General features: G+C 42.3%; 2 protein-coding genes and 2 long non-coding RNA genes across 5 annotated transcripts; 1 reads left to right on the plus strand and 3 right to left on the minus strand.

Annotated features, from left to right (window-relative positions):
* Positions 1-45,372: 45,372 nt before the first annotated feature.
* MIPEP (mitochondrial intermediate peptidase) lies at positions 45,373-96,394 on the minus strand. 2 transcript variants are annotated; one of them, XM_082220278.1, is made up of 19 exons: positions 96,071-96,394; positions 93,873-94,046; positions 93,152-93,240; positions 91,804-91,890; positions 90,486-90,549; positions 89,968-90,150; positions 88,414-88,570; positions 87,199-87,247; positions 86,617-86,677; positions 84,387-84,439; positions 78,834-78,987; positions 77,219-77,296; positions 76,507-76,711; positions 73,975-74,084; positions 65,807-65,881; positions 61,186-61,305; positions 52,322-52,443; positions 49,931-50,004; positions 45,373-45,597 (listed from the first exon to the last, which is right to left on the minus strand). In XM_082220278.1, exons 1-19 carry the CDS (start codon positions 96,251-96,253, stop codon positions 45,500-45,502), a joined length of 2,136 nt encoding a protein of 711 aa, XP_082076404.1. In that variant the 5' UTR covers positions 96,254-96,394; the 3' UTR covers positions 45,373-45,499. The 2 variants fall into 2 exon arrangements, with proteins under 2 accessions (XP_082076404.1, XP_082076405.1); XM_082220279.1 differs by lacking the exon at positions 96,071-96,394 and adding an exon at positions 95,855-96,022.
* Positions 69,661-73,964, minus strand: LOC309531068. Its single transcript, XR_014219049.1, has 2 exons — positions 73,791-73,964; positions 69,661-73,546 (listed from the first exon to the last, which is right to left on the minus strand). It is a non-coding gene; the product is annotated as an uncharacterized lncRNA (long non-coding RNA).
* Positions 96,395-96,468: 74 nt separating the features above from the next.
* On the plus strand, positions 96,469-104,419 carry LOC309531052. The gene is made up of 4 exons (XR_014219031.1): positions 96,469-96,570; positions 101,351-101,448; positions 103,038-103,121; positions 104,391-104,419. It is a non-coding gene; the product is annotated as an uncharacterized lncRNA (long non-coding RNA).
* On the minus strand, positions 97,678-101,356 carry LOC309531016 (uncharacterized protein). The gene is made up of 3 exons (XM_082220334.1): positions 100,513-101,356; positions 99,663-99,725; positions 97,678-99,107 (listed from the first exon to the last, which is right to left on the minus strand). The coding sequence occupies exons 1-3, from the start codon at positions 100,676-100,678 to the stop codon at positions 98,314-98,316; spliced, it is 1,023 nt and encodes a 340-aa protein (XP_082076460.1). The 5' UTR covers positions 100,679-101,356; the 3' UTR covers positions 97,678-98,313.
* Positions 104,420-109,215: the final 4,796 nt, after the last annotated feature.

The following is a 109,215-nucleotide window of genomic DNA, read 5'->3' on the forward strand; positions in this document are numbered from 1 at the left end:
GCAGCCCCATCTATAGAATGAAAAGGGCTGCAGGTGGATTTGCCAGCAGTCCTGCTGTGATTCACATCAGCAGTAAATGATGGGATTAGAGGAAATGTTCCATAATAGTGTACTGACAGGGAGAGCTGATTGAGGGCATACTAAGGATCAGGGTAAGTGACATCATTTCTGCAGCAGGAGTAATGTTAAGATTTCCCTGTAATTTGGTTTTGATAACACAAGGTGGGCGGGTTGATGGGAAGGGAAGTTACTCTAACAAAAGGGAATGTGCACTGCTGGGCCCAGTTCAAGGTGCTTGTTTTAGGGCCCTGAATGACTCAGGTCACAACTATCTGAAAAAACTACCTCTCCTCAGGCCTTTTCAGCTCTTGGTGGTTCCACTGCCCTCAGAAGCTGGGTAGTCGTCCTGGGAGAGGGCATTCTCTGTGGCAGCCCCTAAGTTGTAGCACTCACTTCACACAGGCAACTTCAATATACAGTTCTGGGCAAATGTTGAAGACGCTCCTCTTTAGCCTGGCCTTTCGCACCTGAGATGTATATTTACAAGCCCCACTCTATTTTTCTAGTTGTGGGTTTTTTAATTGTAATTTTAAAAATTGTAATTTGATTTTTTAAAAAACAAACTAAGTTTAAAAATTGTTTTAAAAACCAGTTGAGTGACTTCAAGGGCACAATCCCAGAAGAATAGCATGTTGGATGAGTTGGGCCCTTGGCTTGATCCAGCAGGGTTGATCTTAGAAACATGGAATTGTAGAGTTGGAAGGGACCATGAGGGTCATCTCGTCCAACCCCCTGCCATTCAGGGATTCTCTTTGCCCAATGTGGGGCTCGAACCCACAACCCTGAGATTAAGAGTCTCATGCTCTACTGACTGAGCTATCCTGCTTCATCGTCTTATGCTGCACCACAAAGTGCAGACTTCCATGAGTATGTGAAACTGAGGGCGGTGGGGTTTGACTGTGCAGAATGCAATTACTTGACTTAATGACAAGTTCAGAAACATTTTTTACCCTTCTCAATATTGTGCTATTGCCTTTTTAAAAGCATCAGCCCCTCCTTTCCTGATTGCAGCTGAGCAACAGTTAAACAGAGTCACATTTAAAACTGAGCAGCCTTCTCGCCTGGCGAATGTGTGAACAGAATGTGAAGGCTCTGAGACAAATTCTCTCTCATTTCAAGAACACTTCATTACAATCATACCAAATTCAAAGGGATGAGAACAGAGATAGCGTTCAATTTGACTGAGCTGATTAGTGTCAAGGCATCCCCCCAAAAAGTTCAAAGGCATCATTTGTCCAGGGCCTGCGATAAAACTTTGAAGGGAGGTTTTGAAAAGCCAAAGAAAGAATCCTCTCAGCTTCCATCCGGCAGATAAAAAGGGGATTACAGGCCCTTGCTGTCCTTTGAACCTTAAAAAGTCCTGCTGGCAAACAGAATAAGACAGGGTTCAGAATAATCTCCTGCTAAAAGCTGTTGCTTCACTGACTTCATTTCACTTCTTCAAAATTTATCTACTCATTTGCAGTTTTTCAAAAGGGCTTCACAACCAAAAGTTACCAAAGCTGTGCACGAAAAAATAAAGACAAAATACGAAAAGTTTGCAAACTCAGTAAACGAAAAGCAACGAAACCTTTTAGCGAATGGTGCTCCATAGAAGGACTAGGTCCCGCTTCCAGGAAAGTCTTCTTGCGAATCTCATAACAGCCCTGATCCCAAAGTATCTGAATGCAGCAGATGCAATGCTTTAAGAGACCTGTGCATGGGCTGGTGTGGATGGGCAAATGATGTGGCGACAAGTAGTAGGAGAATACACATTTCCACCTGCATCTACAGATCAGCATAAAGAATAAGAATTTATATCTTTGTTCTCCCCCCTCCCCCCCAAAAATACTAAGCAGCTGTCCACAAATGCAGCCCACCCATGCCCACATACCAAGACCTTTTCCTGATGATCAAGTTAACAGTGAAAACACCTAGACATCTGGTTGGTCATTGTGAGAACAGGAGGCTGACCTTTAATCTGATTCAGCAGGACTGATCCAACCAGCCTAAAACAGGCATTGCAGCTTTAGAAACACCAGTATATAGAAAGCTGCCTGATATTGAGTCAGACCGTTGGTTCATTTAGCTGAATACTGTCTACACTGACTGGCAGCAGCTCTCCAGGATTTCAGGCAGGAGCCTCTCACAGAGATGCCAGGGACTGAAGCTTCTGCATGAAAAACCAAGCCTCTACCACTGAGCTATGACTCTTCCCTGTAACTAAAGCTTGAGGGCGTTGCTCATCCATTTCCCCTCTGGGAGTGCTGGGCAAACCATGCCTGTCCTCGTAGGCCTTCCAGGTCTACCTGCCTGGAGTAACTTACATCCTTTCCCCCACATTGCAAAACAGATAAAGGAAGACTAAAATGCTCATATTTTCTCACTGGGAAAGTCCAGAAGCCAGCAAATTGATGAGAAAGTAGAGCAATGTTAGACTTCTCTCCATTCCAAATAAGTCAGAAAAGAAGAAATCCATCAACAACAATAAATCTGTCTGCCAGATGATGTTTCCAAAGTATGTTGAACAAAGCTTGTTCTATTTATAGGCAATTGTCTTCATTAACCACCCTGTGTCTTCTCCACCCCTTTTCTTATTGTCAGCCATGCCGTCACTGCCTAGCGCGTTCCCTTACAGTAGGTGCCGGTTCAAAAAGAAACATTGGATGAACAGGTCAATCAGTACCCAAATTACACGCAGTGTTGTTGCTTTTTTCCTCACAAGCTATGAGTTACAACATGTTACCTTTCCCTTCTGCAAAGACATAAGCGCACAGCGCAGATTACTCAGCTTCAGAAAAATTATATATAATTGTCCCCTGAGGCCTGGAAATCCTGAAAGATGCTGAAGCACACAAGGTGTTTCTCTTTGCAGAAACACCCAGTTTAATTTCTCCCTGGAAATAACAGCTTTGATATACTTTTGTGCATCGTGTACCTGTGATCCTGGAAACTGACTCCAGGCTCCTACTGTAGTGACTGAAACATACTACCACCCAAGGACTGTTGTTATTAGGCAGCCTCTGTAAATGCTGTATACAGTAATACTGTACGTGAAATCTAAAAGAAATAGCTAAAACCAAAAGTTACTGCTTTTAGCTAAGCCAAGGAAGCCAATTAGGATTCATGCATTTGCACCTTGCCAGCACTGTCATTCATACACACACACAGAAGTAAGTTTACTTCCAAGTAACCAGATACAGGATTACTCCCAAGTACCAGAGTATATGACCGCAGCTGTAATTAGGATGCAATTCTGTACTGACAAGTCTCAACTGATTTTGTGGGACTTACTTCTGAGTAACCTATGTAGGATTGCACTCGTGAAAGGGTTGCCAACAATGGTCCTATGGACCCAAAGAATTAATCAGGGAAATAAAAAACAATGGCCCTACGGACCTAAAAAATTAATCAGGAAAATGGCTGTTAAAGTGATACAAATGTGCTTTAAATGTGTAGTGGGGGACGTGACATTTGACAGTATTAGAGTGCAATTCTCATCTATATATTTGTGTCATGGATAAAGAATGACTCATGGATGAGTTTCTCCCCCCCCCTTGCTGAACCACCACTTGGTACATTCCACCTCAGTTCCAGGTGGAACTGATCAACAGCTTCCACAGAGACCTGGGCTGGTGTTACAGGCAAAGGAGGGGCCAAAGTGCTGTTGCACAAACCTCTTGGGTGCATATAATGCCTGAATAAAGACTGGGGCTGTCTCAAGGCAGTTTGCTGCCTGAGGTGAAGGACAAGATGGCAGCCACCACTGTTCCACATACAGAAGCCGTTTGGAACAGCAGTAAAACCTACTTCAGTACTGGCAATGTGCTCCATTGTGCCTGAGGGCAACAGGCCACATACAGCTCTGTCCTTCAACAGATGAATATGAGTCAGGGGGCTCAGGACATGCAGTTTCCTCTGCCCACCCCCCTTACCTCACACTGTCTAATAGTAGGGCTGGTCCTGATAAAGAAGGAGCGTAGAGGATTTTGAGGCAACTGGGGGAAGGTTGGAGAAAAGAAGTCTCAGCTGCCTGCTGCCAAGGTAAATAATACATCTTAAGTATATCATACAGATGTGATTCGATGTTTCGTTCTGTTGGTTCAGTTTACTGCTTTTGTGGCCTGCCTTCTAGAATACTGTAGAATGTTCTGGAGTAATATTTTTTTTTTCTTAACCAGGGGAGAGACAGAGAAGCACCACTGTTTAACAAAACAAAACAAAAAAGATAAACCTCCAGTGTGTTGAAAAATAGTTCTTGAAAATGTTGACTTGAGGATGGTGGACTTTCCCTTGATTGAAAACCAAAAACTTACTATTGCCCCTGGGGAACAGCACTGCTCAAAACATGTCAAGCAGAAATGAGGTTGTTCTAAACCTACATATACTGCAGCCTTCCCTTTACCAGCATTTCCCTAAATTGTGGGTGCAGGTGGGGAGTGGAGAGGAGAGGAGAGGAGAGAGAGAGAGAGAGAGAGAGAGAGAGAGAGAGAGAGAGAGAGAAATCTGTGGGGCTGGTGGGGCTCTGTCGTTCTTCTCCACACAGTTACAATAAGGTAGGGAAACATCTGAAATAGGGTACATTTCCATCTGTGAACTGGACTCTGATAGCCATGTGTTCAGCATCCTTTCTGGGAGACATCTGCTTCTAACTAGCAACTGCTGGGAACTGCTGGTGAATATAACTGGCTTGCCCTTATTGTGAACTTCTCTTGGGCTCTGCATTGGCTACTAGCAGCAGATTACTGAGGTAGCAGACTGACTCCATGGCTTTCATCTTTTTCTAGCTCTAGAGAACCTTTTACTACCATGACTTTGGTACCAAGAAACCCCGTGGAAATCTGCTGAGGAAACTTTGAATATTGCAAAGAGCTCTGAGACAGGATGGAAAGGAGGTAGGGTGAGATCTAGTGGTAGATTCTGGGCAATCAGCAAGGGTTTCTGATTCATGATTGTGTGAGGAAAAAACAGCAACAACAAAAGAAACGATAGTAAGGCTCCCATCTAATCCTAAACTAGATTGTTAAAACGAAGAAATGAGAAGCTGTGAAGTCAGTTCTGATTAGGGGTGGGTGAATTTGGATTTCTCTCATTTTGCCATCTTATGTTTAGTTTTCCACATTTCCACATCACTTTGCAATATTTTTTTAAAATTCCACATGAAAATCCATTAGCATCTTAATGCTAATATTACCAAACTATATGCAAATATTATTTTCCCTAATATAATGCATTTTTGCATGTTCTCTGTGATTTTTTAATGCATACTTTACCCCGGTGTACACACTTTTCCTACACGCTGCTTGGCTGGGGAACTGCATTGCAAAATTTAAAGAAGCACAAATTTTGAAAGATGGCTGTGTTCATGTGTTGCTTTTGGAACGTGCAGATTTGCTAGCTTCAACTTTAAATGTCAACTAAATTGAATTTCTCCTTTAGCCCTAGTTCTGGTATTGAATACAAAAAGGCACCCTTTTTGTTAATTCCGTATTGCATGTCCTCCTCTTTCTGTATTTTGCACCTTACTCTGGCTGGAAGATTTTGGGGGTCAAGTAAAAAGACAAGATAGGGGTGCTGCAAGCTTGACATCTGCCCACTCCTGTCCTTGGATTTTTGCTGTCACCTTAACATGAACAAAGGAATTTCAGAAATAGACTGGAAAGAGAAGCTGCTGAATTGCAACTCATTACCAAACTTAAAACCATGGAGAGACCTGGTTTGAACAAAAACATTGGATTCTTATGCCATTATACATGACTAAGCCATTTCTCACCTTTTCACCCCTTGCCTTTTCCTGTAAGACCTATTACAGTCATTAAGAGTCGTCAACAGGCTCATCTCAGCTATCTGCCTATCTCCCATTCCCACCACCCTTCTGAGTAATACCCCTCCCCACCTTCTCACTATATAGAAGGATCTGGCAACTTCTGTTTCAGTGTATCTGAAGAAGTGTGCTTGCACACGAAAGCTCATACCAAGAACTAACTTAGTTGGTCTTTAAGGTGCTACTGGAAGGAATTTTTTTATATGAACTGAGTGTGTCCTTAGAAGGCACCCAGCCTTGTGCATTTCAGAGGGAGTTTGTTGTCGCTGGGCAAGCTGCCTTTCAGTAAAGCCGTTCTACCATTACTGATCTTTCCACTGATGAAGGAACCTGGAACACAGTGTGAAAACCAGTACAGTATTCTAATAAACACCTTCTCTGTGTTACCTGTTGGGGCAAGCCACAATACAGATTATCCTATCGTTTTCTGTAAAGTTGCTGCACATTTTCTGCTCAGCTTGGTGTGCCAAGAATGCTACAGGCCAACCTGGGCAGGTTTTTAAGAGACCTCTTGCTGCTTATTGCCACAGCTGGTTGCATTAAGCCAGTGTGGTGTAATGGTTAGAGTGTTGGACTAGGACATGGGAAACCAGGGTTTGAATCCCCACTCAGCCATGAATTTCATTGGGTGACCTTGGGCCAGTCACCATCCTTTAGCCTAACCTAACCTCACAGGGTTGTTACGAGGATTAAATGGGGAGGGGAGGGAACCATGTCCACCACCTTGAGCTCCTTGGAAGAAAAAGGTGGTATATAAATGCAATAAATAATAAATAAATAAAACTTTTAATATTGGTGGTAGTGAAGGTATCATGGCTAATGGAATTGAGGCCAATGCTGGCTCTCCAAACCCTTCTGTCTTGCCCTAGGGCAGTGTTTCTCAACCTGTGGGTTGGACTACAACTCCCAACATTCCTAGCCAGCATGACCAGTGGTCAGGGATGATGGGAGTTGTAGTCCAACAACATCTGGGGACCCACAGGTTGAGAACCGCTGCCCTAGGGGCTTTTGCCACACCACACTCCCACCTTGCAAGCTCCCTAGCTGTTTTCCCCTCACTGTAATGTGTCACCGAACTTCTTGCTTCCCTGGGCGGAGAATGCAAGTCCCCACGCTCCCCTCCGTTGCTAGTAAGCAAAAACCACAAATGTAGGAGCTGCTGCCAATCAGTTTGAGCAATATTGAGGGAGCATTCTCCGACTGAGAATTAATACCCTTCAACATTTCTCTGATGAAAATAGGGACAGTCTAAGGAAAAGCGGGACATTACGGGATCAAACCAGAAACCAGGATGGCTTCTGTAAATCCAAGATTGTCCCTGGAAAATAGGGTCTGATGCCACTTCCTGTCTGTTCCTGTGCCAGTTACAGAATGTTTATTCATGCTATTAAAATAGATTCCGTTTTGATCGTATGTCCCTTTTGGATGGTGAATATTAGAAATGGAGAGAGCAGGGCTCGGAGTCTCCTTCTAGCTTTCATTATGCCTTTCATAACACTTCAGTCAAACTGTGTTGCTCTCTGTTGTTGATTTAACCTTTGTTGGCGCTAAGAGCTTTAATTGGCTGCTCATTTGGCCCTTTTCTTAGAAGCTAATGCACCATTACTGGCGTAGGAAGAGGGGCTCTTTGCCAGGCTAAACAGTTGGGAGTTTTCAAAGTGACAAAGCATATTACCAATAGTTTGTGCTTTCCACACAAAGGGCCCCTTCATAGGTTATTCCCAGGGCCCAGAAGCAGCAAAAGACCTGGATGTCTCAGCAGCATGTTCACCTTGTCCTCCTGGTTGACACATCACTGATGTGGTCCAAAGGAAAGCAGAGCAATACGTTTGGCACCAGCTTGGCTGAAGAAGTCGCCAGAAGTTGTATAAGGCACCATCCAACCATCTTAGGGACTCCACTCTGGATTTGTGTAGGGTTTATTCCTTAGCCTTTTCTTCTCCCAAAGATATCCCACAAGGCAGCAGAGGTTAGGGTCAGAGTTTTCCTTGTCCTGGATGGGCTACCTTCCCAGGTTGAAGAGCCCCATCTGCCTCTGACTTCCCTCTACAACATGTGCAGAAGCCACCTTCTTGACCGTTGGACCCACTAGCGGTCTCATCCACTCAACCCGCTAGAGCCTGTCTTTGCATATAGGAGAAGTCCCTAACTCACTAATGGCTTGAGACCCATCAGCTCCCCTCGCCTGGTTCAGCCAGCCAGTCAAAGCCGTTTCCCAGAATGTGGTCGAAGTCACATGCTAACAGCTTCTAGGAGCCACCGGTGAGAGCTCAGTGCAGGGTGGTGGCCAATGGTGGGAAAACTACCCTAGAAGGAGCATGACGTCCCCTACCAGAGGCACTACCCCTCCCCTATTATACACCCCAATTATGTGAGTGGATTTCATAGGAGCCACCTCCTAGGGGCCAAGGCCCCATAGATTATTTGAGGGGGCTGGAAGTCCCCAAAGTTCATGGGCATTGCCACTCAAATAGCGTCCGTGAGTGATCGCATCTTGTGATCCATTATGCAGGGAAGGGCTTACCTGCCACCCCCCAATATTTTATTCAAGTTGGCACCCTTGGGGGATGTTAAATAATTCTCCCTTGCCCCCAAAAGGCAAATGAAGAATGTAAAGCCTTTGCAAAGTGTCATGACTCCTGCCTCTTTGCAAAAGTTTAACATACTTAGGGCCATTTACTCACCAAGAAACTTGCCTGGCTCCTTCAGCCGCTCAGCGATTGGGGTGGCAGGCCACAGTATTATTCTGCTCTGCAAGAGTTGCATATGTTCCACATGCCTCTGGAGCCCAACATCTCCCCATAGGAGAGATATATTGCCCTTTGCACGTTTAAGTATCCGTTTTTCACTCTTCGTTGCACTATCTATAGGGCGAACTCATAATAAAGTGAGGAGGGAGTGAAGTGATGGATGATCCGCCACTCTAAATCCCTGCTGGCTTGTTTCCCGGGAGCAGATCTTTGCATTCTGAAATCCGCTCCTGTTGAAACCAATGGGCACAAATTAGCTATGTAAGCTCCAGCCTTAATATAGTTGATGGGCTTCTTGTGTGAATGAAAGAAGCTTTGGCTCCAGCAGATGCATGACCATCCGGCAACCTGCGCTAGAACGCCTTGTTTTGGGACTTACTGCTTGTGGAAATATCGCAAGGGGCAGGTTTGCCCCTGCCAAGCTCTCTGCAGGCATACAGAGACCCTCTGCAATGAGTGCACACAGATACAGTGGTACCTCGGGTTACAGACGCTGCAGGTTACAGACACTTCAGGTTACAGACTCCGCTAACCCAGAAATAGTACCTCAGGTTAAGAACTTTACTTCAGGATGAGAACAGAAATTGTGCGGCGGCAGTGGCAGGAGGCCCCATTAGCTAAAGTGGTGCTTCAGGTTAAGAACAGTTTCAGGTTAAGAACAGACCTCCGGAACGAATTAAGTTCTTAACCCGAGGTACCACTGTACATATTTATGGAAGCACAAATACAGAAGTTGCCCATGGTGCCAAATTTGGGGCAGCAGCATTTTCCTGCCTCGCTACTTACTCGCTGCCCTTCTCCCAGACTAGATATATGCACAGGAAGGCATATGTTGTTGTGCTGCTGCAGCCACCATTGCCATTGAATAGGAGCAATTTATCTCCAAGGTTGAAGCATAAAATTACCCAACATGCAGTAACACACATTGCATGTTGATTGACTTTGTGCCCAGCCACCCCTGCGCAAGGGATGCCGATCACTCATATTCCAGAAGGCCAGCGACTGCACTGCACACCTTCCCACCAAAATTAATGGCGAAGGAGCAAGTGGCATAGATCACTTGCTTGCTCACTCCTGTTCAAGAGCATTGAGAGTGGAAGGACAGGTGCTAGTGGTGGCTTTTGCGCAGTAATGCCTTCTCTTTCTTCCCTTGCCGGAGTGATAAACACTTCAGGGTTCAGGCAAAGAGGTAGGAGAAGATCTCCTCTCCGCCCCTCCAGGACAGCTTGCTGAAGAGTAGGAAGAATCCCTTTACTTGTGTAGTCTTTGAGATCAAAATGTGGCATAACACTATTATAAAACCTTTATGGGAAGGTCATTCCCCCCCCCTCAAGGCCCCCAGAATGCCCAACTTTGCTCCCACCCTTTTAAGTGAGTAATTCCACAATTGGAAGTGCGTCATGCCACACTTAAGAACTGCAGCTAACTCCAAAGGAAGTTGGGTTTTTTCTTGGATTAGCTGCAGGTGTAACCTGTTATCCTTGTTTCACCAGCCTTTAGCCATCAATCAGCAGGTGAGAGAGAGGCAGCCTTCATTGAAAAGGACTCATTTAAAACTGAAAATATAAACAGAGAGTGTCAGCTACTGCTTTGGTGTCTTCTTTTTTTTAAAAAAAAATAACTTTAAAAGGGTAGGATTGCTTTTAGTATGTTTATGTTTTGTTGTGCTTTTACTCTCTTTTGTATTTGCGTTATATCTCCCCCCCCCATAAATTACCTAAAGACTTTTCTCTGTATCGTGATGAACAAACAACAATAACAACAATACATTGTAATTATTAATATGACCACTAATGGAAATAAAATAATAATATTCTTAATAATCTATATGGGTATACATTGCGAGAAGGGAGGTTACAGGGAACCAGACAGAGGGCCTTCTCGGTAGTGGCACCCGCCCTGTGGAACGCCCTCCCATCAGATGTCAAGGAAATAAGCAGCTGTCTTATTTTTAAGGCAGCCCTGTTTAGGGAAGTTTTAAATATTTAATGCTGTATTGTTTTTAACACTCAATTGGGAGCTGCCAAGAGTGGCTGGGGAAACTCAGCCAGATGGGTGATGTATAAATATTATTATTATTATTATTATTATTATTATTATTATTATTATTATTTATTTCATTCATTCATTCATTCATTCTTGCTTACCTCCAGAAGGTTGTCCTTGTTTGCCTGAACCTCTCACATACCCCACATTTTAATAGCTCTGTCGTACATTCCAAACATATTAGGTGAACATTTGCTCCTTTTAAAGATGTAACATCAGAATATAAATGTCATAAATTGAAGGATATGAGGGAGACATCTAAAAGACATCTGCAAGCCTTCACAATCTCTCTTCCTATCTTCTTCTGCCCTTAACACGCTTATTTGAATACAATTTTTCAAACTTTTCCTCTGAAATGCTGCATAATATCAACAGAATCTTAGCCGTATCTCTCCGATATATCTTGAGATGTTTTTGATTCACAAGTAGAGAAACCCCTCTGCAAGTACTGCTGAGCTGCCTGACAGATTTAATTAATTTACTGACAAGGGCAAAGACAATCATTGTGTGTTGAGCAACTTCATGAAAGCTGGATTATGTGACGTCTGCTCTCGGGTGGGTTATATGGATGCCTTTTGCATGGGGGCAAGTCAAGCAGGAGACCTTTGGCCCTGGAATCCCTCTTGGGGGGAATTCCTGGGGTTCTTCTGATAGCTGGAGAGGGGACAAGTAGTGACCTGAGCTCTTGCCTGAGGCCATCGCTTTGAAGAGACTGAACGTTTCACCCCTGTGGGAATCCAAAGGGAACTGGCCTCCGTCGGAGGGTCTCAAGAGGGTAGCAGATCACTAGCACTGGAAGAATTGACTAACCAAGATGACAGTGGCCACAAGAGGGTTTCCCCTTTCCCCTCCAGGATACGGATGTGAGGGCTTTCTATTAACTTTACATCTTTCATACACACACACAGAGAGAGAGAGAGAGAGAGAGAGAGAGAGAGAGAGAGTTATACAGTGGTACCTTGGTTCCTGGAGGGCTTAGTTTATGAACAAATCGGCTCCGAAACGCCACAAACCTGGAAGTAAGTGTTCCGGTATGCGAACGTTTTTTGGAAGCTGAACGCCCGTTTCGGCTGTCGGCATTCTTTCCGGAGCCAACCGGAAGCCGTGCCTTGGTTTTCGAACGTTTTGGAAGTCAAACAAACTTCCAGAATGGATTGAGTTCGAGAACCAAGGAACCAGTGTATAGTTATATAGTTATAGATTTAGGGTAAACCCTAGAAATTAATAAATTCTAGGATTGTGATTATTAGGGGTGGGAAGGGAGAGATATAAGCGGAAGAAGAATTCCTGGCTAAACTGGCCAAGCTGGGGCCATTGAGAGGCCATTGTGGGTTGTTGCCAATGCAAGAAAACTCCCCACACCTGCTCTGAGGTGTGTACAGAGACGGGGTTTGAAAGGTTTGAGAGGTGATGGGCTGTGCCTTTGAGGGAACAGAAAAAGGGTTTCCTGGTAGGAAGAAACAGGAAGAAGGGGTGGGATCCATCTTGGGGAAGGCTGGCAACAGGCAGCTTACCCTGCTACCTCTGGGAATGACTATGCCTTAAGTTCTAGACTCCCTCCATGCAGACTGAAGGTGAAACAGGTGAATAAACTGTATTTCTTAAAGCATGACAGTCTCCGCCATGTCTTCTGTTCTCCAAAGTGACACAGACCCCATGTGTGTGTGCCTGGGACCCCATGGGTTCTTGCCACCCACCGCTCGGTGCAGAGAGGAGCAGGCTTTCGTAACAATATTGTGCAAGAAGGAGCTAGTAATATGCTCTGTGAGGTTCATCCACCAAAACAAAACTTCCCTATCCAAGGTTGCCTTCAAATATGCCGCCGGTTGAAAATTAAGATAGGAATCTGAGCTGAAGGGGGTGTTGCTATGCTCGTTGTGAGCTGCTGTTGCAAACAGCCGGTGTTAATGATGCAATTGAGAGTCCTGTACTGTCTCCACTTAATTTCCTTCTGACCTTTCTGCCCTTTCAGACTCCACACACACCAACACTTAAACTGCTTTACACTTTCTTACTCTTTAAGGTGCCACAAGATAACCTTGCTTCTTCAGGGAAAAAAAACCACATTTAGGAGTTCATAAGAACATTGACATCAACATAGAAAAGGTCACCTGTACAGCCAGTGTTATTTTTCTAGAAAAAGGGGAGCTGGAACTCACTATGGAAGGCCTCCCTTGTTCTCTTAGAATGGCATTGGCGCCCACCTGAGAGGTGCCAGAACTGAGTTTTCTGGCTGGGGGAAGAAAAGCTCTGTGTGCAGCGTTACTTGTCTAGCATATAAAGCACTTAGGTAGAAGTGGGGAGCAATGTGCCACAAATGGTGAGCAGGGACACCGACACAAAGCAGGTTAACTTCCCCAGTCTCTGCTTTCAACAGAAACAGACACACTTTGTTCCCCAATCTCTGTATTTAAGGCACAGGATGTGATGGGAGTTGCAGTCCACCAAAGTAAAAAGTGGAAGGATCTTCTCTTCACATTAAGAAAACGCCTTTTCAAACGGCTACTTTACATACAGACATTATTTATTCCCCAAGCTCTGTATTGTTTGTGAAGAGTTTATGGAAATTGTAACTCTTGTGAAGTATAAACCACACGGAATTCTTTGAGGGAAAGCATGTTTTATATATATATATATATATATATATATATATATATATATATATATATATATATATTTGCTTTCGTAGATTTTCACGGGTACAGGAATGCAGGTTTTGGTGTCTTCGGGTGTCTTCCCGTGTAAGAGTCGGGGTGTCTGTGCGACGTTTCGACGAGGTCTCACTCGTCATCTTCAGGCTGGTGCTTTCGGCTTCTTGTTACTGGAACAGAGCAGAGTCTGGTGTTTGAGTTTCTATAAATACTGTTGAGGGGTGTGGTGTATAGCCTCCAACGTTCTGGGCAGAGAGGAAGTTCCTAGATTAGTGTGCCTTTTCTTCTTTTGTTCCTTAATTACTTGAGGGATATCTTGAGTGATTTCATGAGTGATATTCTGAATACCACTGGGTGGGTCATTAAGTGTAGATTAGTTGCTAAAGCTTTTGTGTCTTGACCTCTTGAGCTTGTGAAGAGTTTTTCTGAGAAGATGGCTGTGCTGCATTTAGTTGTGCTCTGGCTTGGCTTCGTGTATAGGGGCGAGCTGTGGTTTTGTGCCTTGTGCCAGCCAGATCTGTGTAGGGATTGCAGGGGGGTGCAGCATCCGGAGGTGCCACTATAGTTTGGCTACTGGATGGAGTCTGTAATATGTCTGTGGAGAGGGTCTGGGTTTGGGTCTGGTGTGGTTGATTGGTGACGGCGTTCTGTGTGCCTCTGGTTCTGGTGTCGGTTTTTGTGGGGAGGGCTAATTTCCAGATGTCTGGCAGGCGGGACGTGTCGTCACGCTTGTTCATGTTGTGAGGGTGTTTCTCTATCTCGATGGCTTCCATATATATATTCATATATATATATATATATATATATATATATATATATATATATATATATGCTTTTGTAGATTTTCACGGGTACAGGAATGCAGGTTTTGGTGTCTTCGGGTGTCTTCCCGTGTAAGAGTTGGGGTGTCTGGGCGACGTTTCGACGAGGTCTCACTCGTCATCTTCAGGCTGGTGCTTTCGGCTTCTTGTTACTGGAACAGAGCAGGGTCTTAGTGTTTGAGTTCCTATAAATACTGTTGAGGGGGTGTGGTGTATAGCCTCCAACGTTCTGGGCAGAGAGGAAGTTCCTAGATTAGTGTGCCTTTTCTTCTTTTGTTCCTTAATTACTTGAGGGATATCTTGAGTGATTTCATGAGTGATATTCTGAATACCACTTAGGTGGGTCATTAAGTGTGGATTAGTTGCTAAAGCTTTCGTGTCTTGACCTCTTGAGCTTGTGAAGAGTTTTTCGAAGATGGCTGTGCTGCATTTAGTTGTGCTCTGGCTTGGCTTCGTGTATAGGGGCGAGCTGTGGTTTTGTGCCCTGTGCCAGCCAGATCTGTGTAGGGATTGCAGGGGGGTGCAGCATCCGGAGGTGCCACTATAGTTTGGCTACTGGATGGAGTTTGTAATTTATCTGTGGAGAGGGTCTGGGTTTGGGTCTGGTGTGGTTGATTGGTGACGGCGTTCTGTGTGCCTCTGGTTCTGGTGTCGGTTTTTGTGGGGAGGGCTAATTTCCAGATGTCTGGCAGGCGGGACGTGTCGTCACGCTTGTTCATGTTGTGAGGGTGTTTCTCTATCTCGATGGCTTCCATGATTATTCTCTTGTGGTGATGTTCCATGTTAAAGAGCAATTTGGAATCTGCAAAATTAATTTCGTGTCCTGTTTCTTTCATGTGTTGGAAAAGAGAGGAAGTTTTTTCTTCTTTTTTGACGGCATTCTTGTGTTCTGCGATACGTGCATTTATTCGTCTGTTTGTTTGTCCAATGTACGTGGCTGGGCAGACTTTGCAGGGTATTTCATAGACCCCTTGGTTTTCCAACTGGATTTTGTCTTTGGGGTTTCTGAGGATATTGGCTATTTTTTGGTTGGTGCAGAAGGCTGTTTTGATATTGTGTTTATGGAGGATTTTGCTAATTTTATCTGTAGTGCCCTTGATATAAGGAAGGAGGGCCATGCCATTGTTTTCTTCTGTGTCTTGGTTTTTGGGGGTGTTTCTTTTTGGATTAGCTTGGTAACCCTGTTTTGCTGGTATCCATTGGCGATTAACACATTAGAGAGATTTTGTAACTCAGTTGTCAAGTGGTCTTTGTCAGCCAGGCGTTTGGTTCTGGAGATGAGAGTCTTGGCTACGGAGTTTATTTGTGCAGGGTGGTGGTGTGATTGTGCATGTAAGTAGCGGTTGGTGTGTGTTTTTTTCCGGTAGATAGTGTGTCCTAGGGAGCCATCAGGTTTTTTGTAGATTAGGACGTCAAGGAAGGGGAGTTGGTTGTTGTCTTCTATTTCCATAGTGAATTGTATTTTGGGGTGTAGGCTGTTGAGATGTGTGAGGAAGCTATCTAGTTTTTCTTTCCCGTGTGGCCAAATTACAAAGGTGTCGTCAACATATCTGAGCCAAAGTTTGGGTTTGTGTTCTGACTTATCTAAAGCATTGGTTTCAAAGTGTTCCATGTACAAATTTGCGATGACCGGTGAGAGGGGTGATCCCATAGGTGCTCCTTCTATCTGTTTGTATCTTTGTCCATTATGGATGAAGTATGTGTTGGTTAGGCAGTGGTTGGTCAGGTCCAGGATGTATTCGGGGGGATTGTATTTGTTTTGAATGGCTGTCAGGGCTTCATTAATGGGCACTTGAGTGAAGAGAGATACAACATCGAAGCTTACAAGTAGGTCATCGGGATGTAGGTTTTGCTTCTTTATTGTTTCTATGAACTGGAAGGAGTTAGTAACGTGTGAAGCGATGGATTCTGCATAGGGCTGAAGTTGCTTAGCGAGAAATTTAGCGAGATTTTGTAGAGGTGAGCCTATGGAGCTGACTATTGGTCTGAGTGGTGTTCCTTCTTTGTGTATCTTGGGGAGACCGTAGAGTTTGGGGCATCTGGATGATTTTTCTCTGGGGATGATTCTTAGCTGGATTTCTTCACTGATAGGAGAGGCTTTTATTTTGGATTTGGTGGTTTTTTCCAGATAGGTGGTGGGATCTGTTTTTATAGGTTGGTAGGTAGGGTCTTGGAGTAGATTTGATAGTTTTGCTTGGTAGTCCGATGTGTTCATCACAACAGTGGCATTGCCTTTGTCTGCTGGGAGAATGATTATGTTGTTGTCTTTCCTCAGGTTGGTGAGTGCTTTCTGTTCTTCTTTGTGTAAATTGCTTCTGGGTGGTTTGCTGGAGCAGAGGATGTTGGTGACTTCAAGTCTGATTTTATTGGCTTCATCTGGGTCGATTTTGGTTAGGCTAGCTTTGACTCCGCATATGATGTTTTCCGTGGGGATGCGTCTCGGGGCGACTGCAAAGTTGAAACCTTTGGAGAGTACTTTGGTTTCAGTTGGGGTGAGGATCCTGTCTGATATGTTATGTACTGTTTGTTTCATGGGTTGTTGTGGAGGGTGGCTGGGCTTCTGGCGTTTCTCTAGTTTGTAGAGTTTGTTGGTGTGTCTGTCTGTCTTATGTGAGGTCTCAGTTTCAGCTCTCCAGACGGCTAGTTGTTTGCATTTGTCCCAGAGTGCAGGGTGGATTTTGTTACAGAGTTTGAGGTGAAGAGTGAGCAGATCTTTGTTGGTTTGGTTTAGTAGGTATCTTTTCTTATGTATTTCGTTTCTGATTAGGGATAGTTCAGTTCGTTTCAGGATCCTTTCGGTAGCTGGGGTTTTAGAGTGGAATTTAAGTTGGAAGCATGTGGGAGTTAAGTTGTTGTCTCGGCAGTTGCGTAGGAACAGGAGATCACATAAGATGGTGGCTCTTCGGATTTCTAGTTTCTCGTAGGTTCTTGTCAGCTGGAAGGTTTCCTCCCCGTAGAGGTGAGATATTTGCTTTTGTAGATTTTCACGGGTACAGGAATGCAGGTTTTGGTGTCTTCGGGTGTCTTCCCGTGTAAGAGTTGGGGTGTCTGGGCGACGTTTCGACGAGGTCTCACTCGTCATCTTCAGGCTGGTGCTTTCGGCTTCTTGTTACTGGAACAGAGCAGGGTCTTAGTGTTTGAGTTCCTATAAATACTGTTGAGGGGGTGTGGTGTATAGCCTCCAACGTTCTGGGCAGAGAGGAAGTTCCTAGATTAGTGTGCCTTTTCTTCTTTTGTTCCTTAATTACTTAAATACAATTCACTATGGAAATAGAAGACAACAACCAACTCCCCTTCCTTGACGTCCTAATCTACAAAAAACCTGATGGCTCCCTAGGACACACTATCTACCGGAAAAAAACACACACCAACCGCTACTTACATGCACAATCACACCACCACCCTGCACAAATAAACTCCGTAGCCAAGACTCTCATCTCCAGAACCAAACGCCTGGCTGACAAAGACCACTTGACAACTGAGTTACAAAATCTCTCTAATGTGTTAATCGCCAATGGATACCAGCAAAACAGGGTTACCAAGCTAATCCAAAAAGAAACACCCCCAAAAACCAAGACACAGAAGAAAACAATGGCATGGCCCTCCTTCCTTATATCAAGGGCACTACAGATAAAATTAGCAAAATCCTCCATAAACACAATATCAAAACAGCCTTCTGCACCAACCAAAAAATAGCCAATATCCTCAGAAACCCCAAAGACAAAATCCAGTTGGAAAACCAAGGGGTCTATGAAATACCCTGCAAAGTCTGCCCAGCCACGTACATTGGACAAACAAACAGACGAATAAATGCACGTATCGCAGAACACAAGAATGCCGTCAAAAAAGAAGAAAAAACTTCCTCTCTTTTCCAACACATGAAAGAAACAGGACACGAAATTAATTTTGCAGATTCCAAATTGCTCTTTAACATGGAACATCACCACAAGAGAATAATCATGGAAGCCATCGAGATAGAGAAACACCCTCACAACATGAACAAGCGTGACGACACGTCCCGCCTGCCAGACATCTGGAAATTAGCCCTCCCCACAAAAACCGACACCAGAACCAGAGGCACACAGAACGCCGTCACCAATCAACCACACCAGACCCAAACCCAGACCCTCTCCACAGATAAATTACAAACTCCATCCAGTAGCCAAACTATAGTGGCACCTCCGGATGCTGCACCCCCCTGCAATCCCTACACAGATCTGGCTGGCACAGGGCACAAAACCACAGCTCGCCCCTATACACGAAGCCAAGCCAGAGCACAACTAAATGCAGCACAGCCATCTTCGAAAAACTCTTCACAAGCTCAAGAGGTCAAGACACGAAAGCTTTAGCAACTAATCCACACTTAATGACCCACCTAAGTGGTATTCAGAATATCACTCATGAAATCACTCAAGATATCCCTCAAGTAATTAAGGAACAAAAGAAGAAAAGGCACACTAATCTAGGAACTTCCTCTCTGCCCAGAACGTTGGAGGCTATACACCACACCCCCTCAACAGTATTTATAGGAACTCAAACACTAAGACCCTGCTCTGTTCCAGTAACAAGAAGCCGAAAGCACCAGCCTGAAGATGACGAGTGAGACCTCGTCGAAACGTCGCCCAGACACCCCAACTCTTACACGGGAAGACACCCGAAGACACCAAAACCTGCATTCCTGTACCCGTGAAAATCTACAAAAGCAAATATCTCACCTCTACGGGGAGGAAACCTTCCAGCTGACAAGAACCTACGAGAAACTAGAAATCCGAAGAGCCACCATCTTATGTGATCTCCTGTTCCTACGCAACTGCCGAGACAACAACTTAACTCCCACATGCTTCCAACTTAAATTCCACTCTAAAACCCCAGCTACCGAAAGGATCCTGAAACGAACTGAACTATCCCTAATCAGAAACGAAATACATAAGAAAAGATACCTACTAAACCAAACCAACAAAGATCTGCTCACTCTTCACCTCAAACTCTGTAACAAAATCCACCCTGCACTCTGGGACAAATGCAAACAACTAGCCGTCTGGAGAGCTGAAACTGAGACCTCACATAAGACAGACAGACACACCAACAAACTCTACAAACTAGAGAAACGCCAGAAGCCCAGCCACCCTCCACAACAACCCATGAAACAAACAGTACATAACATATCAGACAGGATCCTCACCCCAACTGAAACCAAAGTACTCTCCAAAGGTTTCAACTTTGCAGTCGCCCCGAGACGCATCCCCACGGAAAACATCATATGCGGAGTCGAAGCTAGCCTAACCAAAATCGACCCAGATGAAGCCAATAAAATCAGACTTGAAGTCACCAACATCCTCTGCTCCAGCAAACCACCCAGAAGCAATTTACACAAAGAAGAACAGAAAGCACTCACCAACCTGAGGAAAGACAACAACATAATCATTCTCCCAGCAGACAAAGGCAATGCCACTGTTGTGATGAACACATCGGACTACCAAGCAAAACTATCAAATCTACTCCAAGACCCTACCTACCAACCTATAAAAACAGATCCCACCACCTATCTGGAAAAAACCACCAAATCCAAAATAAAAGCCTCTCCTATCAGTGAAGAAATCCAGCTAAGAATCATCCCCAGAGAAAAATCATCCAGATGCCCCAAACTCTACGGTCTCCCCAAGATACACAAAGAAGGAACACCACTCAGACCAATAGTCAGCTCCATAGGCTCACCTCTACAAAATCTCGCTAAATTTCTCGCTAAGCAACTTCAGCCCTATGCAGAATCCATCGCTTCACACGTTACTAACTCCTTCCAGTTCATAGAAACAATAAAGAAGCAAAACCTACATCCCGATGACCTACTTGTAAGCTTCGATGTTGTATCTCTCTTCACTCAAGTGCCCATTAATGAAGCCCTGACAGCCATTCAAAACAAATACAATCCCCCCGAATACATCCTGGACCTGACCAACCACTGCCTAACCAACACGTACTTCATCCATAATGGACAAAGATACAAACAGATAGAAGGAGCACCTATGGGATCACCCCTCTCACCGGTCATCGCAAATTTGTACATGGAACACTTTGAAACCAATGCTTTAGATAAGTCAGAACACAAACCCAAACTTTGGCTCAGATATGTTGACGACACCTTTGTAATTTGGCCACACGGGAAAGAAAAACTAGATAGCTTCCTCACACATCTCAACAGCCTACACCCCAAAATACAATTCACTATGGAAATAGAAGACAACAACCAACTCCCCTTCCTTGACGTCCTAATCTACAAAAAACCTGATGGCTCCCTAGGACACACTATCTACCGGAAAAAAACACACACCAACCGCTACTTACATGCACAATCACACCACCACCCTGCACAAATAAACTCCGTAGCCAAGACTCTCATCTCCAGAACCAAACGCCTGGCTGACAAAGACCACTTGACAACTGAGTTACAAAATCTCTCTAATGTGTTAATCGCCAATGGATACCAGCAAAACAGGGTTACCAAGCTAATCCAAAAAGAAACACCCCCCAAAAACCAAGACACAGAAGAAAACAATGGCATGGCCCTCCTTCCTTATATCAAGGGCACTACAGATAAAATTAGCAAAATCCTCCATAAACACAATATCAAAACAGCCTTCTGCACCAACCAAAAAATAGCCAATATCCTCAGAAACCCCAAAGACAAAATCCAGTTGGAAAACCAAGGGGTCTATGAAATACCCTGCAAAGTCTGCCCAGCCACGTACATTGGACAAACAAACAGACGAATAAATGCACGTATCGCAGAACACAAGAATGCCGTCAAAAAAGAAGAAAAAACTTCCTCTCTTTTCCAACACATGAAAGAAACAGGACACGAAATTAATTTTGCAGATTCCAAATTGCTCTTTAACATGGAACATCACCACAAGAGAATAATCATGGAAGCCATCGAGATAGAGAAACACCCTCACAACATGAACAAGCGTGACGACACGTCCCGCCTGCCAGACATCTGGAAATTAGCCCTCCCCACAAAAACCGACACCAGAACCAGAGGCACACAGAACGCCGTCACCAATCAACCACACCAGACCCAAACCCAGACCCTCTCCACAGATAAATTACAAACTCCATCCAGTAGCCAAACTATAGTGGCACCTCCGGATGCTGCACCCCCCTGCAATCCCTACACAGATCTGGCTGGCACAGGGCACAAAACCACAGCTCGCCCCTATACACGAAGCCAAGCCAGAGCACAACTAAATGCAGCACAGCCATCTTCGAAAAACTCTTCACAAGCTCAAGAGGTCAAGACACGAAAGCTTTAGCAACTAATCCACACTTAATGACCCACCTAAGTGGTATTCAGAATATCACTCATGAAATCACTCAAGATATCCCTCAAGTAATTAAGGAACAAAAGAAGAAAAGGCACACTAATCTAGGAACTTCCTCTCTGCCCAGAACGTTGGAGGCTATACACCACACCCCCTCAACAGTATTTATAGGAACTCAAACACTAAGACCCTGCTCTGTTCCAGTAACAAGAAGCCGAAAGCACCAGCCTGAAGATGACGAGTGAGACCTCGTCGAAACGTCGCCCAGACACCCCAACTCTTACACGGGAAGACACCCGAAGACACCAAAACCTGCATATATATATATATATATATATATATATATATATATATATATATGAATGAATAGTCGTTACACAGGCTAAAATGTCTTATTTCCAGCTTTTGGAGTGGTTCCATCAAACAGTAGACCACTGCCGTTCATGCATAGAATGAGTCACAGCATAAGACAACCTATAAAACATTTAACACCGGTTCAAGAGGATGGAAGGGCGTGCCTGCAAGCCACACCTGTGTATTATTTACCCAGACTTGTGTGGATTCCTCCCCCGCCCTGGTTTCACTTACAATTCAAAAGTATCCAGCCGGCAGGAAGGCTAAAGACATGGAGAGAACAAGCATATCCAAGGCTGGCTTTGAACTTAGCAGCCCCTCTCCCTGTTCCCGCCCCCCTCCGGCACTATCAATAAGCAGCAGACATGTGCAGTTAAAAGAAGAAAGGTATAATTACCAGTCCCTCTCCCTATAATCTGTCTCTCTCAAGGTGCAATTGGTTTATACCTTGGTATGTAAATTACTAGTTAAAGACGTTTAAACTGGTCACATCAAAGATCTTGCCTAAAAAGAACATCAAAAGAGACTCTTTCAAAATTAGTACTAGAATGAGATGTTCCCTTTTAAAAGAAAAAAAAGAGGAAGGACTTGATCCCATGAGCTGCTTCCTGCTCGGGCAAGTAAAAATGCAGGGTAGAATAAGCCTCCACAACGTGTGGGTCTCTGGACGTTGAACAGAGCCCACTAGCCACAAAATGTACTAGCTTGCCAAGGGGCTGATAAATGTCATATGTTTTCTGCCTTGCATGGGAGGGTGAAATAATAGTGTTACAAGTGTTGGGTGCCATCTGCACTCTCGGCCAGGTGATTCCAGGGGGTTCCAGGCACTTACCCAGGTTCTGTGTTCCTTTGGAGAATTGAGACACGGCGGAGACTGTCATAGTTTTAAGAAATGCAGCAGTATCTCGGATTAAGTACTTAATTCGTTCCGGAGGTCCGTACTTAACCTGAAACTGTTCTTAACCTGAAGCACCACTTTAGCTAATGGGGCCTCCTGCTGCTGCCACACCGCCGGAGCAAGATTTCTGTTCACACCCTGAAGCAAAGTTATTAACCTGAAGCACTATTTCTGGGTTAGCAGAGTCTGTAACCTGAAGCATATGTAACCTGAGGTACCACTGTATGGTTTATTCGCCTGTTTGAACCTTCAGTCTGTGTGGAGGGAGTCCAGATCTTATAGCATGGTCATTCTGAGAGGGACTAGACATGGAGTTGATGGCATATTTAGCCAGCCAACCCAAGTCAGATCACAGCCTTTTTTCTTCTCTTCTTCTTCTTCTTCCCAGCACACCTTGCTCTAAAGACTCTATTTTCCTGTCATTGCGAACTCATACCCCATCACCATGGCAACCTCTGTTTGCCCAGGCCCTCAGATGAGCCATCAACACCTTTTGTCATGTTAATGCCTCTATCCCAGGTGAGGCCCTGGCTTGGAAAGGAAGGTTAGCCTGTGCTTTTCCACTGGCCTGCAGTCTTCCCTTCAGTACTCCAAAATCATTTATCATTTATTCGTTCCTGTTGTTGTTTTTGTTGTTTACTCATAAGTCACAAGCCACAATACATTTGCTGGACTGCAATGGTCTCATTGGGTCATAAATTGGCATGGGGCTTGGTTGAAGAAGAGGAGTTTGGATTTGATATCCTGCCTTTAACTCCCTTTAAGGAGTCTCAAAGTGGCTAACATTCTCCTTTCCCTTCCTCCCCCACAACAAACACTCTGTGAGGTGAGTGAGGCTGAGAGACTTCAGAGAAGTGTGACTGGCCCAAGGTCACCCAGCAGCTGCATGTGGAGGAGCGGAGACGCGAACCCGGTTCCCCAGATTAGGAGTCTACCGCTCTTAGCCACTACACCACACTGGCTCTCACTGGTTGAAGGCTCTTGTGTGGATATACAAAGCCCTGAACAACTTGTGTCCAGGATACCTTACGGACTGCCTGGGGTCTTATATCCCAGATTGATCCACAAGTGCTGCTGGTTGTCCTCCATATTGCAAAGGCCCAATCAGCCTTAACTAGAAGCTGGGCATTTAGTGCCACCATCTCAATGCTGTTGAACACTCTTCTAGCCAATAATCATCCTCCCTTTTGACTTTCAGACATCTCATGGAGATTTTTTTATGCCTACATGCAACTGTTTAAAACCTTTTGATCTACTGGTAATTTTAATTATTACTTTGTTCTGATGTTAATGGCTGTTTCTGAATGGCACACAACTTGTTGGACACCACCCTGGTATAGTAGCTGCTTTGTGCAGCCAGACACCCCATTCGGGTGGATCTCCTCCTCCTCACCCAGGTGAATGGAGAAGTTGTTGCTAGGATCAGTCCTGGGCACATGTTGGAATTCCTGCATTCAAATAGCTTGATTTATAAGTTTTGGGAAGTGATCTTTTACACTGGGATTTTTGTTGGCATCCGTCTGCCTCGGGAGACAATGGAGGAGTGCACCTTTGGGGTGAAATCAAACTGTTGGAAGATTATGATGCCTGCTGTGGCTGTAGAGACCAATAGGGGAGAGACATGTTTTGCTGCAGCCGAGGCAGATGAAGGCGTCTGGTGGTGCTGCTGCAGATGCACCAGGGCGTTTCTTCTCTCTGTGCTCCTCCCAGCGGTCATTCCTCCTCTGGTGTGGATGTACAACTGGACTTGTCTATCTCCAGGCACTGCAGTCGTCTACAAGGGATTCCCACATGGCAGGGTTGATGTTGCTAGCCTTCATGTCATGTTTGCAGACATCTTTATAACGCAGAGCTGGTCTGTCTGGTGCCTCAAGCCAACTCTCTGTAGAGCATGTCCTTGGGGACCCTGCCATCTTCCATTCTGTGGAAACAGAAGTGGGCTTGGGAGAGCAAATCTTTGTTTGAGACTCTGTTCTGCTGTGTCTGCCAAATCTTCCTGACACAGTGCATGTGGAAGGCATTGAGGCGTCGCTTTTGACGGTTGTAAGTTGCTCATGTCTCACTTCCATAAAGCATTGTGCTCAACCCATAACCTTGGTAGACCTTCTTTCCTGGTATTGGACATTAGCATCTCCTCCTCCTCCTCCTCTTCTTCTTCTTCTTCTTCTTCTTCTTCTTCTTCACAACGCCATTATAGCTACTGTATGTCAGTTCAAGTACAGTGGTACCTCGGGTTAAGAACTTAATTCATTCTGGAGGTCCGTTCTTAACCTGAAACTGTTCGTAACCTGAAGCACCACTTTAGCTAATGGGGCGTCCTGCTGCCACTGCACAATTTCTGTTCTCACCCTGAAGCAAAGTTCTTAACTCGAGGTACTATTTCTGGGTTAGCGGAGTCTGTAACCTGAAGCTTCTGTAACTCCAGTACCACTGTATCTTGCTGCACCATCTCATTTCTTTTTCTTTTTTTATATAATTTTTATTAGATTTTCTTTTTTACAATTTAGAATATTCATTTATACAACCTTAAAATATTCTTCTCTTTCCATGGTTCATTTTACATAGCATAAATCCCTGCATACATTTTATATAAACTAAACCATTCAGTATTCCATTATTACTTCCATCAAAACTTATTTATACTGCTGAATTTATCTTAATGCTGCCAATGTTTTTAAGTGTACACAATTTCCCCCCATATATTCAGTAAACATTTTCCAATTTCTTTAAATGAATATTCTTCTTGTTCTTTTATTCTATGCATTATTTCTACAAGCTGCACATATTTCATCAGTTTAAGTTGCCATTCTTCTTTGGTCGGGATCACGCTCATTTTCCATTTTTTGAAACAAACATGGGCCGCCATAGTGGCATACATAAATAACCTTTTTTTGACACCTGGGAATTTTCATCTGAATTATCCTCAGCAAAAAGGACTCTGGTTTTTTGTGGTTTTTTTTTGGAAAGGTGCTTTTAAACTTTTCCCCCAGTTTGTTTTAAATTATTTCCCAATACTCTTTTACCCTTTTACAGGTCAACCACATTTCTCATAACATTCAGAACTGGTGCCTGGTTTTGCTTGCATTCCTCTTCCCTCCTCTTCCCTTTTCCCTTTTGTGTCAGGTCTTTTAAAAAAAACATTGTAAGCCTGAGGGCCGGGACTCTTATTATCTTCATCAATTCATAAGTCATGGTTGAGAGCTTTTCTTTCTGAAGAGTGTGGTAAAAATGCTCTGAATGAATGAATGTGTTACAAGGTTAGCATTCCAGTGAATTGTGTTCTCTGCTTTGATTATAATTACGTCTGCCAGCTTTAACTGGTTTATTAAGTGGTTTGAATTAAGTAGTTGAATCAACTAATTTATCAGTCCCGATTTTAATTGGTTCAGCTGTGAATTAAGGACACAACCTTAATTTCCTAAGCCATTTTTTGATGTTGTTTTTTGGTCCGTTATTGAAGTTGGGCATGAAAAATAAAATCTTTAAGTGAATTTTCCTTCTAACAATGAATGGTATCATTTGATTGCTGTTGAATTATAAATGCTTTTGACACTTCATTCAGGATCTCAAATATTATGCCTATTTGGGTATAATACAGTTTGATTTAAATTTAACCCATTAATGAAATAATCCATCATCTGAAAGGTAGGCAATTGATCAACTAAAATATTCTAGCTGAGTGACAGCTCCAGTTACACTTAATTGATTTTTTAAAAAATTAAGGCACAACCCTTCAATTTAATTCAAGGAAACATAGTGTAATGCCCAGTTCCCTCCAGCTAGTTTGTAACAAAAACATTTTTTTTCTGTTTTAAACAGTTTTATTTTTATTATTATTCTGAGATTCAGGGTTTCCTGGCTTAGATCTAGGGAGTGGTTCATTTCTTTCATTGTCAGGTGCACTCCTGAGTAGGTATTAATCAGGGCAGGGAATAAAAAGCCTGTCTATAGGCAGGAATATATTTGTGTACTAATAATAGTTCTGGCATTACTTGACAAAAACCAGGGAGAGGAGAGGGATGGAAATCCAAGGGGAGCACAACTTCTCTGGCCCTCTATGCTTTAGATTCCCCCATTGCATATACATATTGTTACTTTTTCTGTTTTTGGCACTGAAGCTAGACTTCCTTCTCCACTAAATAATAAATAGGGGCTTTCTCCTTTCTAGTTGACAGTGGGTGAGAGTAGAAGGTAGATCTGGATCTACTGGTAATAGATCTCTAGGCGATTTTCAGGAAATCAGCAAATATTTCTGATTCTATCTTAGCAACACCCAAATTACTCCCTCCCTTTTTAATTATACTGCTGAAAGTGTGGCGGTCACCAAAAGTTAACTCAGTTCAGTCTTGGTACTCAGCATGAATTCTTGGGCTTGGGGTTCCTCAATTCTAATTTTGTCTTTTGCACCAAGCACTGTTCTAGTTAAATCAAAGAAACCGCAAGGGAAATTGCAGAAGCCTCAAGTCTTACCACCCCTAATCTAAGCTATCTTGGTCCTATTCAGGTGTTCAGTTCCTGTTGTGGGTGCCATATTTAGTCGTTGGAGAAATCCGACGAAAAAGGAGACAGGAACAGGAACTGTTGGTGTTCACTTATTTGTCCCATTTCCAGAATGGAAATCAATTCAGCAAAATCGGTTGAGCTGTGATTCCTGCATTGCAGTAGGCTGGACTAGATGACCTTTGAGGTTCCTTCCAGCTCTGTGATTCAATGAATACAATTGGTATTTGCAGTGATGGTTGTTTTCCATCTGCAATTGATGTGCAATTGATTATTTCCTCCTCTTTGTAGTGTGTTTCATTTGCATTGAAATGAATGCTACGATGAAACAACGTAACAATAACACAATTAAAGATGTAGAATTCTGCCATAACAGATGAATAATGTTGTTTCTGTTGGAAGCTGAATTGCAGTGGAACAGAAACAGTGCTGCATGTGGTGAACATTGGTCAGAATAGAAATCAGTGCCCTAAGGCTAAGATAGCTCAGTCAGTAAAGCATAAGACACTTAGAGAGCCAGTGTGGTGTAATGGTTAAGAGCGGTAGACTCATAATCTGGGGAACCGGGTTCGCGTCTCCACTCCTCCACATGCAGCTGCTGGGTGACCTTGGACTAGTCACACTTCTCTGAAGTCTCTCAGCCCCACTCACCTCACAGAGTGTTTGTTGTGGGGGAGGAAGGGAAAGGAGAATGTTAGCTGCTTTGAGACTCCTTCGGGTAGTGATAAAGCGGGATATCAAGTCCACACTCTTCTTCTTCTTAATCTCAGCATTGTTGGTTGGAGCCCCATGTTGGGCAAAGGATTGCTGCATTGCAGGGCTTTGGACTAGATCAGGCACAGGCAAACTCGGCCCTCCAGATGTTTTGGGACTACAACTCCCATCATCCCTAGCTAACAGGGCCAGTGGTAGGGATGATGGGAGTTGTAGTCCCAAAACATCTGGAGGTACGAGTTTGCCGATGCCTGGATTAGATGACCCTCATGGTCCCTTCCAGCTCAACAATTCTATGATTCTTGTATCCTTAGTGACAGATGTGCAAAGAAGCTAGTGAGAATAGTTGAGCTATAGCCCATGAAAATAACAAAAGCATTGGTTTAGCCTCTTGGCCATCTGCATGGTGCCCCTTTGAAGGGATGAGAGCTTTCTCTGCAGGGATGGGGACCCTAACTGAGCGAGGCAGACACATGCACCCTTCAAACTGCTGCTGCACAGGCACCAGGTGTTATGCATGACATTTTCATCTGCACGTCCTTCAGTGTGGTTTCCCTTGGAAAGTCTCACTCAAAAAAACAACAGGCCTCCTCATGCTTCTTTCACTTCCAGCCTGCAAAGAGAATTTGAGGAGGAAACAGCTGGGGCTTCCTTGTTCACGCAGCATGTTTCCCCCCTGAGGATGGGTGGGGAGGGCCTTCCCCTGTATCTGCATTGAGTAAATTAAAATCCGTCTTGATTTTAATTTCTGGGAGGGTGGTGGAGACTTGGGAGGGAATGGGAGCTTTTCCAGCCGTGATGCCTTTCGAAAAGGATTAGGCCTTGAGCAAGCCCAGGGCTTTTTTCTGCACGGTGCGTTCCATCGTTCAAACATCCCAGGGCATGCATACGACCCAGCCAGTCCCTGCCCCACAAGAAAAGGCTCCTTCATAATTTCCTTTATGCTGGGGGGGGGGAGGAACTTGAGGAATCAGAGATGGGGCTTTGATGAGTGGAGCCATTCCCAACACTCCCCCCACTCCTCCTGACTCTGCTTGCTCACCCTTAACCCATGTCAGGTGCCCGGCTGTAAAAGGAGCCAGGTCTGGTTCTCTTTTACAGCTGCGTTTGAGGAAGGAATCTCAGCACCCAGTGCTTTTCTCCTCTATGCATGCCAACGTTGCACACTTACCAAAACAAAAGAGGAGCCGCTCCGCTGCCCATTTTTGCTTTTGATCATTCCAGTATCACAGCCTTAGCACCACCACCCTGTCCATTCTTTGCACTAAAGCAAAGTAAAAATACCCGAGCTGCAGGATTCCCAATTCTGTGGTCTGTATATTATAAGCAAATTGGCATGATTTCTCTTTACTTTGCACTAACTGAGTCTGCAGTTCAAAACTGTTTTTAAATTAAATAAAAAAAACAAAACATTTTTTTTTAAAAAAACCACCAATAAATAATAATACAAGATTTTACTTTGCTGGAACATCAACTTCGTATTGTCAGCTCTAATTGGTAGTGGCTTTCCAAGGTCTTTTGCACTCCTTGCTACATGACACTTTGAATAGGAGATGCTGGGGATTCAGCCTTCAGCCTTCTGCATGCCAGGCACATGTCCTAATTCTTCTATCACCCGTATAGTGTGAAATGGCACACTTAGTGTCCATGCACATGCATTTATACCTATTTGTATTAGAGACAGGATTAGGGTTGCCAGGTCAGGAGCATCCCTGACCCTGAGATTTGAAGCCCCAAACCTTAGACCAGGCATAGGCAAACTCGGCCCTCCAGATGTTTTGGAACTACAACTCCCATCATCCCTAGCTAACAGGACCAGTGGTCAGGGATGATGGGAGTTGTAGTGTCAAAACATCTGGAGGGCAGAGTTTGCCTATGCCTGCCTTAGACCTAGTGGAGGCCCCATGTGATGTCACAGGAAGGTGACTGAAAGCAAGGCACTATTATCAGTACTGTCAGGTGCATGACATGTCTACCTTGGGACCAAGTTGAAAGGGAAGTATCTAATTTTGCAGATCAAGCCACGACTTGAGTTCAAACCATGTCAATGAGGGAGAGTCTTCCTTGTTCCCACAGCTTGAATTACTTCTGCAAAATTAGAGGGTGATCCCAATGCATCCATTTCCATTTGTCCCCAACATTTACTGCTAGGAAGAGTCCCATGGATGCAGGAGACAAAAGTGCTTTGCTTAAGGATTGTCCACATTTGAGCATTATTTAACTGCTAATCCACCCCCTGCCCCCCCCCCCCAATTCAGATTAGGAAGTAGCAGTCCACACCTGCAGGTTTTTGAATTTGTAAATGAGGAGCAACTCCGATCCTTCCTGTTCATACCAGTAGGCTTTCTCTTTTGTGTTTGTTGCTGCCTTCTAATCTGATTGTTCTACTATATCTGTTAAATAACAACAAGAAGAAGAGTTTGGATTTGATATCCCGCCTTTCACTCCCCTTCAGGAGTCTCAAAGCGGCTAACATTCTCCTTTCCCTTCCTCCCCCACAACAAACACTCTGTGAGGTGAGTGGGGCTGAGAGACTTCACAGAAGTGTGACTGGCCCAAGGTCACCCAGCAGCTGCATGTGGAGGAGCGGAGACACGAACCCGGTTTCCCAGATTACGTGACTACTGCTCTTAACCACTACACCACTACACCACACAATAGGCATGAGGGCAGGTAGCTGTGAGCACATAATAATTAATTAATTTAGATCCACCCCAAAACATGTGCAAAACCATTGCAAAGTTGCATGTGCAAATCTGTGGGCTCGAAAGGGGGGGGGGGCTCAGTTCAGGAGCAAACCAGAATTAGTTCACGATCACAGCCAGAAAGGAAAGCCTTGAGGAAGTAGTGGGCATAGAAAGGGGAGTGGCAGAAAGCGATGATGGATCCACTTACCCCAGAACTCCAAAACAGGGTAGCTCAGTCGGTAGAGCATGAGACTCTTAATCTCAGTGTTGTGGGTTCGAGCGCCACATTGGGCAAAAGATTCCTGCATTGCATGGGTTGGATTAGGATCCTAGTGGTCCCTGCCAACTCTACAATTCTGTGGTTCTAAATCACCTGTGACCCAAGTGGGACAGTTTGGAGCCCAATTTCTCCCATCTTATCTTATTATCCCCACTATCAGGAAAACCCAGGTTTTAAGAGAGGGCACTCAGATTGTGCTGTTTGGGGGTAATATCATGTGGACCACACAAAGTAAATGTGAATGCAAACAGCTGCAAATACACAGTAAACTCTGGGATGGACACTGGACAACTTTTCTGCTGGGGCAGCACCTGTACTGCAGCTATTTCTTTAAACTGGAAATTCAGATTTACATGTTCTGGTGGTGGTAGCCAGCACACAAGCTGTGTGAGAGAAGGATGATTTCAAAATTATAGCTGCAGAACAGGACGTCTGTGGATGATGGAGGCGTTAAACATAACAGACTTTTACTGTAGCCAGTAAAAGTCTAGTATTTCTTTAACTAGCACTCCCGTTGCCCTTAAGCATGCAAAAATATATACAGGTGCTTGCTTGATTTATATCCTTTCCAACAGGCTATTCGCAAAGCACATAAAGCTGAGCAGCTGTTTAAATCTTTGCAGGATCTTTGCCATTGTTCCCTTTAGCTTTGCAGCTGTATCAACTGATGGCAACAGAAGGGATTTTTAAATATGTTAAAAAATGACCCCACTGAGAAAAAGCTTTACCAGTTGGAGGGCTTCAAAGCACTTCTAGAACGTAAAGAACAGCAACAGCTTTGAAAAGCTGCATGAATCATAATATTCCTCCACAATGTTATTACACACATATAATTTACTTTATTGCAGAAGAGCTTTGAATCCCCTTTCTCAGTAGCTGTTCCCAACGAGAGTCCAGCTAATGAAATCATGGTGCCAAGCAGGAAAACTTTTTTTGTACATACATAAAGCATATATCCATAAAGAAATGCAGTGAACTTGGCAGCACCAAGAAACTTTCCAATCCCTGAACCGTTTTGCCAGCAAGAGAAGCAGGTAGCAGGTAGGGTGAGCAGAAACTCTCTTGGTCTCCCTTTTGTGACTTTTTCGGGACCTCAAAATCACTACTCAACAACCGAGAGATAAATAGCAACTTCTGAACATCAAAAATGCTGTTAGTAGGGGCAGAGGAGGAATCTGTTTTCAATGTATTTATACATGGAATTGGGCGATTCTGACCAGTCCAGCTAATAATATGCAAACAATACATATATGTATCAGGGAGTTATCACGACAGATAGGAGGACTTTTTCATGCAGCACATAGTTAAACAATGGCACTTGTCCCCCAAGGAGGCAGTGAGGGCCACCATCTTGGATGGCTTTAAAAGAGCATTAGACAGATTCAAGAAGGAGAAGGTCATTGATGACCACTAGTCATGATGGCTACGCTCTGCCACTGTAAGTTGGAAGTAGCAATGTTTCTGAAAGCCTCTGCTCCTCCCAGAGGGGAGGAGTTGTGATCGGGAGCCGTTTCCGCGTTTTGCAGGGGGCGTTCCGGCCCTTGCTTGCCGTCACTGCTGCCACCAACCAATCGAAGGGAGGCTCGTGGCGGGGTTTAGGCGCTCAAATACAGCTGCGGCAGCTCTTTGCTAGAAGCCACAGGAGTGTTTTGTGTTCAAATCTTGCTTGCAGGTTTCCCATAGGCCTCTGGTTGGCCACCATGAGAACAAGATGCCAGACTTGATGGGTCTGTTGTGATTGCAGATTCCTTTGCACAACGGAATGATGAACAGTACGTGCCACATGCTTAAAGTTGCTTTATTTTCAGTTCATTGTTGAGAAATTACAAACATGCATCTTGCCTCTGCGGGAGCAGAGAAGCAAAACCGTCCTTCTCCTCGGAATAACGAACACCGAGAGAACAGTGAAAAAACAGGAAACCAGTGTAACGTCACATCCAGCTTCCCATTCCCGTGGGAAAACCCAACAGTGCTCTGACTGTGGAATGTAAACATTGTCTTGTGACAAGCACTTCTGCTGCACAGTGAAGAGAGCAGAAACCAACATCCTCCCCCTTTCCGTGAACATCACTGGGCAGCGTGTTCGTACAATATCAGTACAAACCCAACTTCTGTACATAGGTACAGTGTTGATCCCTTGACACAATCTTGGACAATACATCAGCAGGAATTTCATTACCTGGCATATAGGACACCGTTACGAGTCCCTTCTGAATATGTTCCCTAGCATGTTGCAACTTCAATTGCAAGTGCTTCGTGCTTTGCTTACAACCTTCCGAATTCAGCAAAGCCAAACATGCTTTATTGTCCTGGTAAACCTGGATTGGACATTTGACAGGAATTTTCATGTCTTTGCACAATTGTAACAACCATTCACAATCCTTAAGTGAATAAGACAGTGCATTCAGTTCAGCTTCACAAGTACTTAAGCTAATTGTTGTTTGCTTCTTGCATGACCAATCAAATAGACCCTGATTGTACATGTAGCAAACTCCAGATGTACTTTTCCTGTCTGTTGTGTCACTTCCAAAACTTGCATCTGCAAAAATCTCAAGACCACCAGACTTCTGATTGTTAAATCTCAGTCTGTAATGCATAGTGCCTTTCAAATAGCGTGCTATGCGTTTCAGAGCTTTCCAATCCTTAACAGTAGGATTGTTGACTTGTCTGCTTAGCAAATTACAGCTAACAGCAATATCAGGTCTTGAACATCTGGCAATGAAGTTTAGCTTGCCTAGCACACTCCTGTACAGTGTAGTGTCAGAAAATGCTTCTTCAGTGTCTTCTACCTGATAACCGGTTGTCATCGGTGTGTCTACAGGGTTAGCATCCATCAGGTTTAGTTTGCTTAACACATCAGCAATTTTCCGTGACTGGTGTACTAGAATGTTACCACTTTGATCTTTCTCTATTTCCAGAGATAGGTAGTTGTTTACCTCACCAAGATCTTTCATGTCAAAGTGCTCTTTCAGTTGAGCTAGGGCATTATTGTACATTGTGACATCTTTCCAAAAGAATAAAATATCATCAACATAAAACAAACAATACAGTTTCTTTTGCCCCTCCTCTTTGACAAACACACATGGATCAGCTTTCCCTTGCTGAAAACCTAGAGAAAACAATGCTTCAGTGAGTTTTGTGTGCCAACACCGTGCACTTTGTTTGAGACCATAAAGGGACTTCTTTAGAGCACAAACAAATCCTTGTTTTACCTGTACGCCATCAGGTGGAAGCATATAAAGTGATTCACCTAGAGATCCGTACAAAAATGCTGTATTTACATCGTGGTGACTAATGTGTAGATTCTCCTCTGCAGCTAGCTTGAGCATAAGCCTAATGCTCTCATATCTCACCGTGGGTGAGTAGGTCTCGTGATAGTCTTCACCTGGTACCTGTGCAAAACCTCTGGCTACCAATCTGGCTTTGTGTCTGACTATCTTGCCATTTTGATCAGTCTTCGCTTTGAAGACCCATTTGCTTCCAAGCAGTTTCATTCCTGGAACTACTGGAACTAGCTCCCAAGTTTTGTTCCTTTCTAAGGAATCAAGCTCAGCCTTCATAGCGTTTAACCATGGCTCAGCTTCCTTAGAATCCAAATCCTGGATTTCTTGGAAACTTGAAGGTTCAAATACCTTCTTGGAGCTTTTAACAGCTGCTACTGCTGTCTTAGCAAATTCATCAGCAAATCTCTTTGGAGGTCTGCCTTTTGTGGCTCTTTGTGACCTGCGAATCAGCCTTTGGTCTTCAACACTCTCCTCTTCCTTCTTAGGAGAAAAGTGACCTATTGTGAACAATGGTTCTTCCAATTCCTGATCAGAGCTTTCAGAGGGTCGCATAGAGGCTTTCGCACTCTTGAAATCCTCTGAATCACCCGATTCAGTTTCAGACTCAGAATCAGAACCTTCATCAGTGGATGTGGGTTGTTGTTGCTTATCCTCAGTCTCATCACTGTCATCAGGATAACATTGGAAAATTCCCACGTTCTCCCCCCACTTGGCATTGTACTCAACACTTCTTGTGAGCTTAATTGTCTTAGAGTCAGTCATCATTATTCTGTAAGAACCTTTCTGATAACCTAGAAAGATACCATGCAATCCACGTTTGCCTAACTTGGAGCTTTGTGGTGAATGAATCCACATATCAGAACCAAAAATTTTCATGTGTTTGATGTATGGTTTCTTGCCAAACATCTTCTCATAGGGGGTACAACCAATCGCTGAAGATAACCTGCGATTGTAACTGTAAATAAAACACGAGAGAGCTTCAGCCCAATAACTCCCTTGAAGCAATGTTTGATTTGCCCTTTCGCAAAGTCCATTCTGCCATGGCGAGCGAGGACTGGACAAATCGTGTTGAATTCCTTTCTCAGTCAGAAAGGCTTCAAACTGCTGAGAAGTGAATTCTCCCCCGCGATCTGTGAAAAGAATTTTTATCTTCTTACCATGCACATTTTCCAACCAAGCACAGAATTCCTTGAACCTTGGAAAAGCCTCTGATTTCTGCTTGAGATTGTACACATAAATATACCTGGAAAATGCATCAATGAGAACCATGAAGAACCTATTTGCACCCAAAGAGGGCGATAGTGGACCAACTAAATCAGCATGAACAATCTGGTATGGTTCTGTAGCTTGCCTACTAGACACCTTACCTTTCGCAGCCATTTTCACCTTGTTTGCTGCGCATGCCTTGCACTTCATGTGGTACCTGCAGGGTTTAATAGTCATACCTTCAACCAAGGTAGGCATTTTAGATACTGCCTCAAAATGCAAATGACCAAATTTCCTGTGAAAATCATGAATACATCCTGCATGCAAACATTTGTTAGAACCTGCTATGCAACAAGTCTCATTCTGCACAACATCATCATAATACAAAACAAACAAACGATCAACACATTCAGCATGCAATACATAATCGTCTTTCTTTGTGATGGTGCATTTCTTGTTCTTGAAGGAAACGTCAATGTTCCGTTCATTCAGCTGCATCACGCTGAGAAGATTGTGTGTGGCATCTGGAACATACAGTACATCATGTATCTCTAAGTCCAAACTGTGAAGAACAACAGTTCCGTAGCCTTGACTGGGGATCGTGTGGTCATCCGCCTGGTGAATCGCACCTTCCTGCGGTGTAAAAGACACGAACAGTCTCTTGTCGTTGCACATGTGGTGGGTAGCTGCTGAATCAACAACGAAGAAAGATCTAGACGTCTTCTGGACCTTTGCAACCTTTGGAGTGAAACGTGAGACCATTGCCTTGTGCTGCGTTGTCCTGGACACCGGACCTTTGCCTTTGCTTTGGCCTTTTCCATGCGATGAACTTCCGCTGCGCTGCTCTGTCTTGGCCTTGGGATATCTGCATTCCCTCTTCATATGGCCTAGACGTCCACACGAGTAGCATTTCACTGCCTTCAAAGCTTTGGCGCCCTCTGGTGGTTCCACTGCACTCTGGGATGACGTCTGTGAAGACTCCCCCTTACCCATGCAGCTAGCACCCCGGCGATCTGCTTCATTCTGGATCACGGCAGTAACATAGGCTACTGTGAGCTGAGCAGTTGGTTGAACAGCAATCTGAGTGGCAACGGACTCCCAACTTGGACCCAAAGAATGTAGTATCATGAAGGAATACACAGCCTCTGGAAAGTTGAGTCCTCTCTGTTGCAGCTCATGTCTCAGATTCTGCATCTCCATCAGATGTTTACGCACATCTCCACCTTCAGCAAGAGCCATACCATGCAGCTTGGCATAGTAGTACATTGAGGAACCTGCTTCTGTCCTCAAGTGCGCTTCTCTTAATGAGTTCCAAATTTCTCTGGCTGTGGTCTTTCCACGCAACAGACAGAGCTCCTCTGGGGATACTATCAACGTAAGTGTTCCCCTTGCTTTGGAATCCTTAGCAGTCCATTCAGCTGTAATTGGAGCTGGGGGGTTGTCTGTAATAACATTAAACAGACCTTCTTTCCGCAGAATTGCCTCTGCATAAAGTACCCACTCCGTGTAATTTTTCTTATTGAGCTCAGGAATCCCAAAAGCATCAACCAGCTTTGCATCAGCCATCATTGCTGCTTTAATTGAGCTGCGTCACAGTTGCAGCTTCCAAAAGCACTTGTAAAAGTACTTTCGCTTTCCCCAGCCATTGCCTGAATCGCGGCAAAACGGCTTTAAAAGTTCAAAGTCCAGCCATAAAACCATAAATTAGAAACTGGCAGGCTGCCAGGCTGCTCCGGGCAGCATGAGCACATACCTTCATCAATCAAACTCGACGCGCAGAGCAGATAACGCGATCCGTTTCTCTGTACCTCTGCCGGCATTCCTCAGTTTGATTTACGTCTTTCTGGGCCCATAACCAAAATGTTGTGATTGCAGATTCCTTTGCACAACGGAATGATGAACAGTACGTGCCACATGCTTAAAGTTGCTTTATTTTCAGTTCATTGTTGAGAAATTACAAACATGCATCTTGCCTCTGCGGGAGCAGAGAAGCAAAACCGTCCTTCTCCTCGGAATAACGAACACCGAGAGAACAGTGAAAAAACAGGAAACCAGTGTAACGTCACATCCAGCTTCCCATTCCCGTGGGAAAACCCAACAGTGCTCTGACTGTGGAATGTAAACATTGTCTTGTGACAAGCACTTCTGCTGCACAGTGAAGAGAGCAGAAACCAACAGGGTCATGGGCCTGATCCAGCGGGCTCTTAAGTTCTTACATTTTTATGCCCTGAGTGGTACTATATATTTTCAGCAAATTCTTTAAAGTAGTAAAAACATACATATTTGAATACAGCTAGATGCATTGTTATATCTGTTTATGTGTTGGCTGCTTGAGAAAACTTTATAGTGTCAATGCATATAAATATGATATTTTTATTATGATTTTATTAGTTAACTTTGTATACCGCCCTTCACCTGAAGGTCCCAGGGCAGTTTGCAACAGAAAAATACAAAATCAGATTACAAAATATATAATAAAAAGCAAAAGCAAACAGATACCCCGCACTCCCACAAACACATTTTAAGAGCCCTAGAATGTTAATCAGCCTAATGCCTGTTAGAAGAAAAAAGTTTTCACCAGGCGCCTAAAGACATGTAATGAAGGTGCCAGGTGAGCGTCCTTGGGGAGAGCAACCCACGAAAGGGGAGCCACCGCAGAAAAGGCATTGAGAAGTATTCCTATCTTTAGCAGAACTGGTCAAACAAACAAACACCTCATTGAGCTCAAGGAAGAGAAAGGGATTGGGGGGGTGTGAAACTATGTGGATAAGCTTTCATGTGGGTTTTCAGAAAATTCCATCCCTACCTGCATTTGAGAAGCTGGTAACCATAGTAGCTAACGAGCTCATTGGCTTTTTTTGATGCTGCGGTTGAAGCCCAAGGTGCAAAATCCCATTTCCCCAATGTGCTGTACGGGAGATGATTTCTGGTGGGTGGGCTGCAAGCCTTATTATTCAGATATTTGTTTTATATCATTATGGAAGGTTCAGCCTAATTTATACACAAGAGGTAGGACCCTCTAGCCTATGCCATTTAGGGCAGTCGCTCTACTCTCTTTGCCCAGTGCTTTTTCAAAGGCCATAATAAACCATAATGTAAACATCCACTCTGCAATAAACACCTTTTACCACTGCCTAGTATCAATTAATCTGCTATAACTTACTTTATTGAGGGTTTTAGTGTGGCATGAAAGTTGTTAGTTCACCTGTATTCCCCAGAGGCTCCAATTGAAAGTGTTGCAACAATTTTCCTTCTGGATCTGACACTTAGGCATGGTATATAGGCTGCTGCAAAAAGACATGTCCTTTCAAAGGACCTCGGAGACTTTTAAGAGCATGATCCAGCGGTTTCAAATGCAGAGATTTAAGAATTTGCTGGATGATTATCCCACTGAAATCACTGGGATGTAAAGCACACACACAGATCCAGCTGCTTACATGAAATTCCAAGGTGACACTTACTGGGCCACATCTGCTTAGTTTCAGCAGCATAACCTTCCTTCAGATCAATATATGGTCAGCAGCAACCCTAACCCCACTTATGTGAGAGTAAGACCCATTGAATTGAATGGAACTTAGAAGTAGACATAGTTAGAATTCATCCTTAACCATTTTTAGTCCGTTTCACCTGCTGTTTTATATGGTTGGGTTATTGAGAGTGCTGTTACTTCTTACTGCTGTATTTTAAGATTCCTGCTGTTGCTTTTATTGGTTGTGATATTGGTTTCACAATTTTAATAGATGACTTGCATGTTTTGATGTTGTGTTTCATTGTTTGACCTTTTTAATGAAAAACTGCATTGAAGAGCCCTTTGCACCAAATGATAATATTAAAAGTAAAGGACAGTTATATAAATGCCCTTCTGAGAACCCAACTGAGACAGTAAGACTATTGCCAAGAGTTGACTGGGCAAGCACAGACTGTGGGTCACAAGAGATTGCTCCCAGATCTGTAGGTGTGCTCACACTTTCACGGGGACACATGTTGTTGTTGTTGTTGTTGTTGTTTAGTCATTTAGTCATGTCCGACTCTTCGTGACCCCATGGACCAGAGCACGCCAGGCACTTCTGTCTTCCACTGCCTCCCGCAGTTTGGTCAGACTCATGTTTGTAGCTTCGAAGACACTATCCAACCATCTCGTCCTCTTTCGTCCCCTTCTCCTTGTGCCCTCCATCTTTCCCAACATCAGGGTCTTTTCCAGAGAGTCTTCTCTTCTCATGAGGTGGCCAAAGTATTGGAGCCTCAGCTTCACGATCTGTCCTTCCAGTGAGCACTCAGGGCTGATTTCCTTAAGAATGGATCGGTTTGTTCTTCTTGCAGTCCATGGGACTCTCAAGAGTCTCCTCCAGCACCATAATTCAAAAGCATCAATTCTTCAGCGATCAGCCTTCTTTATGGTCCAGCTCTCACTTCCATACATCACTACTGGGAAAACCATAGCTTTTACTATACAGACCTTTGTTGGCAAGGTGATGTCCGTACTTTTTAAGATGCTGTCTAGGTTTGTCATTGTTTTCCTCCCAAGAAGCAGGCGTCTCTTAATTTCGTGGCTGCTGTCACCAGCTGCAGTGATCATGGAGCCCAAGAAAGTAAAATCTCTCACTGCCTCCATTTCTTCTCCTTCTATTTGCAAGGAGGTGATGGGACCAGTGGCCATGATCTTCGGGGTTTTTTATGTTGAGCTTCAGACCATATTTTGCGCTCTCCTCTTTTACCCTCAATAAAAGGTTCTTTAATTCCTCCTCACTTTCTGCCATCAAGGTTGTGTCATCTGCATATCTGAGGTTGTTGATATTTCTTCCAGCAATCTTAATTCCAGCTAGGGATTCATTCAGCCCAGCCTTTCGCATGATGAATTCTGCATATAAGTTAAATAAGCAGGGAGACAATATACAGCCTTGCCGTACTCCTTTCCCAATTTGGAACCAATCAGTTGTTCCATACCCAGTTCTAACTGTAGCTTCTTGTCCCACATAGAGATTTCTCAGGAGACAGATGAGGTGATCAGGCACTCGCAATTTGGTCTCTGGTTCCTCTGCCTCTTCTAAATCCAGCTTGCACTTCTGGGAGTTCTCGGTCCACATACTGCTTGAGCCTGCCTTGTAGAATTTTAAGCATAACCTTGCTAGCGTGTGAAATGAGTGCAATTGTGCGGTAGTTGGAGCATTCTTTGGCACTGCCCTTCTTTGGGATTGGGATGTAGACTGATCTTCTCCAATCCTCTGGCCACTGCTGAGTTTTCCAAACTTGCTGGCATATTGAGTGTAGCACCTTAACAGCATCATCTTTTAAAATTTTAAATAGTTCAGCTGGAATACCATCACTTCCACTGGCCTTGTTATTTGCAGTGCTTTCTAAGGCCCATTTGACTTCACTCTCCAGGATGTCTGGCTCAAGGTCAGCAACCACACTACCTGGGGTATACGAGACATCCATTTCTTTCTGGTATAATTCCTCTGTGTATTCTTGCCACCTCTTCTTGATGTCTTCTGCTTCTGTTAGGTCCTTACCACTTTTGTCCTTTATTATGGTAATCTTTGAACGAAATGTTCCTTTCATATCTCCAATTTTCTTGAACAGATCTCTGGTTCTTCCCATTCTGTTGTTTTCCTCTATTTCTTTGCATTGCTCGTTTAAGAAGGCCTTCTTATCTCTCCTTGCTATTTTTTGGAAATCTGCATTCAGTTTCCTGTATCTTTCTCTATCTCCCTCGCATTTTGCTTGCCTTCTCTCCCCCGCTATTTGTAAGGCCTCATTGGACAGCCATTTTGCTTTCTTGCATTTCCTTTTCATTGGGATGGTTTTCGTTGCTGCCTCCTGTATAATTTTGCAAGCCTCCATCCATAGTTCTTCAGGCATTCTGTCCAGCAAATCTAAATCCTTAAACCTGTTCCTCACTTCCACTGTGTATTCATAAGGGATTTGATTTAGATTGTATCTTACTGGCCCAGTGGTTTTTCCTACTTTCTTCAGTTTAAGCTTGAATTTTGCTATAAGAAGCTGATGATCTGAGCCACAGTCAGCTCCAGGTCTTGTTTTTGCTGACTGTATTGAGCTTCTCCATCTTTGGCTGCAGAGAATATAATCAATCTGATTTTGATGCTGCCCATCTGGTGATGTCCACGTGTAGAGTCGTCTCTTGTGTTGTTGGAAAAGCGTATTTGTGATGACCAGCTTGTTCTCTTGACAGAACTCTATTAGCCTTTGCCCTGCTTCATTTTGCTCTCCAAGGCAAAACTTGCCAGTTGTTCCTTTTATCTCTTGGTTCCCTACTTTAGCATTCCAATCCCCTATAATGAGAAGAACATCCTTCTTTGGTGTCATTTCTATAAGGTGTTGTAAGTCTTCACAGAATTGGTCAATTTCAGTTTCTTCCACACCAGTAGTTGGTGCATAAACTTGGATTACTGTTATGTTAAAAGGTCTGCCTTGGATTCATATCGAGATCATTCGCTAAAAGGCTCATTTCTGAGAATTCTCAATATTACTCTTAGGACATTTACTGGAAATGATTGCATGCACACAGAAATGCATTGACCTTGATGACTCTGCTTAGTCTGGATGATTAAGGTCAATATTAGTGTGCTTGCTCCAGAGGACCAGAACAATGCTAGCACTGCAACTGTAAATTAATAGGTGTGAATAAATGTAAACTGGGAAAAGATGCAATCCCCCATCTTACAGCAGTGCTGACTAACACAATAAGAGCTTGCCTATCCACCACAATGATACTTGGATTGCTTAGAGCAAAGCTAAATCTCACACACCATTATGGGGCATGTGCAGAGTTTCAACTGAATGGAGCTACTCAGTAACATGGTCTGCTTACAATATTATGAAGACCTGGTTAGCATGTTGCAGGAGATTTTGCAGTCAAACCTAACAACCCATGTCTATGCTAGCTAGTCAATGTAGGTTTTAAGGACCACAGAGCTGTAAATTGCTGGAGAAGGCTCAGCTTGGTCATGACCCGTCAACCCCAGAGAGGGAGGACATAAAGTTTTAATTTTCCTGTTCTCTCCCTCTCTTTTCTTCTTGAAGCATGTAACTAACCAGAAATATTATGCTTGAGCTCTCATGCCCAGACTCCATGTTTAAAGATACTTTTTGTACTTAAGAAGTTTTTACTTGTGTTGTTTCTGTTGTAGCATTGAACGATGCTTCTGCTCTGGAGGGTAGGAATCAAACCAATGGCTTCAAGTTACAAGAAAGGCGATTCAGGAAGAACTTTCTGACAATAAGATCCTTGTGGTCCCTTCTAACTCTACAGTTCTAAAATTCTATGATGCATGAGTGAGACCTTTGATTACTGTAAGTAAAGCATTTAAACTTACTTAAGTTTGTAGTCTATTCACTGCAAGAGGGATAGAGATGTGGGGAGCACATTGTGAGCACTTAATACTGAGACACTTAAAAGGTCTAACAACCTAGATGTCCTGCACTTTGCAAATGCTGCATATTTTAGTGCTGGGAGTTCTTTTGACTAGAGAGTGAGTCAAACACCACTCTTTTTTAATTCAAGCAGCCAGCCATTTTTTCTTTTGTGGCTTCCCACACATGTGGGACCTCAGAATTAATTGGTATTCCCTAGTTATTTCCCAACATATGTAGTATGAAGACCGTGGCTTGTTGCAAATGGACAGCTTGCTTATGCAGGCTGCTAATTCACACACAACCCCTTCCTCCCTGGACTGCATGGGAGAAGAAACAACCTAGAGCTCTGGCATAGTTACATGCAAGCCATTGCTTGTTTCTCTCCAAACAAGCTGTGAGTGTCCGTTTGCACTAAGCCAATCATCTGATTTGTTTCCACCCTTGCAATTCATGGGGGCGGGGGCAGGAGCAAATGAACAGCGTCCGTCAGCACACTGCTCATTTGCAGTAAGCCTTTCATTGTTTTAGATCATGGCTTTTGTTGCATGTTAACCAAGCCAGTTTCAGTGATCTCTGTAAATCTGCACAGAATAAATGGCTAACGTAGTTATGACATCCGAACAGCTGGAAGCATTTTTAAAGCTAGCAAATGACGGAGAAATCTTTTCAGAATACCATTTCATTTTGAGTAAGACAACAAAACAATACATTAGCATGGGATTTGACCATGGTTGCTATTCAGTTTCAGTGCATGTATATTTCATAGATAAAAATAATTTGAACTGACAAATCTTTTGTAACATTTGAAAGATGACAGCATATGGTCCTGAAGCAACCTTGCTAAATTTAAGCAGGTTTCGGTCTGAGTTAATGCATGGGGAGAAGACCATCTGGGAACCTTCTGTATGCCAGCTTCAGCTCCATGGAAGAGAGGTGCATATAAACGTAGATTTTAAAAGAAACAACAATAATAATAAATAAGGAACACATATACACAAAGCACAACCAGCTGCAGAGCTAAACAGCAAACCAGTTGGATGGCACAAATGGTCTAATATTGAAGGCCTGTTGCCACATGGTCTACACCATCTTCCACCAACTGGAAAGGGACTAGCCTAACCTTCCATACATGAGGGTGTAGAGTTTGTACTTCAGACTATAGTAGGAAGTAAAACAGAGCCCCACCTCTACCAATTTTTTTTCTAACAGGTGCCATACATTCATGTGGAGGAACATCTCATAAATTGAAAAATATAGATGTAGAAATCTCAGTAAACTGATGCTACTTTTTTCTAAGCCTTGGCTTCTTTAATAAGCCATGACTTAACCACAAGTAGTCTCACATATGATCAAAGAAACCATGGTTTGCTTCTCCAAAGTTTGGTTTCTTTTCCAGCTGTACTTGCCTTTGTAGTTAAGAGAGCATCTGGGGTGAGGTGGTCAAGCAAACATGTGATGCCAAGGCAACTGAAACCACAAACTGTACGTCAGCAGCAAACCACAGCTTCGGGCTGTGATTTGTTGGAAGTAAACAAACCATAATCAAGCTACTTGTAAAGGTTCACACAAAACACTACACAATGGCTGGATCAATTGGCATTTAGAAAACCATGGTTTATTATGATGTGCAAACCAGGCCCTAGTATATGGGCTCTTTTAAAAACGGTTAGCCTCAATAAACTTTCCTTCTTCCAACAGAGAATTAAATAAAGTAACTTCTCCAAGAGCAAGGAAAAGCCCTGGGTTAATATTCCAGTAAGTGGGATAATTCCTTTTCTTTATCTTTATTGTAACAATTCTTTATTGGCATCTTAATCCAGAGCAATTAGTTTAGAGTGAATTTTACTGTTCAAAGAAATGTAATGCCTACTGGATGATGCAATCTGATGACTTTACCACACTCGTGTGGTTAGAGCCAAACAAAATGCAAAACATTAATGTGTCAAATTACATCTTAGTTACAGGAGTTAGTACTGGCACAATGGTCGAAGCACACTCCTTAAAGGTCTGATAAATATCTGACTTTCATATTAAAAACACAAAGCAAAGATGGTTTAAGGATAGCACTATAACAACTGAAAAGTGTATCCTAAATTATTGTGAATTTTCTTTAATTTATTATGCATTTTAAAATCCCAAGTTCTTTGGGAACAAAGACTGAGGTATCCTGAGTCTACTGTAGTTTTGCCTACTGGCTCCTGCTTCCAAGGTTTAAACAGCAGTTTGATACACAGACATCAGCAATAAATAATGCTTATCTTATGCTATGAAAACATTCACTTCCTGATTTTTGTCATATCAACCTCTCCTTAAAGGTCAGGCCATTTTTGTTCCTCTTTTCTTCTGACTGGCTGGCAATTCTTCACTTCCCATTTGCAAATGTTACTTGCTTTCTGTTAGTTTAAAAACATGGGTAAACAGACAAAAAAGGCTTTCAGTGTAATCACATAAGAGGTTTGTACCCTTCCCTACATAAGGCTGTCCCATGCTATTGGTAACCCTGGCCTATCATCTGTCACGTGTTCATATAAGAATACGTTTTCAAATAGGTTAACAGGAATGCAAAGCATACCTGTTTCAAAGCCTTGGCTATGATGATCTTTCCATAATGAAAAAACATCCTGCTCTTCAGGTAAACCATTTATTTTACCCAAGGATGCAGCAATGCAACCCACAAGAGTTCTGTGTACACTGTTGATGGCACACGCCTTTTTCAAAATTATTCACCGGAATGCTTAATTTTCTTCTCTTGCTATTCAGAATCCATGAAGAACGTTTCAAAATCCTGATCCAAGTCTGAAACAAGGGCATCCACAAAGTCTTCCACTGATGGGCGTTTCTGAAGCATACCTAAGGGGGAGAGTGGAAACACAGGTCAGGGGAAAAATGGATTTCACAAGCAAGGCAGCCCTGAAGTGGAAGGAAATTGTGACACGTCGAACCACTCCGATATAGCTGTCAAGAGCATCTGCCAAAAAACATGGAATCAGATTATATGGGAATTGATTTAGAAACACCACATGATCAATCAGCACTTCACCACTCCCCTAAGTATGAAAGGAACAATGTTTCTATTTGGAAATGTCTACTTATACATATCTGCTGGACATTTACTGGATATCTAAACAATACACATACATACAGTCATACCTCATGTTACATTTGCTTCATGTTACGTTTCTTCAGGTTGCATCCCACAGCGACCTGGAAGTACCGGAGTTACTTCTGGGTTTTGCCGCTCGTGCATGCGCAGTAGCACTAAATTGTGCTTCGTGCATGCGCACAAGTGCCAAATTGCGCTGTGCACCTGCGCAGATACGGCGCTTCAGGTACCACTGTATGTCAGAAAGCATAACCTATGTGTGTACTCTGTGGTTTTAAACAGCCATTGATGAATTTGTGTGTGTATGTTTTCTTTCCCATAGGGAAAAAATATACAATTGAATATATGCAGTTTAACATATGGATGTGTGTTTTTCATGTCATTTTAAGTGTCAAATTAGGAAATTTCCAGTATTGTTTTGCACTGGACAAAGAAAACACTCCGTGTAAACTTGGCTCTTCTTTTAGGTAAATCACTCTCAGAAGTGCCAATGTAAATATAACCTTGCAATACCCTTTTACTGTAGGAGTACCTAGTACAATTACTTTATACTCCTAACATGCCTCTGTCTATTTGGTTTCCATTGGAATAATAATAACAATACTTGCTGCATTTAGGAAAACTGAAATCTTTCACATGAGCCTTTTAATAAGTTTCTACAAGAGCCAACTGGTTTGATTTGGTATTTTTTGATGTACAGTTACAGTTCCCAAAAAAGAAACACCCAATCAGGGAAAGAAAGAGTCCAGATCTTGAGGCAATTTGAAGTGGTTACTATAAGAGTTCCTTGCTAGGATCTCAGCGCATCGTGATTTTAATTAAGCCTAAAATATGTACACTGCAAGTAAGAACAAGAATGCCCTTAAAGAAAGTTGATGAATAGTGCAGAAAAAGAAAAAGGAGAATTAAAATTTAGTCAGATCATATTTCATCATCAAAGGCAGTATAAGAAGAACCCTGAACATGGGCCATGCTTGCTACCTTGCCTTTTGGTAGAATAAAAAAAGTTAATACCTAGATGATTAAAAATATGGCATGCTTTAATACAGGCATTTAGTTATCTGAGGAAGAATATTAAGGGAGCCCGTATTTCTGAAACACAAATGAACTGCAATAAAAAAGCTGGGGAGGGGAATGGTCTCTTGAGATTTTTACAGAAGCCGGCTGCCTGCATCAGCTATATGGCAGTGATGACTCTTTGAACCCCCTTCAATTTTGGTAACACTTTTGCGGTCTGGACAATAAATTTCCATTTGACACTGATAAAACAGTTTTGTAAGGTGTCCAAATACTAGTTCTGCCCACAGCCATTCTCCCGCTTTCTCACAATAAGCCACTTCTCTCCTGCGCCTGAAACCACTACTCATCGCTCTTTGTTTCTCTCTAGAAGTAAAAATCGGTAACAGAGTTTACAAGCACAGCCAAAATGAGGACGTCTTGAGCCCTGTAGTGGGACGAATGAGAGGGAAGTTGTTGTTGTTGTTTTTTTAAAAAAAAAAATTAAATTTAAAAATTATACTAAGTTCCAGGTTAAACAGCTAATTGCAAGTATATACTGTACCATGTCATATTATTCATATCAGTGATAAATTTATCAACATAATCATTTTACAATCCTATAACTGAACTGAATTAGTCTCTTGTCAGATATACTTAAATCAAACATTTTCTCCATCTTATCTTAATTGCAGCCTCCAGTTATTGAACTGCTGATAGCATAACATAGTTTTAACAACAGTTCCTTCGGGGAATTACAGGCAATCCTCATTTTGCACAGGGGTTATGTTCTGGACCGTCACTTCTGTGGAGCACTTAAGGCTGCACCACTTGCCCCTTTTCATGGTGTCTTCTCTCCAGTGTGGTGTAGTGGTTAAGAGTGGTAGTCACGTAATCTGGGAAACCGGGTTCGCGTCTCCGCTCCTCCACCTGCAGCTGCTGGGTGACCTTGGGCCAGTCACACTTCTGTGAAGTCTCTCAGCCCCACTCACCTCACAGAGTGTTTGTTGTGGGGGAGGAAGGGAAAGGAGAATGTTAGCCGCTTTGAGACTCCTGAAGGGGAGTGAAAGGCGGGATATCAAATCCAAACTCTTCTTCTTCTTCTTCTTATGACATTTGGGGGCAACCTCTGGGTTTGGCACTGTGTACATGTGCGCAATCAAGTGTCATTCAGATATGCCTAAACCAGGAGTTTTCTGTACAGTTACCGTATTTTTCGCACCAAAGGACGCACCGGACAATAGGACGCACTTTGTTTTAGAGGGGGGAGAACAAGAAAAAAAATTCTCCCCCTCTCTGCCCAGCGCCCCTTCAGTGAAGCGGCAGGAGGCGCTGCACAGAGAAGGGGAGAACTTTCCCCCTCATTTTCCCGCTCTAAAACAAGGTGCCGTTCAGGCGGCTACCTTGGAAGCCTGGAGAGCGAGAGGGGTCGGTGTGCACTGACCCCTCTCACTCTCCAGGCTTTAGGTTTCTTTCGACCTGCTCTTTGGGGCTGGCGGGGGGAAGCCCACCACCAGCCCCAAAGAGCAGGTCAGGGAGCAGCGGAAAGGTGCAGCGGAGAGGCTCCTGCCATAGCCGCGCGTCACCTCTCCAGCCGGGAGAGGGTTGCGGGGCTATGGCTTCTTTAGCCCCACACGTGCTCTCCTGGCTGGGGAGGTGACGCGCGGCTATAGAGGTTCCTGCCATAGCCGCGCGTCACCTCTCCAGCCGGGAGAGGGTCGCGGGACTATGGCGTCTTCGCTCCATAGGACGCACACACATTTCCCCTTCATTTTTGAAGGGGAAAAAGTGCGTCCTATAGAGCGAAAAATACGGTAGCTAATATTTTTCACATTTATTTAAGGGCTTGTATATACAGTTGTACCTTGGTTGTCAAACTTCCTGCAGCCAATCAGAAGCTGCGATTTGGTTTTCAACATTTTGGAAGTCGAACAGACTTCCGGAACGGATTCCAATCAATTTCCAAGGTATGACTGTATTGCTAGTTCTAGTAATGTATCAAAACCAAAACCCTGTTTCTTCTATCTCAATCCCAGTTAAGCTTCTGGCTAGCTATAGCTGTTTTCTGCACTAAGAGGTCTATTTCCTACCACCCTTTCCAAAACATGAAATGGCCCAAGGCAAACACTTCCATTGTCTCAACAGAGAAACACTGAGAGCAATGAACAGCCTGCACTATAGTCATATTTACGAAACACTCTCTTCAGTCTTACAAACTTAGGCTAATGTTACAAATTCATGATTTACCAGACACATAAAAAAATCCACACCCTCCAAGCCAACATTCCCACTGTTTGAAAACACAAGGATCAAATGACTACAGCAACGACAATAGTTCCTTAGGGACTATAATGTATGTGATATATACAGAATACATAGCTCTTGAGATCTAACAAAGGCAGCTGCTGTTTTTAAACCTGTGAATTTATTTTAGGCATAGGTCTGACTGTAATTTTGACTCAGTCCCTCCCAAGCCTGGGGCAACTATGGAAGTTGCCTCTTTTGAAGTACTGCACCTTCCATATTACAGTACATGGGTTAACCACACCTTTCCTAGCCTTCAAACACCAGCAATTGGTATACTGTAAAAACCATGGCAAAATGTTACTGTCCTGTTCCTTTCATTGCTTCACAATGATTTTGGTTCTGTTAGCTTGTTTCGTTAAGTTGGTGTTATAGCAACTCACAGCTAAGGCTGCAATTACCCATTACACCTGCAAATAATATATCACATTGAAGTGACTATTCACTTAACATCTAACATGACGTTACTCAAAATTGTATTAATTAGCTTTATCAAAATATCGAGGGCCAGTTAGGGGCCAGCCCCCATATTCAGCTTCCTCTAAAAGCAGATAGCTCCATTCATTCCTCAGCAAAGAAGAGTTTTAAGAACTGGATGGCTGTATCGTGTGTGCCCTTTAGCAAATGCTATCTAAAAGAGCAGTGAAAAGGGAACAGTGGTAAAGAAGTTTACTTTGCAGGGTTTTGTTTGTTTTTTTGTTTTTTAAGTACAAGCAGTAGTCTTTGTCTAAATAAGTGTACTGGGGGGGGGGACCAGTCTGTGACAATATTTTATATTACCTTGAACCATGAGCATGGGTTCTTTTCCTCCACCATGTGCTAGCATTTCTCTACGGTAACGTTCACCCATTGCCCTGAAGGAAAAGATGGTATTGTTATTACAGCCACCTGCAATCACAACCAGCTCAGATTCCTGTCACACCTGTCTCCGGATTCCTTGCAGATAAAGATCTAATGAAGCCTGTCGCTTCAAACTCACATGTCCATTTCAGAAACGCACACTATAAATAAAGTTACACTGGAGCAAGCTAAGCTTGAAAGACTGGAGCTGTAACCAAAGCAATGTATATATCTATAAATCTATATCTCATATCATTTTGTTGGTGTTGCCACTCGCAACACATACACCAAACAGTAAACTTTCATTGTTGAATTGGAAAAGTGTGACACGTCTGTGTTATCTTTGCTTTACAGAATTGTAAGAAATTCAGAGGCTGAAATTTCACGTTTCAGTACACAATCATATCATTCACACTAAAATAGGCAGCGGAGAAAGGACCTGGACAAGTTCCAACATTAATAGTCATGTGGTTTTAATTTTAAACACTGTGATGTTACTCACTGACAGGAAGTTCTTTAAATGACAGCAACTTATCCCCTAGAAAAATCCAGGTTGAGTTAATGGGATTAAGAAGGAATGGATGATTGGCATGTGCATCACCACATGGGAACTGCATTTCTGTAAGCAGATAGGCATCCAAGCAGGTGCAGGTTTCCATGCTATGTCAAGGGTAAAGGCAGAGAATCCCAGTCTGCCTCCAGAGCTTGGAAAACATGCTGCTCCTAGCAGGAAGAGAGGCCCCTCGAACATGCTCTTCAGACTTCCTCCAAGTTTCTCAACTCCCTACAGAATTCTCTACCTGCCTCAAACCATCATTGATTTGAGGCATTTCCCATCCATTTGGGGATGGTTCTTCAACAAGTGTGCACTGATGAGTTCTGATGTGGCAAGTTTAGCTGTGCAAAATATGTGTCTTTGTTAAATGAAGTGGAACAAGCCTGTTTCTTAGGAGTCCTAAAGTTCCACGGGTTAGAATGGCAATCTCCACATGGGACAAACTTCCTACAGTATTCACAACTGACTGTAATGGAGGCATGCAGCCTTTCAGTAGGTGCTGCTTTTGAGGCTGTAGTGCTGCAATGGCAGCCACCTATGAAAAGCACAGGCCTGAGAAGGAATGATGTATCATGTATGGTGGGGATGCAGGGAAATTAAAAAATTATGGAGTAGTATTCATGAAGAATTAAAAAAGATGTTTAAAACATCATTCGAGAAAAAGCCAGAAGCGTTCCAATGGACATCCCTAATGACAAGAAAAAAGTGTTTTTATGTGCTACAGCTGCCACCAGAATATTGATTGCTAAAAATTGGAAAGGGGGCATGGTCCCCTCAATAAGGGAGTGGCAAAACAAACTCTGTGAGTATACAGAATTGGCCAAAATGTCAGCAGCTATTAGATTTCAATCCAATCAGAAACTGAGGAAAGAATGGGAATGTGTAGAAGAATTTATGGCAAAAGATATTGATATGCACTGATGGAAGTTCGTAAAGTTAAGGTTAAAATATGGAAAGATGGTTATTGGGGAATATGTAAACAATATGTATAACACAATATAAAAGTAATGAAAAACAAAAGAAGCCAAGCTTGGGTGGAGGGAAGTCACAAGGATAGGAATAAGGAAAATATATAAATACAAACAGATACAGATAGGTAGTATAATGTGGAATGTCTTGTAAAGAATGATAAACTGTGTAAATGAATGAAACAATGTAAAAAAAAATGTTAAAAAAAAGAAAAGCACAGGAGGCCTGTTCAGAAAACAATCAATCAAGCGTATTGAAAATGGTTTTATTTCACAATGGCAACTACCCAACCTTCTAGCGGAAGGCAATCCGTAGCACTCTATTGTCATTAGCTGTTCTGAATCATGGACAATGGAGGGAGGTTTATTCTCTGGTGCTCCCCCATTCCATCATACTCCGCAAACGTCAGAACAAGAGGTACAAAAGGGTTCTGATGGGGAAGCAAACCTGGTGGCAGAGGTCTAAGCTGACATCTACCAAGAGTGCAAGTATGGTTCCCTGGTCATCCAGAAAATGCTCCTGCTCTGCTGTGCCCTGAATGTGTGCAGACACTGGCTGAGGTTCCAGCCTGCTTTTCCTGCAGTCCTTACCTACTCATAAACACAGACAGGAAGCTGGAGAACCCAATGCATTTGCAATTCTTTAAAACAAACCACTCCTCTCATCTCTCCACATCTGACTTCTACTGAGAATAAATTATCTTTGCTTTGCTGTGTTTTACCCCTGAATTTCAAAAAATGCTATCGTAAGTAAAAGAACCATGTTAAAGATGGAAACTGCACAGCAACACGCCTTTTTTTTTGTACCTGTCGAAGGGATCCTGTACGAAACATTGTTTCCAAACCATGGATGCGACAGCCCTGGACATGAGGTAGGAATAATACTTGGCCCCATAGCCCACAAGATGGTTGAATCTGAGTTGCCAAGCCTGTATGCGAGGGGAGGAAAAGAATAAACCCTGTCATTCTTCAGAAAGTTTGTTTTGAAACTAAAGCATCAGTTTAAAAAATGTTATATTACCCTTAAGTCTTTTTTTAAAAAACAAAATGGCAACATCTCAGCTTTTCTAATCTTAAGAAACTATTATAAACAGTGCAAAAGGTACCGAAGATCAATTGGCTTGAGAACTGCAGGTGCATTTCATTATATCCATCATTGTTTCTTTTGGGGGATTAAAGAAAAACCACAGTTTACATGTTATAAGTGTCACTATGTTTTAGTTTCCATCTAGGTACATATAAGGTTGCACCTGGAAAAGGTAAGCCTGCAACAGTCTGCCAAAAACAAAATCACAGCAGAGACATGTCCTCTTTTCCAGAACATCTTCCCACATGTCAAAATACAGGCTCAGAGGTAGGTGAGATGCACACACAACATGCCATTTTTCATTGCTTTGTTTGTATATTTAAAACAGATTACCATCATCTGTAATTCTGCTGCTATTTGTCCATAAACTGTCAGGGATTTATGATTCATGCTTTGATTTTTCCTCTAAGTACTGTTGTTAAATAGCACTGAGTGCTATGCTATTAAAATGAGTAATATCTCTCATGGATTGTGACTTCGCAGAGTCCAGCAAAAAGGTTCATTGGCTTGCCCAAGTTTCCACAGAATCCAAGTGGAAACAAGGAAACTGGCACCCCAAAAATTGCACACAGGCTCCGGAGCTCTTTGAATCACTTAATGAGGAACAGAGACTGGAGTCGATTTACAGAGATGACTGGTTAGAATTACTGTTGGCGTTTTCTTTTCATAAAAGCCAGAAAGGTAAGCCTGCAGCAGACCACCAGAAACAAAACAAAACAAAAACCAGATTGTCTCTCAAAGCATGTTGGGTATTGACAGAATTTTAAGGAGCCTGTTTTCAGCACATTTAGTAATGATTTATAATAAACCTTACTTGGCATTTATAAAGAACAAATTCATATATACATTTTAATGCACTTATTTGGTTTTATTTTAAATCCTGTTTGAAGCTAGCTGGGTTAGTATACTAGTCAATTCATTCAGAATTTATTTTTCTAAAACAGAATAGATATTTAATACATTATTCTTTAGGTAATGTGAAGCACAATCCTCTGTAGATTTAACTAGAAGCAAGTCTGATTCTATGCAGTGAAGCTTACTCCTAGGTAAGTATGCACAGGATTGTACATGCTAACAAGCTAGAACTCAAACAGTGTCTCTCAAATAATTAATGGGAAAATGCATCTCTTTTCTTCCTACCAAGCAAAATTCATGCTCTGCCACAAAGGGACTAGATTATTCCTATAATTGTTTGCAGGTTATATGCTACACTAGAAGAAAAACATGTAATGAAAATGGTCCTGTAGCTTTTAAATTAAGTTACCAAACTTCAAGCTGTACCCTAATTCCCTCTAAACTAGATCTGAAAAGGAGTTAACCTTCAAGTCCGATTATTCTACATACAGTGAAGAAGTATTTTGGCAACAACATTTGAACTTAACCCCCCCCCCCCAAAGAAACCACTCCCTTAGCTATAATCCACCACACAAAACACATTTAAAACATATTGGGAATATAGGCTGAATTAATAAAACATGTTGGTTTTTATTATAGTCTATTATAAGTCTTTCATCTGAGGATTTGAAGTTTCAGCTTGAAAGGTTTCAATGGAACCATTCTTTACATGCCCAGGATCTGCATTATTTCCAAAGTGTGAAAAAATATAGATGTTTTCCCTACTATTTCAGATTTCTCTCTCCCTCTCTGAGCCTCTAAAAGAGGATTTTTCTGATCTTCTGGGGCAGTGGTTTTCAGCTACCTACTTTGCAGGAACCCCTTTCAATACTGACTTGCCTATGAGGAGCCTCAGCATATCTACACTCAAACAAGCATTGCAGAAGATTCTTGGGGAGGTGTATGCATGCTCACAGTTAACAGAGGACATTGGTTGAGTCGTGCTATCACTCTGGATACACATTTTTTGAAGCTGGGCCCTTCTTATAAATTGACATTGATTTATGGGGAAACACTCTCCCATCCCTAATGTGGTGCTTCTCACTTAATGTGAGAGACTGTAGATTGTTATTAAAAGGCATTGAAAGGGAGTAGGAGTGCCACCTCCTTCTCTTCTGTGTTAGCCTCCTTTTTCTTGACTAACAATAGGACCACAGGTTTGCTGCTATATGCACTGACTGGAAAGAAAGGAACTGATCAGCTCCATACTCCAGTTGCGAAGAAGAAGAAGAAGAAGAAGAAGAAGAAGAAGAAGAAGGGAGTACCTTTCTATTGCATTCCATTAGCAGTGGATCACTTCTGAAGTCCTGGCATTTGTGACTTCATCCAACTGATTCCAGACAAACACATTCCCATGAGGGATCTTGATTGCAACCAAGCCCTCAGACTGATTTAAAGGGAAGAGCTTTTGGCTTGATCCTTTGATTAATGTGAGACAACACCTGCTTCACTAGTGTGAAATATGAATATGTTGCAAGCTGAATCAGTTTGGTGCACCGTCAAGAGCCAGAGTCTCCAGATGCACCAGTGATATCGCACAAAACTGTTGTATTGCATGAAACTAGGTGTAGACATGGAAATGGACAGGATGGGGATCTTGCATGTCACAACATCCTAAAGGCATTTTTTACCATCACAGAACTTTTTCATGCATGTACTTTTCTATTATAACCATTCATTTAGAGTATGGCAGATTAATGGGTTGTGCTGCAGGATTTACTTCCCTCACTACACAGCTGCAGGATATGATGCTAATGTCACCATGATTAGGCAGTCAAGAGCAAGCTGTTGAATCACATACTTGCTCCCACCTAGCTTAGCACTGAAAAGTCTATAGAGCTGAAGGAGGAAGTACGAAAGAGTGGTGTTCTTCCCATTTCATACTTTAACTCTCATTTCAATTGCGGCTTATAATCCATATTTCTGTCACTGCACAATATGATCTTTCCAACTATAAAAATAACCCTCATGTTTCAAATTCCATTTGGGAACTCACCCAGCCTGCAGCTACATGCACAAATAAGTAAAACCTACACCTTACTGAAGGTCATGTTTCTAATTTGCAAGCAAGTTGATGAAGTCTTCAACTACATCAACTGCTCCAGTTAAATATGTAATAAGTCTTGAAAAAGCTGCAGGAAAACATTCCAAGAGTTTATTAAATCGTGATGTGCTCTATAGCATAGCCCAGAGGTTGTGATAACATGCCATTTGCAGGTCATGTTCCTTCCTGTTTTTTTCATATAGTATAAGAGACAGAAATAAAGGTGCATGACTGAGCTACAAAAATTAATACTTAAAGATGCCTGCTTCCCATCAACATACCATCAATCCACCAATGATTATCTTGTCTGAACGTTTTCCAAAAACCCCATACATGATTTTTATTAGAAAGGATGAAAAGCTAACTGCTCTCTTGTGGCCAAGAGTCTTAAATAAAACACACATTTGTTATATTCTAAGACTATAAAACATAATTATAAGTGCATTAATACAATACCCTACATTCAATTTAGCACACAAAAAAGCTTTGAGGCAAACTGCAGCCATATGCTATCTAAAGGGGTCAGTTAAAACTTTAAAGCTGTAAGCAGTCTGAGTTAGTCAAATCTTGATGGAATTATGGAGCAAAATGTTGGAGATCACTACATCAAATTATGACCTAACATTTGCAAAAGCAGAGAGATTTTAAAGCTGAAGATAACATGGTAGAACTTAATACAGACCTACTTAGGGCTGTGCTGAAAGTACTAATTGCTTTGCATGAATCTTTTCAACTGTCAGAAAATGATGTTTGGTAATTTTCTGATTCCTTCAAGTGTATGCCTATTCAGGAAGCACTGCTCTCACTCAATTGGCTTGAGAATTTAGGGGAGGAGAGAGTTGCCTGCTGTGATTTTAGAACTCCAAAGCCAATTATTTAAAAATAAACTTTTCTTAGCCAAACATGTTTATGAAAGAGCTTGCTACCCTTCAAGTTATAGAGAATTAGTCTAGAATGAAAAAAAAAAAATCTGTTAATTTCAGGTGATCCAGAATGCTTTTATATGGAAGCAAATCTTTATTCACATCAGTAGAATGTTTATTAATATGGACGGAATGGGGTTTAACTATTTAATCTGGCAGGCAAATCAGAAGTAACAAGACTGTAAATCAGAAGCTATAATTTCTCCTAACATGACATTTCCCTATTGATCTTCATTCATAATGAAAACTTCGACAATATCCTTAAAGGGTGTCCTGGGTAATTAGAAAAGAGTACTATGCCACATAAAGTATGGTTTAAAGAGAAAGGCTTTGCAATCGGGTGTATAGCCTCCTTCAGGATAATTAATTGTATGTCAAAATGTTTTGATGCATGAAAATGTTTTGGGGCCAGTTTACTGTTTTCATTAAGGAACAGGTAACATGACAGCAAATGTAAGGACAAGCATACCAGAATGTGAAAGCAACATAATACTACCGTGAAGCTTGTAGAATACTGTGGGTGATATTCAATCAAGTTTTACTCAGAGTAGACCTTTTGAAGTTAATGGACATTAGCCACATTCATTAATTTCCATGGGTCTCTTCTGAATAAAACATAGTTCAATACCTCCCTGTGTTTTGCAATGCAGCGCCTGCAAAGGGATGGTCTGTTTCACTACGTCTTGGGCTGTAAAGAGAATTGCATTTCATTAAAGGTAACCTGGCCCTGAATGTGATGTACGGAAAAGGCATTCTAGCATAACAACTTGAGATGAATGCTTCAAACTCAATGAAATTCATGAATGCTATGCTTCAGAAAGCAGGAATGAACACGATGAATCAGACCAGAGATACATGCCTTAGGCAAGTGAACTAATAAGGCAAATGCTGTAAAAGCAAGTTAAGTTACAAGTAAATAAATGATAAAAGCCACGGTTGCTGGCAAGGACCGCTTTCCCAAGCCAAAAGATGGCAATCTGGTAGAAAGTGAAGCAAAACCTATCCACTGAGCTACCTACCCACCCAGAGTGAAAATGTCCTTGAGTCTCCTAGAATCCCACCCTGTACAACATTCCATTAGACTAGACAACAACAAAACTGCTTCCTGGTCTCTGATCGGGGGGGGGGGGGGAGAGACGACTTAAGGTTGCCTCTGATGCTATCACTCTCTTTGTGTGAATGTATGGGCAAACAGCATTATTAAGTTATTGCAACATTTTATAATCCCCTGTGGGTCATCTTGTTCTGTATGTTTATGAAGTGGTAAAGATTTTGTGATTAGGTTGCTCATTCTCCCTGAGAGTCTTTTTGGTAACTCAAAGAAGCTTACATGTTTAATGAAGTACCTTCTCTTAGCTATTTTATAACCCAAAGATGGCGATAAGTGCAGAATATCTTAAATATGGGAATTCTGCCTCTTCAGTAAATGCCCTGTTTTCTTGAAGGGAAAGCAATCGACTCACTGGGATTGTTTCTAGCCATGGTGGCCATATGGAACAAGAGTAAGGGAGGGCTGCTGCCTTCATGCCCTGGTTCACAAAAGCATGGGGTTGGCCATTGCAGGAGAGAGGATGCTAGACTAGACGGGCCTTTGTTCCAGCAAGACCCTCCTAACATTTTTATGTCCTCTTGGTCATAGACAGTGGATTTAAGCCTCCATTTAAGTCTTCTGGGAGAATGGGTCATCAGCAACCGCCTCAAATACATATGGCCCCAAGTATTATTTTCCATTTTCTGCTAACTTGCAAAATTGCCTTTTAACAGTGCAAACCTATGCATAGCCAGTGTAGAGTAACAGTTATAGAGTGCTGGACTATGACCTGGGGGGACTAGGGTTCAAATCCCCCCCTCAGCCATGAAGCTCATGGGGTGACCTTGGGCCAGTCACTGCTTCTCAGCCTAACCTACCCCACAGGATTGATGTGGGGATTAAATGGGGACGTGTGGACCAAGAATGCCACCTTGAACTCCTTAGAGAAAAGGTGAGATATAAATGCAATGAATAATTACATAAATGATTTAAGTCCAACTCTAATGTAACATATGTGAACTGTGCACACACAGGTAAGTGTGTACAGTTGCAGCTTAAAATAATACAGGAAGGGGGTATTCTAAAGTCAGGAATAGGAAAGTAAAAAACAAAACCCTGAGATTTTGAGTCAAATGAGAGTTTCAATTTATAACACTTCTGTGTTTTTATTACCAACTCATAAATAAACCCAGCAAGACAAGGGATATAAATATTTTTGTAGTAGTTTATATTGGAGAAGAGGAAAGGAATTTCACATTCAATTAACCACTTAGGTGTTTCTGGAAAGATACCATATGGTCCTTGAATTATTAATTATAGCTTATAATGGATTATTCTATGTCAGGGCTGAAAGAGCAGTGGCTCTTGGGAACTGGAGTCTTCCCAAGGCATATCACATGGCCATAGTGCCCAGGAAGAGTAGCACATTGAGACAATGCGAAGGGTCCTTCCTTCCTTCGCAAGCCCTTTTGCAGTTGCTGCGGCTACAAGTAAAGGACGGAGAGGAGAGGTCACTTTGGTAGCTAGCATGGAGAGACTAGGAACTCTTCTGTGACCCAGATATTGATCCAGATTAGCAACGGGTGTTGCAGAGAGTAGTTCAGGGATTCCTAAAAGTTAATGTCTCCTTTAAGGCACGCTTTTAAGTATCCTAGAAATTCATTTCCAAGCCAGGCTCTGGCAAAATCTAATCGCATCCCTGGTCCTATATATGCTCACTGCTACATGCGGGTCAATGAGGTCTGCAGGCTTCAGAAGAAAGCTCCCAAATTGTATAGAATGCATATGACTTGTGTCCAAACTCCCCATACATTATGGGGGAAGGCCATTCAGTCACACAGAAGGTAGGGGAGGGGGACCCCAATTTTTTCCACAGGCTGCAGACTTTGTGCCACACTACACAGGTTCCCAGGGAACTCCAGCCACCCTGAGCGACTCTTGAGGGTAGGAGGATGCAATCTGAAGGGGGAAGGCAGCAACCCCTCAATGTGTAAGCAAAATGCTACGTTATTACCAAAAGGTCAAGTAAAGGTAAAGGACCCCTGGGTGATTAAGTCCAGTCAAAGTCCAGTCACACTATGGGGTGTGGCACTCATCTCGCTTTTCAGGCCAAGGGAGCCGGCGTTTGTCCACAGCCAGCTTCAGGGTCATGTGGCCAGCATGACTAAACCACTTAGGAAGAACTTCCTGACAGTAAGAGCTGTTCGACAGTGGAATTTGCTGCCAAGGAGTGTGGTGGGGTCTCCTTTTTTGGAGGTCTTTAAGCAGAGGCTTGACAACCATATGTCAGGAGTGCTCTGATGGTGTTTCCTGCTTGGCAGGGGGTTGGACTCGATGGCCCTTGTGGTCTCTTCCAACTCTATGATTCTATGATTCTACTTCTGGCACAACCCTATTACTAAAAAAGCACTAATGCTACAGTCATAAAGGGCTGGATTTCATGAGGTCAGTTTTTCCTTAAAAGCTTCAAGTGGTTTACAATTTGACAACTTCCAAACATTCTGCTTCAAGAACTGTGAATAGCTGGGGAGAAATGTTTCCTGAAAACTGTTGGCCTCACTTCAAAGGAAGATCGTTGGCTTAAGCTCTACTAAATTAATAGCTCCAGTTAGTCACAACTAACTTGCCCCATTGATTTCAATGGGACCTAAGTGGGATTCAGTTTTCTTGTGATCATTATCTGTAGCTTTTCTGTTCAAATGAAGAAATGAAAGGGCTTCTCTTAAAAAAAAAAGCAATCCAAGATTCATGAGCTGGTTTTCAAAGTACTAACTTTGTTATGGTTTTGAAATGAATGCTGAGTTTATGAAACCACCTTTATAAAACAATAACCAGAGACTATTTACAGAAAAATCCACAAAGGGTTTGTTACACATTCATTTAATTTTCCTCTTCCTACACGCAGCCTCGTAAAACCTGGTTTTACAGTGTACTTTAAGATGACCCAGTTGAAAGTTAATCCAAGGGTATACAATTTGTATAAACAAATGGGTTTTCCACTTTGGCTGAAGCAGCAAGTTACAAGCATTCCAAAACTAAAGGATGTTTTCACAAGCGTCTCTAAAATCTGAATTTTTGAATTTTCTGGGTTTGCAAATTGAATGAAAGAGCCACACTGACCACAACATATATTTCACTTAAAAATGACCCACTTCTGCTTTCTGTACAACATTATAAAAATACTCAGAAGTTCAATGTATATTTAAACTGTTTGTAGCCTCACTTGTATAAAATGCACGCAGGCTAATGATTACATTATACCCTTTAGGAAATTGAAAAAGAAGTAAGAGCCAAACATTTTGAAGTAGTCTCAAGATTTTTTCTATGCTTTGCAGTAAGCCTAAACTATGCCTGGGGTCCGGACAGCTACTTTAGGTGCATCCAAGTCACTGGTCTTATTCAAGGATGTTTTTACTTGCCCCTCCTATTTTGAATGTTAGACTGCTTACCTCAAGCTATATTATTACTAGTAGCATTTATTTTACTTGTGAATTGCTTCCCATGAGTCAAAGCAATTTACAATATAATAACAGATATAAAACAGTTCCACAGATAAAAACTTTTTAAAATGATAACATAAAATCATTTGGGTGGTAGTCAACTAATTCTTACTCAGCAATTAATGAACATGACTAAGTCCATTAACCTTCGTTTTCTTTTAAAATATCAATCTGCATGAAATATGGTACTCACAGTATTAGGAACGTATGGCAATCCATAGAATTTCTCTTGAGTTTCCTTCAAAATCTCTGTGGTTGACTTCTCTAGAGGATGTTTCCCATGGTATATTTGGTCCAAGACAGCATAAAAGATCTAGATAGATAATATATATACTGAGCTATGGCTCACTCTTGCTATTCAGCATGTGGTTAACAAATTCAGACATGCAGCAGAATAAAAGAGATTAAAATACATGCATTCCCTTGCTTTTCTTCATGAGAGTAATATAGAATAACGTTCAGAATAATACTAATTTTATTATTATTTGTACCTTGCCCACCTGGCTGAGTTGCCCCAGCCATCTGGGCGGCTTCTAAATATATAGGTAAAAGGTAAAGGACCCCTTGGAGGGTTAAGTCCAGTCAAGGACGACTATGGGGTTGCGGTGCTCATCTCACTTTCAGGCCGAGGGAGCTGGCGTTTGTCCACAGACAGTTTTCCAGGTCATGTGACCAGCATGGCTAAACCGCTACTGGCGCACAGAGGACCGTGATAAGTGCCAGAGCCCACAGAAATGCCATTTACCTTCCTGCTGCAGCGGTACCTATGTATCTACTTGCACTGGCGTGCTTTTGAACTGCTAGGTTGGCAGGAGCTGGGACAGAGCAATGGGAGCTCACCCTGCTGCGGGGATTTGAACCAACAACCTTCCAATCAGCAAGCCCAAGAGGCTCAGTGGTTTAGACCACAGCGCCTCCCCCCCCCACAAAAATAAAAACATAATTCTGTTCACATGTTCAATACTGAGGAAGAGTTTTAGTTCAGTAAAAGAGCATATGGTTTTTATGGAGAAGACTCTAGCTACAGTCCCTGGCATCTCCGAAAGACCTCTGTCTGTAAACTTGGACAGCTACTGCCAATCAGCATAGATAATACTGAGCTAGATGGTGATCTGATTCTGCCCAATACACCTTCCTATGATGTTCCCATTCTCAAGTCTTGTGTATGCACAAAAATCCTGCTTTTTCAAAAGGAAGCCGCCATACATCCATAGGACTTCAGCCTGATCCTTAAAAGATACCATACTGTCGCATCAGGTAGGTATGCACGTGTCTTAGCGTCACTTGTATTACAAAAGCGTCCTCCACACAGCCCTCAGGATCTTTATTTCTGCACAGCTGTTATAAAAGGACACCTGAGCAAATCCAAGGCTTCCACTTCTTGCGTCAGTACTAATTTCTAGCTAAATACCTGGGGTTAATAGGAACAAGTCAGGGAGACAGGAAAGCAGAGGAGAAATCAAGCCCTATGTTGGATCCCCCAGCATATTTTTGCAGTGGTATTTGAACAGCAGCTAATATATTGAAGGCAGGCTGGGACATATGGCTGGTTTCTAGCCAAATTTTGATTGAGGCCATCATTGATGTACTATTTATAAAGAAACATTGCAGAAACGGGGGGGGGGGGTGTTACTCCATTTTTTGCTTTTGACATCTTAATAACTGGTCTTATCAATCAAAGCCTAGAGCAAAGTTACAAAGAATCAAATTATAATTAATTTGAGTCATGAATGGTTGCTGTACATTAAAAATATACTGTCTTTTTTTTTTTAACAGGGTTGCAGTCATTGTCCCCACTGCAGTCTTTGTGGGAGTGGCAAGATGTGGATTCCAAACCATGAGAAGAACATCTTCAAGAAAAACCAAACCCCAGTATTGTACCACATAAATTCCCATGGAAAACTATAGTGGTGGGGAGAATTCCTTTCCAGGTCCTTTTCAAACCAGTCTTAGAACATAAAGACAGGGTTCTGGTGTCCTCCCAGTACTGCCACAATCTCTCATCCCACAAAAGAGCTCGCACTAAAAATTTGGATGGAAAGTAACATTTTGTAAGAAAGTATATCTAAAATGAAATGAGAGGATTGATTCACCAGAGTTACCGACTTTTAGGTTTCATGTGCTTCTCTTTCCCAATTAAGGCAACATGGCTGAAAAATGCTTAACACTGATTGAATTGCACCAAGATATTTCTTGGCACAAAGAACCACCGATTTATCAGTCCTGTGCTCTGTGGAACTTGGCACAGAACATTATAACATGACCTTGCCACCCACTTATCTCTCATCTGGTGAGAGGCCTGTAAAAACTCAATTACTATGAAGCTCTACAACTTTTATAGATATGTCAGTACTTTTGCCTGGAGGCTCCCTTATTCTGCTTTTTGGTGGAGCAAAAATTAAATTACTTCAGATTGCAGGAGGGTTATTCTATTTTGGACCACCTCATCTGTTTGTTTGTTTTTTTAAAGATCCTTGCACCTAAAAATATAACCCATGAGGGAGAGCTGGACTGTGTGCAATGAGGGTTTAAATGCAACTACCCATGTGAAGCAGTACAGTTCAGAAAAGTCTCTTGGGATATGTGAAAGAAGAACAAAAAGCCTCTACCCTACACTTGGAATTCCAAATATTCCCAGTCAAACTGTGGGTTTGGAGAGAACTGAAGGGGAAAGAGCTAAGAATTTAAAGTTGTAATTATCTAAGCCTTGATATCCTGTAGAGGCTTGGAGGAGACAGACATTGAACCACAATTATGTTTCAGACTGTCCTTGCTCTTTGTGGGATGAGGTGGGTGACCTATGCATAACTCTTAGTCACCCTGCAATTTCCAAAGCAAGCTTGGTGTTGGAGAAATTGCTATGACTGCCAAGGGAGAGAAAAGTGACTGCTATTACAGCTCTTGATGTCATGACAGAAGGGCTCAGCATGTTCCAGGATGGTATATTTTTTAAGCGGCAAACTTGAGGAAAAGACAGGACGGTTTTCTCCATCATTGGGACCTCATGATTAACTCAGAGATCCCCCTACTGATCTCAGTTCAGATACTATACTGCAAGGGCTCAAGAAAAGCATTCTATGTACTCGCCCTCCACTTGTTTCATTCCTTCCTTCCTTCATTCATTCATTCATTCATATTCTTCAAGCACTCTATCTCATGTTAAGGGAAATAAATGAAAAGGGAGATACCAGGTGATTTTCTTACCCAATAAGTTACAAGTTCTAATTATTTCGTTCACTGATTAATCTCCCTAAAAAGAGCTCTTTTAATAATTTGAGAGCCATAAACAAACCAAATGCATTTTCATTAAAATAAACACAACTGAAAGCTTTATTCAGTATTTTCTTAGAGATGAACTTCCTTGGGGAAGATTTTTTATGATTAAGCCAATATGTTATGTGCGTAAATTACCTAAAATAGAATCAGTTCTCATTTAGAATGTTCAAATGCATCTCCTCTTTAGAATAAATTAGATTTGGGTTCATAAATAAATAAATAAATACATTTACATACTAGATTAGCTCTTGATTTCCCCCGAAATGCATTTATTTGTTATAGATTTGTTCTGGCTTATGCATTTATCAGAGTCTTTAGAAATAAGCATGTAAACATTTCTAACGGATTATGTTGCTTCTGTTAGAATGATTAGTTTTTGGAAAAGCACATGGCAACTTATGAACCATTCAAGTCCATTGCCAGAATGAAAACTTGGCTTGCATGCTCTTGTTCTGCATATTTATATTTTAGGCTGACAGTTTCCAGTGCCTTTTATTTAATGGATCCACACAAAAAAGCTGCAACACCATGCACGCTTAATTTGCAGATGTCCCACTGAAGTTAGAGGGACTTTTATTATAATATATATATATATAACAAAATTAACCAAGAAAAAAGAAGAAACAAAAAACAAAGTAAAACACAATTTGGCTTTGATAAGGTCCCACATTATTTGGCCTTATCCTCCAATCCAGAGGTCACAAGCAAGACATTTAGATTCAGGAACCCACTATAATCTATCATAAGGAAGCAGGAACAATCATTCTATCTGTGCACCAAATTTAGAGATCAAAGGCACATCATGGGGCTAGTGCAGATGTAATGCTGGCTCTTTGTTACCCATGACCAAGAAAAGTGGGAGGCAGCTATCATCCCATCTTCTCTTCATTCCTACTCTGCCTTAACTAGAGTTCAGATAAATATTGGCACTGACCTTCAACCAGTTCACACTAACCAAGTTTGCCCTTAAACTAGGATCTGAACCCCAGTTTAAACTGCAGTTTCAGATCCTGATTAAAAGGAAACCTAGTTCAGCACTAGCACTAGAGGCAAGTTAAGGCAGAGGGGAATTCACGCTAGTGTTTGGAAGATGTGCTTCTGAAGCTGGCTGTCTCTTTTTTAATTGAAGTCAAGAAGAAACCACAGTTAAAATTCACATCATTCCATAGAAGTAGGTTTTCACTGGCTGCTGCACAATGTAGAAATCTCTTTCCCTACAGAGTTCCCTGAACTTTTTCTAACAGCATTGCAGACTTTAAAAAGCTTAGATTGACTTTTGACTGTCAAGTTTTAGCTTTAAGAAAAGTTTATTTGGATATGTATTACTTTCAAACTGCAACTCATTCTACACTTAAGAGTCGGTGACATTAAAATCCCATAAAGTTTTAAAGTAATTCATTTTAAGTATTCAACAGTTGTACAAATGTGCCAAAGAATCTGCATCACTGAGTCATAACTTTAAAATGATGCTGTGCTAATCTTAAGATCTTTCACAACTTCATAGTAAGGTTAAAATCACATAGAACCAAACAACATACCTGAAGCTGCATGTCGGCGGCAGCACAAACTTTCTTAGATTCGCAGAGTCTTGACACCATATGTTTGGGCAATGGCTTGAAAAATAGTAATAAAAAAAAGATGGGGAGATGGAAATCTTTTAAACAATTTTTAAATAGACTCAATGAACAGACAAAGTAACAGTCACGTGCAAGTAAAATGTGTATTTAATTGTATGCTGGAAAAGAACATGGCTCGGGGCTCTCTGTTGCTTCTACCACCTATTTCGCATCTTGATTGTTTAATGAAAGGACACTTGGCTTGGCTTTCCTTGCTACCTTGTAGTCTGGAGAAGGTAAATGGTTGTGCAAGTAAAAACATAGCCAGGTGATTGCTTAGGACATGGAGAAGAAGTAGCAATAGTTGGATCAGCATGTCACAGAAAATATCTTCTTCCAGCGGAGGAGAAGAAAAGTTAAGGTTTTCCTCTTCTCACAGAAGAGAATAAAACCAGCAGAAAAAGCAGGTAAGAAGAAATGGAATCTCTGCTCCAGATTTTTGGGGTGGTGGTGGTGAAGAGGAGAAAGGAAAGGAAAGGAAAAATTCAAAGGGGAAACTTGAAATCAAAGGCAGATGGGGAAAAAGAGAGGATCCCTGTCTGCTTTGGGCAAAGGCAGACAGGGGCAGAACTGAAAGAGAAGCTACAGGAAATCGATCACATCACATGTTCCTTACTTGGGCAAACCATAAGACACAACCCATCATGTGGATGTATCGCATGCCAGCCAGAGAAACTCTAGCTCTCTTCTTGTTTCAAAGTCATACCACGTCAAGAGACACAGACAGGTAAACTATTCCAGGCAAACAAACACTCCGTTTTATGATAGGAGAAAGTATCTATTGTTAGCTATGAGGAGAAAGGTAAGAAGAAAGATGCTTCATTTGATATAGCTTCTCACATTAAAAAAATGGAGCGAGAATAAAATAAATTAGAAGTTTGAAGACAAAACTATATGCTACTAACAACACTGTATATCTTTTTGTCCAGTTTTCCCCTCTCCTCTATAATATAGCCTATCTCCTGGGATCATCCTGATATGTGTTTACCTGGCCCTAACAACATGAAGGAACAGATTAAGTTTTTCTACACAATATAGAGTGAAGTGCGAAGACTGAACACGGAATGCTTCTTACTAATTTATACTTGTGCCCTGAGTGTCAGTGTGACCAAAGCCTTCAAACTGTTAAAGAGCCTCTGTAGCTTCAAAAATGGAATACAGATGTCTGGCATTTACAAACAGCTCTTCAATCATGCCTGAAGCTTTACAGTTGAAGTGTTTAAGAATTGTTCTATCAAAGAATTGTTGTTATTACAAAATAGCAACATGGTCAGGTTCTGTACTAATTATGACATCTAGAAAAACTAGAACAAAAGCAGCTGCATCAAAGTTATTGAGAAGCAGTAAAAACATTATCAGCAAATTAGATGGAAGTGAAAATGGGCAAGAAATGCTCCTAAACTGAAATGCTTCCCATAGTAGTTAACCACACAAGATCTATAATTTTCCCATCCAGAAAATAGCAGTATAGTTTTGAAAACTTAAGAATATCCAGTGTGCAAAGCTGTAATTTAAATTGCACCATTTAAACAGCAGACAATTATTCCACACTGTAGTACAACTGCTATTCTGGGACCTAGCCCCCAGACATGGACCCCTTGATTAGAATGATTTCTAAACGAGAAAAAGGCAGATCTCTTTCCCCACTCCCTCCCACCCAAAAAAAACCCCTGTAAAGAATACAAACATAAACATATAACAGAGACGTAAATGTTAGACCACACACAGGCCTAATCAGCACCATTGCAGATAAAAGCAAGACAGGTGGACCCAAGGCTTTCCTCTTCTTAATAATGAAAGAAATGTTAAACTGAAAATATAACTTAACTCTCTGAAGCTGGTAATTGCTACTTTGCCAGTTAATCCTTTACTCCTCTGAGCTCCAAAGCTGTATCCCAGGTGGCATCTAATGCTTAAAGGTGGGGAGGGGGAAGATAAGAAGCTCAAGGAACACTGCATCAGCTCATCCTAGGATTCCCCCTAGACCCCATCTGCATAACACAAGATGAGCAAAAGCTGTGGATAAGTAGTTCTGCTTATTCTGGAAGGCAGGAAAATCTAATGTGATAGTGAGAGGGGAAAGCGATAGTCCAGAAAGCCCACCTTTAGGCTGAGTGAAGAAGCCACCTCTGGAGGCCTAAGCTGAGGGTGTGTGGGGACTGCTGCCATTGCCTGCCTCCCAGGCCATTTCTTCTACTTCCCTCTACTGGAGAAAAACTGTAGTTGGGATTCATCTAAGAAGCCCCATCAGCGGAAGTCCTGAGCAAGGACTTCCACTTGCACAACAAGGTTTTCCCCCTGTCCCCCTGAAATTGGCTCATATGGGGGGGGGGAGAACCCCAAGAACATGAGGGGAGACGAGGGCAGAGTGTTCCATCCGGCAAACGGAAATGCTTGCAGAGATTGAATGTTCCCAACGGTGCAATGCTGAATCCAACCCTTCATGTGCCACACTTTATAAGAAAAGCTTACAAAAGGAACCTTTTAATTAAATGAGTAAATCTGCTGGCCACTGCTGGAAACCAAGTGTTAGCTTGTTGGGTCTATAGTCTGACTCGGCAAGGCTCTTCTTATGTTCTAAACCAGGGATGATGAACCTGTGACCCCACCCAGATGTTAGTGGACTACAACTTGCATCAGTCCCAGGCATCATGGCTACTGGACAAGGATGCTGGGAGTTGTAATACAATGACCTCTATAAGGATACAGGTTCCCCATTCCTGAACAAAACTTCCTTCTTCCCAGTCATGACCCATCACGGTCACTAAACACCTGAGAAAGAGTCCCCATTTACACATTCAATATACTCATAGTTGTTGGGGTCTTTTGTTTTTTTAAAAAAGAAGTCTACGGTACAAAATATAAACATTTAAAAACTTGGCAGGAGGGAATGGTTTTATTTTATAGGGCTCTAATTTTTAACACAGTTACAGCCAAATTGGCTCTTTTAGTATAACTTTACTTTTTCTGCAGTTTTATACTTTGGCTGTTTCAAATCACATCAAACAGAAACTGAGCCTCAGAGCTGTCAAGTGGTATCCTGTTTTAAACAGAACAAAATAGCAGAACCCTGCTAATTGGTATTTTGGTAAACCACAATCCCACAAATCCTCGCTGAAATGGAAATCCAGGTTTGCAGTTCAGTGAAGCATAGAGCAGGAAGCCCTTTGTTGTCAGGGAATGAGAAACACTACTAACCATGCACCTCTCTGGGATAGTAGAGGGGTGAAAGCATCCCTCCTGGCACAGTTAAAGCACCACTGCAGGTAACAGAACAAGGCAGCACTACACATATTTCCCCTCTGCAGCAGGGGTGGGGAATCTCAGGCCCAGGCTCAAATGTGGCTCTCTAGGCTTCTTCATCCAGCCTTCAAGACTCTACCTGAGACATACCTCTTTCTTAGGCCTCAGCCCTCACTAGGCTTGCTCTACACCCTTGTAGACTGTTCCTGCCTGCCTGGAATGTGTCTTCAAACTTTTCCTTGCATGGATGGAGATGTGTGTGTGTGTGTGTGTGTGTGTGTGTGTGTGTGTGTGTGTGAACCTCTGCTTTTGGCATGACCATATACAAAGATTCAAATTCATCGCTGGCAAATTACAAATTAATATGTCCCTGGGGCCAGATAACTTTCACCTAACTGTCCTTAAATCACTGAAATGTGAACTTGCTGAACTTCTGTTTGTTTGTTTTTTACAAAATGCAACTTATTGAAATTAGCCATCTTGCCAAATGATTGGAGGGCAACCAATTGGACACTATGTGTGTTTTTTTTAAAAAAAGATAGTATCTGGAACCTATGGCCTGCTAGCCCAGAGGTAGTCAATGTGGTGCACTCCTGGTGTTGCTGAACTACAACTCCTATTATCCTTGACCACTGACCATGCTGGCTGAGGCCAATGGGAGCTGCAGTCCAGCAACATCTGGAGTGCACCACATGGGCTAGTCTAGGGTAGCCATTCTTCTGCCTCAGGTAAATGGATTGTTAAAGTTATCATTATTAAACCCTTGCTGAGAATTAATCCACATGGTTTCTGCAAAGGGTACTCCTGCCTCAGCAAGCTTTTATAATTTAAAAATGTCAACCTGTGACAACATATCACTATTTCTAACCGACAGCTCAGATGGCAAATGCCAAGATGACTGTAGCCAAAACAGGGCTACTGAAGAAGAAAGGGAGTTATCAGCATGCTCAGGGGAACCTTGAGATAAGCAGAAGTACAAAAGTTCTTTTTCAAAAAAACAAAAAACCTAAAGGCGCTATCTCTTCCCAAACATCCCAGTGGAGACTAACCTTGCTTTATAGCCACAGTCTCTTGAGAATTGGCTGGAAAATGAAAGGGGAGGGGAGGAATGGGAACAGCCAATGAAGAGGGGGACATGGGCATTGAAGTCATGGGACTTCAAAACACTGCCAGTCGCTGGGGGGGCAGGAGAAGGTTATTTGATAGAGACTGCAAAGAGTGCAGAGGGGATAAAGAGAAGAGAGGAAGATGAGTGGCTATTTCTATGTCTTTTCCTGAGACTCAGTTAGGAAGTGTGTGTGTGTGTGTGTGTGTGTGTGTGAGAGAGAGAGAGAGAGAGAGAGAGAGAGAGAAACAGAGCTGGATGGAGATGTGAGGTCATGATGATTTTTAGGTCATCAGCATCTAACATAATTAATCAGTCAATCTCTCTCTCTCTCTCTTACACACACACACACACACACACACACACACACACACACACACCTGTCTATCCACCCCATTCCCTCTTCATTTTCTCTTCCTTTCTCACAAAGAAAGTAACTGAGAAAACATATTTTAATGATATTTGTTGTTGTTGTTTAGTCGTGTCTGACTCTTCGTGACCCCATGGACCAGAGCATGCCAGGCACTCCTGTCTTCCACTGCCTCCTGTAGTTTGGTCAAACTCATGCTGTTAGCTTCGAGAACATTGTCCAACCATCTCATTCTCTGTCCTCCTCTTCTCCTTGTGCTCTTCATCTTTCCCAACATCAGGGTCTTTTCCAGGGAGTCCTCTCTTCTCATGAGGTGGCCAAAGTATTGGAGCCTCAGCTTCACGATCTGTCCTTCCAGTGAGCACTCAGGGCTGATTTCCTTAAGAATGGATCGGTTTGTTCTTCTTGCAGTCCATGGGACTCTCAAGAGTCTCCTCCAGCACCATAATTCAAAAGCATCAATTCTTCTGCGATCAGCCTTCTTTATGGTCCAGCTTTCACTTCCATACATCACTACTGGGAAAACCATGGCTTTAACTATACAGACCTTTGTTGGCAAGGTGATGTCTCTGCTTTTTAAGATGCTGTCTAGATTCCACTAAATCAGTGAATGTTCAAAAGGCACCAGACTTTTCTGGTTAAAACCTAGCCTCAGTTTTTTTGTTCTATAACAAAAAATGCTTGGTGAAAGCTCTTTGCTTACGTTTTACTAAAGCTGATATAATTGAGAGTGCCAAGTCAAAGCAACAGTTCTCTGAGAGAATCAAATATGGCGAGGAAAGTGACTAGAATCTGGTCCCCCTTCTAAGCACAGAAAAACAAGGTTCCTCCAGACAAAAAAGATCACAACCAGTTATTAACATAGCAAACAACAGGTCTGCTCTCAAACTCTGATTGCTCATATTTGTATTCAAAATTACAAGAAATAAAGCATTTGTTATCAAACCCTTTAAAACCAATCACCCTTTAAAAAAGAAAAATAGACAGCTGAGTCAAAAATAATTTTTAAGCTATTCAGAAAGGTGAAAGAAATGCACATTCAGAAACATGACAGCAAAACAGTCGTTTAGGCTCAAGTCCTAATCCCACATTACATTTTATCCTGTCTGCAAGGATGAATTAAAGCTGACTCAATTACTTCCTGGTACACAATGATTCTATGCCAAATGGCGTCCATCACAAAACAGGCCAGGAATATTTAAGGAATGGGGCACACAGTGCCTGGCTCCAAATTTGTGAGCTAAAAGGAGACAAGGTTTGTAAAGTATCTGGAAAATAGTAGTAGTATATTATACCCTTAAGGCTGCAATCTGAGGCACACTTACCAGAAAGTAAATCCCACTGGATTAGTGGGACTTACTTCCAAGAAAGCGTTCTTAGGATTGCATTGTAAGTATCTTTCTTAAATGTATTTCTCCCTTAAGCCCACATCATTCTATAAATCAGTTCCACAAGGCTAGACAACAGGGCTGACTAAAAAGAAACAAAAGCATCTTTTAAAAGTCAGTATTAAATGTTGAGGTGCCCGTGATATTTTCAACTCTGCAAAATAATATTAAACAAATAAATTCATTGAAATGCACTGGGAGCAACCATCCCAACTGCAACTTTCTATCACCAAGGAATTGCGTGTTACTGATTCTTCTAAGTGATGGCAGCTCCTTGTTAAACACTGACTATCCTGAATTCCCACTGCTGTTTGACAGATTTGTAAGCTCTTAGTTCTTTGAAGAATCGTGTTGCACACTTAGGACTTCAATACAATTTTATTGTTCTAGCCAAAGGCCATGACAAACCTGCAGCAACAGTACCAATAAAACAATATGGATCATACAGTCATAATATGAGCCAACATCCATGATGTAACAGAGGAGTTACCAGAGACAACAACAAACTCAAACCCAGCTTGATATCAAATTAAACCTCTGAATCACCACAACAATTTATAGCAATTTTATCTAACTCAGTCAGGGACTGGCTGGATGAAAAGATGTGGTGAGAGGCACCAGCTGGGGGACCCTCAAGAGAAACCCCAGAGGAGGAAGGCTCAGAACCAGGAGATTGGTGGTGGGATGCTGAGAAAAGGTCAGAGGGAGAAGATAGGGAGCAGGGGCTAGATGCTGAAGGGGCAACAGGGTTTAGTGAGCAGGAAGAGCCTGTGACAGGGAGCAGTTCAGACTCCGAGGCCAAAGCAGAGAAGGGGAGTCAACAGGCTGCTGAAGAATCAGAAAGTCTCCCTCTCCTGCCGCACCAGGCTCCCCTCCCTGCTGGTCTCCAAGAACATGCAGAATAATGAGGAGAGCAGAAGAGAGGCATGCAGGCGCAGTTTGAGACTGCTTGGGAAACATCTGAGAGAGGAGGAGTCTTAGAAAGTGTGGAAGACTAAGACTGCTCCATAGAGCAAGACCTACTAAGAAGTGTCACTGGGGTTGTATGCCATTTCCTTGAATAAAGAGTTAACTTCACTGACAATGGAGCCCTGCGTCTTTTGTGCTGACCTATGTCTGACTCCAGCCCTGACACTCCCTTTTCCTCAGCATCCCTTTCTGCACTGGGCCTCACAAAGGGGAGGGGAGGCAAAGCCGGGAATTAGCCCTTGGAAACAGCAGCCATAGTTGAAACATGTTCAGGCAGATTTCTGGAAACCTTTATAATCCTTCCAGGTCAGGGAGGCAATGGACCACTTGAGGAGGAAGAGGCACTGGAGTGGGCTTTCTCCAACCTGCCGCCCTCCAGATGTTCCAGGCCACAGCTCCCATTAGCCCTATCCAGTACCAATGGAAATTGCTGTTCAAAATGCCTGGAGGGCACCAGGTTGGGGAAGGCTGCCCAAAAGCCTGAGGACGCCCCACAGCACTTAGGACTTATTATTTCCAAAGGCTCAAAAATTAAGTTTTTAAAAAGGAAAAGGAAAATGGGGGTCTCAACCATTTTGTTTCTATCACTCAGTGGCGTAGCGTGGGTTGTCAGCACCCAGGGCAAGGCAAGTAATTTGCGCCCCCTAACCCGTGGATTTGCGCCCCCTAACCCGTGGATTTGCACCCCCTAACCCGTGGATTTGCGCCCCCTAACCCGTGGATTTGCGCCCCCTAACCCGTGGATTTGTGCCCCCTAACCCTAACCCCCAGATGTTGCGCCCGGTGCGGCCGGCCCCCCCTGCACCCCCCACGCTACGCCACTGCTATCACTCAAGTTACTTATGGGAAGATACAAAAAGGGGGGCATGAAGTATTAGTCTCATGACAAAATATTTCTCCACCTAGTTTCAAACATCTGAATCTATTCTGTTTCCCGCCCGCCCGCCCCAAAAAACCCCAACAACCCAAAACTCTTATGTTATTTAAAAATCAGCCTGGTTTTTAGTTATCCTACCTGACCCGTTTTATAGTGCCTTGCAAATTGGTTCACCACTCGATAATCATTTGCAAAATACTCCATCAAGATCGAGGGAACTTCAGCAAAGTCTGTAGAACATCTTGTCCCTATAGAAAAGAAGCAGAAGCATTAACATGCAGGTAGCCATAAAGTTTACATAAATTCTTCTGTCTTCCCCAAAGTTCCTCTTAGCTTTCCATCTGCACTTTTGATGAACTGTGGTAAATCATTCATTAAGTAAATATTTCATTTCTGTAATGTTATTGTACGTACTGGCAGAAAAGCTAAATTATAATCCTACATGTTTTACTGCAAATCACAAAGTAAATACAATATTTGAACAGCTGGGTGAGGCACCCTATAAAGCTATGGCTCACACCCTTTATAAACTTAAACCAGGCTACAGCCAATCTGGCCCCACTTTAAACACTAAATCCTTAATTGTCGTTACTTTATACCTAATTACAATAAAAATATCAAACTGTGCTTAAAAATTTAATCCCATTTACAAATATTATCATCCCATCTGTCTGATGAGCTAGCACAATTATTGTCCATATTTGCTTTCCTTTATTGTTCAAGGTATCAGTCACTGAAGAGCAGCTTTGGTGGTTACCTCAAGACACCTGATGGTGAAATAACAATTTACAATTAAAAAATTAAGTCCTCATATCTATTCTCTTCTCCCTTGTGATCAGTGGGCTTCAAGCTTTTATAGATTGTCACTTTCTGGAGCTACAAATATTTGTATATTACTATTCCTTGTATGGCAGGGGGTAGGGAACTGGATCCAGCTGGTTGATCCAGTCATGTAACGTAAGGTGACATCATATAACATAAGGTGATTCAAAACTCAAGCTGCAATGGAAAATTCAATCTGAGGATGAAAAGGACCTTCCTTTGAAGTTGCAGCATGTTCAGACCACAGCTGAAAGGAAGAACCTTTGCATCCTTGGCATGAATTCAAGCCGAGGTTCAAAAGAAGGTTTTTCCTGCAACTGGCGCCTACAAGAAAGGTGGGTGTGATTTGCCCAAAGCCACTTGGCAAGTACAGCCTCCAAAGCCTGGCAAGCCTAATTAGGCCTGCGGGCTGGAGGTTCCCCACCACTTTGTACGCAACCTGGACTTCTTTCCTCCAGTGTTACTAGATGGAGGATCTTGCATTTTTGCAGCGCTCAAACCACAACATGTTGCGATGAAGTTTTGTTCCCTTAGCCTTAGCTAGCAGATCCATTGTGGTCTGGGAGGCTGTGCGGAACATGAGTGTCATGAACATCTACTGAATAGTGCCAGGTTGGGGGGATGCAATGTACATTTCTCACTCCCAGCGCTTCTTCGTGAAGCTTGAAGTTAAGCTATGGATGGCTTTAAAAGATGACTGGACAAATTAATGGATGATAAGGCTTTTAGTGGCGACTAGCCATGATGGCTATGTTCTACTTCCACTGTCAGAGGTAGTAAGCCTCTGAATACCAGCTACTGGGAATCGCAGGTGGGCAGAGTTCTATTCTGCACTTATGCTGCTTGCAGGCTTCCGACAAACACCTGGCTGGCCACTGTGAGAACAGAATGCTGGACTAGATGGGCCATTGACAGGATCCAGCAGGCTCTTCTTATGTTCCCCCACCCCTTGCACTGGATGAGAACTAGTTTAACTACATTATTTAGAGGAGGATAGAAGGAAGAAGGGGAGTAACAGTGAAATTGAGGAATCACAAAGGGTCTGAAGGAAGGTTAAGCACAACAGAGTTGGGGGATGGAGCTTCTGCAACGTACCAAAATTCCTAGCTCACCACTTACTACTGATCTGAAAGATTTAAAGATCTATTAAATTAAATTCAGAACTATTTTAATGCTAGCAAAATCACCCTTGACATGGATGCAACTGGAATGGAGGCTAAATCTGCTCCCTGCCTCTGCTCACTACTCCACCTATCAAGAATTAAGTCTGTTCCTGCATAGTACCATCCTCGTTTCTGCTCCTTATTCACACAAAGTACAGTGGTGCCTCGCAAGACGAAAAGAATCCGTTCCGCGATTCTCTTCGTCTAGCGGTTTTTTCGTCTTGCGAAGCAAGCCCATTGACAGCCTAGTGGATTAGCGCTACAGCGGTCTAGCGGCTTTCCGTGATCAGCTGTTAAGCGGGTTTTTCAGCGGAACAGCTGATAGGCGGCTTAGGAAAAGGGGGGGAGTGAAAAAAACCGCGGGGACGCGCAAGATTTTTTCATCTTGCGAAGCAACCCCATAGGGAAATTCGCTTTGCGAAGCGCCTCCAAAACGGAAAACCCTTTCGTCTTGCGAGGCGTTCGTCTTGCGGGGCACCACTGTATGATGGGCAGTTGGGAAAAGGCTTATATGTAATATACAGAAGATAATTTGGAGTAGTTTTTAAAGGCCAGTAAGAAAATTGCTCTCAGCTGCCTTAAAGATAAGACTAAAACCTCTACTTGAAGTACAACCAGATACAGCACGTGCAAACTATGAAAGGGTTGCATGTACAAAATGAAGTACTTTAACCAGTAAGCTTACCAGTGACATGTTGGTATCGAGTCCTTCCCAGCATAGAATGCATGGCATGTCCCATTTCATGGAAGAGATTCTCCATCATCCCAGGAGTAAGCAATGTTGGTGAACTACTAGTGGAATGGGGCAAACTTAGCATAAGGACAACAACTGGAAGCTGGTATTCTCCATTTTCTTTTAGCCTGCCTCCACATATTGTAAAGTGGCAATCCTATAAATATATATTTAGATCAGAAAAACACACTCTTTTTTGTCAATACTTCACCATACTAATATAATTTAAGACATCAGCACAGTTTCAAGCAGTCACAGAATCTGCTTACAATTATAGAATTGTCTGAAATCAAGCTGTTGCACCGTACTGGAACAGATGGAGTGGCTAAGCAAAGCGAAGCCCTTTGGTTTAACTTGATTGTTTGGCATTCTGCTTATAAGTTTGTTTATCGGTTTATTTTAAATGTGGCAATTCAGTTGAACACGGAGATACCGGGATCAAATTGGGTGCATGCTTTCAGGGCATAATTCTGCTTTTGAATCTAAAATACCAACTCAACACTTTGAAGATTTTCCATGATCCCCCCTCCACTAGCAGCCCCCTGGTTCCTTACAAAGATTTCCTGACCAGAGTTGTGTTTGGAGGGGCACAGGGGGCTGCAGGATCATATTTTGAGAAGAAGAAAAAAGGCTCATAGTGTTTGTAATGTTAGGGAAATGTTACCTGATAAGGCTTGTCTGGTCTTTGAAAAAAATCACAATAGATGTATCCCAATAATCCTTCTTGTTCATGGACAACTGCCTAAAATAAAACAGGAAAGTACTAAGTGAAAGACCCAATAACCGATGATGTGCTACTGTAGGCCTTTTGGGGGGAACATTCCAAATCTGACCATTTTATATGATTTTACAAGTTTTTTCTCTTTGTTGTAGAATTCAGACTACTACTAGGTGATTCAAGTCCCATTCACAAGATTACTAAAGGTTTTAATATACAAGTGCTACCGCTTATCCAAATGGATGACTCATGAAGAAATACAAAAATAACCAATACCTTTTAAGCAATATTTGAGTTTTAAATCTGTTTCACACTACATATATCACAATTAAGCAATATGAGCAGAGATATAATAAGAAGCAGTTATGAAAGATGAGACAGGAATAGTTTATCCACTTTACAGATGTTTGATGAATGACAGCTCCTGCTGTTACTTGGACTTTGAAGTATAAGTGAGAAAGATGACCCACTAGCAAGCATTAAGAAAAGGAAATAAAAAGAAGTGAGAAAGCCAGCATGCCCTGGACCTGACAAAACTGCTTTTAAATCTTTTCTTAGTCACAGTACTGATTTTAATGTCCCATTTTCCTACATGCATGTTTTAGATTTTGGAAATACCGTAGAGAAAAGAAAAGCAGGATACAAGTTCAAGCATTAAGATATAAATTTAAGCTGTAAATATTTAATTTGTTTTGCAAATTTGTTTTCCCATGATCTCCTTTAAAGTTTGTTCCAACTCAGAATCTGAGGTTGGTTGTTGCCCATGAAAGCTCATGCCATTTTGCAATAAAAAGCTTATTAAAAGTTAGTCTCAATGTGCCATCAAACACATTTTCTTTTGAAGTTTGTGCAGCTCATTCTTAGGTCTTGGCTCTTTCAACATTACGAATTTTTTGCCTGTAGCCATTTTCAAGCTGCTTCCCTAAACATATTTGTAAAATGCAAGGAGGGAGATGTCACACCAGAATTGAGCCCATCCTTAGCGGCCTTGGGCAAATATTTATCTCAGTCATCACTGGGCACCAAGGAGAAGGGAACTGAAGGCAGTTCAAGCTTGAAAACTCAAACCCAACAGCCCAGAATCCTCCTGGCCCAGGAAATCAGATATTACCAAATGTCCAATTGTTTACCACTATCTGACCCAAAATTCCCAGAAATGCTGCCCTTCCTTGATCTAGGTAAGTTCTAGATAGTGCCACCAGAATCCACCTCTTCATTTTGCTGTCTGTTCCCTCCCATTGGCCTAAATGCCTGACATATCTCTCCTTTCTTTAAAATCGAAACAAGAGAGATATTCTTAAGCGCCAACTTGGGTGCAAACAAAATAAAGCCTTTTTGCATTTAAAGGTGCTATACAAAATGATTGTCAACGTTAACAAAGACAATGCAGGAATTAAAAACAAATAGCTATGAATTGCCCTACGAGGTGTTTTTCGGTGCTAATTCAGAAAACTTCCTTTCTAAGCATCTTGTGCTTTGCTCAACAGTGAACTGGATTTACTTATTATCTTTATTGTTTTTGTACACAAGGGGTCTGAAATTCAGGACTTTGACTTCTTACCAGTTTGCGAACATCCTCACACCACACCTCTCCCTTCACGGTCTGTTCAGCATAAAGAGAGATCCCTAAGAGTTTATTGAACAAGATGTTCAGGCCTTCCATACATGCTCCAAGAGAGAAAAAGGGGCAATACAGGCTGGGTTCAATATTATACCTAAAACATACAAAATGGAAGGAAATGAATTACGAATAGCTACAACATTGCCCCAATTTAAACAGTTTATATCACACAATCCACAATTAAATGAATTAAAACATCACACTTGCTAGAAATAGGGCATCTACTTGGTTCAACACTTAGGCAGAAACATGGTCTCATTCACGTGGCATGCTAAGGCAAACCTTGACTTAGCACAGGGGTCTGCAACCTTTAAGACAAAAAGAGCCACTTGGACCCGTTTCCAAAGGGGAAAAAAACTGGGAGCCGCAAAACCACTGCGACATTTAAAACAAATATATCTCCGGAGCCGCGATCTGACAGCGGGTGGGAAGGTGACATCGGGACGGTGCGTGACTAACGCATGCACGGCCCCCATGCGATGTCACAACCAGCACAGCGCCCGCCACAGTAGGGAGTGTCGGGGCGCACAATGCGCCTCCTCCCCTCGCTAGTATCTGCCCCAGAGCCACAGCAAAGGTGTAAAAGAGCCACATGCGGCTCCAGAGCTGCGGGTTGCAGACCCCTGACTTAGCATGTCAGCACAAACATGTAGATTCCAGAAATGAGCTTGCTGCCGCTTTGCTCGTCCTGATTGTTTTTGCTGCTGAGTGACCCTAAGCTATGCCAAAGTTTGGCTTAGCAGGTCATCCAAACCAGGAGACATGGCTAAGCTCTCTCCTTACTAACCACAAGCTGTAGTCAATGTTTGTTCTTCACCCTAGAAGGTGGCCTACAAATATTTTCAATAAATAGATCATGTGGATTGCACATGTAGCACCACAATTTTATTTTTGCTAGATAAAGGCAAACATTTCCTGTGTTCTGGTGTTCAGCTACAATATTTGATCCTAGCTACAGTATTTTACAGGGACGTGGGTGGGTTAAACCACAGGGCCTAGGGCTTGCTGATCAGAAGGTCGGCAGTTCGAATCCCCGCAACAGGGTGAGCTCCTGTTGCTCGGTCCCTGCTCCTGCCAACCTAGCAGTTTGAAAGCGTGAAGTGCAAGTAGATAAATAAGTACTGCTCCAGCGGGAAGGTAAACGGCATTTCCTTGCGCTACTCTGGTTCACCAGAAGCGGCTTAGTCATGCTGGCCACATGACCCGGAAGCTGTACGCCAGCTCCCTCGGCCAGTAAAGTGAGATGAGTGTCACAACCCCAGCGCCGTCTGCAACTGGACCTAATGGTCAGGGGTCCCTTTACCTTTACAGTATTTTACATTAGGAAATTGACTTTCCTAATGTAGCCAATATCATAGTGTGGTTATACACATCTATAAAGTGGCCACACATGGAATACTGTGTACAGTTCTGGTTGCCTAAAATAAAAAGGGTATTGTAGAGCTGGGAAACTTTCAGAAAAATGCAACCAAATGTTCAAGGATTTTGAGCAATACAGAAATGCATTGTAGCTATGTTCCACTTTTGAAGGTAGTATGCTTCTGTGCACCACTTGCGAAGGTTCGCAAGTGGAGAGAGTGCTGTTGCACTCAGATTTTACTTGTGGGCTTCCCAGAGGCATCTGGCTGGCCATCATGAGAACAGAACGCTCTACTAGATGGGCCTTTGGTCAGATCCAACAGGGCTCTTCTTGCACTCTTATGCTAGCAGAGAGGAGCAAAACAGTCCAGACAGGTGAGTTCAAAGTAAACCATTAACTATGGCTCACCATAACCCACAAATTGAGTCAATGAATACATGTAACAGTAGCCCCCCAAATTTCTATGCTGCTAGTACTCAAAAAAGACACAGTAATTACCATATTTTTTGCACCATAACACTCACTTTTTTCCTCCTAAAAAGTAAGGGGAAATGTCTGTGCGTGTTAGGGAGGGAATGCCTACGGGTGGCATGCCTACGGATTTTCCTCCTCTAAAAACTACGTGTGTGTTATGGTCGAGTGCGTGTTATAGAGCGAAAAATACGGTAAGTGCTATGAAGTGCAGCAAACAAACAAATGAAAGTAAGGAGACTGCCCCACCCTGCCCCACCAGTCAATGAATTATCTCAAACTTTTTTTTAAATAAAGCAACAACTGACTGTGATGCAAACTGAATTGTACACAGGATACAGCTAAAATATACGAAGTTTGCTGACAGTTTTACTGCTGATAAATATAAACATATTTCATACACCAGGTTCCTTCCAACTCCTTGGTTTCTAGAGGTAAAGCTTGATATGTTACATCAGGATTACCATTGTAATAAGAGGTTCCCCCCCAATAACACATTTCACAAGAAGGTAAATGTAGGATTGAGAAAGCACAGCAAATGTACTAACAAAGTTGATAAAATGATAGCGGGCACTGGGTTCTTTATTTGATGTGAAATCCTGTTTTAGATTAAAAGGATGAGTTATGGGAAGAAATCCAATGGCCTTAATCATACAGCATTTGATTTACTAGTATTTTGAAAGGCAAGACACCAAGCCAGCTGCTTTAAACATGAAGTTAAATGGTACAATGAGGTGTTCATTATTCTTCATGAACAGCACGATTCAAATTGAAAAGAAAGTACTGCTAAAGAGCAATAGATGTAGTGTGCCATTGTAAACAATTATTTCTAAGCCTAGATAGCTTCATTCAGTCCAAATAAAATGAAGGAGTATAAAACGGCATTCATTTAAGTTGTACATTTGGAAAGAAGTTAAGACTCTTGTGTATTATGGCTGTCAACAACTTTATTCAAAATCTTTTTGATAGACCTAGTAATTAAAGGAAGGATTATATTTACTCAATATCATTAATCACCGAACATTCAGAACTGTAGCTATCACACGGGGAAATAATTTCTTGCAGCATTCCATAACCATAACATATGCCAATAAAAGGGGGAAATATAATATAATTACCCCATATAAAACAAAGTCTTGTTTGATTGTTGAGCATTTTGAGATTTTGTTTTAACAACCAAAACACTGGAATACATTAGCCAAAGAAATGACTCATTTAAATCATTTCTAGCATTAACTGCATGCCAGACAACAATACTTACAGACTTACAGCTTAGTCCTAAATAGGTGTAATCATTTATTTCTCATATTCTGCATGTCTATGCTTTCTCCAAGTTGCTCAGGGCAGTGTACATGGGATTACCCATTTTATGTTCCCAACAACCCTGTGGCATAACGCAGAATAAGAAACTGCGATTGGCTTAAGACCACCCAAGGAGTTCTATGGCCAAGGGGTGTTTTGAATCAAGTCTTCCCAATCCAAGACCAACACTATATCTGCCTCACATGCTGGCTCTCCTAGGTGATGCGTACTTCAGATTGCAGTCCTGAACAGTTATTTGAAGAAAGAGACAAACATGGATTTAAAACTTTCAGATTGTGTGTGTGTGTGGATGTGTGCATGTGGATATTTGTGTATGTGGTGGTAGTTCTGCCCACGACTGGCATGCACCCCCCCCCATGAGGTTTGACCAAGATGAAATGTAGTCCTTGAGCCAAAAATCAACCAACCAACCAACCAACCAACCAACCAATCCTCACCCTTGAGCTAAACAAAACATACTCCCCCCCAAGAATACTACTGTAGTGTACTTGATTAGGATTTTAATATGTACTAACCTTGAATTAATTTGGATAAGGAAATATGATACTGGGAAGATACTAGGTAAGTGATAGGCATTATCAGGTTTTTGAACACTGAACTGAGTGTATAATTACCAGTCCCTTTTTATATATATGATATGCAGAATAATTGAACTTCTGTTCTCCATGCTTACATATTTTGAACACATTACATTAAAAAATGTATATAAATAAAATGTGTTTTGTAAGCCCTCAAGTGATTGGGAAACAAAAGGGATTGGAGGGAAGAGGATATATTGGTCTTCCTACTGACAACTCAGATTCACTGGATTATATTTGTTCTCGCCAGCTTCCTACTTGCAGTCCTGTCTAATAAAAAGAAACGAACCAAATTCCATATGGTTGACTGCCAGTATGATCCAGAGCAATGAAAGTTGGAAGATGACAAAGGAAAAAGCTGGTTGGCAATTTTGGGTTAAAAGCACTGAGTCAAATTACAAATATATGTAGCAATACATTTCCATTTCGTAATGTATTAGTATTGTTTTAGTGTGCAAGGCTGCATGTGATGTTTTGTTTTTATCATGATTTCAGTGATGGGGGTTTGTGGGGTTTTTTTGTAGAAATGACGGCCCTTGACATATTTCAGAATTTGATATCCAGTGTTCCAATCATGCACTGACGTATTCGTCATGACTGTATAAATGATATGACTACAAAAACATATAGTCAACACAAATGCCGCATCACAGACAAAACATCATTTTAAATGACATATATCTAATCGTAAAATGAAAACTATTGCTGTTCTCTGACGGCAAAGCTAAGAGGCAGCTCATCTTTCCAAAAGAAAACTTGACAAAGCTATGGAAAAAAGGTGGCAAACTGATGCAGGAGCTCCCCCTGGTGTTTACAAACAGAAATGTTACTATTAATAGGCCTGGACGCAAAATCCTGCTGTTCATGTGGAAGGGCCTCAGGCTGTGGGACACACCTGTCCCGTCCCCCCCATTCATCTGTGCCCCCTGCACCCCTGAAAACTGACTCCAAGGAATCAAGATGCCTTCCACCTTAGTTTTAGGGGAGCTGACAATGGTGGGAGGTGGGCTGGTAGACTTGCCCAGGGCAAGTTCTTAACCTGAGGTATTATTTCTGGGTTAGCGGAGTCTGTAACCTGAAGCGCATGTAACCTGAAGCGTATGTAACCCGAGGTACCACTGTACGTTCACTGACTGTAATGTGTCTATTATGATGTAAGATGATAAACTAACCACAATATTATTTTATTACAATAGCATAAGGTATCACAATGCCTCTCTTTAAAGATCAACTGAGGAAATGAATTAATTAGGAATAATTATTGATATGTACATGGTACATATGTGTTTTGCTGGCTTCAGTGTGATTTTAAAAAAATGTATGTTCAGTATTTATAATGAATATTATCTGGGAAGACACTGGCACATTTTACTTTGGGAGGATTCAGTTATATCAGTTAAAAAATCCAACAGATAGCAGAGGGGTTTAAATGCTCTCCCCCCCAGAACACACACATGGTTTTGGAGAAAGGTGACCAAGACAAATAGATTCCTAGCCATATCCTCCTGCACAGAAAAGAAAACTACAACCTGGTAGTTATCTCAGCTCTTATACAGAAAATATATACATTGAAAAGTTGTGGCTGGCAAGTGCAAACAAAAACACACATTTCAAAACAATACAAAAAGGTAAAGAAACAGTGATTTGCTACATGAGTATATATGATAACTATAGCAGAACTTTTAACAACTAAAAACTAAATATTAGAATGCAAATAAAGTGCTAGATACACCAGTTGCAGCAGAAGGCCATAACACTGACCTCTCAGCACGCAGGACACCACTGTGGTATGGATGATCCCAAGGCATCAATTTCTGAAAATTAAAGCATTCACGTTTTCAAACACATAACACAAGTCAAACAAAACAAGTCAGATACAACAGCTTTCTTTCCACAGCAGCATTTCTGTAGGAACTGTTTTCACAGAGCTTTAGGTGCTGTCTTACCTGCCCTGTACACAACCTGACTATTCGGCTTATGCACGGTGCATGGAAATACAATTGACAATCTCTGGTCATGTTGTTTTCAAATGTATATATCACTTCATTGCCAGTGTTAAGGTTTTACATAAAAGTGTATCAACAATAACACAACAAGAAAACAAACAAAAATAAAGTCCAAAGCAAGAATTAAGCAAATAATCCAGCTAAGCACACTGCTAACATCCTAATATTTTAGCAAGCCAAACGCCCTTTGAAAAATTATGGTTTCCACCTGCTATCAAAAGATGAAGAAGGATGTTAGCAGGTGAGCCTCTCTAGGTACAGAGTTCCTTAACTGGATGCTACTACTGAAAAGGCCTACGTCTTATAGCCACCCCTGTAACAAATGAAAAATATGTGACTAAACACCAAACCAATAACTGGAAGCACATGATACCTGTGTTTCAGTGATGGCAAGGGCTATCAATGACATCAAAGGCAAAATTCAAGATGCTTTTTTAAAATCATCATCTCTTTAGTACAGTGTTTCCCAACCGGTGTTCCGCGGCACACGAGTGTGCCGTGAGACGTTGCCTCGTGTGCCGCGAGACGTTGCCTCGTGTGCCGCGAGATGCCTGGAGGGAGGCGGGCGAGTCGGGCGGCGAGAGGCGGGGCGGTGGCGGCGAGGAGAGGCCGCGCCTCCTGCTGCTGCCTGGCGCTTCTCCTCGCAGCCGGCAGCGCTGCCTGGGCGCCTCCGCGCGACTCTGCCTCGCTGGGTTTGGTCTCCCAGCAGAGACGGGTCACACGCGCCCCTCCCTCCCTCCCTCAGCCTGCGCGGAGGGAGAGCCAGAGAGAGGCATCGCTCCTGCGCGGCGGGAGAGCCAGAGAGAGGCATCGCTCCTGCGCGGCGGGAGAGGGAGCAGCCGGAGCGATACCCCAAACGAAGGCATGGGACCGGAGGGGAAATCCTCTCCGAGGAGGATTGAGCGCAGCTGAGAGAAGCCTTTCGAGGAGCTGCCGTGTCCCCTGGAAACCCCCTTCCCAGCTCTGCCTGCCTGCCTGCCCAAAGCTTGGAGGTTCCCCGGCAAGGGGGAGGGAAAAAACTTTCACTTTTGTGCGTCCCTCCCGGTGTGACGCTGCACGCTGACGTCACGGGGCGGGGCTTTAATGGTGGTGTGCCGCGAGATTTTTTTTCAGTAAACAGGTGTGCCGTTGCCCAAAAACGTTTGGGAAACACTGCTTTAGTACAGTAACTTAAGCCAAACATCCTCCCACATGCATCCGCTCTAAAAGGGGCATGTTCAATTAAGTATCTCCAGTTTTCTGGAGCGGGGAGAAATACAAATAAATGACGATCAGGAAAGAATTTACCTACCGTTTCTGTGTATTTTACGAAGGAAAGCACAGATTTAACACATCTACATCATTTACAGATGATATGACCGCATCAAAGTACAAAGCAGCAAGTGAAAAGTGGCGCTAAGTGAACTTGCCTTGAGCATTCAGGACAGGCAGCTAGAAGATTTAAATATAATCAAATAATGTGATCTAAGACTTAAAAGGCTTCAAGATGTCCACTTGTATTTATCCAACCAAATTTCATTGAGGGGCATTTGAGGTCCCAAATTATACATTGTGAGGCAGAACTATTAGAATAATCATGCAGCAACCCAGTTATTAGAAAGACCGTGGTTTCTGAACAAAAATACTGGAGCCTGCCAACACACAGGCTAGACACATGCAGTTTTTCAAATCTGGCTTCTGCCTTTTCAAGCTTGCAAAAACTAATTGAACAAAATGTTTGACATACTCAAGAGAAGACATTACATTTTCCATCTTAAGTTTTGGCTACCACATAAATCACTGTGTTTAAACCAATATCTTCTTTTAAGTGGTTAGCTTCCCTTAGAGAAAAGAGCCTTGAAACCCAACACCGTTATAATACAAAGCCAAGAGAAAGAGAAAGCTTAGATTACGTCAACATAACTCTGAAATTATAGAAAGTATTTTCTCAAACTAGCATTCAACTCATTCAAGTTGAGAAAAAGTAAATGCAAAATATAACTTACTGATTTTATAGGATTTAGTTTCATTTTCATGCCTTTCATCATTTCAAAATCCTTTAGAGTACTGAAAAACAATTTCATCATAATATTTTGTTAAAGTTCTTTTCAAAAGACTTTGTAGTATAATACAATTACTAGACAATCATTTGTCCATTTTGCAAATAAAAGTATCTTTCACACAAGCAAACGAACAAAATGTGCCATAAAGAATTGTGATTCTTCTTTGCTTTTTTAGAATAGGTTTTTCAGTAAGGGATAATACTTTCCGATATACAGAAAATATTTGGCTGGTTTCCCTCTTTACATCACTGGAAAATAGAACATTGGTACGTTTACCATGAAAGGGCCTTTTGGCTGACAGTGAGACATCCACCGTTCAGAATATTTTTACAATTACAGTATGACCTTAATCTGTAGTTGATTAGATATAATCCTTTCAATAATCTTGCAGAATTAAGATGGGGTGAATTAATTATGAAATACAAGTGTATTTTTTATTGATTCTACTAGTAATATTACAAAAATTTTACCTTGCAGCAAGGCAAATTTGTTCTCCCTTTAAATCTTATTAAAAAATAAACTCACCGACTGAATAACTTATCTGAAAGCTTCTCAAGAAATTGCATTACTTTCTCTAAAAAACAGAATGGAAGAAATATTGGTACAGTAGACAGAAAGAACTCTTAAGAAATAACTTATATGCAGCTGTAAACTTTCATCTAGCTTAAAGTAATCTTCTAAACGATTCATAATTCAGAAGTTTATTAAGTTATAGTTTTTTAAAAAGGCTGAATGTAGTGGTTATCTGTTTTATTTACTAAAGAAGCCATTAAGCAAAATTAAACCTGAAATTTCTGACACTCTGGAGACATTAGTGTAGGTTCATTTCCAGCCCTACAAGAACTACAGCAGGTCATAGCTGAATCAACAGAGCTGACTAGTGCAAGGTTTCTGGTTTCCTAATCTTAAAGCTGACTGATAACAATTAAATCGTAATGCAGAAGTTTGAGTATTCAACTTTATTACGGCTGAGGAACCTGCGGACCAACAGATATTGTTTGACTCCAACTCCCATTAGTCACAGCAAGGATGGCCTGGGATGGTGAGAGATGACAAGAATTGTAGTCTCACAACATCTGAAGGGCCACAGGTTCCCCATGCAATGTTCACAGGAACTTTGAAACAATGCAAATATATTGAATAAGGAAGTTCTCTATTAGCAGCAAATAATACTCATGGATGGTCAACATAACTAAAATAACAAACAGCAACATTTCTTTAACACAACAATTTCACTGAGACATCATTCTATGCAGTGTGTTTCGTATGAGGATGTAATATATTTAAAACATTCTGACACTGCATAAATTAGTGTTTGACTGCATGTTCCTTGGGATAGTGTCCCAGGACCATAGGGTTCTCTGATGTCCCCTTTCAGAGGATGGAGAGAAACAAAGGTCCACCTTTGGAAAGGGAGATCCAACCTCGTATGTCTCCCCCATGAGACTGTGAAAAGGTCCACATAGTGCCCCTCAGGTGTTGGGAGAGGGCAAATATGGACCTTGCAGGGTGCTGTCAGGGGCATACCAGGAAAGGCTGTTGATCCACAGGATCCAAAGGCATCCCTGAAACAGAGCTAGTGTTATTTCCCTCCCATTCGAATCAATATGAGAGAAACTGTTTCCAGGGGAAGGGGGAATTGCTCCCCTCCCACTCTTCTCTCCTCCCATGTACTACTAATCTCTTGTAACAATCTGCACAGCCTGCATTTATCCTGGCATATTTCACAATTAGCATTACCTGGAGTTTTGGCCATTGTCCCCTGAAGAGCCCGATGAGCAAATGTATCATATCCTACTAACTGGGCCAGAAGGTTTCTGCTGGTAAGAAGTTCCTCTAAACAGTGTAATTGCTGAGCATTTGGGTACAGGAAAACCTTGTAGGCAACTTCACGTACCTAAGGTTAATTCAAAAGAAAAGCAATATATGGACAACTATAATAGCAAAATGCAGAAATTGATGAAAAGGCGTTATTGATGAAATTGATGAAAAGTATTACAGTGGTACCTCGGGTTAAGTACTTAATTCGTTCTGGAGGTCTGTTCTTAACCTGAAACTGTTCTTAACCTGCAGCACCACCTTAGCTAATGGGGCCTCCCGCTGCCACCGCAGCACGATTTCTGTTCTCATCCTGAAAGTTCTTAACCCGAGGTCCTATTTCTGGGTTAGCGGAGTCTGTAACCTGAAGCGTATGTAACCTGAAGCGTATGCAACCTGAGGTACCCGATATACAGTATCACCCTGTTGCAAATGAAGGGAACAGACAGTAGGAATATCCACTTCTTCCCTAACTGCTCAATTCCTGGGGTATACAGTTAAAATACCTCCATGCAGACAAATGAATATATAGTTGAAGGTTTTCTTCCATCTCATGTACTTAAAGAACCTAGTTGAAAGTTGGAAGATCCCAGACAGACAAAAAGAAGTCTTCTTCACATAGCACATACTATGGAATTGTAGTTACAGATAGGTAGCCGTGTTGGTCTGCAATAGTCAAAATAAAAAAATTCCTTCCAGTAGCACCTTAAAGACCAACTAAGTTAGTTCTTGGTATGAGCTTTCGTGTGCATGCACACTTCTTCAGATACGATATGGCATTGTAGTGATGGTCCCCAACTTGGATTGTTGGGTTTTCCCAGGGTGAAAAGAACTTTTCAGCTCCCTGCCATGCCTGTTTGGCAAGGCCCACTCAGCACATCGGCTCCAGAAGGCTAGGGATGCTGGCACAAGACCTCACAGGAACAAGGATGACTCCAAGAGAGCATCTCATGAGAGCATCCTAGAACCAATGTGCCAAGAGGGCCTTGCTTGCATTTAACTTGTGGATTTCAACCAAATGGCCTTCAACCACATAGGGTTGAACTAAAGGTAAAGGTACCCCTGCCCGTACGGGCCAGTCGTGTCCGACTCTAGGGTTGTGCGCCCATCTCACTTAAGAGGCCGGGGGCCAGCGCTGTCCGCAGACACTTCCGGGTCATGTGGCCAGCATGACGAAGCTGCTCTGGCGAGCCAGCACCAGCGCAGCACATGGAAACGCCGTTTACCTTCCCGCTATAAAGTGGTACCTATTTATCTACTTGCACTTAGGGGTGCTTTCAAACTGCTAGGTGGGCAGGAGCTCACCCCGCCGCGGGGATTCGAACCGCCAACCATACGATCGGCAAGCCCTAGGCACTGTGGTTTTACCCACAGCACCACCCGCGTCCCCCCTAGGGTTGAACTAACATGAGTTAAATGCTTGTAAGATGTGATCGTACTGTATATGGTGCTGTAATGTACTTCATGTATACATACCAGATCATCAGGACTATCAGCATTGAGACCACTGATTTGGGCATAATTGCCTTCAACTGCAAAATGATGCCGAATGTGTTCTGGTAAAATGTGCTTGTCAACCTTGTTTGGAAGATGAGATCCTATGAGAAATTCATTACACAAATCCAATATTTTGACATTGAGATTTACTGCTCTCCTTCGCTGCAAATGAGAAATAAACAGAGTAATAAATATTTCTTTAAAATATAGTTTCTGTTCACATCTTAAAAAGCTTTAGTTGAGATTCCTGCATTGCATTGGTTCAGCAATCTGTGGAATATTCCCATGCATACATATTCCTTATGAAATTAAGATGTTTTAAAAACTAAGATGATAGTATCTTAACTGTAGAAATTAATACCATGCCATTAAGGTTAAGGATCATTGTATTCTGTAAATCTTGATTATGATGGTTAATCAGCAGATTACGCTTGGGATAAGGGCTTAGTTTCTAGAAGGCTCATCCAATAGCCTTTCTTATAATGGAAATAACTTACCTTTTCTTCATCCAAATGAATACCACTGATCTCAAAATCAAACATGAAAAGTTCCGCCACTCGCCTAAAATAATGAAATCACATTAACCCCAGGACATGTACTGTTATAGAGTCATCCCTTTTACAGATATATATTACATTTTGCAGATTATTATGTTGCAGACCAAGTTCTAATTTGTCAATGTAGGGAACTATCAATACAATTTATTCACTATTTAATATAGCTTCTATCCCACTTTTCACCACAGGACCCTGGAGAGTGTTACCATTATTAAAACACGTAAAAAAAAATTCAAAAGCAATACACAATTCAATTTGTTAAAAATCCTCCATCACTATTTCTGTACAGGCAAATTGCCCTGAAATATCCAAATGACCTGGAGGCAGAGGAAGGTTTTCACCTGGCACTGAAAAATTGACAGTATCAGTCCCAGCCATGCCTTAGGGAAGGATATTCCACAAACTGAGTGTGGCATACAGGAAATATTGAAAATCATTAACAATGACATACCAGCTGACTTCACAGTCAAGTCAGCAGAATCATGAACTATGCAATTTACTCACTAATTGCCTGGTGCTGATGAAAACAAATATTAACATGGATCCAAGCTCACAGCACTGGAACATCCTTTTTTTATGAAAATAGCTTTCCATATGGCATACGTACAAAACAATCCTAACCATGTGCTCTCAGAAGTAAGTCCTGTTGAATTCAATGGTGCTTACTCTCAGGTAAACAGGGTTAGGATTGAAGTCTCATAGAACTAAGTGTCGGAGGGTGTTGCTACATTGATGAAATAAACTAGATACAGACAACCTTCATGTTCACAGGGAAGACAAATTTTTTTGTGGCACACTGACCATAAGTCTGATACAGCTCTGAGGCCTTAGACAAAAAAAGTCAAAAGGAATTTAAGATGACCATGATAATTGGGGTGTTAGGGTTACCAACTCTGACCAAACAATGGAGTTTTACAAATTTTACAAAAGTCCCTTCAGTTTCAGAGTAGCGAGTAGATTCTGGATTGAGGAATGTAGCTGGAAGCATGGTAAGTCTATCAAAGGACAAGTCTGGATATATTGGATATATATTTCAAAGCATGAAATGGCACTTGTAACCATAGGTTACCTAGACCACTAACAAAATGTTTTCCATAGTTAAAGACTAGAATTAGGCTCACAAATATGGTATACTATGAAAGTAATTTCTCTGTGTTTTGAACTCCCTATATTGTAATAAGGTATGCAGAACATTAAATAGTCAACATTCTGAGTATCATGAAGAAATATCTACTGAAACAAAATTAACAATGTGTACCTTGTTTCTGGATCAAGGGACTCCATTACACCTTTATCAGCCAACAACTTTCTTAGACTTTGGCACAAATCTACATCTGTATTTAATCTAGAAACACAGAAGATTAAAGGATCAGTTGCTACTAATACAATTATTTCACAATACAATAACAAAAAAATTTTTAGGTTTACTATTTCTGCAGATTTTTTTTGTCATGTCTTTTAAACTGTCAGGTTGTTTTCAGAAACCACAGAATGTTAACATCACCATAACCAGTGAAGTGTAGATGAGAGCAACAGATCAGTCAACAAGTACTTATTCACAACACAACAATGGAAGTAAATAGCATATTAAGATTGCTGCAGCCATAAAAAGAACTAATAGGCAGCAAAAGACCCCAAACGAGCAACAGGAGTCTTGCTGGGTGAAAAGGTTTTGCTCTCCAGCAGTCATTTTTGGGGAGGCAGCCTTTCCCCTGCACCATGCAAGGCTATTTTAGCAAGAGACATTATAGTAAGTGGCTCCTCCCAATAAACACTTCCCATCTTAGAATTGTGGCACTGTAGAGTTGGAAGGGACCCTGAGGATCATCTAGTCCAACCCGCTGCAATGCAGCTCTCCCGTATGGGGATCAAACCTGCAACCTTGGCATTATCAGCACCACACTCTAAGCAACTGAGCCATCCAGATGTTAGGCCTGCACTTCTATTCAAAACAACTGCTCAGTTTTCTTTTCTTTTTTTTAATTTCATGAAAAGCAACCATGCTTAAATCAATAAGCATTTTGCAGCTAATTACATAACTGGGTGCGTTTTTTTAATGGAACGCTTGGATTTCATTTTTCTTAAATGACCACTCATGTAATATGGACCATTGCTTTCCCCACCAACAGGATGATGTCCTTCCACAGGTATGGAGAGAGCATGGAAAAATATGCTGTTGTCTAGTCTTTTAGTCGTGTCCGACTCTTTGTGACCCTATGGACCAGAGCACGCCAGGCACTCCTGTCTTCCACTAGCTCCCTCAGTTTGGTCAAACTCATGCTGGTAGCTTCGAGAACACTGTCCAAACATCTCGTCCTCTAACACATTGTAAAAGGACAATATCTCAATTATACTTAGTAACACTATTAGATGTCAATCTGGAAACAACCCTACTGGTTAGGAAACATGTATTTAGAATTAGACTATCAGGGCTGTAATTACTATAAACTAAAAAACATTTTTACCAGATTTCTTAATTGGAAGAGAGATTCTCCTTGTTTCCATAAGGACTTTAGAACACATAGGAAAACAAAACACCTTGTTGTCTACTGTTCATAGCAGCATTCAATAAACAGATAAGCTGAAACATAATGAATAAAACGTACTTTTCTACCATAGTACCAATGCTTCTGCAGGCTTCCTCAGCAGCCTCTCTGAAAGCAAAATCTGGATGGGCAATTTTCACAAAGTCAGCCTAAAGCAGTAGAAAAAAGAAACTATAATAGTGATAGGGAAATGTTTGTTTTGATATTTAAAGAAAAGTTAGAAATTTAAACTTAAATTGCCATGTGAATCTTTTTTCATTAGAGCACCTTGTGTTTCATAGCAGTACAAGCTATTGATACTATTAAACATGGCATTTTCCTCACACAGCCTCAGGAAAAAGTACATTTAAATTATTTTCATACACAGATGAATATGAGAGGAGGAAAGTCTTTGTACCACTCTGCTTGAGGATCAACCACATATCTATCCTACTGTCTGTCTACGTAATGGGAAGCCATAATTAGCAGTGGGTTACTAAAATGTATAAAACAAATACATGTGCTATCTAACACAACGGCATAATCCCCAGCAAACACATTACTGCCTAAAAGCAATGTTTTAACAAGCCCAGTGCTCACTATATTGGGCACTACATTTTTAAAAAGAAATCAAGGAGTTCGAGCAACAGGCTTGTCTGTTTTAGCAGGAAATCTCATTTAGTTTCATTGTTAATTATAACATTGATATAGTTCCCATTGCATTTGACAAAATTTATGAAACTGGAATCTAGAAATGTGTTAATTAACAAATGGCAATTTCAAAGTTTCAAAAGTAACTTACCAGATCTGCTACTCTACACAAAGCATCTGAGAGCTGATCAAAGATCATGACTATCTCCTTCCCAGGTGGTGTAGTACATGCTTTTTGTACTAGTCGTTCTGTTTCTTGCAGTGATCTTTCTTGAGCTTCTTGAAATCCTTCTGGACAACTCAACTCTGGTACACCAAACAGACCCTAAAACACAGAGAACAGGCCCCATATAAATAATAAATACACTACAATTTTTCCAGTTTCGCAGCAATGCTATAAATTATAAACCCGCTTTTTACATTTAAGCTGTATTTGTAAAAATACATGAAGTGTGAAAATATTTCAGCACACTTGATTTAATCACCAACTCCACAACACGGCAATTATGTTTTTACTTGGGTGCCCGAAGTAGATTCCTAAATTAATATTACAGCATCTTGTGTTTATAGTACAAGTGGGAATCACTGGTATGATTTTCAACAAAATGTTGTTGCTTGGGATGCTGCTACTCAGTTCAGCTGGTGAGCCATGACGTTTTTCAGGATGCTCCATTCACTCCATCCAATAGGCCAGTCAGCATCCTGTATCCACTGAGCTTATTCAGTTATAGTGATGTTTTGGGGCTCCCCCCCATAGGTTTATATGTGCATGTGTCAGCAACATATGTGTTCATGTGTCATATATATGTGCAAGTGTCTGTGATGTACATTATACATAAAGAGTGGTACCTCAGATTTTGAACGTAATCTGTTCTGGAAGACCATTCGGCTTCCAAAACGTTTGAAAACTGAGGCACATCTTCCAATTGGTTGTAAGAGCTTCTTGCACTCAGCAAAAATCACGCTGCACGTTTGACTTCCGAAAAACATTCAAAAATGGAATCATTTACTTCTGGGTTTTCAGTGTTCGAGAACCAAAAGGTACAACAACAGAGGCATTCAGGAACCGAGGTACCACTGTACACACATTTACATCTGTACGCATACACAAAACCTCAGTGTTTACCCAAGCCTGCATATTTTTCTCTCTGGAGTGTGGGGAAATTCAGTGAAGACCCCAGACACTGCGAACCAGTGTGGTGTAGTAGTTAAGGTGTTTTGGCTACATAAGGAACTACACTGAGAACTGAAAAACACAGTACTGTACAGGATAACTTGGAAATTGAGATGCAGTATATACATTAGTGACCTCTTACACCAGGTTACCATAACTTGCTAAACACTTTTCCAAAGAAACAAAACTCTTGAATGGTTGCTAATTTCCAAATGCCCGTTAGGCCTAAGGTTGTCGCCTTTTATGGATTGTTCCTGTGTTTTACTGACAACTCTCACTGGCTTTTCAGGTCAACCATAGGGCTGTGCTATGTGACATATTGATGATCCAGGATTAGATCAGAGTTAAAATTCAGCTCACCCAAAACCAACAGTGGGTACATGGGATATACTGAACCCTTATGCCACTGCTGCAACTTAGCAGAACAAGGAGTGTTAAAATAAAAAAATTCCTTCCAGTAGCACCTTAAAGACCAACTAAGTTAGTTCTTGGTATGAGCTTTCGTGTGCATGCACACTTCTTCAGATACGAAGAAGGAGTGTTAAGGTATGCTTTAAAAGTGCACAACAAGAAAAAACTTGGAAAGTTTATCCTAGCATAAAGAGACAGTGGTGAAAAAGGTCCTGCTGGATTTCTAGCTGCCTGAGCTACTATGCCATGAAGCTCTAAGGGGTGGAGGTGTTCCTAACCCCACAATTCAAACCAAGGACTATTCTGTGGGGAAATTCAGTGAAGAATTCGGTGTGGTGTAGTAGTTAAGGTGTTTTATTCAAACCTGAGGTACTTTGGGTCAGATCTCCACTCCGCCACAAAACTTGGGCCAGCTGCTTAACCCACCGCACAGGGCTATTTTGTTTATTTAGGAGTGGTAGTGGATATAAACCACTTTTAAAAAACCTTTAAGTAGAACGCAATAATACAAAACAATTATGCACAGGTATGAAACAACACAGACAAACCGCTGTGGTGAGGATAAAGGGATGGGTGGGAGCAGCTATCTATTCCTTTTGGAAGCAGGCAGAAATAAAAATAAAATCCTGGCCGTGCACAGTCTTCGCATCGCTTGCTCCGGAGTCTTGGCACCGAAAAGAGGTTCTGGGGCTCAAAACAAACCTCTCTCTCTCCGACCCCGTGAGGGGATCGACCCAGCCTCCCCGGCCCTGGCGGCCTCTCACCGTTTTCTTCCCCAGCTCCCGCCGGTGCTGCTGCTGAGCGTTAAAGGCAGCGCCCACCGGGGACCAGCTGGTGCTGACCCATCTCCGGGGAGCGGAGCTGCTGCAGCCGCCGGCCCGGCCAGGCGAGCCCCACCTCAGGCCGCTCGCGGCAGACCGCGCCACACGACCGCAGCCGGCCAGCATGGCGGCCCCGGCCGACCTCCCCGCCTGCCTGCTCGGCCTGTACTCTTTTTCGTGAGCGAGAAAAGCTCCCTTTCGCTACACGCCGACCAGGCCGCTAGAGTGCCTCGGCCTCGCTTGTTCCTGGTTCCGGCGGCGACCTCTTACGCGGCCGGGCCGTGAGGAGGAGCTTCGTCGCCTCCCCTCTCGCGTCCTGGAGGCAGACATTCGCCCCGGTGTGGCGGCAAGAGGGATTTCCGAGCCAGGTGGCGCTTCGGCTTTCCATGCTTATGTTTTCAATTATCCTCCGAGGCGGCGGCGGGCAGCTGAAGGAGATGATGGTAAAGATGATGATGCGGCGGCGGCGGCTCTGCCAATGGGCTCTACTTGGTTTTTGAACGCTATTTTAATAGGGAAAGCGAACGAGCTAGTAAGTAATGCAAGCAAGCAAGAATCCTCCTTACAAAAAGGGGGTTGCAACTTTTCACGCTGCTCTGGTGTTGCAAGGCATTTTGTTTGCTGGCTTTTAAAAAAAAAACAACCCGAAGAATATTTAAAAACGACGCCCCATCCTTGCACCTTGCATGGACGACATTATTTACAGCTCTACCACTTTTAGGTGTCAATACTACACCCGAGCCACAGTTTGCTGTGCAGACTGATTTCATCTGAAGTGGGCATCTTGCTGAGACGAATGGGCCGCCCAGGCCCCATATATTTTGGTGCCTGAGGTAGACCATAAAATGGCCTCCCCCTTGCCGCCAGGGAAAAGGCCTGAGTGAAGATCATTCTACATCATGCCAGTGGCGTAGCGTGGGGGGTGCAGGGGGGGCCGGCCGCACCGGGCGCAGCATCTGGGGGTTAGGGTTAGGGGGCGCAAATCCACGGGTTAGGGGGCGCAAATTACTTGCCTTGCCCCGGGTGCTGACAACCCATGCTACGCCACTGCATCATGCCCAAGGGGGTGGGGATCCTGCTGCCTGAAGCGGTTGCTTCACCTTGTCTCATGTGTGGGCTGGACCTGCTGATGGGTTTTACACTCCGGCAATGTGAATTCGGTGGAGTGGTATAGTGGTTAGAGCGTGGGATTCAGAGGGAGAGCAGCCAGCTTCAAGTTCAGTCATGAAACGTCCTGGGTGCCTCTGGGCCAGTCACTCTCTCTTGCAGTAACCTACCTCACAGAGTTGATATTAGGATACAAGGAAGAGAGACACTTCAATGTTGCCCGGAGCTCCTGAGAGGAAGCATGGGATCTAAGAAATAAGGGTACTGTACTGTGTATTACTAAATAAATGAATTAAATAAATTCGGATAGCAGTCTTATTGCCCTTCACTCAATTCTGGCATCAAGGGATATTCCTCTCCCCTCTGTCTCTCTCACACATTTAGAATTCCAGAGTAATGTGTAATAATTTTTTATGCCCCAAAAGATAAGACACTAGATAGGTAAAAGTATGTTTTATTACAGGCAAACATTGTCCAATGTTCAGAAACATTGTAGCATGTTAGGGGAAATGCCAGCTACAGCTCCAACCATAACAGAGAACCTGAATTTGCTTGGCTCGTCACCACTGCAAAACAGAAAACCCAAGTTCTACAGATTAACTGGGAACTTGAGAGGGTGGGGAGTGGCAGAAATAGGATGAATTTCTTCAGGTCCTGATGCAGCCTCTAGCAAATAAGCTCAATGCATCTTGCCATGGGCATACAAAAGTAGGTTGTACAATTTAATCCAGGTCTAGCTATTATGGCAAAAAGTATGGGAGCTTAATCTCATTTAAAACAAACAAACAAACAGCAATACCCTCTCATCCCAGGGTAAGATAATTCTCCACATTTGTGATTCTGAGGGTTACATAAGGTGTTGCAGGCAGAATTTTGTATAAATTGAGATATGGCCTAGTTGGCCTAGTTTTCAAAACCAACAAAACCGCTCCTGGGAATATTTATAAAATGTTTAGCATCAAGGACTATGTCACTGGCAAGGAGCTATTAATATGCTCTTGTGAGCTTTGTTGCCATACAAATCTCGATGTGAGAAGTAATAGTATGTATAATTGGCATCACATTAGAAACAAAACAGATCACAAACTAAGGAGTGGTATAGGCGCTGCTGTCTCTGAGGTACTAAATATAAGGAAGCCTGTGAAGGTCGTGTCATCATCAGGGTCTGCAAACAAACCATTAGAAGTCCCGTGGGTCTGCAGCCATATCTGATCACCTTTCTGCAGCTCCAAGATGGTCGCTCCTGAGGCCTGGTCTTCACCACTCTGGTAGCTGTCTGCAGTGTGGAGCATCCTGTTCCCATTTTTAATCAGAGCTACCTTAACGTTCCTTGAATAGACAGTGATGTGGTAGGTGAAGTAATAGACACCAGGAGTCTGGCAGGTGAATACCCCAGTGGCTGTGTTATAATGGTTTAAGCCATTATACATCACTTTGTCAAATTTGATGGGAACGTTGAGAGGAGGAAACTTAGTGGTAAGACCTACACTGAAGGCACTTCTCGGGATGACTGGGGTACTACCAAGTTTTCCCTTTTCTCCCCTGTCTCCCTTCCATCCCCTTTCTCCCTGGATTCCTCTACTGCCCTTTGGACCTGGGCCTCCCACCTCTCCTTTTGGACCAATGGGGCCAATAGGTCCAACGGGACCCCTTAAGCCTATTTCGCCTTGGACTCCAATTTCACCTTTAAGTCCTTTGGGGCCAATGGGCCCAATGTCCCCTTTTGTCCCCTTTTGTCCTTGCAGTCCTAGCTCACCCTTTTGACCTTTATCACCCACAGGACCAGGAATTCCCTTAGGGCCAAATTTCCCAGGCCAGCCTCTTGACCCTTTATTGCCTTTGTTCCCTTTCTCTTCAACTCTGCCATCAGCTCCTAAAAGCAAAGGAGAAAGAAAGAGAGAGATTTCTTTTATTTAAAAGAATGGTTTAATTATCTAGTATCAGATTATTAGGAGCATATGTGCAAGATAACAGGAAAAGGCATTCGTCATTCTTGTATTAGCTAACACTGCGCTGATAGGAGATGAGAAGGTCAAGGATGGCCTTGGAATTTTCAGAGCACGAGAGAAAGTGTTGTGGGAGAAAAGAGATTTTCAAGAGCTGCAATTTAGCTGTCATTTGGGATATATATATATATATATATCCAAACATATAGGAAATGGGAGGATTCCAGACTACACTTTAATTATGGTGTGCTCAGTGAGGTGCTTAAGACATACAGTGGGAGACTATTCTCCAATAGTGGCACTTTTTAATTCACTTGAAATTACTGCAACTTAAATGCCGGCCCCCATTAGGTAGGTTTGCATTAAAATCTTAGCTGAACCCCATCCCTAACCCATGAAGATTCAGCTGCATTTATCCATATCCCCTCAGGAGCAGGTAACAGGCTAAAATGTTTTTCAGTGAAACCACTTTTTGCTCTCACCTGAATCTCCCTTTTCTCCATTTATGCCATCTGTGCCTGATTTTCCAGGATGTCCTGGTTCACCTAGCCGCAGAAAAAGGCAGTGTCAGTTCCGTTAAGCATTTCATTCTTTAAAAGGTGATGCTTAAGCTTTCTGCTTTTGGACTGCAAAAATGACCTCACATCCTGCAACAACACACAATTCTGTTCCATCAGGGAGAACTGGAATGCACAAAATCCAAGGCAGTGCAAGATAATGTTCCTGCAAGCAGTACCACTGGTCATTGCTTGCACAGGTACAGCCATCTTGAGTAGGTGCATTATATCACCTGTTCATATTTTTTACTGATTGATTCTAAGTTAATGGCTGGGTGACTTTGGTTTTCTGTAATTAGCTTCGCTTTTTAAAACTGGAAGTCCTACCTCATTCGTTATCTCTATCAACCAACCATTCAACCACTCACACTCAGCAATAACTCCCATAAAAAGGATCACTGCCAGGTATACACATATTAGAGACTCATCCCATCTCTGGAACACTAATGCCCCACACCCACTGGAATCTGGACCACCAAATACTGCTTTCCCATCTCTCACCTGCAGGCTCTCTTCGGGGAAGGGGATAAAACTTCTTCCATTCATTAATTCCCAACCACATTAATTGTACTACGCATAGTACTGCACAGCCACAACTCCTGACAACCCATCAGCATTGGTTGCAGACACAAACATTAACCTCACACCCAAAGTAGCCTTGAAGATCACCGTAAACTCAATTGTTACAGTGAATCAGTGGCTCTGCTCTCCTCTACCTTGGCATATTTTGTATAACTTGCTCATAGGGTTCTCGTGATGACAACACGTGTGATACCTGTGTCTCCTTTTTCTCCCTTTGGTCCATCGCGTCCGTCACGTCCTGGTATGCCGTTGTGTCCAGGGTTCCCAGGGATCCCAGGAAACCTTTCATTGCAACTGTTCTGTCTTTGTATTTCTTCTGTGCTGACTGCAACAGCCAGCAGAATAATCCAGAGTTTCATGCTATCTAATTTCAGTTGAAGGAATCAATATATTTAAAAGCAAAAAACCAACATAAAACAACCAGTGAATAGCATGCTTTGCAAAATAAATGCTATGTTTTAATCAGAAAGTTGTTGTGCATCTTCATCTTGCTTTAAATGCATTTGAGAGTTCACTAACACATGCTAACACATGCTGTCAATTGGGCACAAGGTTATATAGTGTAGGGTGTGTGTGGGTAAAATTCATTTAGATAACAGAGGAGGTTACTGTGAACATACAAAGTTGTATTATACTGAGTCAGACCATTAGTCCAGCTAGTCCAGTGCTCCGTACTCTGTCTAGCAGCAGCTCAGAGATCTCAAGAGAAGGAATCAGGGGTTTTTTTGGGGGGGGGGCAAGAAATAGAGATGCCTGCATACAAAGTCTGTACTTTGTCACCGAACAAGTCCTTATAGGTTGCTGTAGTCCATAATTCATTTAGGTTAGTAAGACTTCCTATGGGAAGTATATAAACCCCTTAATCAAGAGCTAATTTTAGCAGCAAGCAAATATTGTAAGAGAATACAATTTAATAATGTACTGGTGGGGGGGCGGGTGCCAATGCTTTTTTCCTAAAATTACATTTGTTTGGTTTGTCACTGCTCATCTCATTTGCCTATGGCTCAGAGCATATTTCTCATTGTTCTCAGTTGCTTTTCCATCCAGAGAGCTGGTAGGGCCAGGCTAACTTTGCTCCAGAGGCAGAACGTGGATCCTGTTCTCCAAGTGCTTGGATCCTGTTCTCCAGGTGACCAGAGGGAGCCTTCTCAGTGGTGGCACCCCTTTTTAGAAATCCATCCTCAGGGAGGCCTACCTTGTCATTTTTGGGCATCAGCCAAATATCTTGTTATTTTCAGGAATTCTACTCTCATTTAATGTGTTGTGGTTATGTCTTAATAGTTTATTTTACTTGTTTTATACTGAAAACTGCCCAGTGAGGCTCAGATAAAGGCCACTTAAGGCTGGGAAAACCTCCCCCCCCATTTGAAAAGTTGCTGCTAGTCCATAGACAATTCCTGACTATTGGGGGGACCAATAGTCTCACTCAGTATACAACAGCCCCTTTGTCCCTTACATGGAATATTTTTCCTAACGGGAGACTTTATGTTCAACCTCTACATATTTGCTCATCTACTCCCCAGGCATAGTTTGCACCCAAGTCTTACCTTTTCCGCCACTGCCTATCAGGATATGTTTTTGGGTATCTTGTGCTTAACACTCAGGCACTGTATGTGAAGCTAAAGCAAGGGCAGCTGGGAACTAGGTTATTAAGTTCTGAAAGCTGTTATCCAGTTTTCAGATACGCTCAATGATTAATATGGAGGCAGGTGCCAAGATATTTATGTGGAATGATTCCAGCACTTAAATATTAATCACCAGTGTACAATGTTTTGTCAGTTTTCCACTTGAACCCCCAAAGTCCGTTCTTGTTAACTGCACAGAGCTTTACCATGGAGTCATCTGCACTATGCATTTAAAGCAGTACCGCATCACTTTAAACAATCATGACTCCCCCGCCAAAGAATTCTGGGAACTGTAGTTTGCTGAGGGTGCTGATAGTTGTTAGGAGACCATTATTCACCTTAACAGAACTACAATTCCCAGAATTCCCTCTGAAGAGGGATTAGTGTTAAAACACTCTGATAACTGTAGCACTGTGAGGGGAACAGGGTCTTCCAACAACTCTCAGCACCTTTAACAAACTACAATTCCCAGGATTCTTTGAAGTTTTTTTAAAAAAATTGAAAAAAAAATTAAGATTGAAAAATCCCTGCCACACTTTCAAATAATGCATCCCCTCAACTTTTCCCATTAATAAGATCACCTTACTGTATTTTACTTATCCCATGAATAGTTTGCTGATAACAATGGAACCTTTGTCCAGGAACCTTTGGACAATGAGTGATTTAATAATTTTTGGAAGCTTCATAGAATCAGAGAATTGTAGAGTTGGAAGGGACCATGAGGGTCATCTAGTCCAGCCCCCTGCAATGCAGGAATCTTTTGCCCCATGTGGGGCTCAAATCCATGACCCTGAGATTAAGAGTCTCATTTCCTACAGACTGAGATCTTTGATCAGTGACTAAAGGCTTCAGGAAGGGCCAAATGCTGCCCTTTTGCAATTGAGAGAGGAATAATTTAGTGGATTGAGGCGATTGCTTTTAGAATAATAGAATTGTAGAGTTGGAAGGAACCCTGGGGGTCATTAGTCAAACTCCTGCCATGCAGGAATCTTAACTAAAGCATCAGATGGCCATCTAAGCTTTGCTTAAAAACCTCCAATGTAGGAAAGTTTTGGATATTTATGGCCTGTATCTATTTATGGTCTGACTACAGGGCTGTCAAGAGAATTCTGATGGAAACAGGAGTGGAAAATGCTTTGTCCCACATCCGGAACTGCAATCAAGTCTTGTGAATGTGGTCAGTATTCACTGTTGTTTTCAGCCCAGAAACTATGAGTAGCGGTACGTAATTGATCAAGGTTTCCAATTTGGATTGCATTTACTCTTCATTAAAATTTTGTCTGGGAATAAAGTAATGATTTTGCAATTGTGTAACATTTCCCGAGTGGCAGGCGAGACAAATTATGTAGTTTTTGTCAGAAGCCAAACTGCAGCAGAGAAGAAACAGTGGAATGGAAACCAGTGTCTTCTTGCATCCCTATCTGTAGACCAAATAAACTGAACTACTGCTATATTGAGGTCATTTTCAGTCTTACAGGGAACTCTGCAAACAAAACTCCCTCCAGCATGAAGTTCCACGCAGCATTTCTTGCAGAATGGAATTCTCTTCCAGGTTGGCCTTACTGGCCAGCTCTGGGACAAACTACCGTATTTATTGCTCTATAAGACTCACTTTTTCCCTCCTAAAAAGTAAGGGGAAATGTGTGTGCGTATTATGGAGTGAATGCAGGCTGCACAGCTATCCCAGAAGCCAGAACAGCAAGAGGGATTGCTGCTTTCACTGCGCAGCGATCCCTCTTGCTGTTCTGGCTTCTGAAATTCAGAATATATTTTTTCTTGTTTTCCTCCTCGAAAAACTAGGTGCGTCTTGTGGTCTGGTGCGTCTTATAGAGCGAAAAATACGGTAAATGATACGTTAAATAAATGTTCACATTTGCATTTCTCCAATCTTACACGTTTTTCTATATTAGCCTCAGGTAAGCCCAGCATCAAAACATTTTCCAGGTGACTTTCCCTCCCTGCATCCCTGATTGTTATTTGCCCTGGGAGGGAAACTGCTATGTACATAAATAACAGTTTCATTATGAAGTATGTATGAACTGGGGGTGCGGGTGAAGTTTTTTGGTTAGAAAAATGGCATGGGGACTGCCTGCCCCTTCCATCCGCTCACAATATAATCCTGGTCTTTGGTGAAAGGGGGATGAAATGTTATTATGTTTTTTACTTATATGGACCATTTAGTTGCTTTCTTGGAAATTCAAATTTACTTGTTTCTGCAGTACCAAACCCTTCTAGCTATCATAATGCACAGCAAAGTGGACCATGTGTTCTTTCTGAATGTATCTTTAGCCAGCAATTGTGTCTACTTACATTTGCATGAGACATTCGGGCAACTGTACCACCCACAGATAGACATATGCATGTTTTTGGCTTGTGCACAAACATCACATACAGTGACTGAGAAAGCAGCCAACCTTTCCACCTTTCTCAATTTGCTCTCTCTTAGAAAATGAGAAAAAGATGCAATCCTATTTATCTTAAGTATGTTTAGTTTTTTAAGCTGTTTTTATCTGTTTCTTTAAAAAAAAAGTTATATGTGCAATAACTTTAACTTTTTTATATATGTATACCTCATGCAAAATGAGAAGTTATGCAAGCTAAATGTTAACTAGATGTTGCGGGGGGGGAGCCTTAGGTTCGTAGAGCAAGATTATAAATAGACAAAATAAACAAAACAAATGATATTTTGCTGTCAGATAATGTTCAAATATTTAAAGCTCACATACAATATTTTATATGCTATGAAAAAGTCACAAACATTGAAACTGTACAGTTGAAATTATGTAAGACACAGCTGAGAAATGTTAAGTTATGCACATTCTTAATCAAAACATACAAAGTTAGAGCAAGGTACATGGAATGTACGTTTGTAGATTCATTCCCAGAAGATATTTTTTTAAAAGATATAAAACATACAGAATGCAAATAAATCTGGCAACAAATGATACAGCAAACAACATATGAAGGTAAAGAGATCCTATACATTATACCTTTAGCTGTCAACAGCCAAGTAATTTTTTTTCTGAAGCCAGGAATTCTGGCTTGAAACATATGTAGCAGCACAGAGCTGTTAAGATGCATAAGAACATATACAGAAGGCGGGGAATTGTTAGAGAACACTTGTCAAAATATACAAGCAAGTTGAACAAGCAGGCCTAATATTTATCAACAAAGTTAAATCACAGAATCATTCAGAAGGTGTCTTCAATATGCAAATGCCATATACATTGAGAAAGAAAAGGCAGTCAACAGAAATATACCATTTATTTATGGCTAAGGTCCTTTGGCTCAAACTCCAAGGTAAAATCTACAATATATTTAAAATGTAAAAAGAATGTCCCGCGCAAAAAAATGTGAAAAGTTTCAGTTAAGCTCCTTCACTTTTGTATATTGAAACACAAGCCACTGTAAAACCTAGATTATTTATTTGCTAAAAGATGCTAGCAGCAAGCCAGAGAATTAAGAGTTTGGCGCTAGTTTAGTCCAGTAGAAACAAGGAAAAGTGTGCTTTGAGGGTTATTTGCACAAATGCTGTGCTTTAGCATTGTGAGGAACCTCATAATCAGTGGTTATATGAGAACATGACAAAAAAACAAACACAAGCATTGCAGTAGAAATTAACAGCAGTTCGGTTTAGACTGGGGTGGGGGTGTTATGCAAATTTAAACTCAACAATGTAACAATGTTATTTAAAGGGACATTAATTTGATGAAGCTCAAGGTCAGCTTATGGTGACCTGCAAAAACAATACTGTATTCTTAAAGCCCACTTCCCTACAGACCCAGACCAGGAACTAAAGGCAATGATGAGGGAGCTTGTGGTCTTCCAAACATTGTTAGGCCCCAAGTTCCATCAGCCTCAACCAGCATGGCCAATGGGCAGGGAAGATGGAGAGTTTGGAGTCCAGCAACATTGTGGAGGGTGAGAGATTCCCCACCTCTGATCTATTTTGGTCCTGTACAGTGGTACCTCAGGTTAAGTACTTAATTCGTTCCGGAGGTCTGTTCTTAACCTGAAACTGTTCTTAACCTGAAGCACCACTTTAGCTAATGGGGCCTCCTGCTGCCGCCGCGTCGCCAGAGCCCGATTTCTGTTCTCATCCTGAAGCAAAGTTCTTAACCTGAAGCACTATTTCTGGGTTAGCGGAGCCTGTAACCTGAAGCGTATGTAACCTGAGGTAGCACTGTATTTCATAAATAGTAGGTCACTAGAGTGAAATTGGAAAAACAACTTTTGACCCAGTTGCAGATGTCTGCTGTGATAAATCAGTTCTTAAAAGAAATAATGTAAAACGGAAAAAAAAGGCCACTGAGAGAGATCAAGCCTTTGGACTGGTCTGAAATGGCTCTTTGGATTTTGGGCTGCGCAATTATATAAGGTCTGATTTAGCAAACCTATTCCGCTAGCAGTAGCCAGTGCGAAAACTTCCACTAGCACAGTGAGGATTCCCTCCTTCCCCAAATCTGCTCTGGAGGGTCAGGAAACACCCCTGCCAGCAGTGTGGAGGGGGAGGGGATATTGTTCTATTGGGCAAGCAAAGATGCTTGCTGTGACAGAACAATCTCCTTAGTGCTCCATTGGATTCCACCCACTGAATTTCCAGGATAGTTTGAGAGCATGTTTAATCACAACCCCAGAGTCATTCGCGACTGGACTTAATAGCCAGGAGTCCCTTTACCTTTTCCTTAAGCCCAATCTATTCTTCCAGCCTTTGTATTTTCCAAAGTCAAAGCATTCTAAACCAAATTATTAATATTAAAGCAGCCCCACAGCCTTAATATGCTGCAACCACGACCACCTTCATGCAAAGCAAAATTTGGCTGCAAAAAGGGGTCAAGGTGAAGAAGTTTGTTAAATAAAGCGGCTTTGGTGTGCAAGGTACTGTACATAACATTGTTCCTGAGTAACCTGAATAATGATAAACATTTCCCTCTCTTTGTAATGTTTTGAGTTTCCTGAAGGGAGTAACATCAGTGCATCTACAAGCAAATCCAAAGCATTCTGCTCCATTCCAGTGCTAAAACTGGGCACAATTCTGCAGGTATGAGGGCAATGAGTGTCAGCTATAGCGGTCCATTCTATTTTTTCTGTCTCCTATCAAGCTGCCATAATGAAGGTACACTTGTCAGCCAGGCAATTTGTGTCAGTGGGAGGGTCAAACGTATCTAGCAACACCTGGAGAATCTCCTGGCTTCTGTTCCCTGCTGTTGTAGAAGCTAGGGTCATTCAATGCAGTGAAATAAGGGGGGAGTCAAGTCAGACAAGAGGAAATACTTCTTCACAGTGCATTCTCAAGCTGGGGAATTCCCTTCCACCAGCAGTACTGAGGGCCGCCAACATGGATGGCTTAAAAAGGGGGATTAGACACATTCATAGAGGATAAAACTATCAATGGTTGCTAGCTGCAATGGCTACCATACATCCAGTATCAGAGGTATGCCTCTGGGTACCAGTTGCTATTGCATTTATGTCCTGCTTGTGAGCTTTCCATAGTCATCTGGTTGGCCATTGTAAAAAGCAAGATGCCTGACTAGAGAAGATGCCTAATGCAGCAAAGCTCTTTTTATGCTCCATGGACCAGGAAGGGGGGCTGGGTGTGTGTGGCAGAAGCATTGATGCAAATTGCCTGGTTCTGGCAGAGAGCAGACAACAGCAGCAGCAGCACTTCAACAGGAGCAGAGAATAGACCTTGGCGACCACCGTTCTATTTACCCTGCTTTCTATACCCACAGGGTCACAGAACTACAACACTGAACAACAGTCTGAACAAATTCTTGGTTATCATGGCATAGGCACCTAGACTATGGCAGACACAGCCATCCAGCTTTCTCAAATTTTGTGGTCGTGCAATGATAAATGTGAAAAGGTTTTAAAACTGTAATCAACCCTGGTGCAGGCACAGTGCCTGAAAAAGGACCACTGAAAAACTAGAGAAAGGTGGCAGCATGCTTGGGGAGGCTCTGGGGTAAGGAGAAGTACCCAAAAGAGATTTTTTTAAACCTAAACCCACTGAGGACTGAGCAGTAGCTGCAGAGTGCTGTCAGTTGGAAAGGAAAACTGGAGGTTGGGAGGAGAGAATGGAAGGTCTTGCTGCATGGCTGGCTAGCACCCTCCAGCTACAATAGAAGAATGCATTGCAATGTTTTGCTGCTTGTTCCAGTTGCTGAAAATAATTTTATGCCACATTTTCAGAGTGAATGGAGCAATATAATATAATAATAATAATTTATTATTTATACCCCACCCACCTGGGGAAGGGAGGCTGTGCCTTCAAAAATCAACTTGCAAAGCAGGTACCGTAGGTAACTACAAATCAGGTGGGCTACCAAGACAGTTGTTTTTGTCTCAGTTGAAATGATTTAAAAAAATACTTTAACAGCTGCTATGACTAAAATGCCAGTCTGTAATTCCATATACCCAGTTCTCAACTATTTCATTTGGGGACAGGAAAAGAATATTATTGAAAAGCAAGCAATGAGGTTCACAGCATGCTGGGCAATCCAGTTTAGCATCAGTGTCTTTTTACAATCATTGCTAAGCTATGTACAGAAGGCATATCTAACACGACAGTCTGTGATGTGCTACTTCCACTTGCCTGTTAATAAAAGATCCATTTTCCAAAAGATGGAAAACGCAGGTACAAGAACTTAATTTACCCAGTGCAGTGGCGTAGCGTGGGGGGTGCAGGGGGGGCTGGCCGCACCAGGCGCAACATCTGGGGGTTAGGGTTAGGGGGCGCAAATCCACTGGTTAGGGGGTGCAAATCCACTGGTTAGAGGGCGCAAATCCACGGGTTAGGGGGCGTAAATTACTTGCCTTGCCCCGGGTGCTGACAACCCACGCTACGCCACTGACCCAGTGCCATGCCAAAAATTTATCCAGTATCAAAGGCAGATCTAAGGAAGTACGACTGGTATGGCTGCCCTGGCACGGAGCTTCTGGACCACTGTAGCAGGTGCCGCAACTATAAAGTCCATCGGAAAGCAAGAGGCAGGGGGTGCAGGATTTTGGACTCACACAGGGTGCCACTAAAATTTGAGATGTCACTGCCTGACAGTTTCTGTTGTGCTTATCTTACTTTTGAACTAATCAAGGGGTGTTTGCAAGTGCCCTTTCATTCATCCTACAAATCATCTCTCCAGTGGTTTGCACTCTGCAGCCCTCCCAGATGCCTGCGCTTCAATTAAACAATCTTTTTTTAACAACATACACCCTTGCCAAACACCTGAGTCTCACTGAATTCAATGCATGTGTTTTAAGCATTCCCATTG

This window comes from Podarcis vaucheri (genome assembly GCF_965113315.1).
Source record: "Podarcis vaucheri genome assembly, chromosome: 4".
Classification (NCBI taxonomy): Eukaryota; Metazoa; Chordata; class Lepidosauria; order Squamata; family Lacertidae; genus Podarcis; species Podarcis vaucheri.

Bases quoted from the DNA above. Each gene is read 5' to 3' on its own strand.
- LOC309531016 (XM_082220334.1), bottom strand. From the start codon at position 100,678: ATGAAACTCTGGATTATTCTGCTGGCTGTTGCAGTCAGCACAGAAGAA. The intron at 99,726-100,512 runs GTATCACACGTG...TTCTGCGGCTAG, and splicing joins GGGAGAAAAAGGAGACACAG to GTGAACCAGGACATCCTGGA. The intron at 99,108-99,662 runs GTGAGAGCAAAA...CTTTGCTTTTAG, and splicing joins TGGAGAAAAGGGAGATTCAG to GAGCTGATGGCAGAGTTGAA.
- MIPEP (XM_082220278.1), bottom strand. From the start codon at position 96,253: ATGCTGGCCGGCTGCGGTCGTGTGGCGCGGTCTGCCGCGAGCGGCCTG. The intron at 86,678-87,198 runs GTGAGTTTATTT...ATTGTTTTTCAG, and splicing joins TCAGATAAGTTATTCAGTCG to TACTCTAAAGGATTTTGAAA. The intron at 65,882-73,974 runs GTAGGATAACTA...CTATTTTTCAAG, and splicing joins GGCACTATAAAACGGGTCAG to CCATTGCCCAAACATATGGT.